The sequence below is a fragment of the Eptatretus burgeri genome, chromosome 5 (assembly GCF_056783735.1).
Source record: "Eptatretus burgeri isolate ZD-2024b chromosome 5, Ebu_testis_v1, whole genome shotgun sequence".
In the NCBI taxonomy this organism is placed as follows: domain Eukaryota; kingdom Metazoa; phylum Chordata; class Myxini; order Myxiniformes; family Myxinidae; genus Eptatretus; species Eptatretus burgeri.
The window spans coordinates 52,630,756-52,774,934 of record NC_140965.1 but is presented as its reverse complement, the minus strand read 5'-3'; the positions used below and the strand labels follow the sequence as shown (position 1 = coordinate 52,774,934).

General features: G+C 44.2%; 1 pseudogene; it reads left to right on the top strand.

Annotated features, from left to right (window-relative positions):
• The first annotated feature begins 71,623 nt into the window (after positions 1-71,623).
• On the top strand, positions 71,624-72,281 carry LOC147026439 (uncharacterized; annotated as a pseudogene).
• Positions 72,282-144,179: the final 71,898 nt, after the last annotated feature.

Below are 144,179 nucleotides of genomic sequence, written 5' to 3'. Positions count from 1 at the left end.
GAATAGACCTTACTCATAATTTTTATTCGATTTTTCGGGGTCCCTCATCGTGAGTAACACTCGACCCAAACAAAGCCAATGGAAATCTGATGCAACAAACCTGGGCACTGTATATAATCACCAGAGTTATTTCGGTCAGTTGGGGTCAAAATATTTACAGACTGGCCAAAAGCACCAAACTTGGCGAGAAGGTAGATTCGAGTCCAGAGAGTAATTTTTTTAAAAGGAGACAGCAACGATCGATTCTCTGTTCAGTACCAAACGGGCCTAAACTTGGCCCAGATCGATGGGCATGACGACGGAGTATCGGTGTGGAGGAACTATGGAACACCAACAATGGTGGCAGTAAGTTGTGCTCTGAATTCATGTCATTCTTTTGCGTTAGAAAATCCATTTCCTGGGTAGAAAAGGGAGTGGTAGGTCACGTTATGACACCAAATATGATTTTACTAGTCCATACATCCGAATGGTCTAGTAGCGGCGTGTTGTTTGGTTGTAGTTGTGCAAAGCAATAGCGATTTTTACGAAGCCAGCTACCCGCCGGAAAAATGATTTTCAATGATAGCCCTACATTACAAGCAGATTTGTTGCCTCACCCACAGCAGAGTTATTGCCCCCCCTCCCCCCAAAAAATGTGACCTTGCATTCTAACTACCCTGCCCTATGGCTGACTATTATTATTATTATTATTTATTTAATATAACGTGAAGAAGGTAAATGTATTTTATGAATCTAAAAATATAGGTAGCTTTATGTTTTTATGAACATTTTCATGTATGATGATGATACATGCAGGTCTGTTGCTTCACAGCAGATTTATCCCCTCCCCAAAAATTGGAAAATGTGACCTTGCAGTCTGACTACCCTGCCATATTATTGGCTGGCTTTATTGGAATGAAGGCATGGGTGGTTTTGAGGCCTGCATCAGTGTTGTATTATTGCCAGCTCTCATATTGAGCAATAATACCTGTACTAAGTCTTAAGGGATATTCCTTCTTTTAAATTTCTAATATAATTATGGATAACAGGATGAAAATAACATCTCAATGATGTGATAAGCCAATGAATGTTGTGATGATCAATGATAATTATTGACTCTTGACAGCTGAGCTTAGTGGGCCCCACCACCAACCAACTTGCCCTCATCGCATACTTATACAGACCACATCATCAGGCAGTCAGCATCTATCTTCATCATTATTTATATCTGATTCTGATGAATGATTGATTTCTGAGATTTGTTTCTGGCTTATCAAATCTTGTGCTCTTTTCATTCATATGAATGTCATTCAATTCTTTCGTATGGTTCCATTTTTTGTCGTTCTCATCAAACTGGCATATAAGGGCTTTGTTTGTAATTACAACTAGCGAAGTCTTCTTTTTTATTGAATCAATTGTTTTTGTTAACCCAAGGATAACTATTGAACTGTTTACTATCTGTTGAGTCCCCCAAGAGGCCATAAAAAGCTTGAAATGTCACAGTTTTAGTGTATTGAAAAACGAAGACAATATTTACCATACAGTATATCTGGAATGAAAAAAATCAGTATCTCTGGAACCAGACTAGCTCGGCCCAAAATTTAAAGGGTTCCTTTCTCAGAATGACATAATCCTTCCACAAATCATGGTTTCTTTACCTACTGACCCTATTTGATTTTTTCCAATCTACCTACCTGAAGGCCCAGTCACACCTTGACGTTTTAGCCAGCAATGGCAACGTATTAAAATGTATGTAAAACGCTGGCTTACGTTGAACTTTTGATGTTTTTTTTAAAGATTCGGACGTATTCATAACGACTTGGTCTTATGCATAATGTATTAGTAACGGACACAGAACGTTTCGTTGTGTTATAGATAACTTATACCAACGAATGCTGAACCTGTTGTCGGCATTCACAACCTATGCCCAGCGATAGTCTAACTTATGCATAGCGCGCTGCACGCATCGCCGACGATGACGTGGCGCAGCCTATTAAAAGGCTGCCGCACAACGATTCAAATCATAACCGCCGCAGAAATGGAAGTGTCAACATCGCAGTTACACCTTTGCGATCTTGCCAGCGTATGCCGACCTCTGAAAAATGCGTCTAAAACGCTGGCGCACGTCGAATACGGTATGGGTAAGTTTGGTATGCGTGAATAGAACGCTAAAGTACGCTATCATACGTCGTATTAAATGGAGTACGTCTTGTAATTTTAAACATGTTGAAAATTTTACGACGTACTTGCTGTATGACACATGCTCCGCATGCGATGGGAATAAGTTGTAAGCACGATATGCGATCGTTGACACACATCGACACACGTTACTTGTAAGTTACTCATAAGTCGAAACACGTCAAGGTAATGGTTAGCGTCAGTGTTCCAGTCTCCCGGTTTTTTTTTTTCTTCGGTATGACGGTGTTCAGTGTACAGTGCGGTTATGATTTAAATCGTTGAGCGGCAGCCTATTAATTATATTATATTATAACCGCACTAGAAATTGAAGTGTCAAATCACCATCATACCGAAGGAAGGAAGAAAAAAAAAAACTAAAAAAAAAAACCAGGGAGTCTGGAACACTGACGCTAACTATTACCTTGATGTGTTTCGACTTATGAGTACCTTACAAGTAACGTGTGTGGATGTGTGTCACTGATCGCGTAACGTGAGTACAGCACGTAACTCATAGGTTAGAAATAAGTTTCGGGTAGGGTAAACATTACCTCAATGTGTTTCGACTTATGAGTAACTCACAAGTAACGTGTGTCGACGTGTGTCAATGATCGCGTGACGTGCCTACAACTTATGGCCAGCGTTATGCGTAACGTGTGAGTCATACGCTGGCATAAGTCTTAAAATTTCAAGCATGGAAAATTTGAGGACAACCGAAAAGTACAACGTTTAAAGCCATCGTACTACGACGTATGGCAGTGTTTTTCAGCGTGCTCTCAATGTTATCAAAACTTACCCATAACGTATTCGACGTGTACCAGCGTTTTAGACAAATTTTGCAAAAATCGGCATAAGCTGGCTAAAACGTCAAGGTGTGACTGGGCCTTAAGGGGCAAAGTTCACATCGATCACTATATCTTCAGGTTCTAGGTACGGGAAAATCTAAAATGCTTTCAGTATACTACGAGAAGCTAGTTCCTCCCAAGTGTTTTGTGTATTTTAACAGCTGACCCTTTCGTTTCAGCAGAGGCCAGAGCATGCAGTGGCAGCTACCTTCGATTGGTCGCTTTGCCTGATTTGCCAGACAGACACGCTGGAAGCTATTAAATGCCCCCTGTATGCAATATCTAACTTTCAGGAAACTAAGATACGTCTTTACCAGCGTTTTCTCGAGAATTTTGAACGTTTTCGTGAGATCGATGCGCTGCCTGTGCCGATTGAATATACTGCGGACGCTGTCGACACGTTCGTAGTGAACAGAGCCGCATGGCATAAATCGTGCTACTCTCGTTTTAATAATCAGAAGCTGAGAAGGTGCCAAAAACGGAAATCTGTGGCCCTCGAAAATTAATCTTCGCCACCAGCGCAGCGACCTAAGAGACAGACGTTTGACAAATCCTTGTGTTTGTTCTGTGAAAAATGTGGACCTAAACTTCACGAGTTCACAACATTTGAAGCCGATGGGAGAGTGAGGCAGATGGCAAAAGATCTCGAGGATGATTCTTTGATTGCAAAAATCTCCGGTGGTGATTTAATCGCTTTGGAAGCTAAATACCATTTAGAATGCCTCACATCATATAGGAACAGGCATAGATCTGTGAAAAGGGCAGAAAATAGAGATACCGAGGAAGAAGATAAGAAGGTGAACGAATCGAGAGCGCTTCGTGAGCTCCTGACGCATATCGAGACTTGTGTGGAAGAAGGCGAGTCGGTTTTTAAACTGAGTGAACTATTTACTTTATACCAAAGTCGGCTGCATAATTTGGGTATTGTGAAGGAAGTAAATCGGAGTAGGTTGAAGGAGGCAATCTTGAAAGAATTTCCTGAGGCAGTTGAACAAAACCTCGGACGCAATGTTATGTTCCTTTTTAAGGATTCACTGCTGTAAATGTTGCGTGACATGCATAAAATTCATGACTATGACGACGATGCGAAGACGATTCCTCGGGTGGTCGATATAGCCAGAGGGAATGCCTTCGCTCAGAAAAAATCGAAATTCAGTGGTAGTTTTGATCTCGAATGTCAAAGGAAATCCATCCCTCCACATGTATTGACTATGGTGTCGGGGTTACTGAATGGCATGGACTTGACCGATCAAGACGTCTCAGGAATGCCTCTCAGTGGCTCAAATAATCGTCAACAATATGAAGAAGAAAAAACGGGTGTCGGAACTTCAAGAGAGTCGACAGCGTGAACCTCCACCATTGGCAGTGTACCTCGGACTAAGGATCCATGCCCAGACGAGAGACAAACAGCTTGTCCAAGAACTTTTCAGACATGGACTCAGCATATCATACAGCAGGGTCCTTGAAGTTGAAGCAGAAATGGCGTCAGCGGTTTGTACGCGATTCCTGACCGATGGTGTCGCATGCCCACCACAACTACGAAAAAATGTGTTTACTGTCGCAGCAGGGCCAACTTCGACCATGACTTGTCGTCAACGACAGCCAGCATGTGGTTCTATGGAACAGCCATATCACTTCCAGCGAGTGACAAATGATAACCCTGGTGATAAAAGACCGGCCCTTAACTTAGCTGTGGAACCAGAGTGTTACACTCTGCCAACAAAGTATACCGCCGTTGAGGAGTTGTCCGTGCAGACATCCAAAGCCGAGTATGTCGGGGGTCATACAATACAAACCTGTGCGGAACCCCCTGGCGAGTGCTGCGGCCAAGATAAAACATGGATCAACCACTGCTGTGTGAAGATACGGAAGAAAAGTGACATTACCAAACATGACCCGATTACATGGTCAGCTTTTCATGGATCTTTTCAGTCTGACACTGAAACACGACCAGTGGTATCAGCGATGTTACCACTGTTATATGAGAAATCAATGTCACCAGCAATGATCAAGCATGCTGTGGACATCATCAGAGAAGCTGTTCAGTTTCTGAACCCCACCCAAATTCTAGTTGTAACTTTCGACCAACAACTGTTCGCAATATCCAAGTGTATACAGTGGAAATTTCCTGACAAATATGGTGATGGCAAATATGTAGTGATGTTAGGGGGTCTCCACACAGAAATGGCCCTCTGGAATGCCGTGGGGGACGTACGAGACTGTTCGGGATGGACCAATGCCTTGACAAGAGCAGGCATTGCAACCGCCAGAACGGCTGAATCATTTCTACTAGTAAGTCATCTGAAACGAACCAGACACGCACATCAGGTTACCATGGTAACTTTGTCGCGACTTGAACAGGGTGCCTACAAAAATAATCTTCAAGAAGAGAACAGCGAATCAATTGATTCGTGGTGGCTGAGCATGTTGGAAGAGAATCCGACATACTTCTTCTGGGACATGATTTGCAGGCTGGAAATCATGATACTCACCTTTGTAAGGTCTCACAGAGAAACAGACTTCAGATTGTACATCGAAATTCTTGAGAAACTGGTACCACTGTTCTTCGCACTGAATCGCACTAACTATGCCCGCTGGGCTTCAGTGTACTTAAGATCTCAGGCATTTACCAGAAATCGTTTGTGAGGCATTCGAACGTAATCATTGGGTTATCTCCAAATCAAAACGGAAATTTTCTGCGATTGCGATTGATGAGGCCCACAAACAGATGAACCAAATTCTCAAGGCTTCTGGTGGAGTGATTGGCCTCCTTCAAAATACAGGTCAGTTGCAGCGGTGGATGGTATCTGGACCTGAAGTTGCCAGGATAATGGATGAGTTCCATTCCTTGTGCAGTAACGAGTCAACTGATCATCATGATTCAGGACGAGCAAGTCACAAGCGGTTTGCAGATGAAGTCAAGAAGATGTACGACACCATCAATGAGATGGGGAATCCCTTCCTTCCAGATACTACACAGGAACTGTTGAATCTGGACAAGCAGGGAGCGGCGGCTAAAGTGATTGACTTCTTGCGATCAATGGAGGAAATGGGGCGTATGCAGTATGAGGCTTTGGTAAAAGGATTGTTCGAAGAGATGACATTATCTATTCATGCGCCCATCAAGAAAAACGGTATACATTTGTTTAGATCACATACAAAAAATAAAACCAAAGCTAAACTCAAGGTAGAAAATTTGAAACACGACTTCTCTCTGTTCGGTACACTATACGTTTCTATGCAAAAGCGACCCGGTGACTTGCAAGAATTCTTCAACCACGAGACACAAGCTTACCCGCCGTCACTTTCTGATCATGGGCAGTTACGCTTCAGAAAGAAATCCGACCTTCTGGAATGTTTGTTGAGTGACAGAAACACCGACCCACCACCATCGCATGACTGCAAATTGATAGACGGAGCGGTCATAGTCCACGCCCTGCCAACAAATTCTGTACGAACATTCGAGGACTACGCCAAAAAGATCTTCATTCCGTATACGCAGCAGCAACTGAAGACTTGCAAACGTCTCGATGTCGTTTGGGACGTTTACATGAACGGAAGTCTCAAGGAAAGCGCACGCGCCAAGAGAGGAAGCGGGAAGCGGTTGAGAGTCGGGCCAGCAGTGCGAATCCCGGGAAAGTGGTTTGAATTCTTGAGAGAAAACGCAAATAAGCAGGATCTATTTGTGTATCTTTCGCTAGAAATGAAGAAGTTTACTGGATTCACTGGATGCGACACCACATCGGCATTTTTGGGGAAGGGGAAAACGTCGTGCTGGAAAGCATGGGACATGTACCCGGAAGTTACAGACACATTTCTGGATATCGTCGCGCACCCGTTCATTCACGTGTCGAGTGGTTCGCAATAAATGTGGTCATCCCATGTTCACAATAAATGAAAGATTCGTCGTTATTCTGTACGATTCCAAGAGCAGTTCCGGCAGTGTGAATGAAACACGCAGTACTCTATTTCAACAACTCGTACCATCCCTCGAGAGGCTGCTGCTGACTCGGGATGCCTTAATAGAGCACTTCAAGAGGTCCGTCCTTCAAGCGAGTATATGGTTGACGAGTGACAATCCTGATATGCCTCACTTCTCGCCTGCTGATTTCGGCTGGATATCCGAGACTGGAGGAACGTCATGGTCTCCACTGTGGACCACACGTCCTCTCGTATCCCAAGCCTGCAGAGAGTTCATAAAGTGCAGATGCACAAAAGAATGCTGCGTCTGCAAGTGTAAGAATGCCCATTTGGATTGCACGAGCCTCTGCAAGTGCCCTTGTAACAGGAACAAAAGTAGGAGCCAATAAACGCGAGTACAACTTACATTTCATTGCCGTTAAGCATATCCACCCGTGGTCAAGGGTGACCTGAATGAAACAGTGTTCAGGTACACATCGCTGTTTTCCCACTTTACCATTCGTCACGTTCCGCGTTGTGGGATGTTTCCTGGCTCAGCGTCCAGTTTTCGGTATTATCGCTCGTATCATTATGATACTAATTAATTAGTTTCTGATCCTGTTAATATGCTGTTCGGAATGTTTTCTTATGTGCATTTCTCTTGCGTGCGCATCGGAATTTAAAGCTCCATGCGCAAAATTTCGAGATTTTCAAAAAACACGTGTTATATTCTAACGTTATTAGATTTGTTTAGTATATTATAATACTGTCGATTGAAAAGCGAAATGTTTACACCATCCTAGCTAAGTGGTCTCATCAATTATGGAGAGATTTTTGAGCAAAATCGACTTGTATTGTAAATTGGTGAAATGTGACCTTTTGACCTTGAAAATTGACCTTCAAGGTCAAGGTCAGACGTGTCTCCTTTTCTCAAAATGTTTTCTTTGGTGCCCTCTATCTACATGCCAAATGTGGTGATTTTGTCCAGTCTGTCACTGTTTGCCCATTTTTTTTACCCGAACTGACCGGACTAAGTCCTACAAGCCTGATGTCTTAGCCCCACCAGAAAACCAAGATGGCGGGCATATTATTTTGTCTGGGTGCCCTGATAGGTGGAGTCAAGTGACAAATGTGGTTGGGATCTGGCAGCTGTCCAACCAATGGGTACACGTGAACAACAACCACGTGAAGTTCTTGTGGGCCTGCTACACTTTGTAGGTAAAGAATACAATTGTGATCCAGAGTGGGTGGGGCTATGTTCTGCTGACAAACAACCTAATTTCTCCTGATGTGCACATAGGAATGCTGCATCATTCTCCCTCTCAGAGGAGTGATGCACTCTTCTGTACAGGGTGCAGTCAATAGCAAAATGGTACACAGGATTGTCCAGGGAAGCGAAGAAGTCAATCATGCAGACAAATAAAGAGATTGGTTTTAAATTCGGCATTGCAGAAAACCATCTGCAAGAGTCAGACCGCAAGTCATTATGCAACCCGTTGTTTCCACTCAGGGATAAAAAATAGATAACCTTTCAAGGATGGTCTCCTGAATACCGGTGGCAGACAACGAGGAAAGTAAGTCTGAGTGGTAGACTGAATAAGACTGGAAAGATGTGCAGAGAGACTGTCAACAGGAGGGTCGTTGATTGAGGAATGTGAACTGCCCTGGCAACTCTTCATGCTTCCCACGGTGGTGAACATACTTCATTGAACGTCCTGTCGATTTCATTTCATAAGACAACCTGGATATCTCATTGGTGATTTGGAGGAGCCCACTCACACATTTACATTGCATAGATGCAGTATCAGGTAGAATCGACAAGCTGGAGAATAATAGTCATGTATACACATATATATATATATATATATATATATATATATATATATATATATATATATATATATATATATATATATATATATATATATACATATATACATATATGAAGATAAATATATTGTGTTATGGATTTCAGAATCCGGTCTGGTGAATGCATCCACACATCCAGCTCCGAAGACAGTTATCTCCTTAAATGCATGTCCAGATTAGCCCCATCCCCATGTCTAATGGGATTTTAAATGTGATGTGTTGAGAAGGGAAAAGAATAGATCCCCTCTCTTATGGGAAGCTTTTCTCTTTACGACAGTCACATTTATGCACATATTTCTTTCACGAGCGCCGATACCCGCCTTTTTCCAGCAACGTTTACACACATTCCTTTCACGGACGCCAAGACCCGCCCTTTTTCGAGAGCCTGGGTTGTTATGGTAAGGGTGCGCAAGTGGGACGGGGTGAGCTTCGGGGGACTCTACGCCTGCCGAGACGGGCCGCATACAGAATAAGAATTGAAAGTCTGTTCTGAGAGAGAAGTAAGCGAGAAGGGAGCGCACAAGCAAAGAAGTGGGCAAGAAAGCCAGAGAGGGAGCGCACAAAAGAAGAAGGGAGCAAGAAGCGGGCAAGCGAGCCAGAGAGGAAGCGAGGAAGGGAGCGAGTGAGCATGTGGGTGTCTGACCAGCACTAACAATGAGACAATTCGTCAGTCAGTTTGTCCTTTCCATTGCTTGAGCAAGCAAGCGTGTGGTGCGCGTGTGGGTGTGAGCAGCACCGACAACGAATGAGGCACGGGTCAGTCACCAACAAGTGAGGCACGGGTCGGTCACCAACGAGTAAGGCATGGGTCAGTCACCAACAGACCGTGTGGGTCACTGGACGTCACCAGTTTCGTGAAGTGTGAGGAGCTGTCTGTGTCACAGCACCTGGGTCTAAACCCACAACAGACGATCTCAGTGTATCCCGCCCCCCCTCCGCCCCAGACGTTGACTGGTGTTTAAGGTTGTTGGCGAGTCGGTTCACGGCAAGGCTAGGTGCTGGCGACAGATAAGACATGCACGCACACATTTCGGGACGTTTTCACTACGGACGACTTCTCTCTGGTGAGCGAGACGACTGTTCTCCCCCCTCCCCCTCCACCGAATGATCTGCTGGTTTCCTTTGTCTATGTGTAGTTGTAAGTAATTCAACCCCCGATAAGCATCTGCTCTCTGTCTCTTTCCTGTCATTTCGATTGATTTTGCCTGATTAATTATTCATTTTGATTGCTTTGGAATTTATTCACTTATTTCGATCAGGAAATAAGACGTTCTTTTTATTTATTTCATTTCTTATTAATAAATCATTTGTTGACTTCCAACCTGTCCGTGTTTGTCCTTTCCTTCCATTGGTCTAGCATTGTCCGAATCTAGATAGACTGGGAGGTAATTACCACAGATTTGACCAAAAATAGTCGGCATGCACCAGCGGTTAAAACGCTCGGCCGCCCTAATTATGATCTAATCGAGATAAGACTGGTGCTTTGCCGAGGGCGAGCTCCCCATTCAGGTAACCACGTGACCTCTAGTTAAACGGAATAATTAGACAGCAGACACTGGAACTCGTGGTTGACTGGGTGGCGCTTGTGGTTCTAAAACAACCCACAGTACCACAACGTTAATTTTGAGTGGTGGCCCCAGGTCTGGCTCTTCCGAGGACAACCGGGAATTAATCCCCCTGAGTGACAAACTTGTATTTCGGTATCCGTGGCCGTAACTATATATATATATATATATATATATATATATATATATATATATATATATATATATATATATATATATATATATATATATATATATATATATATATATATATATAGATATATATATATATATATATATATATTGTTGTGGTTACCAAATTCGCAAACCACCATTCAGGTCCTTTAGGTGAGATATCTCGGTAAGTATATGTGTAGTTAGGCCCAAACCCGTTGTCTAGTGGGAATACATGTCATTCATGCGTGCTGCGACTCTTCAGGATAGCCGTTTTTCTTTTACTATCTTTATTTTGGACCAACCGCCATTATTACCACCACCAACCACGTCTCAACAGTCGTCACAACATCAACCACCCACCACAACGCCGCTTCACCACAACAGCCACGACCTTTCCCGTCACACCTCGCAACCGTCGCATCGCCACCGTTCTTGCGCCGCTTGTGGGTACCGGTATTGGACTCGTGCAGGGCGCGCGCCGAACAGCGTGTACAAAACCACGGATTTTCCGCTCCAAAAACGGATCAAAAACGACTCATGCCCACTTTTGTTCCGTCCAATCGGTGAGCGAGGGGCGATTTGGCCCCGCCTCCAGGGCGTTGGAGGGCGGTCGCTATATGCAAATTCATGGATCAAAATGCATTCACGCCCACTTTTTCTCGGGCCAATGGGGAGCGAGGTGAAAGGTCGAAGGCAGGGGGTCAAAGGCGAAGCCACGGGGCTTATATAAGCGACCGCGTTCGTCAGTCAAGTCAGTTAAGAAATCGGGTCGTGTGCGTTGGAGTTGAGTGCAGTTGGGAAGTTCGCAGGAGGAAGAGTTCGGAGTTGGAGTCGGAGCGAAGAGGACGGAGCTGTGGAGAGGCGGCGAAGGCAGACGAGGGGGTGCTCGCGTCGGTGCCGGGAGCTGCACACCAGGGAGGCCGACGGCGCGACCTGGTCGAGGTGGAGACGCTCGTCGCGGGACCCGAGACAGAGTAAAAATCCTCCTTTCCCCGAGCATCAGCAACCCCCTCCTGTTTCCCCCCGCGCTGAGATAGTGCGACCAAGGGGGCCCCCTTCCCACCCCCTACCAGACACTGTCCGCGAGGCCCGCGGAGTTGAGGCACCATCGCCGCTCCGCGTCTCATCACCAGACGGGTAGGCCCGACCCGGTCTCGGCCTCAGGCCCGCCTCATCCTTGAGGGTGTTCTTTTTCTTGGTTTTGGGTATGTGTTGTCGGCGCCGTCTGTGAAGTAGAATTGTATAAGTGTTGCCGTGTGCTCGGTAGTCGGATAGCTCTGCATTGTGTCTTCGCTTTCACATTTGCTTTTTGTGTAAAATTGCATTGTGTTTCTTCTTCTTTTCTATGTGCTTTTGGTGAAATTGTATATGTGTGCTTTCCGTTCATCGCGAATAAATGTGCTTTATGTTGAACTGTTTCCCGCTTCGCTTCGTCATTTCTCTCATTGAATCCTCATCTTGCTTCACGTAAAGGGTTGGTAGTGGGCTGAATACGCCCGATAATTAATCGAACCGTCGAGTCCGACGATATCACCGCTCGGTTATCCCGATAGTACGGAACGGGTCACTTAAGTGGCCCGTGTCCGAAGTCGACCTGCGGCGAGGTGCGATCGCCCGGTCTACCCTCCGTGTGGGTACTTAGGTAGGTCGAATTTGGCGAGCAACCCCATCCCACGCGGGGGCCGATTGGCTCGATCGCGGTGAGACCGAAAGGTCCACCCGTGACTGGTTCCCGGCGTTAGTCCGAGAGGGTCACGACTGGATTGTCCGTCCGGTGGGCGACGTGCCGCGATTCGAGTTACGTGGCCGTCCGCACGCCGGCGGGCGCGAATCCATAACAATATATACACACACACACACACACACACACACACACACACACACACACACACACACACACACACACACACACACACACACACACACACACACACACACTCACAGCTATTAACCGAGGTTTAACCCACACGAGAACCTTTGTCAAAAACAGATTTCTTTCGATAAATCAGAGTTAAAGATTGTTTTTAATGAATAAAATAATTCAAAATGCCAAGCTCTCTGCTTTCCAACAGTTTTCTTTTTTACCTGTCGATTGCCCAGACATTCAGGTGTCTAAAATTAAAATTGAGAGCTTTGTAACTGTTTCCATGGCAACTATTGCACTGTGACGTCCTCTCATGTCACAAAGGTGTGTTTTCTCTACACTCTAAAACTCTAATTGAATGAATGACCTTGGAAGAGGATCATTGTTAACAAAAACAATTAAATGTTGCTACTTATTCAGCTGTATAAGTATTGTCGATGGAAAATGTTTGATGTGAAAATGATATGCCCAATGATTTAGGACAATTTGGAATATAATGACGAGTTTAATTTTCAAGGTGATTGAATGCGTGTACACATCAACATGGAGGACTCATATCAGAATTAATAGCCTACTGGCATGCACCGTGATTGTGTTTAATTAAATTTTAGCACGCAATTAATTTACTGCAATTGTTTAATGAGTCCATCAGTCTTTGGAGTTGCATCCTGCCTCGTTATTACAATGATATATTTCTTTATTGTTATTTATTTATTTATTCCCTGATGCTCCCCAGAACTGAGGCGACAGAAGTTAGTTTTGTTTTTATCTTTTCTTCTGGAGATGAAAATGCTTGGATCTTCAAAGCACTGTGTGATGTTTTGCAATATTCATACAAATCCAAAAGAACAGCATTATGAACCAACCACAAACCCAAAATCACATGACAGCAAGACAACCACTTATCGTATTCTAAACTGCATTATTTTGACGAATTGTGATTCACAATGCAATGACAACCAACGGTTGATTGGTTTCAGTTGGAAGGTGACTGCTACCCTTGGCCTTATTACACCTACCTAACCGCAGTGTGGGTGAAAGTCAGGCCAATCACAGTGAAATAATAACGTTTATATTGGTTCATACATGCAGGAATCTGACATGTTACCTCTGCACCATCATGGCATACATCGAATATTTAATGCCTATAATAATATAATTATGTAAGGTGGGCAACCGCTCTATGTACATTGAGATGAAAAACATTCAGTGACATCAGCCAATGAAAGTAAATCGGGCAATCCCATATCCAGGGCCAATTTCATTGAAATAAAATAAAGTAATATTTGAGGGTCAGTGTATCATTCGTGTTCTTAGCATTTGTCAACAAAATGATGGAGTCCCTTCATATTGCAGATCTTTAATTGTTCAATGCAGTAAGTTAAATGGGATTCTGAATTGGAACATGAAGTTTGAAACTGATTTGCTTTTTTCCAGAACTCATATCATCTTGGATAGCCCAATTTACTTCTCAGCAGTTCACATGCAATGCAGTTTATGACGTATATAATTTGGTTCGGGTTTGAACTAGGGGAATGACTGGTTTTGCTACCTTGATCATTCTTGCTGGTAATTAATTATCCTCGCTAGCAGAGAGGGTATTGTATTTGGATCCCTTTGTTTGTTTGTTTGTTTGTCTGTTTGTTGTTTGTTTGTTTGTCCCCACAGAACTTTGTGTTTTTCTCTCCAACTGCTTGTCGGATTGAGACGAAATTTCCACCATAGGAGCGAATGCTCATGTCGAATGTTTTAATGATAATCATGACAAAGACATCGGTCAAATAGTGTGGCAACCATGTTGGAAAAAAGGAAAACCTTTTGGACTTCTGTATCTACGAAACCACACAAAGGAAAAAAAAATGAAACATGGCACATTGCAAGTACTCCTCATGGTGAATGTGTTTTTTTTATGATGTCATAGGTGCCTTCATTATGACATCGTAATTGCATACATAGAACGTTCCATCTGATCAGTATGAAAATTTTTGAGGGTCACCTAGGGATAAATTAGTCCACAGAAAAAAAAAGGATGTCATATATATATATATATATATATATATATATATATATATATATATATATATATATATATATATATATATATATATATATATATATATATATATATATATATATATATACCTTCAAAAATACTCTCTGAAACGGCTGAACAGATCAAGGCAAAACTTTACACATATGACCGCCTATTCATGAGAACAAAATGTTTATGCATATGACATCATAGGTTTGGTTTGGCACAAGGTTTGGCAGCCATATTAGATTTGCCTTAAAATCTATAAAAAAAAATCTTCTTCTCCAGACTGGCTCGACAGATTCAGAGGAAACTTCATAAATGTTCCCCAAGTTTTGGGGATACTAAGATATTCACAAATAATTGATAGGTTTCATGGTCTGGCAGCCATATTGGATTGAGCAAAAATATTTTTTGAAATCTTTTTTCTTGAACCGCTTCATTGATCAACATCAAACTTCACAATTATGATGTAGTAGTGATGAGGAATAGATGTATTAAATTTCAACCTGATTGGATGCATGGTCTGGCAAGCAGAATTATTTAATTTTTTGACCTGGGTTATTTTTATTTTTTGAATAAAGCTCACTTACTTGTCTGTGCCTGGATGAGTTTGAGGGTAGTTGAGTATCAGCTGAAACCCAAGTCCTATCCAGGTTCCTCCTGATGACTTTATATTTACTTTTTGCTTGTTTGGGTTCCTTCTGATTATTCCAATGTAGGACAGCACCTATTTGGTCTTCCATTTGATTTGAATTGAATTTATTTTAATCCCATTCTAAATTAAATTGAATAATAGTAAATGTCATGGGTCAGGATCAGGTGTCCAATCAAAGCAGGGTTGCATCAAAGCGGTACGTCTTGGTACCCGATCATCACTGCCAGCAGTTATAAAGTGGCAGTTTTAGTTATGTCTCATTAATTATGAAACACACCAGTATACAAGCAGCACACAAAATACTCGACACAAAACTATGCAAACACCACACAAAACAAGTCCTGGTGAGGGTCTGCAATCTCTAATTGCCCTTTTTCTTGTTTGGTAATGTGAAACATTGTTGTTGTGAAAGCATCAATATCATGCAGTCACTTGGACAGCTGGGCTACGTTCTGCTTGTTCAAAGACAACCCATTAGAAACAGCTGCTGTCCGCTTGCCACAGGAATTAAGATGGATAAGTTTTGTTTGGGTATGGTGAAATGCAAAACTGGGACATTTTTGATCCCCGGCCTTACAGGCCGCATAGCTTGCCATCTGTCATGGGGACGTTTAGAGGGCCATTCCATCTGTTTCAGTCTTATTCAATGCCTCAGTAATATATTGTAAAATAATAAACTTGTATCTTGTTGTCACTACCTTATTCCTGGCTATTATTCTCTCGATCTGTCTGAACATAAAAAGATACTTAACAACGCCTAACATAGGAGCCAGTTGCCTGAACTATAATATAAATTTTACTTGTTTCAGCAGCAAAGGTATCAACTTCACCAATTCATTATTCTCTTGTGTTTATAAATTCAGCAGTTAAATATTTTTTTTTGAAATACTGTACCTCCTGTTTCGATCAGCTCACCAACATGGTATACAAGCATGGATCTGAGTTTTCTGATCTTCGGTTTGAATCCTTTGCAGAATTTTGCAGAAAGAGTGATGGACATGTTCGAGCAAGGGTAGATTGGAAGTGGGGTAGTGAGGCAACAATTGGGCACAACCAGCAAGATAATTAACGACCAATAAGGGAGAGAGAGAGAGAGAGAGAGAGAGAGAGAGAGAGAGAGAGAGAGAGAGAGAGAGAGAGAGAGAGAGAGAGAGAGAGAGAGAGAGAGAGAGAGAGAGAGAGAGAGAGAGAGAGAGAGAGAGAGAGAGAGAGAGAGAGAGAAAGAAAGAACACGAAAAACTGCAAGTTAGAGGGTTGGATAAAGAAGCGTTAATGGGGAAATAAATATCATGGGTCAGGATGAGGGGTGACATGAGGTTGTGGTGCACTGTCTGCTTAAACCATGGAGGGAAGAATGGGAAAGAACATCCAAAGGAATATGTTCCTAAGATGGCAGGAGTGAGGAAGAAAAAATTAGTTGACGTGTGCTTGGATTTTGGAAGTTTAATCAGGAGGGGATTACAGAAAGAACGTTTACATCCTGGAGTTGCTGGGGAGGGTCCGGGGACAGAGCAGTGGCAGCACTACTGAAGAAGAGGCAGTAAAAACAGAGAAACCACTGATGTGCCTGCCATGTGAAAGTAACAGACATTGTGCTTCAGCATCATCATGACAGCTTTCAATAATGTTGAGAACTTTAGATTCCATAGAATTCAGGAGATATACATGTGTGGGCGAATTGCCAGCCCATAGGGGATAGTACTCCACTAAGCTACGAGCAACTGCCTTGTAGACTTACCGTTTTCTGGTTTTCTGACAGTTTTCTGACAGAAAAGCTCTGGTTTTCAAAGGAAAGACATCAATTGAAGTTGGATGTCCAGTCTATATGGCTGGCTTTGGATAAGATAGCAAAGTGAATTGCAAAAGCTTTGTTATGTTGTTAGCCCAGAAGATATCATGGTTAACAATGAGGCCTATAAGTTCAAGAGACTGAACCTCTTCCAGTGGCTGACCATGGCAATAAACAGATGGGTTAGTTTGATGATCCTTTCATCGTGACAAGGTGAGACAACTGAATAGGGCCGACAAAGGGGAAGCAAGAACAGCAGAGCTGGATTTCAGAACATTAGCATGATTGCCCTCGAGACCCATTGCCAAAGCTGTGGCAAGACTGGTCGGAACATTCTTTCCAAATTCCAGTAGGCAGTGGGTCCGAGTGGGTAAATATGGAGACAGAGCAAGATGCATTGGGTGCTTGAGATTTTGAGGCAAAGAGTTTTTATACATTCTGCCTTATCTCGGGCAGTCTGCAGTAATACCATTTGAGATGAAGGGGGGAGGTGGGGCATATACCAGAGACAAACTTGATAATGTGCCACCATGACTTGGAGGAAGGAGACTGTTTTGAGAGTTGAGCCTTGAGATTTGCAAGATGGCGTTTTATAGCATTCCTCAGAATGGACACACTTGCTGAGAGCCTTACACAATGAACAAAAGTTGCCATCAGTCGGGTTAGCTTTCCACATTGAGAAAGCAAGCTGCTTGACTGCAAATGCCTCTCCACAGTGTTCGGTGTATCAGGGCCTAGAGAATGGATAGGATAGCCAAAGGCGTGAAGGGATAAACTGGTGCAAGAGAGAAAGTAGGCTTTTGTGAAAGTATTCCCAAGCAGAATTGAAATCAGTTGTTGTGGAGAATTCAGTGCAGTCCATTTGAGAGAGGGCAGATTGCAATCCCTGTCAGTGGGCCTGTGCAAACAGTCATATTCTGTCTGGTTGAGGTTGCTTCCTTGCAAAAGCCAGAAAACTATGGGATTTGACAAGAAAGTGGTCCAAAGAGCCAAGAGGAGCAGAGGAGGAACAAAAGAGATTTGATGGAAGGTAAGTCGTTACCATGTCCTGGAGGAAGGACGTGCCAGTTGCTGAAATTCGGGTTGGGAAGGTTTGGGATTGGGTCAGACTCAGAGTCACACAAGGCTTTGCAAGTTGTACTTCTTTAGGGTGCACCACTTCAAAGAGAATGCCATCCTTACGTTGGTCTCAAGCTGGCTACAATATGCAAATTTAACTTTTCATGTTGCTGAGATCTGCCAAGGATTTTGAAATCGAAGGAGGTTAAAGGTGGAATGGAGTGGTATAGGGAGGGGGGAGTGTGAAGTTATTTTTCAGACAAGGATGTAAAGTGAAAAATACAATAATTAATATCAGATCTATTGTCACCTTTTGAATTTTTAGCTTTTTTCATTAAATATAATATAGTTGTGCGGTGTGTGTGTGTGTGTGTGTGTGTGTGTGTGTGTGTGTGTGTGTGTGTGTGTGTGTGTGTGTGTGTGTGTGTGTGTGTGTGTGTGTGTGTGTGTGTGTGTGTGTGTGTGTGTGGTGAACAGAGGATTTGGTCTTTACATAACTTGCATTTCCCCACTCTCTTCTCTCCTCACTGGATCAACCTTTGTGTGATATCTTTTACAACAGTCGGCCTTTCGGCTGGCAAATCAAGGGAAAATTTCCAATTTATTTTGTGACCAGCTTGCCTCGTGACCAATCTTCGTCTATAATCACCGAAGTGACACCAAGAGGGCCCATGAACGGTGATCCTTCCAAACACTTCCAGAGATCAGATATGCCCTTGTTTTTCACAAAATTAAGTGTCACAAGAGCGTTGATGAAATTGATTAATGTGCACTTGTTTACACCCATGTTGGTTGGAACATCATTGCCTTGAGAATCTATAATGGATCTCGCATTTCGAGGAAAGGCAGGCATTCAAGCGAGTATGTCAATGAGAGACGTCCGTCAGGATACAGGTACACACAGCTCGCAGCAAAATACTTCATTGCAGTTTTTTGATGTATGAACAGAAGGGACAACCTGCTTATTCGACAAAATGAACACATTTACAGTTGCTATCGAAAACTTTGAATGTAACCAAATGAAGGCTTACAAGGGGGCCCTGACTTCTGAAAGGAGTTCAATCATACTCTTCCCTCCAGGGCTTCAAGCAGGTGATGTTCCCCCATCTCATGTCATCTCCAATCCCTACCTGCGATTTATATTTTCCACCCCCATTAACCCTGCATAACCGAACCCTTTTAAGGTTACTGTTTGCTTCCCTGACTCTCTTCTTTTTCCTATTCATTCATTCCCTTGCTTGTTGCACCAAATTGTGGCCACACTCTGGAACTCCCCCACAATGAGTATGTTGTCTTTTCATTTCGCTATCAATCACTCGTCCATAAGTCTCAGTCATGCATACAAAGTGGTGTAAAAAGCAATGATGTATACATCAAAAACAGCATATTATTTGAAGGTCGATTTGTTGTGATCATGTTCATTGTGAATACCACTTATTCCAAGCCTGATGTTGGCTTAATGGTTAGGGTGGCTGGCTGAAGATCTTCGGGTCTTGAGTTCAAGCCCCTGTTTTTACCGTTGAATTAACACCAGCTGAGTTGATTCAGCCTGTCATCCTTCTGAGGTCGGCAAAATGAGTACCAGCTTACTGGAAACAGGCAGGGGGACCATCATGCCATCAGTGTAATGCGATCATTGGCACATCAATACCACTTCCTCCAACCGATGGATTAAATGATTCGTTCTTCTCAGATACAAGAACTCACCGTGGGGTTGCATTATTCACAATGTTTGGACTCGATTACATGTGCATTTGGGGCCTCATATAAACTGCCTGCCTGTTCAAAAATCACCATTAAAAAATCTTGCATAGACTTAAGTCGGAGCTGCAGGTGCGTGAGCGGGCCATGTTGATACACAACGTTATCTCTGGAAACTTGAAATGAACGACTTGGTCTTCAAAAGTTTAATGAAGAGGCTCAAGGAGACCACTCACAGTGGGAAGTTGAACTTCCACCCATGAATCACCGTTTCCCATGTCTAAACGACAATTCTACAAACAGTCAAAAGTCATTCCATCAATATCGGACTCTGTCTCAGCCAATAGTAACTCTGTCTTGTAGTTTTGTTCTGTTGACTTGATTATATTGACCATTGCCTCCCACCATGTGTAGAAATTCACAAAGCTGTTTTTCCATGAGATTTTCCTGGTTTATGGTGAAAACTACATGATGCAAAGAACAACTACCTACGAGCCTGCAAAGAAAATATAACCGTCACCATTCCGTGGTCTATGTCCTGGATGGTTTTGGCCTTTCGCTGTTGCTGGGTGGATTAACGTGTAATTTGTTAGAGTTAGTAAATATATAATTCATATCTCGCAGAGGTGTAATGGGCAAAATGTTGACACAACAGGTGTGATGGGCAAAATGTTGACACAACAGGTGTAATGGGCAAAATGGTGAGACAACAGGTGTCATGGGCCAAATGTTGATATTGTTACGGCTGTGGAAATTCGCAGAACACCATAAGGGTTCCTGAGATCAATTATCCCGGTAAGTGAGTATTCAGATAGGTTTCCCCACGTTGTTTAGAGGGATTTCTTCATGTTCACCGGGCTGTGACCCTTTCAGGTAGGTTTTTCTTTTTCTATCGTTATTTTGGACCAACCATACCTCAACAACCAAATCACCACAAACAACATCGCTCCCCTTAACCACAACGCCAACCACGCCACCATCACCGCAACCACAATCGCCTCTACCGCCCACCACAACCAAATCGCCACCACTAACATCGTTCCCAAACGACCACAATCAAACCACCACCACCTTCGCCCCTTTACCTCCACAACCATCAACAACTCCACACCACAAACATCTCCTCACCTTTGTTCCCGAAACGACGCCATCTTTGCGCCAGCAGCGGCGGGATCTGATCAAACGCCATCGCTGCAGGCAGAGGCAAGGTTTCTCTCGCCGTGCAAGTCTGCTGATTTCTACCACGTCCGCTCTGAGTGGAAGCTTCGCCTCGAAAAACGAATCACAGGTGAGAAAGGGGCGGGGCCTGTGGTGGTCGAAGGGTGTTGGTTTCTACCACGTCCGCTCTGTGTGGAAGCTTCGCTCTCGGAGAATCGGATCCAGAGGGCCGGTGATCTCTACCACGTCCGCTTTCCGCGTGGGGTCAAGGGTCAGAGAGCAAAGGCCAAATCTCGTCTCACCAGCCCTATAAAAGGCCGTGCAGAGCACCGGTTCAGGCAGTCTGGAGGGGTCGGAGAGCCGAGTGGAGCCCGAAGTCTGGAGAGAGTCAGTTGGGGAAAGCCAAGGAGCTGCGTGGAGACCACAGCCGGGGAGAGCTTGCCAGCGCCAAGGCAGTCCGAGGTGATCGGACCTCGGCGCAGTCCGCGCATCACTGAGGAGCGGACGGGGTCGTAAGAGCATCAACTCTTATCGAGCATCAACTCTTATAGAGCATCAACTCTGACAGAGCACTAAAAGACCCGTTTGTTCCTCTCAAACCGCGTTGCCGGCCGGGGCCCGGATCACCTCACCTTGGCAAGGCCGCAATCAGGCGCGACTGTCCTCGTGGCCGTGGGAAATAGGCATCACGACCTGCCCATCGTCGCAAGGCCGCAATCAGGCGTGACTGTCCTAGTGGCCGTGGGAAACAGACGTCACGACCTGCCCATCGTCGCAGGGCCGCAATCAGGCGCGGCTGTCCTGGTGGCCGTGGGCAGCAGACGTCGCGACCTGCCCATCGTCGCACCACGAGGGTGCGGGTAAGCCGCATCGGTCTCGTGAGCCCATTCGGTCAACCAAGGCTCACGCACTATAAAGGTCCACGGACCCTGTCTGCCACTCTTGTCTATGAGAGTGGCCCTTTCCTTCCTTTTGAGTGAATCTTGTGGCGCCGTGTCCTGACAAGTAAAAACTGTTAAGTGACTGTACATTAATAATAACCATATTCGGTCGTAGTGTTTGCCTGCTTTTGTTTTCCTGTATACGTGTTGGCTGTACATACGTGCATGTGTAAAGTAAATGTGCTTGGTTTGAATGTATCCCGTTCGAAGCGTCCTCTTTCCCCTATTGAAAATGCCATCTTGCATCGCGGAATAAATAGTGTGGTTTCAAACACCCGTTAAATAGAATCGGATCCGGCGAGGTCGGCGATAATACCCGCTCGGTTATCACTGCAGAACGGAACGGACCGCTTAAGCGGTTCGTGTCCCACGCCGACTTCCGTCGAGGTACGGCTGCCCGGTCGGCTCCCCGCGCAGGTACTTAGGTATATCGAATTCGGCGAGTGACCCGATCTTGCGCGGGTAGAGAATTGGCACGGCCGTGGTGGGGTTGAAGACCCACCCGTGACGGTTCCGGCGTTGGCTCCGGAAAGTCACTACTGAATTGTCCGTCCGGTGGGCGACGCGGTTGCGATTAGAGGTTCGCGACCGATCGCACGCCGGTGGGCGCGAATTTGTAACAATATAAAAGGTGTCATGGGCCAAAGGTTGATATCACAAGTGGAATGGGCCAAATGTTGATATAACAGGTGTAATGGGCTAAATGTTGATATAACAGGTGTAATGGGCCAAATGTTGATATAACAGGTGTAATGGGCTAAATGTTGATATAACAGGTGTAATGGGCCAAATGTTGATATAACAGGTGTAATGGGCTAAATGTTGATATAACAGGTGTAATGAGCCAAATGTTGATATCACAGTTATGGGCCAAATGTTGATATAATTGTGTAATTGGTCAAATGTTGATATAATCGGTGTAATGGGCCAAATGTTGATATTATAGGTGTTTTGGGCCAAATGTTGACACAACAGGTGTCATGGGCCAAATGTTGATATAATCGGTGTAATTGGGCAATGTTGCTATCACAGGTGTAATGGACCAAATGTTGATCACAGGTGTAATGGACCAAATGTTGATATCACAGGTGTAATGGGCCAAATGTTGATATAATCAGTGTAATTGGGCAATGTTGATATCACAGGTGTAATGGAGCAAATGTTTATCACAGGTGTAATGGACCAAATGTTGATATCACAGGTGTAATGGGCCAAATGTTGATATAATCGGTGTAATTGGGCAATGTTGATATCACAGGTGTAATGGACCAAATGTTTATCACAGGTGTAATGGACCAAATGTTGATATCACAGGTGTAATGGGCCAAATGTTGATATAATCGGTGTAATTGGGCAATGTTGATATCACAGGTGTAATGGAGCAAATGTTTATCACAGGTGTAATGGACCAAATGTTGATATAATCGGTGAAATTGGGCAATGTTGATATCAAAGGTGTAGTGGTCCAAATGGTGACATCACAGGTGTAATGGGCCAAATGTTTATCACTGGTGTAATGGGCTAAATGTTGATATAATCGGTGTAATGGGCCAAATATTGATATAATTGGTGTAATTGGGCAATGTTGATAACACAGGTGTAATGGACCAAATGTTGATATAATCGGTGAAATTGGACAATGTTGATATCAAAGGTGTAGTGGTCCAAATGGTGACATCACAGGTGTAATGGGCCAAATGTTTATCACTGGTGTAATGGGCTAAATGTTGATATAATCGGTGTAATGGGCCAAATATTGATATAATTGGTGTAATTGGGCAATGTTGATAACACAGGTGTAATGGACCAAATGTTGATATAATCGGTGAAATTGGACAATGTTGATATCAAAGGTGTAGTGGTCCAAATGTTGATATCACAGGTGTAATGGGCCAAATGTTTATCACAGGTGTAATGGGCCAAATGTTGATATCACAGGTGTAATGGTCCAAATGTTGATATCACAGGTTGAATGGGCAATATCTATACTATAAATCAGGAGTGTCTGTCAGTCTGTCCGTCCCCAAACGAATGCCTCAGTTTTAGGCCTATAGCCACCAAACCTTCTCTGGTACGTTTTGGGGTCCCAACCGGTGTCCTAAGGTGGGCAGGAGGTTTCATAAATACCTCAATACAATTACTACATTGAGTTTCGATCCGCACGAAGCTGCTCCCGATCTGGATGTAACATCTGTTTTATTTTTTATTTTGTTATATTAATGGTATAGTATTAATTTGTGATTGCAATGATGCTGTTTGGAATGAAATTATGGAGAGATTGAGTTTAAAGCAGAATGAGGTATGTGAGAAGTTTCACCCGTGACATTTGCAGATTCACCATTTTTTGCTGTTCACGAACCGGCTGTCCAGCGGCTGTCTAACCCCTCTCGTACATAGTAATGGCTACCTCACTAGTATAATATATAACAGGTGTAATGGGCATAATGTTCTCTTTTTTTTTTTCTTTTTCTTTTTCCTCTGAGCTTTCATTTATTCCTGTCAGGGAAGTTTGCAATTGTCTGTTTATAGTTTATACCTTTAAATATCAGAGGACAGTTTGTGGAAGCGGTAGCTAACACACACACACACACACACACACACACACACACACACACACACACACACACACACACACACACACACACACACACACACACACACACACACACTTGCGTGCAGCTTTGTTGCTGCTGGTTTCATCATTGGCGATGGACGCAGCCATTCCGCTGATGCAGCAGTGCCCCCTATTACCAGTGCACTGCAACTCATTTCACCGATGACAGGCTGAGTCAACCCCACCTGGTAATGATTCAGTGACCGACGGGGCTCAAACTCAGGACCCGAGCATCCCAAGCCAGCCACCCTTACCAATAAGCCAACGCCACGCTTATGCAGGAGCATTTCCATGATTGGAGACGTGCTGTTCCGAAATTCGTTTTGAAAGTTCATCATGTTAAGATGGACATCACAATAATGAACTCCACTCAATTAAGACTTTCAAACAAACGCACTCCCCCAAACATCCATGCCCTGCAACTCTGTTAGTATTTTCAAACTCCCTGTAGAACTGATATATTGATATAATCAGGGTGATCGACGAATTGTAACCCCGGCAAGCAACAAGATTTCCAAAAGATTATTTTTTTTCCAGCCAACATTGAATCAAATTTTAATCACATGAAACAAAGAATGTCAACTGAACCTCAACATAAATGGCTCCACAATGTTGAGCAAGCATCATACAAACTATGTGTGCTTCTTAGGCAAAGTACAGACTATTGTTCAGAACTAAAAGCCATCATTGTCAGTTTTAACTGGCAAGTACGAAGCTTGCTGGAATGAGCCATCAATTCAATGCATCTCAGGTTCACACATGTCTTCTGAACACCAGCGTGCATGAAGTTGTTGACAGTCTTGGTACTGATACCCACACAGCAACCAGACTGAGATAGCAACAACGTAACCTGGTGACAAGGACTATTCGAGAAGACCAGACCACTTACTACCTGTAGGTGAGGCAGGATTTTGTATTTAGTTGGGATTAGCTGGTAATTAGTTGTCCACTCATCGTTGAAAGCCACCTTTGGATATTTAACATCAACCAACTCGTGTGAGTATTCGGGACACCTGGATTAAAGTCCACTTAACGTCTTTATGTTTCAAGACCCTACCTGGGTGAACAGGATGGCCCAGAGGTATGCACATATTTCTCCAGGCTGCCGAGCTGAGGTTTGAATCGTGATCTGGAATCTTGGTGTTTCCCAGGATGGGTGATTCATCAATATGTGTGGCGTCTCTCAGATGGACGTTAAGCAGGCGTCTCATCTGACGGCATTAATTGGTGTATGCTAAATATCCCACGGTGTCCGTCACGAAGAGAAGGCGAGCTATCTGGACAACTTCCAAATTCCTGCCCTGGCTAACAGAGGGTATTGCATCAGCGGCATTATCGCATTCTCAGCCAATGATGCTACCCCGCAGCCTTATGGTGTATATGGAATAAGAAGAAGACCCGACCTGAGAAGCACCAATCCAACAGTTTTTAGATTGACTGAAAATCAAATCCAGACCTGAGCCCTAAGTTAAAGTCTGCACCATCCTTTTGGATGGGATGAAGGACAGTGTGGACATAAAAAGCTGTCATTGTTTTTTTTTATATAACAGGTGTAACTTAGTTTGATGGATTTCAATTTTTCTTTGTCACTTTCATAATTCTCAGGCACAGAACCAATAGGAGTGGAGTAAAGCATCTGCCAAAAAATGAAGTGTTGCTTTTTGCTGTGCTGCAGATGGAATTGAATCTCTGAAATGTGCATCACACTCCTCGAGGCAGGTTTCACTTTTTATAAAAGGAAATCTAACATTTCGGGAGAGACTTTCATATGGAGTTCACAAAGTCATAAGACTCTTCCGCACATAATTCCTGAAATATTTGTTGATAACTCTGTTTGAATCAGTCCATTCAGCCATTCTTTCATCAAAAACTTTCTTTCATGGAGATTGTTGTTTCTTAATCAAATAGGCTGCAGTTAGAGTTAAGAATGCACTTTTTGAAAGTTTTTGAGCGTGAGAATCCATTACACAACAATCTCTTGTCAAAGACAGAGACTGAAGGAGACAACTGAAATGGTCTGGACACCATTGTACCTGTCTACGTTAGACAGTTGAGGTGGCAGGACAGCTGACCGGTTCGTTCATTCATTTGTTTTTGTCATCTTCATCCCAGAAGGTTGACTGCCATGGATCTCCATCTCTGTCTGTCCTGTTCTGCCCTTCCTCCACACAGATCAACTGCATCCAGTCCGTTATATCTGTCATCTATTTTCTCTTCTGCCTCCCTTTACTATTTTTTCCACTGATTTTCCCCTCCAATAATTGTCTCTGTCTACCATCTGCTCTAATGATGTGACCGAAGTATTGTATCTTTCTTTCTTTGACATGATACACAAATTAGCTCTTCTGGAATTGGAATGCCAGATAAGGTATTGTCATCGTGCTCCGTCTGTCTGTCCGTCCGTCTCCTACTTCGATTCCTCCGGCCAAACCGCTGAGCTGATCAGGCTGAGATTTGGCAGCAAGATTCCGATTATGACTGGTAACGGGGATTGCAAAGCTACTTTAAGCAAGTCCGAATGGCGGACTTAGTAAATTCTTTCAAAAGTCTTCTTATCTAGAACCACCAGTCAGAATACTACCAAATTTGGGTGAAAACATTAGATAAGGGTCGTGATGTTAAATTTCGGTCATGCTTATCGTGTGACTGGAAGTGTGTCAACATGGCAGATGTGTAAATTCCTTCAAAAATCTTCTTCTCCAGACTCACCAGTCAGAATGCTACTACATTTAGGTTACAACATCAGGACAGGGTCCAGATAAGTGACAGGTCCAGTGGACCTATTTTTTTTAATCTTTTCTCTGGTCATTTCCAGTACTTCCTCATTCGTCTTATTGTCAGGTCAGGCCAGATTATATCTGTGACTTGCTGCAGGTACCATGTAAACCTACACTAACCTGTTTCATGGTTGGGTTGCAGCAACTAAACCGTCTCCCCACGAGGTTTCTTGGTGAGGAGAGTATGATATGGACACCCAGCAGGATTAAAAACAAAACCTGTCAAAGGGCAGAGGAGCACCTTGTGAGGTAACGGCTATCCATATCTAGTGCCCAACTGTCGGCGGACGTCCTCCTGCAGTTGGGTCACTTCTTATTAGGAGGTTGGTGGCAGGATTTGCACTCCAGCCACCATAAAACCCTTCATTCTGCAAAACATATGAAAAGCACAAAGAAATCTGATAACGCACTCTGGAGGAGTATCTGATAACACATCTGATAACCCTCCTGTGCAGCTGCCCTCCCAAGGGCAGCTCACCAGATGATGGGATTGGGGCAAAGCCTTTGGGATCCCCACTATTTGAAGATAGGAGGAAAACCACAGAATAAGCTTCCTGGGTCACATTTGGGGTTGTGTTTGTCGGGGTGGTTCTGAGGTGTCGTCCACCTGATGGTGGTCTCCTCGGGTTAACCTGAGGTAGTCCCTTCAGGTGGGTGCCTGTAATGTCCTATCCCTAAGATAGGATGATCACCTGTCTCCATTATCATCTGAGCTCAAGCGTTTGGACATCATCAGCATCAGCACTCTCTAAGGTTCAGAGACCAGACAGCAGTGAGATCATGGTGGGTGGTTAAATCTACTATTGGTCTGGTTGCTCTAATGGTTACCATGCCCAATGAGTTGCTGTAGCTGTGTCCAATAAGATGACTCCAATGATAATTGAGCTAACACTGGTCAACGAGCGTATTATGAGACGAAGAATTCGTCACTCCTTGGATGTCATTTTCCTGGTCTCCATATAAGCTCCGATTGAGGCAAGTGATCTCACTATGAAGGATGCTTTCTATGCCATGCTCGAACCTGTGATTGATCAGTGTCCCAGGTGACACTGAAGAAGGAAACTCTTCTAGTCTTGGGGGGATTTCAATGCATCGACGCGAACTGATGGGGATTGTTATGGGACACGTGATGGTCACCATGGGTCTGGAACTGTGAAACAGAATTACACTAAGTTACTTGACTTTGCAAGACATCATGCACTGAGGGTGGCTGGTTCATGGTATCAGCGCCTCCAGGCTCATCGCTGGACTTGGTATTCCAACGCTGTTGGTGTGAGAAAGGTGATTGACCATGAATTCATTGATGGTTTCTGGAGGATGATCCAGAACTGCAGAGTCAACCAGAGAGATCAGTTCCTCAATACCGACAACACAGTTGGTAACTGGCTTTGGAGGCCAGCTTGGAATATCAGGAACACATGAATCAAGTTTTTGGCCCTGAATTTTTTTTTTCTTCAAGTGAAATATCTTTTGATTCTCCTACATTATGATTGGAGATGGAAGTAATTGTGACTGAAAGTTGGAGTAGTGTACATGCGCAAAGGAAGGAAGGAGTATGGGTCCGTACATATGATGGACATAAGGAAAGGCTATATATTTAAATGTTGGACAAACAATAGGTAAAATCAACATTAACTTTGAAAGATACTTTGACAGTGGTAGCTGAAGGAGTAACTCTGACCAACGAAGGGAGTAAATCTGATTTCCTAAACTAAGGAAGGCTGATTGGCATCTATCCTCTTTCATGGTCGAGAATTTGCCATTGGAGTATTTAATGCATTCATATAATGTCTTCAACAAAGTTTGGAGGGGCACTCTTTTCCAGGCTTCCAATTTTTCGTCCTTGTTCATACGCAGCACAAGGCTGTGGGGTAGCATCATTGACTGGTGGAATGGCTGTGCTGCTGATGCAATGTCCTCTGCTGGTTGGGGCAGGAATTTGTTCATGATGCAGCATGCCGGCAAGAGCTTGCTGACTCTTTGCAAAGTACACAATGGGATCTTTAACATCTACTAATAAATGCTTGCAGATGGGACGCCAGTTTAACGTCCATCCAAGGGACAGCACACATATTGAACCATTCCTCACCCTGCCTGTGAACCACCAGGATGACAGTTTATATCTGGGTCGGGATTCGAACCCAGGCTAGGCACCTTCGAGGCGAGTGTGCGTACGTTGAGGCAATCCTCTCAGCCCTCAGCCTTCCAATAAAAATAGTTGAATGGTAGCCTGGTGTTGGCTCAGTGGCTAGGGTGGTGGCTTGGAATCCTAGGGTCCTGAGTTCAAGCCCCCGTTGGCCGCTGAATCAATACACCAGGAGGTTGACTCAGCCTGTCATCCTTCCGAGGTCGGCAAAATGAGTACCAGTGTACTGGTAAGGGGGACACTGCCTCAGCGGTATAGCCACCTCCCAACCAATGATGTAACCAGCAACCACAGGCTGCACTCGATAGAGAGAGAGTTGAATGGTTGATGTTTCTTATATGAGCAGTCTATAAGATGAAACAGGCTTTCTCTTCCTTAATATAAGTTCATCAGTTAATTGTCTTCATACAGTTATTGTTCATATTGTGAAATCTCAAAGTAATATGTATGATTGTCTTCATGAGCTATCTAAAAGCCCATTAAGTTCACTTGCAACCCTTTAATTTGGGTCCAAATTTGAAGTACACACTTTATGGGAACATTAGAAGGTGTGCTGGATGTTTGTGAAGGTTCTCTGTTGAATGCTTTGAAGGTTTAAGTTGACTGTTAAATATGGTTTCTTATGACTATATATAAGAACCCAAGTATTAAAAGTCAGTTACATCAACTTAGGTGAAGTTCTGATTTCTCCTTCTAAGATACTGTGCTTGCTTTTACCTGTGTTTACTTCCAAGAAACATTGATTTTGTGATAGCCATTTTCTTTAAGTCCGGTCGAAGGAAAAGCAACCATTATTGAAGAATTGATGTACTTGGCTTTAAGTATTTTTTTTTAAAGAATTACAGTATTTGAAATGAAAATATTTATTACTGCAAAGTATTCATATGTTTTTTAAATCCCCCTTTACCCTCCTGTTTTTATGGCCTCACCGTATGCTACAATGGTAGCAAACTTACCCCTGAACTGTCTATCCTGGTTTTGATTTCTCAACCCAACTAGAATTAGTAATGTTGGTGCTTTGCAGGCAGGACAATGCATCACAAAGTGTGCCATCCCTCAGATGGATTTTACGCTGGGTGTCTCGTCTGCTCGCATTAATTGGTGAATGTTAAATAAACCCATGGCTTCTTTCATAAACAGGAGGCGAGTTATTGCCAGCACTGAAATGATTACCAATGTTCATATTCTGATTGGTACACTCGGTAGATGTAGCTCTCATGGTGATAAATTTTCACACTCTGATCCTTCTGCTCTGATGGTCTTCCTGAAGCAGCAGCTTATCAGTGCAGAGGATGTGCCTTACAAGATATTACTCAAAGTTTGTGCAGAAAACCTCACCATTTGTTGTCCTTGTGCAGTCAAATATGAAGCTTCCTTTTCTGAGAAAGTGGTTTCATTCACTTCCTGATATGCATTCAACCGGTACAGCTGTTCCGAGAGCTGAGTGAGGCTATGGAAAGATTGGAAAGGCTTGCGGAGGGGAGATGAAATAAAATACATGAAGCCTAATAGGATGAAATGGAAAGAAACTTCTCGAAAACCCTTGCATTTTTCTGCCGAGACCAGATAACTCACCTCTGCTCTCCATCTATTCTCTGGTGAAGTTTTCCAGAACTCCATTGACAATGACAGCTATACCTTTATCACTTGAACACTTGCATTTCCCACTGTGAACCAGTGTGGGCTCCGGATAAAACCTGACATGTTTTAACACAGACGTGCTTTTCCTACAGATATTTGAACTTCCAAACCTTCCTTGACTCTTAATCCTTTGATTTCAAATCCAGGAGCTTACTCCTCTGTTTGATCACATTTTCTCGGTCATCATAAGTATTATTATTTCTTCCTTTTGTATTCCATGCAGTATTATGTTTTCGACGTGCATGGAATTGAGATATGTCTTCATAAGAAAAACCGTGAATATTGAATAATATGGCATTCCCTTTTCCTCCAACCTTGAAAAATTAACTTTCTGCCTTAAATGCCTACCTCTTCAACCTTCGCACACCACCAGCTCATCAACCTTGCACCACACTATTTAACCTTCCTCCCCCCCCCCCAAAAAAATCTCACCTATGCCCTATAAACTCCTAATGGTCCGCCACTTCTCCAACTCCACCATCATGGTGTGGTGATGAGATTTTGGTTTGATCACCCCCATCATCACTGTCACTCAATGAAGATGATCCACCCATCACCGCTTTAGGGTCTATCTCATCTGCTGTGGTGCATGTCATGCTGATTGCGCAGAAGGCAATCTGCTTGAGGAAGACTGAAATCCACTGTTGTGCGTCTATGCTGTTCCAACTGATGGTAAAGATCACAGAGCAAGTCGTTTTCAGTTGCAGCTTGAAGAACCTTCTCAGTTAGTCCTTGTTGTCATTGGCTATAATGAAAATCATCAGATATACCATCAATAAAATGGTGGTGAAGGTTTAAGGATTCTGCACACTTGCATAACTGCAATTCTGTAGATTTTGAAAAGATGAGTTCAATGGTATCTACATCTCTGCAGTTCAAGCAAAACACTGAATCCACTCACTGTAGTCCACAAGCAGATTAAATGGCTGACTTGCGCTTGAAAGTATCAATGACCTGGCCATCAAATGTCCGTAGATCCTCGAAGCTTGTAGTAGTGGTATTATGGTGCAGAAGAAGATGAAAGTAAAAGGTTTCACCCTGGCTGGGATGAACTGCACATACTCTGCCAATAGATTGTGGCCTTCTACTTGCAAGTCACTTGCATTAGTGTCAACATTTGCGAGATCCCTGTGAAGTTAAGTGCTTCTGAAAATCCAAATAAAGAATATTACGTGCTTCAGCATCTTCCAAGGTCTTCACAAATAAAGCAGTTGACTTATTGGTTGCTGCTTCTGCCAAAGCTTGGTGTGGATTAGCAGGGTTAACGACCATCTGCTGCTGGTCCAGAAAGTGCAAATAAAGTGGTTCTCCAGCAAGAGAATGATCTTGCGTCAGAAAGCCGAATGTTCTCCAAACTGTTTCTGAAGCAGCAACAAAGCGACATTGTTCGTACATCTTTAGCTCATCATTGGAAGCATTAATTGTGGCTCTGACGTGATCATCCTCAGTCTGAAAGGTAATGGTGCTTTGATCAACAGTCAACACCTTTGTAAATGTACTTATAAAGATACTTAATGGCTTTTATTGAAGCACATTGTTTAACATTAATATGGGCGTGATACTTTAGTAGCAGCCAAAGATTGCAGGCAACTACATTTTGATTGCCATCTTCCACATCCCTGGTAGGATTAACAGATATAGTTGCTGTCGTTGTAATGCTGGTATGAGTTAGACTTTGATGCTGGTAAGTGGGATAAGAATAATTTCCCACTCAAATTTAAGTGCAGAAGTCTTCTTGGAACTTCTTTGAACAGATGCTGTCTACCATACTTGGGCAATTGGAATTCATTACTCCATAAGGTCCATGCACCAGATATTTATTGACGAATTCAAATAGCTCTTGAGATTGTGGTGTGATGGGGTTTGGGAATTTGGCACATACAATTCATCAATGCCGTGCCATGTGTATTATGCTCCTTGCAAGATGAGCAGTATATGGGAAAGTGGCAGTCCCATGCTTCTGGAATTCAATGGTGTCGACAAAAGCCCTCAGGTGACCGAGCACACTGCTTTTGACATCTGTCAACATTTCCTGCAACTTCATTTTGAAAACTCTGCATGTCAAATCTGGTCAATCAGCAGCTGACTGGCCATGTTCAAAGCTCTCTCTAACCACTGACACTCACTGATATAAATGTTTATTACCTTCTAGGTGCAGTAGAAAGCTGAAATATTGCATATTGATGCAAATCACAGCCAATATCCCAGGAAAAATCACAAAACTGTCGGAAAATTTCCGGGAAAAAATATCCAGAAATAAAATCACTGCAGGTCAGATGACTCAAGACAATGGAGCTTACACTGGAACTGGTTGCTAGGCAATGCTAACATGCATCTCATCCACCTCTTACTTTATAACTTTTGCCTTATTTACATGAAAAATTACTATAGTTGTAGACATTTAAAGAAAGGTTATTTGAACCACTAATCTATGTCTATGTATAAACAAGTGGGGAGTGCGTGTTTCCCCATTGTCTTGGATCGCTAATCTGCACTTGATTTTTCATTTATTTATTTTCATGAATTTATATTTTCAGTTACGGATGCTTTCTGATGGTTCTGTGATTTTTTCCTGGTGTAGCGACTTCGATGTCCGTCGGCACACAAAATGACTATGCTTCTCCATTGTCTTGGGTCGTTCACCTGCATTTTTTTCATTTTTTTTTTCAATTTATTTATATTTTCATTTTTGGATGTTGTGTGATGATTCTGTGATTTTTTTTCTTTCCGGTGTACCAGTTTCGATGTCCATCGGCATACAAAATTTCAGCTTTCTACGTCACACGGAAGGTACCGATCTTTAATATCAGTGAGTGAGTGAGTGAGTGAAGTAATCAGTGGTAAGAAAGATATATAGATATATAGTTGACCTGTCTGAAGACGGGTTCGGTCCTACCTTATGGTCTCCCCACTATCCTATTGCCTATGCCTATCCTTGTCCATACCCACCCCCAATAGGTTGTAACAAAGTAATTTGATTTAGATTTTATTTTATTTTAAATATGTGTCCCGAACCCTCTTATTGTCTTTGTTCGGATAGCCTGTCCAAACTGTCCATTCCCAATCCAGAAGGTCCCTTCAAAGAGGATCGAGACAGAGACAAGTAAACCTGTCCAGAGGTCCAAATACAGCCTCAGGCAAACTCCCACAGGCCTGAGCATTTCCACAATGAGTCGAGTGGCCTACAAACAGTGAAGGAATGGATTGTGTGAAGGGGTACACATATTCTGATCTATCCTATCCTTTATTACTCTTTATAATATGCCTGGGGCTTTTCACCATGCCTGACTCTTTAAACTACCAGTTCTAGCAACCACGATTCCTGTCGCCTGTGTTGGTGTTCATTATATTACTAATTTGGGCTTGGCCCGGAAATTTTCCTCCATGCTCTTGCACAATTTTGTGGCTGGGCAGCGTGGCTCAACTGGCAGGTCTGCCCACCTGCTGGACTCAATCTTCAGCACCCATGGGTTGCTGAGGCTGTCTCTGAGCCTACCCACTCCTCACTAACATGGGGAATGCCCTCGCTGGCATTTCCCCGTCGCTGCCCACATGGCATTTTGGCACTCCGGATCCCTTTTCCACTGGGTAGCCGTGCCCAACACATACTCTCACTCCTCGGTCCCTTGGACTCACGGCCTACTCTGGCCGGCTATTCCAGCACCCGGGGTTCCCTCTACTTGATACTCACCTTTCACAAGCCATGCTCTCAGCCAGTTAATTGTCTCCTGCACCCTGCAAAATGTTTCGTGCCTTCGTTCAACACCAACCCCAAAACGACATCCCTTTGTAAATTTGACTGTCCCCCTAACTAACTTTACTCTATCCCCGGGTTCCCTTGGGTGGAATTCACTCCTCCCTCCAATCATTCATTCACACCATTAATTCCACATTCACTCCAGTTATATCAGGCCTGCTGAACCACATTCACTCATCATTTTTCCACTCACACCGACAATCTACTCGCTACGTCCCCCTTACTAACTCATGCGTCCCGTCATCCCTTACTATAATGCACGTTCCATTTAATTCTATGTTGCTTAGCTACGTCACCAATACACGTTCCATGGCCGTCCTTGTTCCCAATGATCCCTAATTGCTATCCTAAATTCCCCTAACTCGTGTTCCCGGGCCCACATGGAGGACTGCTTCGAGTGCCACCATGGGGCCAGTCTATCTAATGCTATACCCTTCCCCTAACTCATGCTCATTTGTCCGGGAGAGGTTGTTCACTACATCATGAACCTGGTGCACCTGATATAGTGAACATCCTCGCAGGGCTTTGTCAACTCGTGGCCAGTCCCGGCAAGCATTCCGCCTCTGCGGTGGTGGTCACCCTAGCTCCCGATCCTGCGGTCTTGGCCAATCCATGAGGGCATAACGTCACCCTTATAGGGTCTTAAGCGGTCTGCATGAATGATACGGAAAAGGGCCCATGGCCCCATTTTTATTTTGATGTCCACATCACTAATTTGCGCCAGGACGACTCCCGGGCCCTGCCAGGGTGAAGTGAGTTTGGGGCATTTGTCCTTCCTCCTCCAGGGGTTGAAGAACCAAATCTTCATCTCCGGGGAGTACTCACTTGCCTAGTTCCGGTGGTAATACCTGAGCTTCATTTTCACACCCGCCTAATGGAGTTGGCGGCGGGCGGAGGCATGGACCTGTTCCATGCCTTCCTCCAAATGATGTGCGTAGCCTTCCCCTGGGCATCTATCGGGACGCTCAGGCATCGAGCTGCATAGCAAATCAACGGGAGCTGCAGGCTCCCGTCCATACATGAGCAGCGCTGGGCTGCAAGCAGTGGCTCCATGCTGACTTGTTCGGTCGGCCATGAATAAATATGGGAGATGTTCGTCCCAGTCATCCTGACGGGTGGTGGTAAAGAGTGCCAATTGTTGTATCAAGGTTATATTGAACCTTTCCACCATCCCGTCAGATTGTGGTCTTCGGGGCATTGCGTGGGTTTTTCGAATTGCCAGGAGACTGCACACTTCTTTTAGCAAATCACTCTCATCATTTCTTCCCTGGTCTGTGTGCAGCTCGTCCGGAATCCCGTGGTGACATATAAAACCTACGAAGGCCTGTGCCACAACCTGGTTCTTGGTTGGGAAGGGCATAGGCCTATGGCCATTGAGTGAAGGAGTCCATAATTGAAAGGATGTATCGGTTACCTTGGTGAGTGGGGGACAGTAGTCCCAAGATGTCCATGGCCACTCGCTCAAAGGGGGCCCCCACTTTATGTAGTTGAAGCGGGGCCCTCATCCTCCATGCCGGTCCCTTTTTGGCAGTACAGGCATCGCATGATCGACAGCAGTCCTGTATATCGCGCCCCATATTGACCCAATAAAACTGCTGGTGGACCTGAGATGTTGTTTTTGTTTTGCCTAAATGGCTGCTGGGGTGGGTACCGTGCACCTGGTCCAAAACTTTGGTCTTAAATTGATCGGGGACCATCACTAGCCAGGAAGTTTTTTAAGAGGGGTTCTTCACCCACTTACGGTACAAGATGTTGTCTCTCATTGCCACGGTTTTCCATTGAGCCCAGTATGCCTTTGTTCGTGCTCCGAAGGGGGTGGCCTCCTCCCCGCTGGGTCTCTTTTCCACCCAGACCCACTCATACACTGGCTCCAACACGGGATCTTCCTGCCCGGCCATGCTCCATGCCAAATTGCCGAATTCCTCGTACGCGGTTAGTGGCAAACCTGGGCCTACCATGCAGGCCGCACAGGCTCGGAGCTTATTGGAGGTGTCTTCCAATTGATCCCTGTCCTCATGCCTCATGCAGAATTTACAGTTTTCTCCCAGACAATGGCGTCGAGAGAGTGCATCGGCATTCCTCCGAGCCTTACCGGCTCTATGGGCCACATAAAAATCATAGTTGCAACTTTTCCAGCCATGTTGGAATTTGGTCCTCTGGTTCCTTGAACCGTAAGAGCCATTCCAAGGAGGAATGGTCAGTTTGATCTCAAAAATTCTGCCCATGCAGGTATGGGTGCAAATGGCTCATGGCAGACAGCATAGCCAATAGCTCCTTGCGAGTAACACAGTAATTTTGTTCGGGCCAACTCATGGCCCGACTGTAATATGCGATCACTCTTTCCATGCCCCCCTGTGTCTGAGACAAGACTGCACCCAATCCTTCCTGGCTTTCATCCGTGTCAAGGTTAAACATCCCATCATCAGTGGGGTATGTTAAATGGGTGCGGATGTCAAAAAGCCTTTAATTTGAGGAAGGCATTATTGCATTCCTCTGTCCAATTAAACTGCGACCCCTTCTCTGTAAGCCGATGAAGGGGCCTGGCGATGTCCGCAAATTTTGCCACAGAGCACCGGAAGTAGGAGCAGAGCCCCAAACACTCCCGTACCTGTTTGATGTTATGAGGTACGGGCCACTCCTCTTCCGCAGTAATCTTACCTGGGTTGGTTTTCACCCCATTGCGGCCTATCACGTCTCCGAGAAAGGCCACTTCTTTTGCGAACAAAGTGCAATTCCCCGGGCTCAACTTCAACCCTGCCTGCCTGAGGCACCCAAACACCTGGTCCAAATTAGCTATGGCCTGGGGGAATGTTTTAGCATGTACTAGGATGTCATCCAGGTACACTAGGCATGATTGCCATGGCATGCTGCCTAGCACACGCTCCATCAATCATTCAAAGGTGGCGAGGGCGTTACACAAAGCGAATGGCATTACAATGAACTGATACAGTCCCTTCCCTGTAGAGAATGCTGTTTTCTCCTTCCCTGTCTTATCCATCTCTACCTGCAAGTACCCACTCTTGAGGTCTAAAGTTGGGAATCATTTTGAGCCTGAAATGGCGTCGAGGGTATCGTCAATTCTAGGCAGGGGATAGGAGTCTTTGAGTGTCACGTTGTTAAGTTGGCTATAGTCCATGCAGAAATGCCTGGTCCCATCCTTCTATTTATCCAACACAGCCAGTGACATCCAAGGACTTTCTGAGCGTTCGATGATGCCTGCATTGAGCATCTTTTCTATCTGTTCATCAGCCTCCTCTCTCTTGTCCAAGGGAGCCGTCAAGCAGGCTGATGGACAGGCCGGGCCTCACCAGTGTGGATCTGCTGTTTCACCAGGCCCATCGGTCCAATATCCTCGGGCGACAAGGAGAAGATTTCCATGTGTCGGTCAACAAGTTTGTGTAAGGCCTCCCGCTGGGCTTCCTCTAAACCTACACTACTAGGGTTTACCATGTCACAAAAGGTGAGCTAGGGCCGCTGTGGCTGCTGTGGCATCACCTGCTGCTGCACTCATCCTCTTCTTTAGTGAGCCCAACTTTAGGGTCACGAATCCACGCCATATGATAGTGGCCGTTGTCCCGGTAGCCAGCTGCAAACTATGAATTTGCAGACGGTGGATATCATCCCAACTGTCTATACTTTAATTAAGGACCAGAGGGCTGATGATTGTGGTGCTTACTCCTTTGTCCACATAAGCGTCTACACCGACGCTGGCAATTTTGCACCTAATTGTTAAACTGCCAGTGCCAATTTGGCCACAATAAATGACGTGTCACAGCGGTGAGGGCTCCTTTCCATCTGATCCTGCCGAACATGCCCCTATATGCTTGGCACTTATTAGTTTCCCTGGGACTGGCCGGGGGGGTGTTGGGGGCCGGCTAGTCCGGTCTGCTCGGGGCGGGGTTGGTGGTCGGAAAGTCAGGGTCTCTCCCTGCGTGGCGACCTACACTCCCGCGACAGGTGGCCCACCCATCCACAGTTATAGCACTTTACTGGGTATGGTGCATGCCTCCCATGTTACAAATTCCTCCCCCCACCCCATTCTTCTAATTGGGGTATTTACCAATGGGCCACCGGTTGTCCTCCTCCAAACTGCCTGCCATGGTCCAGATCCTGCCAACGTCATTGCTCCTGGGGGAAAAGTGGTCAGGACCACAGCTGCCGCGCAATGCCTCCACGAGATGGATCCCACTCTCGTCTGCACTCGAGCCATTACCCCTGGCCACGTGGTCAAATTGGGCCAAATATGCCCTCAGGTCGGTTTTCCCGTCGTATGGAGCTAGCCAGCTCGTGGCACCGTCCGGCCTCCCGGGTTCCTAGCCCCACTCACCAGTCCTTGAGGGACAAATGCAGGGGCGGACTCTCCAGATTCCGGCGGTGCGCTACACCTGCAGAGCCCAAGCCACTCGCCTGGACAATTTGTCAACCCCATCTGGGCCGATGTGTGCCCCGCACAGTCTTGCACACTCATCCATGCCATATTGCTCGTGCTCTGCACACTTTGACATGATCATACTGGGGGCTTGTGTTAGCCCAAGAGACCCCGGGGATTCTACCCCCCCCCATCTCTCCCCGAAAATTGGCATGTACCCTTTCACATCATGCGCCTGCTCCACCTCACACAGCCTGACCTTCACTGGACTCACCTGGTCACGGTCTGCTTCGAGGGGGTGTATTCTCTCCCTTTGTTCCTGAAGGGGATTATCCAGACCCTTCGGGTCTCAAGACATTCAACAAGCTCACTCATAACGCCTTTCACCTTCCCTTACATTTGTTTGCTCCTCTTTTACTTTATGTAAATCATCCTTCACCCGCTCCATCTCTCTTTGTGTCTCTGTTAATTCCTCCTTTGTTCTCTTAAAACACTCTTTGGTCTCGTTGTCATGTTTCTTTAATCGCTTTCCCATTTCATGATTTTTCGTCTTTACCTTCTGTCCCATTTCTTTAACCATTTTTGTCATGTCTTCATGTCTCACCTTGCACTCCTCCTTTACGCCCCCCAATTCCCCCTTTTTTTTCCTGCTGGCCTTATTTTAAATTTTGTATCGTGTTCATGTTTTTCCCAATCTCCACTTTTAATTGCCCCTGTCCTTTCCTTATTTCCATCATCCCCTGTCTGAGTTATCTACTTTTCACTTAACCACCGTTATTTTATTTGTCATTTCTACCTTACCCATCTTCATCACAGTCCAAACACCTTTCACATTCTCCTTCACCCCATTCATCTCCTCACTTACTGTCCTGATCTCATCCGCCATTGTCCAGTCCATGTTTTGCATTTTGCCCTTTACCCCTGCCAGCCCAACCTCCAAGCTTTGCTGCCATGCCTTTATCTTTTCCAGCTCCGCCTTCATTTCCTCCCGAATTCCATCGCCCATGACTCGCATATCCTCAGCCAGTTTTTTTCCATATTCCCGTTCATCTGTTGCATATCGCTCTTCTGTTGGTTTCGTCCCAGTTCCAACCGTTCCATCATTTGTTTCATGATCTCCATAAACTGGTTCGTGTCCAGTGGCTTTGGTGAAGCCGATCTGCTGTGATCGGGTGTGGATCCCATGGGGATCGCGAAGTCCTCCGTAAGGGAAATTTGATGGTGGGGGTCCAAAAGCATCGTTGGTGTCACAGTTGCCCCAAACGTTACCTCTGGGTATGGCTGCAGGGAAAGATCTCCCTCAAAGCTATCGTCCTGAGACATGGACTCTTCTAACATTGTTGTTTCAAAACCGACCTGGACCACCTCGTCTTGGTCTGCCATGGTCCGTACAAATAATTAAATAAAATTTATATCCTAATCTGCTCTTCATTTTGAGGGTGCATTAAGCACACCACAGGTTCGAATCCCGCTCCATACACCTAAGTGTTGCGGACCCGGGGGTTGGGGCGAGAAGACCAAGAGGGAAGAAGCTACCTTGGGTTACCACTCGACTCTCCAGAATCGCAGGCGGTCACACACAAATAGCTTCATGACACAGTGGGTCGCTAATTGATCGTGAATGCCAATAACTCGACCACGTGACTTAGATTCCTACATCGAATAAATACCATTTACTTTATGGTCATGTGATCAAATTACCGGGGGACATACCTTGGTCAAACAGGATCACCTTACCGGATCAGATGTCGCCGAGCGTAACTGCCCAAGGACGTACCAGCTAGAAAACAGATCGTTGGGGGATAACGGACTAGAAAACAGATCGTTGGGGGAGAACGTCTCGACTAGGCTAGAAGAAGAACCATGCTGGACCAAGGAAAAGACGTGAATGAGCTGGGAACTTTTCAAAGCAAGCATTTATTTACAATAAAGCAAGAAAAGGTATGTGGCATGGTAAATTGGGTTTATTCGTATGTACAGCAGAGGATAGCAAGGAATCCGTGGGATGCGACAAAAGGCAAGCCATTTACAAAAGCAGGCACAGAGTAGACTTATCCTGTTAGAACTTCCACAATCTTAACTTATGCTACGACAGGTGCCATCACATACACACACACACACACACACACACACACACACACACACACACACACACACACACACACACACACACACACACACACACACACACACACACACACACACACCCAAGGAAGAATAGATAGCCAGAAAGAAAGCAGATGAGGACAAACAGCCTCGCAATACCTGGCACGGTCGGCCGAGCAACGCAACCGAGTATGCTTAGGGAGGGGTAGGAGTTAGAAAAACTGGTGCCTAAGGTGTGGGAGTGGGAGTTGTAGTGGAGTGCAATATGGGGGGGGTGCAGTGTCGTGCCAGAGGAAAATTGGATTGCGAGTCATTAATGATGCTCTTTTGTGCGTCCAAAGGGGACGAGATCGAGGTGTGGAAAGAGAGGGAGAGAGGAGAGAATATGCATGAGGCAAAAGATCCCGAACCTAGTCATGCATAGGTCTGCAAGTGTAGCGTGTACCTCCATGGGACGCTCCGCTTGAGCGTTTCCACCTCGAGAGTTGGCGCGTTATCTCCGGCTAAGTCACTATGCGGGGGCTCGTGGCAATGTGCGCTCCGCATTGGTCCTCCGGAATAAGCACGTCTTGGTCGCACACCAACCACGAGTGAAGAGCCAGCAAAGGGCAGAGGCAACGAGCAACAGCCAACACAGAGCCGAGACAAGCAGAGAAGAAGGTGGCAAAGAAAAGAGGCGAAGAAGAGGAGGTGTAGAAGAGGGCGAGCGGCTCCTTGATCTGCCTTATATAAGCCCTGGCGAAGGGTGGAGTGACGACCCGAAGCGACACGCTGTGACCCGAATCCCGCTTCTCCATTGGTCCACAGCGGCCATTGTCATGCCCTGCCAGGCTCCTGGGGCCGGATGCAATCTCTTTCGCCCATCCGGCACGACACCGCCCTGACTCATCATAGTGCATAAGCCGATAACCTGGCCCCGAATGTGCTCCAAGTGCAGTCTAAATGCCGAATAGCAATGCACACCCACGACCCACGCCACCCCCCCCCCACCTTTCCTCAGGCAAAATGCACACCCGGGCTCCATACCAAACTCTCGGATCGCTCTTTCTGCAACCCCTCCTCGCCTCCCGTCTTGTCGTGTTCTGGTGACTGTACGAGGGTCATATCAATCCAGCGTGCTCACCCTGGACATTCCCAGTGAGATGCGGTTGGTGCTATTAACATCCCTTGCTCGTCCCCACATCACGTGGTCTGAGTACAGACTGAGTTGTGCAGCATGCCTTTGTTTCGAAGCAAATTGTATTGATACAGAGGTATGAGGAGGTGCGGGAATATTTTTCCTATGTGTGAGAGGTGTTGGTGGTCGAAGTGGTGAGTTTTTGGTGAGCAAGGTGAGATGCTGTTGGAAACTGGTGCACAGATTTTAATAAAATGGTGCGCCATGCGTGTGCGGTACAGCGTGTAGTGTTGATAGTGGAGGATGTTTGTTGATTCCAAGTCACGGGAGGTATCGGGAGGCATCGTACTGTGCTTATTACTCATCGCATTTTGCATGGCATGTGTGCTTGCTTGCTTGACTTGTACCTTGGCAAAAAGGAAAGGGTTGGAATATAATTCATAGCAGAAGATAGAGATATAATTAATAGACCTTGCTATAAGACCCACGGAACGCACTTCATCCCATTAACCCACGAGCAAGAGGGGAAGGTCGAACTGCACGAAGACTAACGAAATAACTGTCTGGGGATCAATGTATGTTGGGTGCCATTGCCTTCGAGGCATGCAGTGAGGCAGAACCGCAACAACATATTTATACTATATATATATATATATATATATATATATATATATATATATATATATATATATATATATATATATATATATATATATATCATAAATCTATGTGGAAAATGTACATGCCCAGACCAGGAATCAAACCCAGGTCCTCTGGAAAATGGAAAACCATTCCAGTGCTCTGCCATTTGAGCTATCTGGGTGACCCACCAGCTTAACAATGCAATTCTTCCACATATGCAGGTGCCAATTTCTCTCCTACACTGCTTCCTCTGGAAAAATGTACCAGTGCTTTGCCATTTGGGCGACCCACCAGCTGAGTAATGCAATTCTTCCACATATACAGGTGCCACTCTCTCTTCCCCACTGCTTCCTCTGGAAAACTATACCAGTGCTCTGCCATCTGAGGTATCTGGGCGACCCACCAGCTGAGCAACGCAATTCTTCCACATATACAGGTGCCACTCTCTCTCCCCCACTGCTTCAGTGGCACTTGCTGCCAACCATAGGAGCAGCTCGGACCTGCTCCCGAGAGGGTCTTCCCCCTGTAGGGGGACATATCCACGTCCGCTATTAAACACCACAGTGGGTGTAGTAATATACTTCGAAGAGGAGCATGATAGAACATCATAAATATATGTGGAAAAATTACGTGCCGAGACCATGAATTGCTTGAGAACATCGCTCCTCACCTGAATACAGACAAGGGGGAAACGAAATAAATGAAATCCTTCCTTTATTCTTTCTGGCACTTAGCTTGGTTAGAAATGGTCTCTGTGGAACTTTGGAATCGAGGCGCTTCGTTCTGCACATGTAGACGTGCCCAAAAAATGGCGTCAGGCCACTCTCTAGCAGCGGGAAAATGTACGTTAGGTGATTTGTGAGCGGTATTCAACACCAAGGCTCAGAGACCCCATGCAGCTTCTTCATTCATCGATCATCCTCACCGACCCACTGCTTTTCAGAATCGCACTGGTCCCCCTTGGTGACATACACGATGCCCTTGGGTCCATCTCTGATAACCCAAGCAAGAGCCAATGGCTAGCATTTTGCTCATTATGTGAGCCAATTCACCTCAGCACAAATTCGAGAATTGTGCCATCTTCTTCATGCGTCAAAGGAAAGCCAGCCATAAAGCCCTGTTCTTACAGGCCATCTCCTAGCTACATTCTCTCTCTCTCGACCACGTGCATTCCTCCTGATTTCTCTCACGTCACACTGAACAACAGTCCACCTCCGGGGCATGACTTTCTCGCACCAAACCCGGGAAGGCGGGGCATCTCTGTCTGTTTGGCATGCCTGGCTCGCTTGTTGTTAGCATTCTGGTTATTATAAAAATGCACTTCTTTCATGGTTGGCGGGGAAATGCAAAAACGTAGGAATAGGTCAGAGAGGGCAATCACATACCGGGATAACTTATCCTTAATCCCAATCTAATTAACACTGCACCACTCCCCGTGTGGTGACACATAACACTTAAGCTCACAGTTTCCCGAGTTAATTCCATTGAGATGTCCCCTACACATCCATGAACCAAACAACTGTATTCAATCCTAACTTTCCAATTAAATTCCTCCATCTTCCCCCACAACCGTAACAATATATACTAACCGAAACCCCGTCACAGACGGATTCTGTTCCATGAGCCCAATATGACAACCAGTGGCGGGTCTTGTAAGAACCGGATCCCAGTCGATGTACTCCATGGCCTTACCTAATGAGACCTACAAAACGTCCTTGTACACGACATTTTTGGTGTACACTACTCCTTGTGAAGAAGTCCCCTGATTTGTGCACGTGTCTACTTTGACGTACAAACACCATGTCAAAACTTCTCAGGTCACAGTACCAAGAAAAATGTGATGCGACCGCTGGGAGGAGCACAAAATTGTTCCTTCATTATTAATATATAGATACAATGTTTCTTGTTACATTTTTTTGTGTCAAATTCACATTCTGAGGTAGTCAGCATGTGCAGAAGACTGTTTAAATTGCAGACGCTATGTTTGAGGAGTGGAATTACACCTCTCAGCGGTAACGGTCTGTCGACGACAGACGTAATGACATCAGCGAACGACCGATGATGTTACATACGTCCTTACGCCTCTCAGCGGTGACGTCACACGTCGCCATGCAAGCGAATGTAAACCGAAAAGTGTTTATTCTGCTTCAGAGTTGAAGGTTGACTATTGCCACTATGTGCGATGCACTCTTACAGGTACAAAGTTTCTTTTAGTCCAGGTCACAATACCGAGAAAAACGTGACGTGACCGCTAGGACGAGCATAAAATTGGTCCTTCAGTATTAATATATAGATACATATATGTATGTATATATGTATGTATATATATATATATGTATATATATATATATATATATATATATATATATATATATATATATATATATATATATATATATATATATATATATACAGTATAATGCATGCGTGGATGTTTGATTAAGAACAAAGGATATAGACAGTATAATATATATATATATATATATATATATATATATATATATATATATATATATATATATATATACAGTATAATATATGTATGGAAGTTTGATTAAGAACTCAGGATATAGACAGTATAATGTGTATATATACAAGTATATATCTCCTGCCTCAAAAATATTTCTTGTACACTAGCCAATGAATCTGATTTCGTGCATTTTGCTGTGTTGTCGGTTATCTCTTCTGCACAGCTGTTCAGAAGCGGATTGGTGCCTAAGCTTCTATATGTCTGCAACTTCATTTCAACAAAGTAATTAATAGCCTGAATTTAACCACACACCAGGTGACGTGAAAATCTGTCTTTTGTTCAATTCATTTGACAAAAGTATGGCCAACAGCAAGTAATACGATTTATTCGTTTGATGTCTTATACGTGCAGCATCGATTTTCTTCATCCATATGCGTAATTAACACAGAGTGCAGGATACCTTTAATTTCCATATACACCTGCTGCATGGAATGTTAAGCAATTCACTGTCAGATTTGATGAATTTAAAACCTCCAAGCATGTGCGATTACTTTGGTCACAGCACAACCCTGAAGATTTGAGTCCAATTTACAAGGAAGAAGGACAAAAACAATCTTGCGGAACTGAACGGCTTCTGGAGAACTATATCGAGGCATCGCTGGTGGTGCGAGAAATTCGGAGTTTCTCCATAATATCTGCTTTGATATTGCATCAAAAGTATAGATTGTTTTTATTCCTATAATCTCTTATCAGCAGATTAGGCACCTGCTCTTGTGAACTCAGCGAGGCATTTTACTCCAACCGTCCTGCTTGAAGACGCTGGAGACAATACAAAGAAAACAGGTTTCGTCTTCAAGGTGACAAAGGGTTAATCAAGCCGTTCACATCACTGCTCGAGCCCCCAAAATGGCCTTCTTGCCTTGTGCCCATCTGCCACGGTCCTGACAGCCATGAACGCCACACGCACGTGAAACAGTCCCGCTCTTTGCAGCAACCTCAATCAAATCGCGCTTCACTGGCTGTGCCGGCAAGAAAAGATAAGGGAAAGTCATTTTAAGAGCAAAGCTGCACCTTTCATCCCCTGGGCCGGTGACTCTAAGCTGATACCTCTCCACTGAGGACCGACCACATCGCACCTGCCACGTTCAGAAACCTTCAATCAATCCCTAGTTTCCTTTTACCTCAAATAAATGTCTTATGTGCAGTGGATTTAAACATGCTCCTTGCTTCATTCTGAGGACTCAGAGTGCCTAATGAAAAACACACTGCCAGTTGTTGGAGTTATAACTATAACAAAATAGTGATAGAAAGAAAACCTCCATCTTTATAGATTTCTTTAACCCATGCAAGCATGAAGCCAAAAGTGTGGTTAAGCAATTGGTTCACTCATGTCTGTCTGTCCTTCTCTGTAACGTCACTTTGTGATCGAGGAACAACTGAATTTCAATTGCATGTTGTATTGTGAATACAAATTGGAACATGAATCGGAAAACGAACCTGTAGTTTAGTAGAACTTTGGCTCTGAATTTGTCATGATCACACATGCGCAGAGAGAGAGTGGAGTAATATTTATTCTCTGTCTGCCTGTTTGGTGGTCAACAAATATTGAAAATCATTCCAAACAGGAAACTTACTGTTTCATGGTGTCATAAAGGTCACAAATAACAAGAACAAAGAACTAATGTAATGTGTTCAATAAGGTGATGTAAAAGATGCTGCATAAGCAGCGGGTAATCTTCCAAAAAACAACAACATTTCTCCGACCTTTAAAATCTTCATTTTATTTCAATTATATTACATACTTGAACACTGTAGAACACAACTCGCCTTTTTATCACTTTCAAACCCCTTCCGTTTAGCAGTAGGCAACATGGACAAAATATTTTGGCATTTTACGTCATCGAGACCAATCAAATTTGCCACTCGTAAAACTCGCCCATGTCCTTGTTTCTCAAGACAATGCGGGGGTAATGTGTTCTATGAACTCTAGTTTTCTTCTGTGTTGATTTTCAAAAAGTACCTTTGTTTCCTGTCTGTAATTGTTCATATCTCACAGTTATGTAGTGAGATCATGAAAAACCTTACGGGTAATTGTTATTCTGTTTACAGGACCGCAGCGGTCCAGTTCATTTTTAATCATCTTATTTTTATTCAGAATTCTCAAGAGCCTGTCATTAAGGCCATCTGCATTTTAGCTTCACAAAATTGGTGGTATTTAACCCCTATCCCTGTAAACCACTCTTCCCATATGACGTACGTTATTCCCCTATCCCCCAAGCCTCCTCCCCTTCCCCAATCCCTATCCTCACCTTATTTGATCTCCCTTTCCTTCCGTTTTCTCTTCATTTTCCAATTCAGCTTCACAATCCCCTTGTTATACACACAATATATGTAGGTGGATTTCCATCATGCAAGAGTATTAAGGCTATACACTGAACGAGGAGAGTACTTCCGAAAGAACCATTTTCTCAAACTCATGATCTAATCCTAATCACGTAATCGGTTCGTCTCAATTTACCAGGAGTACTTTTGGGCGCCTTACTGTAAACACACTACAAAACAACAAACCTCAAAACATTGCACTTTCCTTGTGCAAGACTGACTTATGACAGTCATTTACAGGATAGAATTGCCAAGCCCTGTGGTGAGTTGCTTCAATCAAGTTGACAGCGTTTCTCCGAAACCTTTGATGAACTGCCAAAAGCACAGGGTTTTATATACCATGGGCCTTTCCTCCTCGGTATAATGAGAGGTGCTCCTGTATTATCAGTGCGTGGCTGCGTGCAAAATCAATTGCTCGGGCACATTTGCTGAAAAACACTTGCCGAGGACAGGTTAATCTAACGCACTCTGTGGACTGCATCATCTGATGGTTACAAATGAACCTTTACACTCGATCCTTTCCTCCTACATCGGGTGCATTGTTGCTCCTGATGAGAAAAGATGTGGCTTTTCTGAAATCTCCCCATGGAATCTGAGATCTCTTGAGGCAATCTGCAATCTACATATGACATACAAAAAGGGGCGACATGTCAAGCAAGAGAAATTCGATTTTAAAAAAAAAGTAGGGAAGATGATGGAGGTGAATAGGAAAGAGCGAGGGGAACAAAAGTGGAAAAGTGAGATGTAATGTATGGGGGAAGTGATTGTCGAATATGGCATTTTTGCATACTATTGCGTGTCCACCTTGAGGCATGGAAGTGAGTGCACCAGTCACCTGGAGGATGTCATGATAGAAAATATATAAGGACAATAATGTGCCCTGTTCATTGTTTTATGGGTGAAACCAGCATACGACAAGAAACAGAAGGATATTTTATCTCATATTTATTAATCCCTACTGTCTACTTTTAAAAACAATCATCGTGATTAAAAGTAACCCTTAATGAACAAAAGAAACAATATGATTGCTAAATTCAGCACGAAATTAGCGGTCTGCCTGAGTGGCAAAGGAAGGCAAAACAAATATAACAAATACCCCTGACCTATTATAATGGATGTTGATCCACCGTAAATAAAAGAGGAGTTAACGTTTCAGGCTTTACCCTTCAACACAACAAGGAAAGAGAGAATGGGAAGGGTAGCGGTATGGGATAAATTCAGAAAACGACTTCAGCACTGACGTGCTGATTAATGTCACATAGTCCAAGTCTCACATCTGTAGAGCGACTGGAAGCACCAAGGACCTGAAGACCCAGACTTTCGTTCCCCGCAAAGGTACCAGCAGCGGCACATCCCATGCTCCAGTGAATCCATGACTCCCCAGGCCTGACCCAGACGTCTGTTGACTTCTGGCTCACAGCGAGCAGAGACATGAATATCACTGCCAAGGTAAGAGAATCTCACTACGACCTCAACATCCTCACCACAAACAGGTACAGACAGGATAGCAGCATCCAAGATGTCATTGAAAGCCTGGATTTTGTTTTGACCCAGGAATCCCATAAACCCAGCAGCTCTGGTTCCTCATTCAGTACTGTGAGGGCCCCCAAAAGGATATCCAGAGTCTCTGCAAAGATGATTATCATCTGCAAAATCAAGGTCAGATATCTTAACATTCCCAAATGATGCGCTGCAGCTTGATCTCTATGACATCCTCCCAGAATCCAGTCCATACAAGTGCTGAAAAGTGTGGGGGGACAGTTCACACCCCTGAACAACTCTAGCAACAACGGGAAGTAAGTCAGAGATGGAATCACCACGTCTCACAGCACTCTCAATACAAGAGTGTAGTTCAGACGTCAGATTGATAAGTTCCAGTGGCACCCCACAAAGCCGAAGAATCCTCCAGAGGGCATCCCGATTCACTGCATCAAACGCTTTTCATAAATCAACATAGGCTGCAAAACAACCCCTGCCAAAACTCTAGTCTACGTTCGATGAGGACCCGAATAACAAGGATGTGGTCAATCATTGACCTCTTTGGTGTAAAGCCTAACTGCTCTGGACATTGGTGCTCAAGCATATTGTAGCAAACACTCTCAATAATTATGCGAGAAAAGGCCTTGGCCAGCACTGAGAGCAGCGTCACCCCTCAGTAGTTGTGCAATCCTGGCAATCACCCTTCCCTTTCCAGAGAAGGACAACAATACCCCTCTTCAAGTCAGATGGAATGATGCCTGTGTTCCAGGCAGAGCACAGAACTGCATGCAACTACATGAGTACAGCATTTCCACCAGCCTTGAGAAGTTAAGCAGGGATGACACAGATCCCAGGAGCTTTACCTTGTTTCAAACGGTTCATCGTAGCCTGTTTCCATAAATGAAGGTGGATCACAGTTGATTGGATGGTAAGCAAAAGGAATAGTAACACCCCTGATATTCAACTATACAGCTGATGGATCAGCCTGGTACAACCACTCAAAGTAACCTGCCCAGCGGGCCTTCACTTCAGACTCCTCTGTTAAGAGCACACCACCCTCTTCTGTAAATGTAATATATCAAGGGATAGGCTTGGATGAACGCAATGTGTGAATTCCTCTGTAAGCAGGCCGAGAATCACTTGACTGGAGGTGATGCTCCACCCCATCACAGATTCCTCGCACATAGGCCTTGATGTCCGCCCTTAGCGCACTGCAGTTTTATGCCTCAGCTCCCTGAACAGCTCAGCTCTGCCAATAAGCCTGGCCCTGCGACTCTGGTCAATGGTATCCAGTGTCCCTTGAGAGACAAAATTCATCTTTGCTACACGATGAGTTCCACAACATCCACCAGCAACATCAAGAACGGTGGTGTTGAAGGCACTCCACAACTCTTCAGGATTCGCCAAAGTACGCAGACCCCCCAAATCCCCACTCATCCTGTTCGCGACCTCCTCAGCTACCCATTCACCCTTGAGCTTGCCAATGTCCAGACTATGCTGGGTTGGTACTATTCTCCCAGATTTAATCTTCAACTTCAGAGTTGCTGCAACAAGCCTGTGGTCAATATTGAGGAACTGAGTACTCCAGTAGATCCTGCCATCCTGGATCATCCTCCAGCAACCATCAATGAGCACATGGTCCATCTCCTTTTTCACACCACCAGCGTTGAAATATCAAGTCCAGCGATGAGCCTGTGTGCACTGAAACCATGAACCAGCCACCCTAAGTTCATGACTTCTTGCAAAGTCAAGGAACCGAGTGCTATTCTGGTTCACAGTTTCAGACCCATGGTGACGAATACATGTCTCCTAACCATCCCTATCAGTTCCAGTCAATGCATTGAATCCCACAAGACTAGAACAGTATCTCGCTTGGGGCACCGATCAACCACAGATTTGAATGTCATTGAATGCGTCCTTCATGGTTAGATCAATAACTTCAGTCGGAGCATAAACAGAGATCAGGGAGTGGCGAATCCTAAGCCTCATAATATGCTCAGTGACCATTGTTACCTCAATTAACATTGGAGTCAGCTTCTTGGTCACAGCTGCCACAATTCCTTGGGCATGGTAACCATGAGAGCATCCAGACCAATCGTCGGTGTAACCACCTGCCATGATCTCACCACTATCTGGTCTCTGAACCTCAGAGAGTGCTGCAATACTGCTGGTCAAATGCTTGAGCTCAGATGATCACAGAGACAGGTGATCATCCTCTCTTCGGGATAGGACATTCCAGGCACCCACCTGAAGGGACCGCCTCAGGTTAACCAAAGGAGTTCATCGTCTAGTGGACGTCCCCTCAGCACCACTCCACCACACACCACTGCATTCTGCCCCAGGAAGTTTACCCCGTGCTTTTCCTCCTATAATCAAGGAAAGGGGGTCCCAAAGGCTTTGCCCCAATCCCATCTTCTGTTGAGTTGCCCGGCGAAGGGCAGCAGCACAGGAGGTACTCACATGGAGTAGGTTTTCAGTTTTCTTTGCATTTGCAGATTTTGCGGAATGAAGTGTTTTACGGTGCCCGGAGTGCAAATCATGTCAGCAACCTCCTAATAAGAAGTAACCCGACTGCAGGAGGACGTCTGCAGACACAGTTGGGCTCTAGAAATGGATAGCTTTGGCTCACAAGGAGCTCCTATGCCCTTTGTCAGGTTTTGTTTTTTATTCTGCTGGGTGTCCATATCCATACACCCTCCTCACCAGAAAACCTGGTGGGGGAGACAGTTTAGTCACCGACAACCTGACATGAAACAGGTTTGTACATGTTTACATGGTACCTGCAGCAAGTCACATATCTAATCTGCTTTGACAAGCTTGACCTCAGAATCCCTAAATTAATAAAGTACAAACATCACAGATGTCAATGCATCTATGAATTAACTCATGACTTTTGGGAGGTGTCAACTTATCTCATGTAACCATTTTGTAAAATATACCCCAGCAGGTTATAAATGATTGATGGGTAGGCTGTGAACACATTGAAAAGGCTATTGTCCAGTGGGTGGGCACAGGAAGATTCTGGCAGGCCAGTTTCTAAAACCAGAGCGTGGAGGAGAACCCGAGTCCAAAGATCATGCTGCCTCAGAGAGAGGTTGAATCTGGGAGGTCCACACTGTGAAGGACAATGCATACTGCAAGCAGGTGAGGAGAGAGTGGAGGAACTGGTAAGGATGCCTTTTCGTTAACGCACTAGTGTGGATATGCCTGCTTTGAATTGATATCCGAGACAACAGCAGCGCAGTGTCTGATCAATAGATTTGACAAGTAAAGGGAGTTCAGCAATTGTGATACCTCACCGGGTGTGACATAAGAAGTGAAGCTGCATCTCCATCAACCTCCTTGCAGTGGGGGTGAAGTTGTTTATTAATCAGGGAATGGGGTCGCTGAACTACTGCAGGTTTGCATCCAGAAGACTCACGGTTCCAACTTTACTATTTCAGTCAGCTTTAAAATGAGTTTCATCACATGAAATTCAGTGCAAACTGGCTCCTTTCTCCTGCGTCATTTTTCCTCTCTTTCCTGTCTCCAAACACAAACTTTCAGTATTTTATAACTTCCTCAAGCTCAGTTAGCCTTTTGTCTTCATTATGTTGTGGATTCTCAAGACCAAGGACGATTTTGATGTTGTCTCTTATCTTGTTTTTGTTGCCATTCCAAAGCCCTTCCAGAACCCCACTGCACTGAATTTCTTTTCCCCAAAACAATTATTTTGCAAAACAAAACAAAAAACAAAATAAAAAACAATTATAAGTGCAAAACACTTTCACCCATAGCACCATTATATGTTAATAATAGAACCATAGCACTGACAAATCGTTTATAACACTGATTAAATAATACAATTAATATGTCTGTAATAATACATGATGTGTAGATTATACCTTACAAGAAATACCTTGTAAAAATTTACTCCAGTTTGTAAAGTGTTGCACTAACACTCTCTTCTTCTGCTTCTTCTTCTTCTTCTTCTTATTATTATTATTCAATACACCAAATATTCCCACCTTCTTGTGGGGTCAACCATAGGAACAGTTTATTGCCTAGGTGTTCCAGCAAGGTCTTACGTTTGACTGGTGGCAAGAAATTGGAATTTCTTCATTGGGTCAGCGATAGTGTAACTCCGATAATTCCTGAAATACACCATGGGATCATAAATATCCACCAACACCTCCAGTGCTGGCAGACGGGCCCTCCGGCTTAACATCCTTCCAAGGGACGGTGGATACATTGATGTATGTGAAACACCTACGTTGAGATTTTATAGCTTTTTTTTTAATAGTTTATAGCTAGGTTGAGATTCAAACCCAGGCTGGACAGCTCAAAGGTGGGGGCACATACTTCTAAGCTATTCTACCAGTAGGTTCACAACAACACAGTTGTTCACCAAATTTTATTTTTCTGTTATATACTAATTGTATTTTTGTCTGGCTTGTCGACAATAATTAAAGCGCAAATCATAAATACACAAAGAAATCCTTTGTTACCACGTACTGGTGGTTTAACGCATGCTGTGGTTTGTTATCACATACGTGGTTAGATATCTATTTATTTTGTGTTTTGCTGTCATATCCATCCATCCAGTGGGACCATACTCTGTGCAAAGCGTTGGTGCTGCTGAAGCAGATCTTGTACTTTGTGCTCACTTTAACAGCTGGCATTATATAATCGTTGTAGTTATGCTCAGTATCTTCACTAAAAAGTATTGTTCAACATATCAACAAGTATCATGCAGTGTGCTACTCTTGCTCTTTCACATCTCCCCCAGAACCACCAGCAAGAAACTCCATGTCTTCCCTGAAAGAACTCTTTGCAAGGTCTCTGGCGTTCCTTCTTTTAATGTTCTTACAGGGCTCTGTATAAATGTTTTCATAAGGGATAAAAGGATCATACACCGTTATCTTATGAAGCGAAAAGCAAAATCACCACCGGATTACCATTGATGAACTGTTTACCTGAAATGCCAGCTGTGTGTTGAGAAAACTTAAAGCTGAAATAACTTTTACTTGTGGAGCTCACATACCCTGGATTCAGGATACACAAACTTAAAGTGAAGGATGTACTGCCTATAAAATAAATCAAAAGCACGGGTATACTAGTTGTCTGTTCCCGCTCACCTTGATTCGTTACTAAAAGTTGTCAATGCCATCAGATCGTTTTCAGGCAAAATATGCCAGGTGTCTAGTCGTTGGGATCTTGCAGGTCGTTTTAGAAAGTGCAAAAGATGAATGAAAAGTGAAAGCAACCCAATGTGTGGTTGCTCTTTTGGGGTTGGAGGGATCTCAAAGATCACATTTCCATGATCATGCATCCCGAAAAAGTTTCTCTAACATCTTGTAATCGTTATGATATTGATTGATATAATTAATTCCTTAGTTGCTAAAAAATGAGTGGGTAATCTAAGAGGATTAATAGGCGTGGAATATTGGGATGTGATGTTGAATTCCTAATGTGATTTGGGCTGGGTGGAAGGAAGTATGCTTCACATGGAGAAAATGAACATTCATGGATACAATGAAAGACATTTTTTTATTTTTAGCAAAGGCATATCTGTCGATTTATTGATGAAATTTGCTGCTGGTTGGATAATTATTTCCATTTCTCCTCTCCTGTCCTCTTCACCTCTAAGGTAGCCAGAGACACAAATTAAAATTGTAATTTGGCCAGGGTTCGGGCTCAAAAGCACTGTGAGATTCCCAACATTCACAAGTTCATGCTCAAAGGTGGAATAGCCTGTTCTCATCGGAAGGCTTGACCTGTTCCACAATGTAGTGTCCCTCGATGCTACTGAACTAGATGGCTTTCTGAGTTGGATATAACCTCGCTGGGATCGAACCAAAGCAGTGAAAGAGTGGCATTGATGAGGTAAGTTGAAGATTGTCTCTGACCTGGAGGAGTTTTGAAGATCATATTGGAAAGATGGCTGATGGGGTCAGACTTGATAAAATGTAGGATAAGATTGAGAAGCCATATTTTTGTCCTTCAAATGAATTTATTTTCCACGTTAGTTATTGTCTGACAATTTCTTCAATCAAAGACATGTATTAAATATCCTTAAACTGCATTGCAACATATTGTAGGATGGCAATAGTTTCTGAAATTTATATATTCATATAGATTAAAGTTATGAATGGCTTGGTACATAATACAGATGAATCATACTTGGAGGAATTGCTTATTACCTCCACCACCGAGGTGAAGGAGGTTATGTGTTCACCCCTCTCTATTTGTTTATTACTTGCAAAATCGAAGATTTTTCAAGTATATTAATTAGTCAAGTCGATTTTGTTATTCTGTCTGTCTCTGTCTGTCTGTCTGTCTGTCTGTCTGTCTGTCTGTGTGTTTGTCTGTTTGTCGCCTACAGGTCAGGATTTTAAACCGATCTTCACGAAACTTAACCACATGGTAGAGTTTGTTAAAAGGAAGAAGGCTGTTGTTTTTGAGGTCAAAAGGTCAAGAGGTCAACATAGGCCAAAGGTCAACAACTTAGGTGAGATTTTTTAAATCCTCAATTTTCATCCAATTGACTTGACATTTAAAGAGGATTTATGTTTCATGTCACTGAATTCAACAACCAATTATTTTTGAGGCCAAATTTGTTTTATGGATTTTGTAAGTGTCATGCTCTGCATGACATCTTCTTGTTTGTTTGTCTCTCTGTTCGTTTGTTTGTCTGTTTGTCTTTTTGTGTGCAGGATATCTCAAAAAGTTGTGGACGGATCCGTATGAAATTTGGTGGGGAGGTTGGGTGTGTGACAAGGAGGAAGTGTAGATTTTGTTGAAGATCCGGATCTGGATGCGACTACGAGACTTTTTTTAAGTGATTCTTCTCCATTGAGAGATACGGCCAAACACGATATAAAGCACGACATCTTAAAAAGTTGTGATGGATTCGGACGAAACTTGGTGGACATATTGGGTGTGTGACAAGGAAGAGTTGATTGAATTTTGGTGAAGATCCGAATCCGGTTCTGATAATTTTTTTAAGTGATTCTTGACTATTGAGAGATAGTGCAAAACCGATATATAACACGATATCTCAAAAAGTTGTGGACAGATTGCTATGAAACTTGGTGGACATTTTGGGTGTGTCGCAAGGACGAATTGTTTTGAATTTTGTGAAGATTTGAATCTGGATCTGGATACGAGAATAATTTAATTTTTCAAAATGATTCTTCACCATTGAGAGATAGGGCCAAAAATTAATATATTGCATGATATTTCAAAAATGTATTGGGCCCCATATGTTCTCATGGATCAGGCATTACATGGTGGAGGTATGTGCTTGACCGAGTTCCCTTATAGTTTATTAAACTGTTTCTTTTCAGTTCTGATGAAATGCTCAAAAGAAAAATCCTGTGCAAAGGTTATATCTGCAGCAACAATACATTCATGGCAATGAACATTCGCACTTCTTACAAAGCACTTCAAACCTCACCTTGAATGCCTTGTGGCTTGAAATACTGATGTAAGCATTGGTTATGACCCATGCTAACATATTTATAAGCTTGTCACACTCTCTTGAGACTCCCTTTGCATGTACTAGTATGCCATGTTTATATCTTAGGCCTTTTTTATTTTTATACTTTGTACAAGATGAAAGATCATGCAAGAGCAATGTGATAGAGAATAAAAAGACAACGAACTGACAATGGTGCAGCAGGACTACAGTTGGACACAACAAGCAAGGAAATTAACAAACAGGAAAAGAGAAGAGAGGAAAGGAGGGAGGAGGGAACAGTTACTTGCGAGGAAAAAAGTTGTATTTTGGTTGGATTCATGGGGGTAGAAAAGGTACAGATTGTGGATGACATGAAATGATGATGCACCACGTACTTGTTAATAGTTACACCCTCACAACACAACATAGTTACACCCTCACTACACGCGTGTGTGTGTGTGTGTGTGTGTGTGTGCGTGCGTGCGTGCGTGCGTGTGCGCCTGTGTTTCCTGAAGCACCAGGAGGTGTGACGCAGCACAGCATCTAATGCTTGTACTCCTCTCCTGGTCCAGTCTCGTCCTTGGGGCTCTGCGGTTTTCTTGGTGTCAGCTGTTGTATCCACATCTGTGATGGTGGCTATGTGATCGCTCTGTGGGGGGTCTCGGCTGTAGAGTGTCTTGAGTGTTCTAGCTCTGTTGGTGTCCTGGCTGTGTGGCTGTGTGTCCACTCACTGGGGATCCCAGTTGTGAGTGGGCTGCCTGCCTGTCTGCTCATTCCCTCGAGGTCACAGGCTGTCTCTGTACTGTGTGCAGCACTGTCTTCTCTGAGCAGTTCTCTGGCCCCTTCCCATATGGGAATTGCACATGTGCTCTCATGTGTGAGGTTGCAAACATGGCTATGTCATGTTTGTAGAACCCATCTTCGAGGTTTGACATTGCACACTTGTGCCCTCCATGTTCATGGACACGACATGGCCAAAAGGATATGTACACCCCTTCTAATTAGTGGATTTGGTTACTTCAGCCACACTCATTGCTGACAGGTGTACAAAATCAGACAAACATTGGCAGTAGAATGAGCCATACTGAAGAGCTCAGTGACTTTCAACACGGCACCGTCACAGGATGCCACCTTTCCAACAAGTAAGTTCATCAAATTTCTGCCCTGCTAGAGATGTCTCAGTCAACTCAACTGTAAGTGCTGTTATTGTGAAGTGGAAATGTCTAGGAGCAATAACAGCTCAGCCATGAAGTGGTTGGCCACACAAGCTCACAGAACGGGATCGCTGATTGCTGAAGCGTGTAGCGCGGAAAAATTGTCTGTCGTCGGTTGCACCACTCACTACCGAGTTCCAAACTGACTCTGGAAGCAACGTCAGCACAAGCACTGTTCATTGAGACCTTCATGAAATGGGTTTCCATGGTTGAGCACCCGCACACAAGCCTAAGATCACCATGCGCAATGCCGAGCGTTGGCTGGAGTGGTGTCAAGCTCACCCCCATTGGACTCTGGAGCAGTGGAATCGTGTTCTCTGGAGTGATGAATCATGCTTCACCATCTGGCAGTCTGACAGACGAATCTGTGTTTGGCCAATGCCAGGAGAATGCTACCTGCCTGAATGTATCGTGTCACCTGTATAGTTTGGTGGAGGAAGAATAATGGTCTGGGGCTATTTTTCTTGGTTCAGGCCCCTTGGTTTCAGTGAAGGGAAATCTTAGCACAACAGCATACATTGACATTTCAGACAATTCTGTGCTTTCAACTTTGTGGCAACAGTTTGGGGAAGGCCCTTTCCTGTTTCAGCATGACGACGTCCCTGTACATAAAGCGAGGTCCATACAGAAATGATTTGTCGAGATTGGTGTGGAATAACTTGACTGGCCTGCACAGAGCCCTGATCTCAACCCCATCAAACACCTTTGGGATGAATTGGAACGCCGACTGCGAGCCAGACCTAATCGCCCAACTTTAGTGCCTGACCTCACGAATGCTCTTGTGGTTGAATGTAAGCAAATCCCTGCAGCAATGTTCTTTTCTGCAGTGGAAAGCCTTCCCAGAAGAGTGGAGGCTGCTATAACAGCAAAGGGGGGACCAACTCCATATTCATGCCCATGATTTTGGAATGAGATGTCGGACGAGCAGGTGTCCAGATATTTTTGGCCATGCAGTGTATGATGCAAGGATAATGAGGTGATTTAAAATACACATGGATGGAAAATGAGAAAAGAGAAAGAGGCAAGCCTCGTGTGATGAGTAATCTTAGTAGGCATTCGATTCTGGTCATGCTAATTTCAGTTTGCAAACACTTATGCTGACACTCATTAAGAGATAACTGAAGAATAATTAACCCTTCATTAAGCCCCAAGTCATTTTTGTAACAACAGCATATGTATGTCTTTTTCAAGTCATCGTCCAACACGTCTTCTTGTCTCATACGCAGCAGTCGAATAATGCATGAGAAAATGACTGCGAAGCTTGCAGGCAGACATGTCCACAAAATGAATTTTCACTGGGTATCCCTGAGTCTTTTAGTGGTATCATTCCTGAGGTTTGTCTCTGCTGCAGATCCGTTGTGTGTATGACAATGTTGACAAGACTGATATATTGTCTGTCACTGATAATGAGGTCAATGATTTTTTTATGACGATCATTGTTCTTTATTTTCTCCAATCGCTCTTGATGTCAATATTCCACTTTTCTCTTGGACTTGGCATCAGCATTGTTTTATCCTCCTCTCTTATCTCTCGCACGGTCAATTTTCCTTTTTGGTATCTTGAAATATTTACATTATCTGGAAACAGCAAGGTGCCTTGCATCATTATTTGAATGATTTATTCATATTATTTTTATGCAGTTATGATGACAATGTATTAAACTCAGTTGGTGGTGTGACCACTTCTTCGAATTTTGAACTTATGTGATTGAAGCTGCCTTGCTGGTAAAGTGCTGGCAAGAAATAGTGCATAACAGAGCATACTGTCCTTCATATTGGGACTTGAAAACAGCAATCGGGTATGTAATCGTGTGGATGTGATATGATTAACTTTAATGAGAGTAGGTCTTTGAGGTGGTACCGTGACCACAAGCATAACCCCTGCAGTATATTAAATGATTGATGTGCATGTTAAATATTGTGCCATTATCAGTGGTTGGACAACCCATCATGGGATGTACATTCAGAACCATGTCCTCCCATATTTGCAACTGATTTTAAGCACACTACTCTAGTTATGGTGACAGGCCAGCCGTCAATGTCCGCTCCCAAATTAAGGAGTGCACTATGCTGCGATTAGCGATTTCCCATTTAGGGGAACAGGCAATTGTGAATGGGTGACCATGCTCAGGCGATCTCAATTGCTGGAGCAACAGAGAATCTCGATAACTGTTACCTAGCTAGCCCAGCAGGCCTTTCTCTGCTGATGGTTTCATCCATGGTTCAGTGGACTCGGGGCTTCACAGAACTGACGCTGTGGTTTGGCTGACTCGGGCCGGGGTTCACGGATCTTTATCCATGATCAGTGCTTGAGCGTTGCAGTTCTCCAACCACTCCAAACGTCCACTGTTCCCACCCCCTGTATTTTCCATGTACATTTTGAGGCTGAACGTTTGTACTTGCATCAGCAATTGCTACACTATTTCTATAAATCATGTCACTTTGTGAATTGTAGGGGATTAAGGGGGTTTGGGATGGAGGAGGGTGAGTTGGGGTGGAGGGGGTAGAGGAGGGTGAGGTGGAGTGAAAAGGGGTAGAGGAGGGTGAGGTGGGGACTATCTTCAGAAAGTGCACTATCTTCACATCGCAGCTTGTTCGGTCATTTTTTGCTTGATTTCAATTTGGAAAGATTTTATCATTTTCTGGAGGCAAACGTTAAGCTATCATTGCTGGAAAGTCAGCAGAGCAGGGATTGATTTTATTGTACAACAAGGTAGTGGATAGGTGCTTTCACATCAAATGTTTGGTCTAAATGTGGAAGAAAATGTTTCTGAAGTTGTGCTTGTTTTGTCAACCGTGTTGTGCTTGCATTATATTGGTCAATTGCCTTTGTTCATGTTAAGATTCTATCATGAATGATTATCCTTGCATTAAAAAACCCTCCTGTGTGTGTGTATATATGTATATATATAAATATAAATATATATATATATATATATATATATATATATATATATATATATATATATATATATATATATATATATACATACATATATATATTATGTCCATTAAAATTGCAGAACTCACCTGCTCCTGTATGACTGCACTCCCCTCTCCTTACTCCTGTCTCCTCCAAACCACCTTTCCTTGCTCTCACCACACTCCCCTACCCTTCTTTCTTCTCTTTTATCCCCCACTCCACTCCCTTTCTAAAGCTACTCCTCCCCACTACATAATGTAATAAATTCATTGTCCCGAGAGTCATGGACACTGTTCGGGATGGTTGATTAAAGTTTTGAAACTGGACTTCTTCAGGTACAGCAGACTATTAATTACCTGAGATCTCTTTAGAGAAGGTATTAGGGACAACCTTTTCCAGCGAACTGAATTGAATGAGCGTTTCTACAATACAGGTGTCCAATTCGATGGAAGCAATAAAATCACTCGTCTCGTAATGCAATGATTACTGGTTCGATTTCCCCATCCTTGTATGAGACGTTAACCAAGCGAGCATGACTGTTTACCAGATTCTGAATTGGGCCAACCACAGTGAGATCATGGCTACAGGAAATAGGCTTATCATTGGATTGGGGTCTCCATTTCTACTACCGATGGAATACTCACCACTCTCTTGGAATCTGACTCGATGCTCAAGGAGCTGAACTCGATCCAGGGCATAGCTTCCTTTATGATCAACTCAAATGATTCTCAAATCAAAATACACCTGAGGATCTTGAAAGCTGTAGATACTTTGGTCTATATTTAGTTGATAAATCGATACTTTTTGTCTCGATGAATCAAGATGTGAATAAATGTACAAGAAATCAGCTTATTACCTCCACCACTGAAGGTGAAGGAGGTGATGTTTTCACCCCTTTCTGTCACCGTTTGTCTGTTTATGTGCAGGATATCTCAAAAAGTTGTTTACGGATCCGAATGAAATCTTATTTGGGAGTGTGACAAGGATGGACTGATGAGATTTTGGTGAAGATCCGGATCCGGATCCGACTACTAGATTTTTTTTTTTAGTGATTCTTCACCATTGAGAGATAGAGCCAAAAACGATATACAGCACGATATGTCAAAAAGTTGTGGACGGATTCAAATGAAACTTGGTGGACACGTGTGTGTGTGTGTGGAAAGGTCGAAATGATTTGATTGTGGTGAAGATCTGCATCCGAATCTGGATACGAGAATTATTTTATGACCTCCACCACCAAAGGTGAAGGAGGTTAATGTTTTCACCCCTTTCTCTCTTTCTGTTTGTCTGTTTGTCTGTGTACAGGATATCTCAAAAAGTTTTGTACGGATCTGGAGGAAATTTTGTGGACAGGTTGGGTGTGTGACAAGGACGAAAGGATTAAATTTTGGTGACGATCCAAATCAGAATCTGATAACTCGAATTTTTTATAGTATTTCTTCACCATTGAGAGATTGGGCTAAAAACGATATTTTGCATGATATCTCAAAAAGTTGTTGACGGATTCGGAAGAAACTTAGTGGACACGTTGTGTGTGTGTGGCAAGAACGAATTGATTCGATGTTGGTGACGATCCGAATCCGGTTCTGTATACGATAATTATTTAATTTTTACAGTGATTCTTCACCATTGAGCAATTGGGTCAAAAACGATACATAGCCTGATATTTCAAAAATGTATTGATTGGGCCCGATATGATCTCGTGGATCAGGTTTTACGTGGTGGAGGGATGTGCTCTACCGGGTGCCCTTGTAGTTCTTTATGTAACTATATGTTTTCATTTGTTTCATGCTTAATGTTGTCGAATGGACGACAACCACCTGATAACCGCAACCACACTCAAGCGATTACCTACCATGCTGGAGGCTAGCTCTGTGGATAGCTGAACTATCACTGTCTTTCATGAACCGATGCGGAGTGATGACGTTGGTCCATTCCTCAGTGCAGTATGGCACCATAGCGCTTACAAATGAGGACAACTTTAACTTTAATCCTCCAGAGACTCCAAAAGAAATGGCAAAATGGCAGTAACACAAGATGCACATTCTCCTATAAAACAACTAAATAAATAGATATATTATTTGATACAAGACAGTACAGTTTACAAAATCCCAGATAAAGATGCAAGCTAAATAATTGCACAAGAAAAACTATCCCCATATGGAGCCAAGCACATAGTCAACCATGTACAAAATCGGGGCAGATAGAAATAAGGCACAGGATGAATCCCAGGCTGCAACAGGACTCAACCATGCAGCCTGCGGGGTGAACCAGAGCCCCTGGACAGGATGTGGGCAGAAGAGCATGTGGAGCTTTCCATATGTTGCAGAAACAAGAGGAGCACAGAATGGTTCCAGAAAAGGGGTGAATAGTCCACCGGCAAGTCAGCATTGTGTTCTCCTTCCAACAGTGTCTGTTGTCAACAGAGTTTAGCGTGGGAAGCATGCTTTTTATCTCTGCTCAGCCCCTCTTCATCATGACCGATACCAAATAACATCCAGTCTGTAAGGGAGTGTAGATCAATCACCTTCTTGCTCACTGTTAGTGAATACCCATTCCTTATATGGAGAAATCTTATGTGCCCAAGCAGTCAGCCATGGGAGAAGGGTGAACATCCACCCCCACTTTCCATAATCCTGATATAAAAATTTTTTATTACAGACCCTATCGGCATCAAAAAGCGACATATATCGAACAAACAGTTTCAAATGGAGCACCTCGCCACCATTAGAGCATTTAATTTGCATCAGACGTGACAATTAATGTGAAGTGTTGATCCTAGCTTGCCACCTTGATGACAGAATCCACCATTTGCATTTTTTCAACCTCCATCCCTACCCCGTTTACAATCCCGTCTCTGCGACGGCAACTTGCTAGTTATAGGAATCAATCTACCGAGCACTTTTTTCTCTTATCCGTCCCCTACCCAATTCAACAAAGGGGGGGGGGGGATGTGGACAATACATCTTTGGCTATCTAGTCTAAATTAGATAAGGCTCAATCCACTGCTGGGTGAACTGCATGCACTCATTGCATGTTCAAAAAGTCATAATAATCCACCCAAACACAGACAGCAGTAAATTCATTATCTAACTACTGCCTCCTACCCCAAAAACTTAACAAAGCCTCCTTTCCTGGACATGAAGCTATCAATAAAGTCACCCATGGTCAAGATTTAACACAAACATGAATCCTCTAATTATCTTCCCTCTAATTGACACTAAATTCAAAATACACAGATATCAAATCATTCATAGCCCCAACCCCTCTCAAGTCTTCAATCAGGTGATCCTGGGCCAGGGAGAGAGAAGTGCAACAAGAAATACAGCACCAACTGAAAGAAATCTACCATCATAATCTCAAAGCTTGACCATCTCTCTCCCAGTAGATACCAACCCCAGTGACTTCGGTCAGCAGAGTCGAACCCAAACTTGAAGCGACATAGCCAGTTGCATCCATGTCCGACTCCATGTCCTTCATAGAGCATGGGGACAGGTGTGCGTGCATGCCTAACGTTGCCTTTCTCAAATAACACGTGGCACGATTTTTGCTGATATTTCTGCAGGGCCATGACTCCATTTATCGTATGTGTTGGTCACTAAATAGGCAGCCGATAGATCCTAAAATCGGGTGGTGGGAGTGTACGGTTGATTGCGCTTTTTAGATGTTCAAATGCGATATTAAGTATCGTGCAGGGATTTGCTGATGCAAGGATTCAAAAGCCTTTGTGAAAACATCACTGCACAAATAAAGAAGAAAGTGCTTTCATGGTGGTTTGTGAACACAGAAATCGTGTCATGCATAATACAAGAGGTGTGAAAGCCAGACAGACTCGTCTTGCACTTAAAAACCATAGGCCTGAGATTACCAAAACAAGTTAATTGGTGATGTTAACTCCAAATAGCACTTCAACAATGACATCCCTGGTTTTATGTATTTTACAACCTTCCTTTTTTTGAACCGACTCAAAATCTCCTTATGTGGAGGATTCTTTTGGGGTTTTTTTTTAACTGATTGTTAACCCTGAGTTCCTTTTTCTCGAAAGCAAGGTCTTTGGTTGTGATTTGGGGATTGAAGGGGGTGTGGAAAGAATGGGTCGTGCACAAGCATGTTTGAATGACGTCCTTTCATGTTTTCATTTTTAGCTCACCTGTGACATATATCCGGGGAGCTTATGGGATAGCGCGTCATCCGTCCATCCATCCGTCCGTGCATATGGGGGTTGCCCCCCAAAATAGGTATTTGCTTTCTTTTCAGAAACTAGACATGCAATTCTAATGAAACTTTACCAGAACCTTCATCACCCATGATGTACTGAAGATTGTTCATGGGATTAAAAAAATATTCGTGGGCTGAGGGGATCGATGGAGAGAGTTTATGGGGGGAGGGGGGTTGCCCCCCATAGAGATATTTGCTTTCTTCTCAGAAACGACAAACATAATTCCGATGAAACTTGACAACAACCTTCAACACACGTGATATGATGTACTGAAGATTGGTCACGGCATTAAAAAAAAATTGGGGTCTGAGTCGGTCTACGGTGGAGGGTGGGGGGGAGAGTGCCCCCTCAAAAAGAGGTATTTGCTTTGTTCTCAGAAATTACACACAATTCCGATGAAACTTCCCCGCAACCTTTATAGCCCATGATGAACCAAACTTTGTTCAGGACATTGAAAATTTTGAGGTCTAAAGGGTTTACAAGGGGTGGCTGGAAGGGAGGGGGGTGCTCCCCAAAGTAGGTATATTTTCTTTCTTCTCAGAAACTACACACATAATTCTGATGAAACTTGACTACAATCATCATCACCCGTGATGTACCAAAGAATGTTCATGGCATTTAAAAAATCGGGGTCTATTGGCAAGTTGCCCCCCAAAAGAGGAATTTGCTTTCTTCTAAGAAACTACACACACAATTCTGATGAAACTTGACGACAACCTTCATCACCCATGATGTACCAAAGCTTGTTCATGGGATTACAAATATCGAGGATTAACGGGGAGGGGTGTACAGTGGGGTTGCCCCCAAAAGAGGTATTTGCTTTCTTTTCAGAAACGACACACAATTCTGATGAAACTTGACTTCAACCTTCATCACCCATGGTGTACCAAAGATTGTTTGTGGCATTAAAAAAAATCGGGGACAAAGGGGGTCAGGTCAGGTATGGAAGCATGCTGGGAGCAGCGCGTCGCTGCGTCCACTTTCCGCCAGAACTCCAGGGGCTACGGTCTGGCCATTCCGCAGGCAGATGCCTGGTCCATCCCCATCTCCTTGAGATGCTGATCAACCTGCTACAACCATGAGGCACGTGGTCGGCCCATTGGCCTCCTCCACTCATGAGCTCTCTCACTGAGAAAATCTGGTGAGCAGGATCAGCATCAGTAAAACGAGCCATGTGTCCATGCAGCTGCAGCTGACCTTCACTGACTATACAGGTAACAAATCTCATTCGAGTCTCTCAGCAACCGCTCATTGGATGTCAAGGCCGAACAGCGATAGCCAAGGATTCTCTGAAGAGACCTGGTACCAAAGGTATAAAGTCTCTGTCTGAGATCCCTGGTCAGAATCGAAGTCTCATATCCATAGAGCAAGACTGGAAACACTAAGGACCTGAAGAATCAGAATGTTGTCCTCCCGCACAGGTACCAGTAGCGCGACACCCCATGATTCAGTGAATCCATGACTCCCCAGGCCTGACCCATACATCTATTGACCTCTCGCTCACAGCCAGCAGAGATATGAATATCACTGCCAAGGTAAGTGCATCTCTCCGTGACCTCAACATCCTCGCCACAAACAGGTACAGACAGGACAGCAGCATCAAAGATGACATTGAAAGTTTTGACATCCAATGGATCTCCATTGATGGACATCCATCCATCCAATTTGACTGGATCTTAGTTTTGACACAGGTAACCCGTAATACCAGAGGCTCCAAATCTTCATTCAGCACCTCGAGGGCCCCCAAAAGGATATCTAGAGTCTCCACAAAGACGACTGCATCATCAGTGAAATCAAAGTCAGAGATCTTGACATTCCCAAACGATGCACCACTGCTTGATCTCTCCAACATCCTCCCCAGAATCCAGTCCATACAAGTGCTGAAAAGTGTGGAGGCCAGCACACACCCCTGACAAACTCCAGTAACAACTGGAAATAAGTTGGAGATGGGATCACCACATCTCACAGCACTCTCAATACCAGAGTATAGTTCAGACATCAGATTTATCAGTTTTGGTGGCTCCCCACAAAGACCAAGAATCCTCCAGAGGACATCCCGATTCACTGAATGAAACGCTTTACAGATATCAACATAGGCTGCAAGCAGACCCTGCCGAAACTCTTGTCTGCGTTCGGTGAGGACCCGAAGAGCAAGGATATGGTCAATCGTTGTCCTCTTCGGTGTAAAGCCTGACTGCTCTGGATGCTGGTGCTCAAGCAGATGGTGGCAAACCATATCCAGAATTGTCTGAGCAAAGACTTTTCCGGCACTGAGAATAGCGTCACCCCTCGGTAGTTGTTGCAGTCTGTGTTCACCCTTCCCTTCCCAAAGAGGGACAACAAGGCCCCTTTTCCAGTCAGCTGGGATGATGCCTGTGTTCCAGGCAGAGCACAGAACTGCATGAAACGACACGAGTGCAGCATTTCCACCAGCCTTGAGAGGTTCAACATGGATGCCACAGATCCCAGGATCATTACCCCATTTCAACCGGTTTGCTGCAGTCTGTTTCACAAACGAAAGTGGACCACAGTTGATTGGAGGGTCAGTCATAGGGATAGTAACACCCCTGACATCCAACTCGACAGCTGATAGATCAACTAGGTACAGCCACTCAAAGTAACCGGCCCAGCGGGCTTTCACTTCGCACTCCTCTGTCAAGAGCCCCAATGCTCTACTCGAACTGCAGTGCACCGAGGGATGGGCTTGGAGGAACGCAATGTACGAATTCCCTTGTAAGCAGGATGAGAATCCCTTGACCACAGGTTATGCTCTACTCACTCACAGATTCCTTGCACATAGGCCTCCTTGTCCACCCTTAGTGCACATGAAGTTTTATGCCTCGGCTCCCTGAACAGCTCAGTTCTGCCATTTAGCCTGGCCCTGTGGTATCCAGTGTCCATTGAGAGAGGTCCTATCCCAAAGAGAGGATGATCACCTGTCTCTATTATAACCTGAGCTCAAGCGTTTGAACATCAGTATTGCAGCTCTCTCTGAGGTTCGGAGACCGGATTGCAGCGAGATCATGACGGATGGTTACACCTACTATTGGTCTGGTCACTCTGACGGTTACCATGCCCAAAGGAGTTGCTGTAGCTGTGTCCAACAAGCTGACTCCAATGTTAATTGAGGTAACACAGGTCAACGAGCGTATTATGAGACGAGGGATTCGTCACTCCTTGGGTGTCATTTCCCTGGTCTCTGTATATGCTTCAAGTGAGTAAGTGATCTCATCATGAAGGATGCATTCTATGCCATGCTCGAGTCTGTGGTTGATCAGTGCCCCAGGTGAGAATATATTCAAGTCTTGTTGGATTTCAATGCATCGACTGGAAATGATGGTGATGGTTATGGGACATGTTTTGGTCCCCACAGGTCTGGAACTGTGAACCAGAATAGCACTAAGTTCCTTGACTGTGCAAGAAGTCATGGACTTAGGGTGGCTGGTTCATTGTTTCAGCGCCCACAGGCTCATCGCTGGATTTGGTATTCCAATGCTGGCTGTGTGGCAAAGGAGATTGACCATGTCCTCATTGTTGGTCGCTGGAGGATGATCCAGAACTGCTGGGTCTACCTGAGTGATCAGTTTCTCAATACTGACCACAGGCATGTTGTAGCAACTCTGAAGTTGCAGTGTAAATCCAGGAGAATGCTACCATCCCAGCCTCGGTTGGATGTCGGCAAGCTCAAGGATAAGAGGGTAGCTGAGGAGTTTGTGAACAGGCTGATTGGAGATTTGGGGGTCTTGGTGCTTTGGGGGATCCTGAAGAGCTGTGGAGTGCCTTTAAGACCACCATCCTTGATGTTGCCGGCAGATATATCTTTGAACTCACCTTAGGTGAAGAAGAATTTTGTCTCTCAAGGGACACTGGATACCATTGAACAGAGTCGCAGAGCCAGGCTTGATGGCAGAGATGAGATGTTCAGGGAGCTGAGGCATAAAACTGCAGTGCGCTAAGGGTTGACAAGGTGTGCAATATGCGAGGAATCTGTGAGAGGATAGAGCATCACCTGTGGTCAGGTGATTCTCATCCTGCTTACAGGGGAATTTGTGCATTGCATTCCTCCAAGCCTCATAGCTGGCCTGCCACATTCTATCTCACCTGGGGACAATAAGACTTCATCCTCATTGTGTTGCAGTTAGAGCAGAGGGTGGTGGGCTCTTAACAGAGGAGACCGAAGTGAAGGCCCGCTGGGCTGGTTACTTTTAGTGGCTGTACCAGGCTGATCCACCAGATGTCTCGTTGGATGTCAGCGTTGTTACAATCCCTATTGCTGACCCTCCAATCAACTGTGGTCCACCTTCGTTTGTGCAAAACACAGGCTGCGGTGAACCTGTTGAAATGGGCTCAAGCTCCTGGGATCTGTTGCATCCATGCTGAACTTCTCAAGGCTGGTGGAAATGCTGTACTTGTGTCATTGCATGCAGTTCTGTGCTCTGCCTGGAACACAGGCATCATCCCAACTGACTGGAGGAGGGGCTTTGTTGTCCCTCTCTCGAAAGGAAGGGCGATCACCAAGACTGCAACAACTACCGAGGGGTGACGCTGCTCTCAGTGCCAGGCAAACAAGGTCTTCGCTCGCATAATTCTTGAGAGGGTTCGCCACCATCTGCTTGAGCACCAGCGTCCAGAGCAGTCAGGTTTTAAACCAAAGAGGTCAACGATTGAACGAATCTTTGCTCTTCGGATCCTCATTGAATGCAGATGAGAGAGGCTGCTTTTCGGCGCTTCGGTCTGAGCTTCACTACTGACATTGGTGATCACCTTACACCACCACAGATATGTGCTTGCTATAACTTGCCAGCTGATAACTCCACAATATCTATTTTGCTATCCTCACCCAATCTCTCCAGCAAAAACCAAAAAAGACTGTACCGTTTGTGCCTTTCAATTCAACTTCCCTCATTACGGCCTGCTTCATTCGGGGCTCGATGGAAAGGAAAACTGCCTTCTGGGCTTCCCTCCCATCCGCAATGGTCTGTGATGTGTATTTCACCAATTGTAAAAAGGACTGTTGATATTGCCTCGAGACTCGCCCATGTGGTGCTGCCTTCCAATGTTTTACTACATCGGTTTAACTAAACTAACACAGAGGCATGCCCTTTTTGTCTCTTCTCTGAAGACCTTTTTCATGAGTATGTAGATTGTGCAAGACTCACGTCTCTGAGTTATTATCACCACCATTACATAGGATGAACTTTTCTTTCTCCATGCGTTTTTTTTTTGTTTTTGGAAGACCACTTGGTTACAAAAAGAGCTCAGAGACCGCTCTTGTCAATTTCCTGATTTCTATTGCAAAATTGGCAATCTACAAGATAAGGAAAGCAAAGCTCCTTGCAAATGATGATATTTTATGTGATGTAGTGGTAATCTTTAAGGCTCTTGTCATGGCAAGGCGACATATGGAGTTCTCTTTTTGTCAAATAAAAGATGATTTGCAAACCTTTGTGCAAACATAGTGTTTAAAGGGAGGTTTTTGTGAAGTTGATAATGGTGTGTTGAATTTCTTATTGTAGTGTCAAAGATGGGGAGTTTTTTTTTTTTCTCTTCGGTGGTGTTGGGTTGCACATGTTTGGAATGTTAGTGATTTCGTTATTATTTGTATGACTTGTGTGAATTTCTTACCTTTATAAATAAAAGAGCTTCAAAAGTCTCTCTCTCTCTCTCTCTCTCTCTCTCTCTCAATCTCTCTCTCTCTCTCTCTCTCTCTCTCTCTCTCTCTCTCTCTCTCTCTCTCTCTCTCTCTCTCTCTCTCTCTCTCTCTCTCTCTCTCTCTCTCTCTCTCTCTCTCTCTCTCTCTCTCTCTCTCTCTCTCTCTCTCTCTCTCTCTCTCTCTCTCTCAGTTCATTTTTCGAGTGTGGTGTCATGGCTCGGTGCAGATTCTCCGTGTTGTGGTGAGTTGTTCGTGTGGTTTTCTCCCTCCTATCCCCTCCCCACCCCCCTTTTAATTTTCCATTCTATCATGCTGTGTTTCTTTCAGTTTTTGTGGTTGTGTTTTCTCCACCTTCTGTGTGTATGAGAGAGGCCTTTACATAGATCTTTTGAAAAGCCTGTCACCAGATGACAGGTACTACAATTTGAGACTAACCGGAGACAGAGAAAGGAGTGGGGGGTGGATGGAAGGAGAGAGAGTACTTGGGTGTGGTCTACCCGGTGTTGATGAAGCTTCATCAGCGTTTTGTTTTCGCATAATGAGTCTCATTAATTTATTTTGATTCGCTTATTTTTGGCCTTCTTGTCTGGTCCGGGCAAAGAGGTGTTAGTTATATCGTCGTCATGGTGAATACATGTCCTCGGTATGAGGTGTTTGATAATTTAACACGGAAACATGCGCTCGTGTGTGTTCTGCCAGAAGGAATCCTCACTGAGGACGTCATCCTTGCAGTCGGGAGTATAATTGGTTTTGAACATGTCCGCGCTGTGTCGCGAATGAATCAGAAAGTTGTGTCCGTGTCTGATGAAAATTTCGTTCACGATGTTGTGAGTGCGGGGTTAACCACCGAGAGTGATGTTTTTATGTTCGCATCCCCCATGGATACTCCTGCGGTGAAAATCCTTGTGCCCAATGCTCCACCATTCTTACCGAATGACACACTCATGTCAGTCCGGTCTCGTTATGAAACAGTTGTCTCGAGAATGTCAATGATCCCCCTAAGGAGCAGTGACAAGAGGATAAAACATGTAATAAGTTTCCATCGACAGGTGTACATGGTAATTCCCGGTCGTGGGGATGACACAGGGTTGAACATTTCATTCGAGGTAAATTTCAATGATCGCCAGTATCAAATGCATGCCTCGTCGGCCTCGTTCACGTGCTTTCTCTGTGGAACATTTGTTCATGTGAAACGTTTCTGCCCTAAAGTTTCGTGTCTAAAGTGTGGTGAAAATGGTCGTGTTGGCAATATGGATTGTAAAAAGGATATGAATAACTCAAATCCCATTAAAAGGACTGAAGTGAATCCCGTTTAACTGTTCCTGATGTTCCCACCTGCAGTGAGACGAATGATGACAATACTGTACACCGGTAATCGGTGTTGAGAATGACAATACTTCCCTTCCTGTTACAGAAAATGAGGTAAATCCAAATTTGAAGACTATTTCTGCTGACTCATCATGTAGTGAAGCAATGGTTGAGGATCCCATTATTATTTTAAAACAACGGAGAGCATCAGCTGCTTGTCTTTCTATCCGTACTGCAAGGAAGGTCGTATTGGAGGACAGTGTGGCTGAAAATGCACCTCAATGTGTTCCTCGTGTTTCGACCTGGATTGAAAAAAACAGGATACTCAAGTAGATCCTGCAGTTGAGGAAAATACATCTCAAATTTGCAGATTATTTCTGGGAATGCAAATTATTGTATGGGTGAAGAAGATGGTGATGCTGAAGACGGTGCTCAATCCTCAAATGAACTGTTGCCGTCACTGACTACTGTGAACGAGCAGAAGGCGATTGACACATCCAACTTCAGTACTCCTTTACGGATACAGATTCAAATTTGTACTCCCGGATCTCAGATTGAATTGGTAGATTAGGCTCCGCAAGAGTGTGGAACCAAGGTTTTAACTACTGTTGAGCATAAGGACCTTTTTTGAAATTTTTGTATACACTGTCAAGGCTCATATGAGGGCTAACACACAGAACGTACAACAAGTGGAGAAGGGGACAATAGGGGGGGGGGGAGGAAAAATAGTGTGGAACAGACACATGAGGAGATCTGTGGAAGGAAGAGGGATGGGGTGGGGTATGCAGGGTAAACAAGATGGACACTACATGGACTTTGAGGAAGGAAAGCAGGGAATTTGAAGGAGGTTGGTTTTGGGGTGGATTAACGAGGGTAGAAAAGATCATGGTTTTGAATGGGGGAAGGTAAGAGATGGTGGTGAACAGCTGTTTTGAAGACCTGGAGGGAAGAGTGGGATTGAAGAGAGTGTGGGAGTTTGTTCCAAAAGTGGAAAAAGAGGAATGAAAGAGTGGAGGTGAGCAGTGATTCTAGATTTTGGTCGTTTTACCAGAAGAGGATTGCTGGTGGACCTTGAGCACCCTGTGGAAATATGGGGGGACATATCTCAGACAGAGCGGGGGGGGGCACGCCAGAGAGGAGACGGTAGAAGACAGAAAGACCACTGACCTGCCTGCGATGAGAGAGTGAGAGAAGCAAAGACTCAGCCTCATCACAGGAGATACCAATGATCCTAAATGCCTTGGTTTCCAAGCGTGAAGCCGAGAAAGGTGAGAGGCAGGAGCACCAGCCCAGTGGGGAGAGCACTACTTCATCAGGCTGTGGACAAAAGCTTTGTATGTGATCAGGAGCTCAGGTGGGCCGAGGAAGGACTTTGCACGACAGAGGATGCCCAGTCGGCGACTGCCTTTGGAGGCCAGCTTAGAAATGTGGCTTTTCCAGGAAAGATCATGGCAGATAGTGAGACCCAGAAGCTTGAATGAAAGTCGATCAGATCAGAGATTCTGAACAATTCCATTAGTGATTCCGGAGGCTGAAATCCTCAACCCCGGAGGTTCCTTGTCTGATTTATCAGAATCTGATGAGGATGCTGAGGTTCCTGAGTTGTCTCAGTCTCCGTTCGATCAGCCAATGATAGCTCCTCAACTCGTTCTTTCTTTTTTAAATGAATCTTATAGACAGCGAAATGTAGTTATCAAAGATAAATTTCCTGATCCAGTTTCATTTATTTATACTACAAAAGAAAAAAAATCATGCGAAAGGCCAATGATTTCCCCTTAACAAAGTCACAGTTTCACCGTCTCAGGAAATTCATTCCGAAATCCGGTCTTGAGATTTCACGGCACCGACCAAATCCTTGGAATGAAGAAAATCAACTTTGGCACCTTAAATATTCATTGTGGGGGTGCAAGCCACAACCACCAAGCTCAAGTGAAAAGTTTATTGAGACGGAAGAAAGTCGACATACTTTTATTACAGGAAACACACATCACTCAAAATGTAGAGTACGATTGCTCTCATCTTTTAGAGGGATGGTGCTTTTTTTTTTTTTAGCAATCTGTCCTCTCTTTTGTCATGTGTTGCTTTCATACCGAGACCTGGGCGAACACCTGAGTCATGCCTCTTCCAGGAAATTGTCAAAGGCCGGTTTATCTCTCTTTCACTAAATCTCACAATTTCACTTAACAACAAGCGATTAACAATTTACATTTCACTTTAATCAATGTGTATGCACCTAGTGAGAGTGGGGTGATTTTAACTGCACCTTTGAACCTGGAATGGATAGGAATACACCAGAACCTCATCCCGAATATTGCAGTGATTTATCGCTTTTCTTTTCTCGGGTTGGTTTGTTCGATGTATGGAGGATGCTTTACCCCAATGAATCTCAGTTCACTTGGGGCCGTCTTATCAGAGGGAGGTTTTCCTTTGCCAGACTCGACTGATGTTATATAAACTCACGGTGTATGAACACTGTGGTCTCTCCGATTTTTTTTTTTTCCATCTATATTCTCAGACCATCAGAATGACTACACTGCAATAGTCGGCCATTGCCCCCACCCCTTAAAGTTACTTCTCCAGCCCCATCCTTTCCCTCCATGGGTGAAGCCCTACCTGGCAAAATGGAGCGGTGTGAAGAGGCTGATGATGAATTGAATGATGACACAGCATTGGAGCTATCCGACATAGATGATTCCATTAGTGAGTGCGGGAGCACAAAAGAAGATACTTCCCAAGTCTCCGCTGCTGATATTTAGCTCTAAAAGACACATTTCGTAAAGGAAATGTAATCATTTAAACATTTTTTCCCAGAATTACCACAGTTCATCCAAGCAGCGAAAAGGATCATCAAACAACCTGATGATTCCAACTTTAGCCATTCCCAACGCCACCAGGTTCAAAATCATGAGCTTCAAAATCTGTAGTTTCAACATCAATGGAGGAGCCAATACCATCTGTAGAATTCAAGTACGAGACCTTTTATTAAATAAACAACTTGGCATAGCCCTTCTGCAGGAAACTCGTGCAAATGACCGTTGTTGTGCATAATGGTCGAAGCTTTGCCCCGGTATTTCCTTCTTTAGTAAAAGTGTCTCCCATAAAAGGAGGCATTGCAATGATCCCTTGTCCTTCCTTTGCCCCTCATCACTTGTTTTTACAGAACTACAAAAAGGTTTTTCTGCATCTTTAGAATTCTCATACCTTGGTGAATCTTGTACTATTCTAAAAATATCTATGCTTTGAGCACACCTGTAGCTCATCAATAATTCTTTAGCAATCTTGAAAGACACCTAACTACCCTTGATAACCGAAATTCCCCCCCAAAATCCAAATAATCACATTTGTATCAGTGAGGACTTCAACTGTACCCTCCACCCCAAACTCGATAGGAACAGTGCCGAACCCCACCCTGCCTCCGCAACACCTCTTGTGAGATTATTACAAAAAAAATTTACATGGATATATGGAGGTTGCAACATCCTTCCATCAGGCAGTGCTCCCAGTGCCATAACATTTTCAATAACCCTGTGCTTGCACGACTAGATACTTTTATATAAATCCCATTCTGGATTGTCTTATCTCATCATCCCAAATCTGTCCATCTGGTTTCTCAGACCATCGCACAATCCTCCGAACTGTCTCCACCCCTCGCCCCAAGCACAAGAATGCTTACTTGAAATTTAACATCAACCTCCTTGTCGATGCCAATTTCAAACAAGCCTTTGCAGAGGTATGAAGTGCCTTAGTTTCCTCCAAAGGATATTTCTGTAATTTAAAGCAATGGTGGGACAATACTAAAACACACCTTGGACTTTTTTGCCAGCAATAACATGCGTATAATGCTCAAATTGAGCAAAAAAAGAGAAAGCACTCCTTGAGGATGAAATCCTAAAAACTGCAAGAACAGCTTCATGGGACAAATGATATAACCCATTTAAGAATAGAACAGCAAATCCATGAAAACACTTCTCTGCTGAATTCTATATCTGAAAAGCAAGCACAGAGTGCATTTATATGATTAAAAATGAAATATATACACTACCTTGAATTCCTCCAACCAAATTTTTATTTAACCTTCGAAAGGAAACTGTGTCCCCGTAAATAATGTGGCTACTTCATAACAGGAAACTCCTTTGTGAGGACACACCAATCAGGCATGCTGCTCAGAATCATTTCAACCATTTGTTTGCACATCATAACATAAATCCAAATGCCATATCTGAACTTGTTTCCTTCCTCCCAACCTTAGCAGAAAAACAGAAATAACAGCTAGAAACCCCCCTTTCCCTGTGTGTACTTACTGCTGCCCTCAATACCCTGGAACATGACAAAGCCCCTGGACTTGATGGGCTGACAAGTGAATTTTGAGGATATGGCCTCAAGATTTTGTTGTCTCACCCCCAGCATGTGGACTCATCCACTCTCCCCATATTGTACCAGAGCCTGCTAAATGTGTGGCAGGGCCTTTCTGTTCGCCATCAAAAGGATGCGTATGTCACAAAAATGTTTGCTCAGGAGCCCCGATTTTACAACTCTCTCTTTTCCGACATTCCCAGAAATCGTGACTTTATTCAAAACTTCATAGCGGCGGGTATTACGAAAGTGTGGCATCTCTGGCACGCTTCATGGTGGGGATGGAAGCCTGTGCAAGAGGTGGTGGATTTAACAGGAATATGGTCAAAAAGGGTAATAGAAAAGGTTCTAAACGAAGTGATACATAAGGGGTCCCAACTTGGTTTACAATGGACACAAAATGAAGCATTGCCCAATGAGTGTTCTTTTTCCAGTTTAATTGTACATTCTAATTCTAGTGATTTACCCCCATTCTCATGGGGGTTAGAGCTATTTCACAATATTAACAGTAAAAACTTTTGTAGGTTATGTGTTAACTTACTGCTTGGAGCTTCACCATTTAATGGAGTGACCCAGTGGAAAGGACTTTTGCCTCCCCCTCCCCTTGAGTCTGTATGGGTTTATTTATATGATAAGTTGATAAGCAAATGGACAGGCAATCTCCAATGGCGACTGATCCACTGGATTGTCCCGTCCAAGAAATGTATTAGTCATTCCACCACTGAATCTACTTGTTGTCCCTTTTGTAAATGCACCGAAGACCTGTTTCATGCTTTCATTAACTTCACAAGATTGATTCCTTTATTTAACTGGTTAAAGTATATATCTCAAAAAATGAATGTTTCTTTCTCCCTCCAATCCTTTATCTTTGAGTTTACTGTGAAGTGTGATCAAGTGCATACACTTTTAAATTTATTGATAGCCACAGCTAAACTTGCCATTTATTTACAAAGGAAGGAAAAAAATTAATGGGAAGTCATTCGGGCAATGCAATGCCATGATGTATTTCAACGTCTTGGTATCAGCAAGACTAAAACTCGAATTTTGTTTTTCCCAGAACTTAAAAAAACACTGGATGAGTTTACCAACATATGGTGTTTTGAAGGCATTTGCAGGGTTCGCGTGAATCAGTTATTGATACGTTTGTCGTGCATAAAGTCCTTATGCACTCTTCCTTTTCTTTCTTTTCATTTTCTTTAAATTTTCACTCGTTTCTTTTTTGCATTGTGGGGTTATTTCTTCTTTTTTTTCCCCCAATTCATTGTACCGATTGCTTTGTATACATATGTATAATCCATACCTGTACTTTTATACTTTGGTAATAAAAAGGTCTCTCTCTCTCTCTCTCTCTCTCTCTCTCTCTCTCTCTCTCTCTCTCTCTCTCTCTCTCTCTCTCTCTCTCTCTCTCTCTCTCTCTCTCTCTCTCTCTCTCTCTCTCTCTCTCTCTCTCTCTCTCTCTCTCTCTCTCTCTCTCTCTCTATCTATCTATCTATCTATCTATCTATCTATCTATCTCTCTATCTCTCTATCTCTCTATCTCTCTATCTCATATCTCTCATATCTCTCTCCCTCTCCTATCTCTCTCTCTCATATCTCTCTCTCTCATATCTCTCTCTCTCATATCTCTCTCTCATATCTCTCTCTCTCATATCTCTCTCTCTCATATCTCTCTCTCTCATATCTCTCTCTCTCATATCTCTCTCTCTCATATCTCTCTCTCTCTCATATCTCTCTCTCATATCTCTCTCTCTCATATCTCTCTCTCTCTCATATCTCTCTCTCTCATATCTCTCTCTCTCATATCTCTCTCTCTCTCATATCTCTCTCTCTCATATCTCTCTCTCTCTCTCATATCTCTCTCTCTCATATCTCTCTCTCTCTCTCATATCTCTCTCTCTCTCATATCTCTCTCTCTCTCATATCTCTCTCTCTCATATCTCTCTCTCTCTCATATCTCTCTCTCTCTCATATCTCTCTCTCTCTCTCATATCTCTCTCTCTCTCATATCTCTCTCTCTCTCATATCTCTCTCTCTCTCTCATATCTCTCTCTCTCTCTCATATCTCTCTCTCTCTCATATCTCTCTCTCTCTCATATCTCTCTCTCTCTCATATCTCTCTCTCTCTCATATCTCTCTCTCTCTCATATCTCTCTCTCTCTCATATCTCTCTCTCTCTCATATCTCTCTCTCTCTCATATCTCTCTCTCTCATATCTCTCTCTCTCTCATATCTCTCTCTCTCTCATATCTCTCTCTCTCATCTCTCTCTCTCTCTTATCTCTCTCTCTCATATCTCTCTCTCTCGTATCTCTCTCTCTCGTATCTCTCTCTCTCGTATCTCTCTCTCTCTCTCTCTCTCTCTCTCTCTCTCTCTCTCTCTCTCTCTCTCTCTCTCTCTCATTCTCTTTCCTTCTTCTTCATCTTCTCATTTCTCTATCCCTTTGTCAATTTTGTGCCATTCACTGCCCCCTCTGAATATGTCGGATTCCGAATTGCACGTCATTCAGAAAGAGAGAAATGATCACTTTAAGATTCTTCTCGTTTTTCTTCCGAAAATTCAGGTTATCTTTTTAGAATACGAATGCATAATCATGTTGTGACGGAATCCTTGTTTACCATGGTTAATTTCCAGACATTTATTATATTCGTTTCCTTTGAAATAACATTTAGAATGGGCTTTCAAATAGCTTGGAACAGTGTGTTTATAATTACAAGCTGTCAAACGAATACAAGATGATTTTGTATCTTTGGTAATGTGCACACATTTAATTAACTGTTTTCCCATTACATATTTTGTGTTGATGTTGATCCGCCACCGTAACATTTCCACGAGCTATGTAATATATATCCTGTGAGCAAGGTCACATTTTAATCCTGAGCCTTTACTTGAGACCGGATTTTTTCCTGTTTCAAGGTGGCTTGCTGAACATCCAGAGGAACCTGCAAGGTCGCTCCAGGATGTGGCAACTGATTTACCTGCTTGAAGTGTGAAAAATGGCTCCAAAGCAAACTTCTTTCCTTCGAAGATATTGAGCCGTATGATAGAAGCGCAACCTCTCTCTCTCTCTCTCTCTCTCTCTCTCTCTCTCTCTCTCTCTCTCTCTCTCTCTCTCTCTCTCTCTCTCTCTCTCTCTCTCTCTCTCTCTCTCTCTCTCTCTCTCTCTCTCTCTCTCTCTCTCTATCTCTATCTCTATCTCTATCTCTATCTCTATCTCTATCTCTATCTCTATCTCTATCTCTATCTCTATCTCTATCTCTCTTCCAAGGGAGATTTAAATCTAGATTTACCCATTCAGGGTTTGGGAACTTGAAATGCTCTCACTATTTGAAAAATGATCGACTTGCTAAAGCATTATTAATGTTTGAGTTTGGCAGCGTACGTAAGTGAATCTAGAAATATACATTCATCAGAAATGCAGTAAATAGTCTGCTTTAATTAGTTGTGTGTGTGTTTTAGACAGGACAATGGCTTGGCACGAGGGTGCAACTTTTTGGTAATGTTATTGTTACTATGATTTGCCTAGTATCGACAGCAACTATTAGTGACTGGCAGGGTAGCTTTGAGGTACGTACACTTGCCTTTAAACTATTTAATTGGGGTTAGAATCTCAAACAAGCTATAAACTGTCACTCTGGTGTTCCACATGCAGGACCATGCATCAACGTGTGCCATCCCTAAGATGAACGTTAAACCGAAGGATTCCTTTGCCAGCATTGCTCGTTGGTGGACATTAACCATCCAATGGTGTCTTTTGGCAAGATTATATGGATTGGTATCTGCACCCTGACCAAATTACAAATTCCTGCCAAATTGTATCCAATTCCACCCTGTTTGTCAATGTACGAGTTTAGTACCTGCAGTGCCTTCAGAAAAATATTCACACCCCTCAACTTTTGTCACATTTTGTTGTGTTACAGCCTGAATTTAAAATGGATTAAATTTTTTAAAGTTTGTCACCAATCTACACAAAATACCCCATAATGAATAACAAAGTGAAAATATGTTTTTAGAAATCTTTATAAATTAGTTGAAAATGAAAAGCTGAAATGTCTTGCGTTGATGTGTATTCAACCACCTGAGTCAATACTCTGTAGAAGTGCCTTTGGCAGCAATTAAAGCTTTCAGTCTTCTTGGATGTGTATGTATTAGCTTTGCATGTCTGGATTTGGGGATTTCCTCCCACTCTTCCTTGCAGATTTGTTCAAGCTCTGTCAAGGTGGATGGGGAGGGTGGGTAAACAGCAATCTTCAAGTCATTCTACAGATTCTCAATGGGATTCAAGTCTGGGCTTTAGCTGGGCCACTCTAGGACTTTCACATTCGTGTTCTGAAGCCATTCCAGTGTTGCTCTGACTTTGTGCTTGGGGTCATTGTCCTATTGGAATGTAAATATTCACCGCAGTCTAATGTCTTTTTTCACTCTGAAGCAGCTTCTCCTCAAGAATTTGCCTGCATTTAACTCCATTCATTGTTCCCTTTATCCTTACAAGTCTCCCAGTCCTGGTTGCTGAAAATCATCCCCATTGCATGCTGCTGCCACCACCATGCTTCACGGTAGGGATGGTGTTAGATGGGTGATGAGGGGTGCTCGGTTTCTGCCAGATGTTGCACTTTGTATTTAGGCCAAAGAGTTCAATTTTCATCTCATCAGACCACAGAATCTTTTGCCTCATGCTCTCAGAGTCTTTCACGTGCCTTCTTGCAAAGTCCAGGCGTGCTGTCATGTGTGTTTTTCTCAGGAGTGGCTTCTGTCTAGACGCTCTCTCATAAAGCCTAGATTTGTTAAGTGCTGCAAAGATTCTTGTCCTTCTGGCAGGTTCTCCCATCTCAGCGAAGGAACTCTGTAGTTCTGTCAGAGTGGTCATTGGGTTCTTTGTCACCTCCCTGACCAAGGTCCTTCTTGCCCAGATGCTCAGTTTGGTTGGACAGCCAGCTCTTACAAGTCTGGGAAGTTCCATATTCTTTCCATTTCCTAATGCCGGAGCTCACTGTGCTCTTGGGAACTTTCAACTGCAGAATTTTTTTTTACCTTTCCCCAAATCAATGCCTCCTCACAATTCTATTTCGGAGTTATAGAGACAGTTTCTTGGACTACAAGGTAGAGTTTCTGCTCTGACATACACTGTCAACCGTGGGACCTTATTTAGAAAGGTGTGTTTCTTTCTAAATCATGTCCAATCATTTGAATTGGCCACACATGGACTCCAGTCAAGTTGTCCAATCAATATATCAAGTATGATCAAAGGAAATTAGATGCACCTGAGCTTAATTTGGAGTGTCGTAGCAAAGGGGTTGAATACTTATTGAAGCAAGACATTTCAGCTCTTCATTTTTAATTAATTTGTTAAAATTTCTAAAAACATGTTTTAATTTTAACATTCTGGGTTATTATCTGGAGATGGGTAACAATTTTTTTTTCATTAAATCAATTTTAAATGCAGGCTGTAACACAACAAAATGTGACAAAAGTCCAATTGTGTGAATACTTTCTGAAAGCACTGTAGATGGTCTCTTTGGCAACGATGCAATAAAATGCTGGAATGTTCTCGTAATATATTATCATAATCGGATTCATTATCCTGTGGTCTTAATACCATGTCTCACAAAGAACCAGAGCACTTATTGCTGTGAAGAGCTTTAATGTTGTCTGTTGTTTCAGTTGTATAACCTGTTCCGTCATGTCACTTACTTCACTCGGCGCCTCATGATAAAGCTGGATCTTCAATGCTGCAGATCAGAATAAGAGATTGTATTGCTTGTTCAGGGTAAAGAGCATGCTAATATGCTTTTCTAATGAACATTGCTTGGTATTTAACATCCACAATTGGAGAAAAACATGTCAATCACTCTTTTGTTTGAATGAAGACTCTCTCTCTGAAGATCGATGGCTATTTATAGGGTTTAGATCCTTTCCAATAAAATAATACAACAGCAAGCTATAAGTGTGGCGTAACATTTGTACAGAAAGCAAGTTCTGAGAGCACAATCTACAAACCCTTTCTCCAAGTTCCCTTGTCATTGTTCCATATTGATGTCAAAAGGAAAGAACATCAGATTATCAGTTCAAAGGTTGGAGTGTAAACACCAAGATGATCTGTTTTAACTCTCTAAATTGGAATAAAAGTCAAATTGAAAAAACTGAAAATGAATAAATCTGATGATCGTCGAATTTTGCAGTTTACATCCTGAGAAGGAAATATCCACCATTAAGCTTTAATTGCAACTTCAGTGAATTTCCGAGTAATATCAGGCTTTTTTTGGTGTTTTTTGTGGAATTATACAAATCATGACATGATATTCAAGGTAAATCTTCATCAAACTAGTAAAAAAAATCCTGATCTGATGAAAATGAAGAGAGTGCCTATTCCTCACATCGACTTCCAGCCTATTCACATTTTCGCTTTAATACTAATTAGCTTTTATAATGGAATGTCATATTTAAACCTTTTTCTTTTTTTGTAAATCACGAGATGACTTGTAACCTTGATCTGTCAAGGTAACGATAACTACTACGTAATGAAGCTTTGGAAGAAAAAAAGCTATTATCCTTCCTGATCTGGTTCTTGTTTCAACATAATGATGGAAAGTGAAATATTGATCATGTGATTCCTGTAGGTGGTAAGTGGCATTGCAAGTATTGTATGACATTACATTCGTTTTATTTTCTTCTAAAATTAAGACGTCTTAGCGATTGGTTTTATCCATAAGTCCCAGCTAATATAACTCTCACCAACATAAGACGAAGGAGTTTTTCCAATATACAGTTTGGAAGCAAAGTACTGCACCTATGTTTCTTCTTGAAGGAAAGACAGGACATCATATGTAGAACTGTCCATTAAATTGTAACTGGAGGTTTAAGAGGAGGAAAATTGTTTCTTCAGTTCTGGAAAGAAAACAAAGGATAAACTCAAAGGAGGCGATTGAGAGTTGATTCCGGATACTTAGGAAGATAGCAATGAACAAATGACGCAGACAGAATTTGGTGTGGAAGTATATTTTGCAAAATGAATTAACAGGGAGACAATTGGAACTTCACAAATGTTTTCCTTTTTTTTGAAGGAAAGTAGAAGCTGTGAGCAAAGAGTTGACTTTAGTCTTAGAATCTCAAAATCAGTCTTGATAAGATCATAATACCATTCTGTTCATGCCATCAAGGCACATATGGCCTCTGAGACAGTTTCATTCGCAGGGAGTACAGTCCTGGATGGGTCGCCACTCCGACGCAGGTTACCCCGAATGGTTATTAGCCCAGCACATTGGTACTCATTTCACAAACCTCAGAAAGATGACAGACTGAGCCAACCCCACCTGGTGTTGTTTAACGGCATGGCAGAGGGTCAAACTCAAGACCTTAAGATCCCAAGCCAGCCATCTTAACCACTAAGCCAAACCACACAACATCAGTCTTAGAATCTGAAAATTATGTGAGTATTTTCCTGTTAAGATAACCAAATAATTCCTTTTCACTGATATAGTGTGTTAAATATTGAGCCAAGCTGTGATTGAATAATCAGATGATACTCAGTTTCCCCAACAGGTAAAACTCAGCAATTGTACTTGCAGAAATGGAAGAACGTTGATGACGTCTTCTGAGAAAGTGGTAATTATTTTGGTGCAAATAGAGAGAAAAGACTTTGATAAAATCGATGAAAGGTATCTTTCAATATCGATCACCAAGTCTACATGACTCCAATCAGTGCATGAGGAGAGCAGCTCACCAGATTAAGTTTTATGCTTCGGTGACCCACTTGAGGTGACAAATGACTAACATCTTCATGGCCAGCTATTTCACCATCCTGAGCAAGAATTGCATATTTTATGAAAGAAAAGCAATGAAGGCAGTATTATTATGATAGCCGGGTCTTAAGGGCAGAATTATGCCCTATTTTTAATTTAACACCAATGCGACCTTTTCAAACATCCTACTTCAGAGCACAGTTATTCTTTCTTATTGCCGAAGAAAGAGTTCTTACACCTTGAAAGTGGTAAAGATGGAAAACTGCATCTCTCTGTAAATGTAGTGTCTGACACCAAATAGCAAGTTTGCGGCCATTTCTTTCCTCACCTACAGGTACACTGGCTGTGCTGACACATTTGAGGAATGTGCCCCTTGTTTTGTATAAATTGTGTTTTGCCATCTGGTTTAAGTTATAGTTTGGAAGATTTTTGTATGATTTGACATGATTATAATCTGATTGCAAGTCGGCAAAGGTTTTATCGTAGGTCTCTGATCTAAGCCTATTTGCCAACCTTGGAATTTTATCAGGAATTAGCTGAAAATAACAAACCTTCTGATTGTTAAATACATACTGTTTCAAAAATAGCGATTTCCATGTTTGGAATGGCAAGTCGTGCAGTGCAAAAATGATACTTCTTGATTGCGTCATAATGTTTCATTGCTTTTGGTGTATAATTTTATACTTTTGTTTGTTAATGTTTAGAATAATTTTGTAAGCTTAATTTAAGACTTATAATCACTAAAATGAAATATAGTTGAGACATATTTCACAAAATTACATGTTTGGATATGGTGACCAGATACAAGCTACTTAAGCTAAGACTACCAGCTAAGGCCATCCTAATTGAACAGCAATCTGGTTGAATGGGAAATGGCATAACGGTGTGGGTGAAGTTGTGGTTTAGTGATGGTAAGCATAAACTGAACAAATATTAACTCAAACTAATGTTGAAATATGATGAGGCCTGGGATGCCTCGTCACAGCAAGCCCTGGGATGCTTTTTCCTTAAGTCAGTCGTCTTTCAAGCAAAAGGTCATTCAGACAATTTGACGACAGTATCACCTGCTGAAGTTAATGCTGATCTCGAAGATGTCCAAATAAGTCGTGGTGTTGATGAGCCATGGCCCAAGTTGGTGCTGGTGTCAATAAATAATGATTCAATCTGGTTTTGGTGTCGGTGAAAAAGGATCCAAGTTGGCACTGGTGTCAATGAATTAAGACCAAGATGGCACCGATGAAAATTCCTGGATGTCAGTTTCACAATACACTCAGTGAGAAAAGCGATAACTGAATCACTCTGTGAATCTCGGACACAGTGAATAAGCATAAACGCAAGAATATAGGATTAAGTGAGAATCCTAAAAATAAGCTGCTGTGCTTAAGGTGGACAAAACACCTGTTAACTTTATGTGAAGAACAAACATAATGTCTATCTCGCAGTCAAGAGAGATAGATAAAAAGAAGCATCGTTAGCATCTCCTGCTGATTGGCCAATCGTGGTAATGTGAGCTTCTTGCGAAGGCAGAATGGTTGCATTCATGGGTGTGTATAACAATAAATAACAAGAAATAGAGGAATCAGAGATTGCAGACCCTCACCAGGACTTGTTTTGTGTGGTGTTTGTGTAGTTTTGTGTAGTTTTCTGTGGTGTTTGTGTACTGGTGTGTTATGTAACTAATAAGAGACATAATTAGAAGTGCCACTTGATAACTGCTGTAGTATAGTGATGACTGAGTACCAAGACGTCCTGCTTTAATGCAACCCCACTTTGATTGGACACCTGACCCTGACCCATTATGTTTATTATTATTTAATTGAATTCAGAATGGGATGAAAAACAAATTCAATTCAAATCAAATGGGAGACCAAATAGGTACATTCTTGCATTGAGGGTAATCAGAAGGAACCCGAACAAGCAAAAATAAAAGATGAAGTCATCGGGAGGAACCTGGATAGGATTCACATTTCAGCTGCTACTCCTCAACCCTCAAACTCATCCAGGCACATACAAAGTGAGCCTTATTCAAAAAAATTAAAAATTAAAAAATAAAGCCAGATCAAAAAATTAAATAATTCCAGCTGCCAGACTATGTGTCCAATCAAACTGAAATTTAAAATATTTATTCTACATCACTACTGGATCATAATTGTGAAATTTCATATTGATTGATTAAGTGGTTCCAAAGAAAACATTATTTAATATTTTCTTCAATCAAATATGGTTGCCAAATTATGTGATCGTTGACATCAAATGTGTGAAATTTTTGTTCCTCCTGGATAGGTGGTCGTACTTGGAAATTTTGCCTCGATCTGTTCAGCCACTTCAGAGAAGGTTTTTTTAGGTTTAAAAAGAAAATGGCTGCCGAATCACATGACTGGTGACGTCATCGTTGTTTTTTTTATGTTTCCCCATGATGAGTACTTGCCATGTGCCAAGTTTCAATTTTTTCCTTGGTGTGATTTCAGAGATAGAGGTCCAAAGTTTTTCCATTTTTCAACATGGCTGCCACACCACGTGACCTATGATGTCATAATTATCGAGAGAAAATTCTGCATGAGTCGTCGTTCCTATGGTGAAAATATCGTCTCAATCCAAGAAGCGGATGCAGAGAAAAACACTAAAGTTCTTTGCATTAGGACCCAAAGGACCCAAATGCAATACCCTTTCCTCTGGTGAGGGTAATGAGTCAATGGAGAGGGACCATATTATGTGCTTGGACAGCGAAGTCAACATCACCTTGTGTGATCCCATAATGGGCCCACATTTGTCTTAACCTGATCTTTACCCCTTAGGTACTTAAATAATGACTAGCCCATCCCACCGAGCAGTGGGAGACGGGGTTTTGCAATAGCTTCTGCGTGTTTCTGTTTGTCTGTCCAGGCCATAATTTTTTTTCAACAAACCTTTATTATGAGAATATGGAGAAATATTTAATTGGGTCAAAATGTGAAAGGGCAAAGTCATCGTCGCTATAAATAGCCCTTTTTAGTATGGCTGCAGCACGTGAAGCGTAAGACCGCAGATTTTTTTCCCACTTGGAGACAAGCTCTGGGAATGTGGTTGCTGGAGGAAAAGCTCATTACCTGGAGGCTTATCCCTGTAAAATGTTTATTTTTCGGAAGGGAAATGATCAAAAATATTCAGAGCTTCTTTCGTAACCACAGAGTGATAATCAAAATTCAGACCAATTACTGCACCGTAGTCCCAAGATATAAGAAGGAAGCCAGACATAATATGCACCTGTTCACGTGCACACACACCCACACATATAATACATATAAATATGCATATAAACACACAAACACAGATATATTATGAACTGGTAACTACTTACAAAAGATATTGTACACACCGCTCCTTCCCAATCCCATATCTAGGCGATGCATAACGTCATCGTCGGGTGCCGAATGAAGGGAGTACTCAGTTTTTACTCCGTTTTCTTGTTACTGGGTGAAAAATGTTTTCGCCAAGTCTGTTGGTTTGTTTGTCACATGATTTTTGGCCACAGTTTTCACGCAATTGCTCTGAAATTTTTTGTGTGGGTTGGTGACCGGCAAAGTACAGCATCGCTTCTTTTTGGTGAAGATCCGAATCTGGATCAGGATCTGAGTATTTTTCAAGTGATTCATTCACCATTGAGAGATGGGGCTAAAAACGATGTGTAACACAATATCTCAAAAGATTAGGGATGGATTCCACAGAAACATTGTGGACCGGTTGGGTGTGTGAAAAGGAATAATTGATTCCATTTTGGTGGACATTCGAATCTGATCTAGATACGAGAACTTTTTAAAGTCATTGTTCGCCATTGGGAGATTAGGCCAAAAACGATGTATAGCATGATATCTCAAAAAGTTGTGGACGAGTTATGACAAAACTTGGTGGATGAATTGGATAAGTGACAAGAACAAGCCAATTCGATTTTGGTTAAGGTCCAGATTCAGATCCGACCTATCAGTGGGATATAAAATTAAAATTTTTCAGCCTGGAGGAGGTATGCACTCCACCGAGTGCTGTTCCGTTTCACCAAGTGCCGCTCTCTGAGTGATTTTTCATTTGTTTGTTTGCTTGTTTGTTTGTTTGTCCAGGCGATATCGCAGCCATCCTTTGAACTTGGAAGCTGAAATTTGGGGACAAAAGTGAAGATGTGCTTTTGCACAAACATACTTTTAATTTTTAAATTAATCAGTTAATTGATTAATTACTTATTTATTATCGTTTTATCAATTATTTATTTATTTTATTTCTCATCTTAGCAATATCTCAGGCACCTTTTGAGCTTGGAAGCTGATAATTATTGGACAAGACAGTCACCAAGTGATTTGGCTATAAAGGGTATTTTTCATTTATTGATTAATCAATTAATCGATTAATTATTTTCTTTCTTGTTTGTCCAGGTGATATCTCAGCCATCCATCCTTTGAGCTCGGAAGTTGAAATTTGGGGACAAAAGTGAAGATGTGCTTTGGTGAAAAAACTTATTTCTTATTTTTTTGAATAATCAATTAATTGATTCATTACTTAATTCTTATTGATTTACTATATTTTTCATCGTGGCAATATCTCAGGCAACTTTTGAGCTAGGAAGCTGATATTTGAACATGACAGTGAACAAGTGATTTGGCTATCAAGGGTATCTTTGATTTATTGATTAATCAGTTAATTATTTAATTTTTCGATTAATTACTTAATTTTCAAAAATTTACAGATTTGGATGAAACAGTGGTGGTTTCGGTGTGCTTTTCACCAACTGATTAGGAAATCAATTATTTTACGATTATTATTTGTTTATTTTAATTATGCAGTTAATTAATATTCAGCACTCCCTCACCATTCCAACTCTATGTGCTGCAAAGTGGCATCGTTGGGCGCCGAAGTCGCCCCGGCGATGTCGCATGCTGGAGGATTGTTATTTATTTATTTGGCATATGGGCGGTCTACTTTGAATGCACTACCACTTGTTTTATTTGAAATTATAACCTTAACTTATCAGCAATTTACTGATTTACTTTAATAATTTAATAATTTACTTACAATTTATTCACTTAATAGTACATAATGATCATGAAAATGGTACATAACTATCATGATTATGAAAATGATATGGAATGATCGCACATCAAGTGTGAGATGTCCAATTTTATTAGATCGCTTCTGTGTTTCTTCATTTATTTACCATTGGGCTTCAATATGTCTGTCTAGGCCATAACATTTTTATCATTCGAGCTTTTGCCATCAAATCTTCAACAAACCTTGATTATGATGGTATGGAGAACACAAATTAAGAAAATGTAAAATTATATTTTTCTTTAGTCATTGTTTTCGTCGTTTAGCTTGAGTACAAAGCGGACGTGGATGGGATTTAAATTTTGGGATGCTTTCTTGTTTGCTATTGTGTTTATTCATCTCAGCCATATTCTTCTCATACTAACTTTTGGCTTGCCTAATTTTCTTTTTTTAACAAGCCTTTGCTTATTCCGACTATAGCATAATGAATGGTGTATATATACTGTATATTGGAGAGTGGCGAGTTACTCAGGCTATTATGTTCATGGTAGGTATATGTTGTTCGTGTTGCCAGCTACCTGCTGGGCTCTGGTACTGATTACAATTTCTGCTTTTCCAGCCAATACATTTTTCTTGACAATTTATAGCAATTGTCATAATTTACTAATTGAAATTGTCATTGTGGAGTTGATGATTACTCTAAGTTTGTGAATGTATTTTGCTTTGCCTTGTGGGTAGAGGGGGTGGGATGTCGCCATCTTTGATGTACATGGCTGGTGGGCTTCGCAGGACTCTTCCACAGTGAAAGACTTCCATGCCACTGCCTTTTTGTTCACTATTAAATTCCAGTTCAATTTTCAACTGCGGTCTCTCTCTCTCTTCTTTCGCGTCCTTTCTGGTCTTGCACCCTCTGCTCCTTCCATGCTTTGTCCTCCCCCCACCCCCATCAAGGTTTCTGCAAGGCACACACAGTCCACTATCAACCACCTTCTGGTGAAACTACCTCAATCCAGGATCACTGCTCACCTACAATCATTTGGCCCTCATTTTTCCCCACCAGTGGGACCAAATTCCACATCCTGTTCACCTCCATCTCAGATCGTCCCCAATCCAAAATCATGATCCTTTATACCCTCGATAACCCACCCAACAACCAATCAAGTGGATTCCTGCTCATAAATATGATTAACCTTCATTTTTTTTTATAATTCTGTCTGTCTGTCTGTCTGTCCAGCCTTACACTTGCACCCCTCTGTAAATGTAATGTCGGCCACCATAAAGCAAGGTTGCTGCCACTCCATTCCTCACCTGCAAGTCCACTGGCTGTGCTGGATATTTTTCAAGACCATGCTCCTTCTTTTATATAAATAATGTTTGCCATCGGGTTAAGTTATTTGGAGGAAATTGTATAATTTAGCATAATTATTTTCTGATTGCTAGTCGACAAAGGTTTCACAATGGGCTTGTGATGCAGGTATACTTATGAACTTTGCATTTTAAAATCTTAATTTCTCATACCATATTTTTACATTCTGTAAATGCTGAGTGGAGATGGAAATAGTGAAAAGTGCGTGGCAGGAAGATATGGAGATGTGCAGCTTCACTTCTTCTGTCCTATCTTACTACAATCTTTGTAATGTAATGCTGTTGTCCTTCATATAATATGTATATAAGAAACCTTGCATGAGTTAAAGTTGCTTGAAAGAGAAAAAAAAAATGAGCGGAATTTAAATGCTGCTTTCCTCATGATATTGGTGACGTTTATGAGCCAAGACCAAGAGGCTATTCAATCCACGTCTTCTCTCCGATGTATCAAAGCAGGTGGTGCACCACGATCTCATGTCACCCTTCCTTCCCTGTCTGTACGTGCAATCTTTTTTCGCTCCATTGACCGTACCTAACCCAATCCTCTTACTTGCATGTTACTATTTCCTCCTATCCTGTCTCTCATTTCCTATACGTTAATTCCATTGCTTGTGGCCAGACTTCCCCACTTTCAATTTGTTGCCTTTTCACCCTCTGTCACTGTTTTTCCAAGAAAGACAATCTTTTGTAGAGAAGAAAAATACACATTTAATGCCTTTAACAACCAAATACAAATTATCACAAGAAAAAGAGCAATCGGAGATTGCAGACCCTGGCATTTAGCATTTAGTCCTGTGGCATTTAGTCCAAAGTCATTGGGAACTGAAACCTCGATCAACAATGCCGTTTTTTCCTTTTTTGTTTATACACCATGTCCGGATGCAATGCTTTGTAATATTCACACTTAACGGGATCATCTTGTCATACGTGAGTATTACTTGTTCATTTTCGAGGATCGGATCTGGTTTGTTTCAATAATTGTTCTGGAACTGGGATGTTGAAATGTTTTCAGATGTGCCAGTAGATTACTCCACAGATGCTATCATGTTTTTCTGTGTCCAGCTGCTCTGGCATGAGTTTTTTGCATCCCAAAAGGAGGTGACTGGTACTCTCTGATCCTTCCCGCCAAAACCTGCATTCGACCGATTGACTCAATCCCGCCATTTTATTGAAAGCATTAGTGAAATGTCCTTGGTCTTGGATATTTATGATGACTCGTTCTCCATCCCAATTAATTTGGCCTCTTCTTAACCATTCTAAAGAGCCTTCCTTGTCGATCCCTGTCCTGTCAAGGTCGTTTTTAAAATCTTCCTGCTCTTTTGTCATTCTCCCATTTGTCAGAGTATATCTGCTGATATTTATTTTGTAATTTTCCTTTTTTTTCTTTGCAATCAATGGGGCTGTGTTGTTTCTGTTTTGTTTTCCTGTGTATTATCAATCATTTGCATCTGTCTTTGGAAATTTGCTGCTAAATGGATTAAGGATCCCTTTTCTGGTCTGTTGTTTTATTGCTCATGTACAAATCTCATCCAGTAGTCTGTTGAGCTCTTCACATATTCCACGAGTTTGACACATGATGTCTGTGCACTTGGTTAAGCTCCATCAAGCCGCCGCCTCCTTCTCACGTCGGTAACTACAACCTCAGTATGCATTGGTTTTTGTGAAACATCTTGTTAGAAGTTTCCTTGTTTTTGTGTCTAAATTGCTGATCTCTAATTGTGGACAGTTTATAATTGCACAGCTATATTGGAATACCAGCACTGCAAGTTGGTTTATAGCTTTGGTTTTGTTTCTTGGGGGAGAGGGATGACTTCATTATTGGTCTTATTCTGCGTAGGTACTCTTTGCGGATTATTTTATGCATTGTTTTGTGTTGTATCTGGGGTCCTTCTTCTATTCCTAAGTATTTGTAGGATATTTGTAGGATGCTTCGTTGTTTGTTTATTTGGTTCCAGGTGTTTCATCTTAAACATTAACTCGTGCAGATGTGCATATGCAAACAAAAATTAGATGGTTGTTAAGAGGAATGCTCAGCCAGGGGTAATGTAAGAGGTTAGAATTGATGAATGCAGAATACAAGCAGCAAAGGATGGAACTCTTGACATAAACAATTAGAGAGTTCATAGAACCTGATACTCCGCACAGTGTTTAAGTGTATATAGGAGGGCCTTTCTGTGTGCTGGGGATTCTTGAAAATCCCCGTGAACTGCAAATCTGTGATGTGCAAACGGGGTTCAGTGGTAAATAGGGAAAAAACAGTGAGGGGCTTCAACTTTAAAATTTGACCAAACTATACCCTTAATTTGTTCATTTGCTCATTCATTTGTTCAAACCTGTTTGTTCATTGTTTTTGTGCTATTTATTTTCATGAATAAAATAGTTATTAAGAACATAAAATAAAGTTTATTTGCCTGTATTATTAGTTTGTATGCAGCCTGTGGCTACTGGTTGCATCATTGTTGGGAGCATGGCTGTGCTGCTGATGCAGTGCTCCCCTGTTTCCAAGAAACTGGTACTCATTTTGCCAACCTCGGAAAGATGACAGGCTGAGTCAACCCCACCTGTTATTATTTAAACAGCCAAGCAGGATTCTAACAAAGGACCCTAGAATCCGAAGCCCACCACTCTAGCCATTAAGACAACATCAAACTTATTTTCCTGCATTAAGAATATAAAATAAAGCTTATTAGCCCGTGCTCGCGAAGCAAAAAGTGGGGTTAAGCGATCGGTTGCGGACATACGTTCATGTCTGCGTTTTTGTCATTCCATTTTCTCTAGAACTGCTTGTCGGATTGACAGGAAATTTGCACCATAAATGCGACTACTCATGTAGAATGTTTAAATATTAATTATGACGTCATAGGTGACGTGGTGAAGCAGCCATGTGGGAAAAAAATTCGACCTCTGTATTTCCGAAACTGCTACATGGAAAAAATTGAAACTTGGCACCTATCGAGTACTCCCCATCTATACTAATAAAAGGCACTGTGTGTGAGTGTGAGTGTGAGTGTGTGTGTGTGTGTGTGTGTGTCTCCTCCATAACTACAACTTTAAAACTTTAAAACCCAGCAGCCTGAAACTGCATGCATACTAAGAAAACTCCAAGGAAGTGCAAGAGTGAAAATTGGGTGTTTGGGTTAATTAAAACATCCCTTTTGAAGATAATTAATGGCCTTATTTAATCATATCCCCCAAGAGGAGATCCTCGGCTACCTCACTGTCGGGGGTCTTCAGGCGTTTCCTTGGTAACCTCTCTGGGGTCTGAACCCGCCATGTTTTTTGACCTGCTCAACCTTACCTTGACTTGGGACAGGCAGCAATTCATCATCGCCATTACTGGATAATGATACTCCGCACAGTGTTTAAGTGTATATAGGAGGGCCTTGCTGTGTGCTGGGGATTACATCACCATTACATCACCATTAATTGCTGGATACATTGCAATACTAATAAATGGCCGGAGACGTTAGCGTTCATTGTTTTATTTCATTTCCGCATTTGCGTTTGCCACAAGTATCTCTTGAACTAAAAATAATTACAAATTTAAGCTCAAGAATCGAACTTACAAGCAGTTTCAACTCCAATAAAAGTGTTGATTTGTCCAATTCGGACATATGTGACATTTTGGGCGTTTCCGGGAGGAGTATGTTTTATATGACGGTTCGGTGATTGCCAATTGCGTGCCAAGGGAGCCTTTTCATGTCGACCCTTTTGTTGGAGTGCTTGCTTGAATGCTTAAGCCACATGGCGAGCACTCTCCAAGCTGCTTGGTTGTTCGTTTCGCGGAAAAGTACACGTGCTTTCAATCTCACATCGATTTGACGTACATTTCCCCCTTTGCTGGGTCACACAGTGTCATGCATTGGGTTCCACGGGAAGTGGCTCATGAGGAATAAGTGTGATTTATTTATTTATTTATGATGTCATCGGTGCTTTTATTATGACATCATAATTGCAGACGTAGAATGCTACATCCAATCAGTATGAAAATTTTTGAGGATCAGTTAGGTATAAATTGGTTAACAGAAAAACATTTAAGATGTCATCAGTCACATAGTTCAGCAGCTACATATATGTATATATATTTAAACTTTCAAAAATCTTTTCTCAGAAACAGCTGAACAGATTGAGGAGAAACTTTACAGGTATGACCGCCTATCCATGAAGAACTATGATATCATAGGTCACATGCTTTGGGAGCCATATTAGATTTACCCTAAAACTGTTAAAAATCCTCTTCTTCAGAACAGCTGGACAGATTGAAGGGAAACTTCACAGACATGTTCCCCAAGCTTTGGGGATACCAGGGTGTTCATGAATGAAGGAAAATGTTTTAAAATTTCTCTCTCTTGAACCACCAATCAATGTGAAACTTCAATTTTTTGATCGAGCCGTGATGGGGAATATATTGTTAGTGTTACGGCCACATAAGAGTTGAGGGTCAGTTAGGTATAAATTGAATGCTAAATAAGCAGCATGCTAAAGCATCAAGGCAACAATAAATAAATCAAGGCTAAAGCATCAAGTGCTTATATACACGGGTACCGAGTGCATTATGAGGGGGCTAATCCTCGTCTCTTCTTGGAAGAGCCGGACCTGGGGCCGCCACTCACAATTAACTTTGTGATACGGTGGTTTGCTTTACAACCACGAACGTCAATCAGTTAACCACGAGTTCCAGTGTTCACCGTCTAATTTTGCTGTTTAACTAGAGGTCACATGGCTTCCTGAATGGGGAGTGCACCCTCGGCAATGCACCAATCTTATCTTGATGAGATCTTAAAGAGGGCGGCCGAGCGTTTACCGCTGGTGCGTGCCGACAATGATAGTTTAATTAGTTTGGGAACTACCTCCCAGTCTATCAAGGTTTGGACAATGCTGGATCAATGGAAGGAAAGGACAATCACGGGCAGGTTGAAACATAAACAAGGAATTTATTAATAAGAAAAAAGTAAATATACTGAAGAACTTTTTATTTCTTTGTGATGAAAATAGGTGAATTGAAATCAATCAAAATAATCTCAACAAATGAAGAATTAAACAGCATTGATAGATAAACAGACAAAGAGCAGATGCTTATCACACTATGCCTTACTTAACAATTAAACACGAGACAAGGGTACCCAGTACATCATTCAGGGGGAGAGAAATCCAGTCTCGGCTTACCAAGGTAGAAGTCGCCATGCGTTAAATAAAATGACCCGAAATGTGTGAGCGTGCCTTGGTCCGTTGCCGTGACTTACTGTGCACCCACCCGCAAACAGGCTCGAGCACCAATCGACGTCACATCATCACCCCCAGGAACTAGGGACGCAAGAATCAGGTACGAGAAGAACCAGCAGAAACGGTCCAACCATCACCCAGCTTCAGGAGCCACAACCAACGGACAGCTGTCAGGAGCTGTAAGGAGCTGTAAGGTTGTCACCAACTCACCAACTGTCACCGACTCACCAATTACTTACTGGAACAACTGACTGCAGCTGAAAGTATCCATCACCCAGCTGTCACAAACTGTCACAAAAACTGTCAGGAAAGCGGTCCTCCTGTCCTTTTTATAGGTGACCAGTCTGGGCGGAGCCTCAAGCAGACTTCACCCAAATCCACCTTGCCTATTGGTGCATCGTTGCATGTGAACAACCGTCAACCTAGCGATCATTCCTTCCTTACCAGAGCCAGATGCAGCCCCAAATCAACACAGGCCGAGCTTACGATGCCATGTTTGTGGTGCTGGACGAATGTCAGAAAACAGCCATTTTCCAGAGTTATCGAGCGAAAACATTAAGCGCTCACAAAACGTCAACAACCATCACCTCTCCAATCAGCCCGACACGAACAAGAGCCAGACAGCATCCACAGAGCTGCCGAACGGGGCATTAAACGTCGATGAAAGGGAGGTGGGTGTCGAATGTCAATGAACGAGATATGGGTGAGGTAAATGATCCACAGCTGTGTTTGACCGTCAGAATAACTGTTTAGGAAAAGCCCGCGGTGTGCTTAATCAAATGCCCTGTAAGTCTAAAGTGTAAATAAATCATCCACCTCCAAGCCAATGTGTCCTGATGGAAAGGGGGTGGATGAGCCTCCATTGGACTAACGGCTATCTCACATGCATGAAAGTGTCGTAAAGAGAAAAAGGCCATCCCATAAGAAAGGGAATCTGCTCTATACCCTTCTCCAACGCATCAAAGTTAGAATCCCACCAGACAAGGGGATGGGTCTATCCTGGACATGCATTTATGGAAATAACTCTGAGGAACTAAATGTTTGTATGCATTACTCGGATCCGATTTTGAAATCCATAACAATATGTTTTAAATTTCATCCTGATCGGACGCATAGTCTGGCAGCCCGAATTATTTAATTTTTTTTAAATCTGTGTTCTTTTTGATTTTTGTTTTTCAATAAGGCTCACTTGACTGTGCCTGGATGGGTTTGAGGGTACAGGAGTATCTCACCTCCCTCACGGATTCTCCTCTCTGCTCCATTTGCACTCCCAATTTCTTGTGGCGCCCGATGGTAACTGGCTGATGCAATGGATTGCGCAGCCTTGGCGGTATTGCTGCTGATGAGGCAAGGTAATGTGGACAGCTCCGACATGGCTGAGCAGTGAGGTGAGCAATCGGGCTGAGGCGAATGCACCACAGGGTTTGGTGTGGAGAGGTACGTGCAGTGAGGTGAGGAGACATGATAGGCGAGAAATGAATGAAGAGTGCGAAGGAGGTAAGCATATCGATGATGCCTTTGACAAAGCTAAGTGAGTGAGCTGCAGAATGAGAAGGAAGGAGAAAGAGGAAGGAAGAAATGAACATCAGTGGTGAAGAAGTATGAAGCGTTTTCAAAAGAAGAACAGCTTATATACATATGGGGAAAGTTATAGGCGACAAAAATTGGATTGCTCGGAGTCGAAAGCAGGTTTTATTTGATTTACTTACTTTTACCAAACACGGTGAAGACATTATTCGAGAGACTGTGAGTGACAAAAAAAAAATACCAGAATACTAAGATAAGAAGATGCTTATGAGAAGGTTCCAAACAAGACAACTTCAAATTTGGTGATTGTGGTTCAGATGGGGTGGGGAGCAACGAGATAGGAGAGAGTTGGGAGGGGGAGGTTGAGACATTTGGAGGGGGAAAGGGAGGATGGGTTGAGGACCTTCGGTGAATATGAATTTTGCGGCTGTTCCGCGGGTACCTGCTATATAATCTATGTTACATGTTTTTGTTTCGATAGGACAAAACCTGTTGTGAGATTTTAATTCGTTTGGTTTCTTTTTTTGTTAGAGGATACAAGTGCATGCGCATCGGCGGTCACCCAATCCATTTTGTGATATCAGTGTCTACGAAGCAAAGATGCAACAGGACCGTTCTTAGCCTAAGCATGTTGTACACTGTGACATTGGCTACAAATGTGAAGCCTCGTCACAGCTTGGAGGTAGGCAGGCATGTGTGTGATCACACCATGGAAAATGGTGCAAACTCCTGCAGAAGTGACAATAAAACACTTTGTCCAGTTGCTCAGTTATTTGAATGAATGCTGAAATGCCTTCCCTTCAAGTCACTTCCACATATACCCAAAAATCTCTAGACTCTGATGTTGTTTACATCGTGTCTTTACGTCTCCAAGTTGATAAAAGCTCTTCCTTCTTGTAGCCAGAATGGCACCTTGGAGGCTCCTCCACAAACTTGATCATATGTCATTGGCTCGGTTTCACTTCCAGGATGGCCTAGAGGTACGCACACTCACCTCCAAGCTGTCTCGCCTGGGCTCGAATCTCGACCTGCTGTAAACTGTCATCCCAGTGTTTCACAGGCAGGCTGATTCATCAATGTGTGTGCCGTCCTTTGGATGGATGTTAAGCAGGCGGCCCGTCTGGAAGAATTAGTTGGAGGACGTTAAAGATCCTGCAGTGTCCTTCGCGAAGGGCCTGTGAGCTATCGCCGGCACCCTGGCCAAATTACCAATTCCTGCCCTTACGTACAGAAGACATCAGTGGCACAGCTGTGCCCTCAGCCAATGACGCTACCCCACAACCTTGTGCAGCATATTAAAGAAGAAGGTTGGGTAGCCACAGAGTAAACTGTCGGGGTGCTGTAAGAAGTTATGTGAGTTAATAACATTCTTTGAATGTAACATGGGCAAATTCATCAACATCAACCTCGTTCGAATGACATTTGACTTTCTTCCCCCAATAAATGATAGCTGACAGGAGGAAGTAAAGTGTGATTATATTTCGAGTTCATGAATAATGAACCCAAATAAGGTCGAAAACATGCATTGGATGTGCCCTTTTTAACCTTTGTGGTGAAGGTTAGACATGTGAGACACAATTTATTTATAGGATATTACTACTGTCATGTTATACACAGAATGTGTGAATTTACAATTCCATCAATGAAAGGCCGAAAGGGCATCTCCTGTCGGATGGATGGAACCTTTCACTGGGAGGACAATTAAAGTGGAAAAATATGTTATTTATTATTGCCGTCACTGATGAACCTGAAATACTCAAACTCACACTTTTATATATTTTATTGTTGCCTTGATGCTTTGGCATGCTGACTGTGTCATATAATTGATTTAAATTGACGACAGTATACCGGTTGTCCAAAATGATGTTACAGAGGCGGCGTTTACCTTTACGCGACATCGAGCCTGGTCTCAATTCTAGACCAGACTAATTAAAGGTAGTCAGCATGGGTTTACCAAAGGTAGTTCCTGTCTACCAAATCTTTTCGAGTTCTATGAAGCAGTGCCTGATTGGGTGTATGAGGGAATGGCAGTGGGCAGAGTATAATTAGACTTTAAGAAGACATTTGAGAAGGTACCACATCGGAGGTTGTCAGCCAAGGTGAGGGTTTGTGGAGTGGCTGGTGAGGTAGCTAATTGGATTGCAAACTGGCTTTAGTGGTAGGAAGCAAAGAAGGTCACTTGAGCATTGATAGGTGATTGTGTGCATGTGCACAGAATGCTGTTGATGGGGGTCTTGTCAAGGGGTGTTGTGTGGTTGATGTGTGTTTTTTTACCCAAGTCAATGACCCCTCACATGTAAGTTAATAAAATAAACTAATTAAAAAAATTAAAAAATACAAAAACTGTAAAAAAAACACTTAATTAACCTCCGCCATCGAAGATGGACGGAGGTTACTGTTTTCACCCCTGTCTTTGTTTGTTACTTACGAAATCTAAAGATTACGTAAGTGTATTGATGCCTTCCGTTTCTGTTTGTTTGTTTGTTTGTTTGTTTGTTTGTAGGCACGATAACTCGAGAAGGGAAGAAGCTACCAATGTCAAATTACACCACGTGATTCAGGAGGGTGATGGCAAGTGCTGATTAGATTTTGGTCAAAATCGGTCAAAGGTCAAGGTCACAGTGAGGTCAAACATCCAAAACATTCCATTTTTGATGGTTTGGTACAGAATCATTGTAGAAACTTCTGGTTTGCGTCGCTACCTTCTCGAGAGACAGCTTTTATTAGACAAGGTCAGAGGTCAAGTTGACGATTTCGTAAGTACCAGTCTATGACTGCTTGTTTGTTTGTTTGTTTGTAGGCACGATAACTCGAGAACGGAAGAAGCTACCAATGTCAAATTACACCACGTGATTCAGGAGGGTGATGGCTAGTGCTGATTAGATTTTGGTCAAAATCGGTCAAAGGTCAAGGTCACAGTGAGGTCAAATATTCGATTTTTGATGGTTTGGTACAGAATCATCGGCGAAACTTCTGGTTTGCGTCGCTACCTTCTCGAGAGACAGCTTTTATAAGACAAGGTCAGAGGTCAAGTTGACGATTTCGTAAGTACCAGTCTATGACTGCTTGTTTGTTTTTATGTGAACAGTATTACGGAAAAACTCCTGGACGGATTTCGACGAAACTTCGTGGGGGATTAGGTATGGCCCAATGATCATGCCATTAGATTTTGGACTTGATCCAAAGTCCAATATGGCCGCCATTTTGAAAAATTATTTGAATTTTTGTTTTTGGATTTCTACATGTTTTAAGTGATTTCCAACCAAAAAAAAAAAAAATTGCAACTTTTTTTCATAAAAATTTCGATTTTATTTGAAAAATATTTGAATTTTTTTTGCATTTCTACATGTTTTAAGTGATTTCCAACCCCAAAAAAATTTGTTAGAGAAAAAAACAACAAATTTTGCAACTTTTTTTTCAAAAAATTTTCGATTTTATTTTTTTGCCATTTTGACATGCGCGTCGATCTAGTTTAGTTTATTCAATCGTGGTTCAGTAGAGTCTGATTCGTTTTGACCTACAATGAATAGTATATCAGGTTCACTTAAGTGACCCAGCAGTATTGGCGGCGGAGGTTTTGCACTCTACCGAGTGCTCCCCCTCGAGTTAAAAAATTTTTTTGGCATTTTCTTCTTTTGATCTGGTGTTGATAAATTGGTGTGGTGTTGATGTGGCACAGGCATGATGGGCTGAATGGCTTCCACCTGTGTCTAATTTCCTTTTGACACTTTAAACTGTCGGATTGGTGCTTCAAAGGCATTGAGTTGCATGAAAAAGCACGCCGTCCCTCGGATGGATGTTCAGCTGGATGTCACGTCTGCTGGCATGAGATGGTGGATGTTAAAGATCCTACGGGCCTTCTCAAAGAGTAGGCGAGTATCGTCTTGTACCCTGAACAAATTACAAATGCCTTCCCAAATCACCTTTGGTCGAATGTCACACTTGGCCAGCCAGTTCAAAGACTTGGGCTAAAAATGTTCTCAGACTGACACCAAAAGAAGATCAGGCAGTGAATAATCGATGATGCCTTTGACAGTTACTATCAGCAGTTGGCCGGCTGAGAAAAACCATCTGTAGATGCTTTATCAATAATGTTTTTTTTTCCTTTGATAATTTGTAGTGAGCATTATCACAACTAGAAATTCCAATAAATAATCTGTTGTTCCAAAATATCTTTTAATTATTTAATTATTTTTTGAGTGGCATGCCGCATCCTAATCGAGCATTTCATTTAACGTTACAACCTGACTGCTCCTGTGAATAACTTAAATTATTCACACACTGGACATTTATGACACTCACATGGCCATTTTGAATGGCGATTGTGTTATGGGAGAGTTGAGTTTCAGTGCAGGTTTAATTTGGCTGAAAGTTTTCAGTACTTTGTAAAATCGTTCCCATTCATTCTGGTGTGGGTTTGATTCCCATGGCTGCTCATACACCTTTTCTCTCTTCATGAAGGCCAAATCAGCAATAACAAGGAAAAAGCATTGGGATTAGGTTTCGCATAGCTGCCATAATAGACAGCGCTAAAGTTTCTAAACAAAGACAATATCCTCAACCAGACTCGGTGACATTGGTTCAGGCATCCACTCTAAGTTGAGTAAGTCAGTTGTTGTATTCTGATTCCGGCTGGGTCAGTGGTTGCATTCTGATAAAAATGCTGCGTGTTGCTCCCGAACTTGAGACTCATAATTTTGAGGATAAAGCATGGATAAATCCCATGAGTTGGCATCCCATGGAGGGAAGGAGGGAGGGGGTTGGAAAGGATGTTTTTTGCATCAATAAGTACTCAATCTCTTTCTATGACACTCCAAATTGAGCTCAGGTGCATCCAATTTCCTTTCGTCATCCTTGAGATGTCTCGACAACTAGTTAAGAGTCCACCTGTGGCCAATTCAATTGATTGGATATGATTTAGAATGAAAGAAACCTTTCTTTATCAGATCCTGCAGTTCACAGAGTATGTCAGAGCCGAAATTCTACCATGAAGTCCAAGGAACTGCTCATAGAACTCCGAGATAGAATTTTGAGGAGGCACAGATCTGGGGAAGGGGTAATACAATTTCTAGAGTGTTGAAAGTTCCCAAGATCGCAGTGAGCTACATCATGAGGAAATGGAAAGAATATGGAGCACCGGAAGACCGTTGGGCCACCTCCACATATTACCGCACTTTCAGAGGAACACCAGTTGGCAAATCACTCCACAATAATACCCCAGTCACAAGATTCACAAGAACAAACTTCCTCAGCATTGTAGCCTGAGACGGCCTCCACAAAAGTAGTCACACCACCTATTCATCGCTCCTCTTGTGCTAAGAGGCTACCCACGCATCTAGAAGTTTCTGCTGTGGAAAGGTTGAATCTCCTGCGAGAGTTTGAGTTGCTGAGTTGAGTACTACTTGATTGGGATTCATTTGTTGCAATTGTTTTTCTTTATGTTTTTGTTGTTTTCAGTCATTGGGGGGGGGAGGAGGTGGGCAGGTACTAGTTATGGTACTAGTTTGGCCACTAATGTGAGATTTTGAATACGATGGGTGAATGCGGAAATAGACAGTTGGGCTAGAACCTTCATCAGGCTCATTCCAATTAAGGAGAATGTAAAACCATAAAAAGTGCAGTAAAGTTATTATTAAAGTAAACCTAAAGTAAGTAGAACACAATAATACATGGATATGGACATAAAACAGTACAAAGGTACTTAAATAAATCAAAATGTATATCAATAAGTCAGTTATGCGGACAAAAATGATGTTCTTTGTAGTGGATGTTCTCAAACTGAGAGTTGACTATCGATACATTACTAAAACTCTCATCTTGTATGTATCTATGTATGTATGTATGTATGTATGTATGTATGTATGTATGTTCCCAAAATACAGCCAAAACGGTACACGTTAGCGCAAAAATTTTCTGCCTACCTTACTCACCTATGCCTAAACTGCCCACCTATGCCTAAACTCGGTGTTTGCAGCTAAATCTTGTGTGCTAAACCCATCACTTTCTCTACCCACCTTACCCAGTCGCACCCAACTGTCCCTGGACTCTGTGTCCTTTTCTCCTGACAAGGTGGAGAGCTTGCTGTCAAACCTCGACTCAGATTCTGCAACCGGTCCAGACCTCAAAGTCCAGTGTCCTCAAAGCCTGCTCTTCTGCTCTTGCTCACCCTCTCTCTGTTCTATTCACCCTCTCATTTGCTCAAGGTCATCTGCCATCTGCTTGGAAAGCAGCAAACATTACTGCCCTGCACAAAAACGGTGCAAAAACAGATCCCTGCAACTACAGACCAATCAGCCTTCTCCCAATCATCAGCAAAGTTATGGAATCCATCATCGCTTCAGACATCAAATCCTTCCTCTTCTCCAATGGCTTGATTTCCGATCATCAATTGGTTTCAGACCAGGTCACTCTACCCTGGATATGCTGCTTCTGCTCTCCCAACAATGGATGGAGGTCCTCAATGCCAGACAGGAAATCTGAGCCGTATCCCTGGACATATCACGTACCTTTGACACAGTCTAGCACCCTGCCCTGCTCATCAAACTCTCTTCCTATGGTATCCAAGGCCATCTCCACGCATGGCTCGCAGACTTCCTCTCCTGTCGCAGTCAACGTGTGGCCCTAAATGGAGTTCTTTCATCCCCTCTTCCTGTCCAGGCTGGAGTTCCTCAAGGTAGCGTTCTGGGCCCTGTTCTTTTTCTGGTTTTCATGAATGATCTCTCCGACTCTCTGGAAAATCCTCTATATCTCTTTGCTGATAACTCCATCCTCTGTCGTACCATCGGTCATCCCTCAGACCGGCAAGCAGCAGCTTCTTCGCTCACTGCAGATCTCGATAAAATCACAAACTGGTCCAACACGTGGAACATGTCTTTCAATCCGGACAAATCTCACACTCTCACAATGTCTCTTCAAAAAGATCACTTAGAACCCCCCCCCCCCCATCCACTTTCCAAACAATCCTCTGGAAGAAGTCCTTTCTTTCAAGCTTCTGGGTCTCACTATCTGCCATGACCTTTCCTGGGAAGGCCACATTTCAAACCTCGCCTCCAAAGCCAGTCACAGGTTGGCCGACTGGGAATCCTCCATCATGCAAAGTCTTTCCTCGGCCCACCTGAGCTCCTGACGACATATAAAGCTTTCGTCAGCAGCCTGATGGAGTACTGCTCTCCCCTCTGGGCTGGTGCTCCTGCCTCCCACCTTTCTCGGCTTCACGCTGTAGAAACCAAGGCATTTGGGATCATTGGCATCTCCCGCAATGAGGCTGAGCCTTTGCGCCTCTCACTCAATGACCGCAGGTTGGTCGGTGGTCTTTCTGTCTTCTACCGTCTCCTCTCCAGCCTCGCCCCTACTGCTCTCTCTGCGATTTGTCCCCACCACATTTCTGCAGGGCGCTCAAGGTCCGCCAACAACCCCCTTCTGGTAAAACTACCAAAATCACGAATCACTGCTCACCTTCACTCTTTCATTCCTCTTTTTCCCCGCCTTTGGAATAAACTCCCTCACTCTATTCATTCCCATTCTTCCCTCCAGGCCTTCAAAACAGCTGTTCACCACCACCTCTTATCATCCCCCATCCAAATCCTCGATCTTTTCTACCCCCGATAATCCACCCAAGCCCACCTCCTTCAAATTCCCTGCTTTGCTTCCTGAAAGTCCCTGTAATGTCCATCTTGTATTCCCCATGTTCCCCGTCCCATCCCTCTCCCTTCCACAGATCTCCAAATGTCTCTGTTCCCCCTGTTTTGTCCTTCCCACTCCCTCCCCCCATCCCCCCCCCCCTTGATGTGCGTTGTGTGTTAGCTCTCATACGAGCCTCGACAAGGTATACAAAAAAAAAAATTCAACATTCTCCTGCGGTGTGCAGTCTCAAGTTTCGTTCAAATTGGGCAACAAAAAAATTATTTAAAAATCGATTCCCGATTCAGCCAAGTACTCCGGGATTATTTGATCAATGCAAACAACCTCAGCGGTATAGTTCGCTGGAGCTATATTTTTTTTTTATCTTGAAATCATTTATTTTAAAATCTCAAAAATTTAGTGTAGATAAAGAACGATTTATTTTTAAGCAGAAAATAAACATCGCCATTTAGATCTAATACTTGGGTGTTCGTTAATAAATAAAATTGTGTTTCGAAGATTACGCACAATAATTTCTTCGACTTTCTTTTCTCCGTTGTTTTTTTATTCACATTGACGCGCAATATCAAGTTTCGTTCAAATCGGGCAACGAAAAAAATTATTTAAAAACTCAATTCCTGATTCAGTCAAGTACTCTTCGGGAGGTTTTGATCAATGCAAATAACCTCAGCGGTATAGTTCGCTGGAGCTATCTTTTTTATTTTTATTTTTTTGAAATGATTTTGTTATCAACTGCTGTCACAATGGGAACCAAACGGGTTCATGGGTCGTCTAGTATATACTTAAATTTTAACAAAATAATGATTTTTAAGATCCTTAAAAAAAAAAAATCCAGAAATGTAGTGCTCTTGAAGAATTCTAATTCACCAACCTTTTCTCCACAAAATTTTGAAAAAAAGTCTCTTTTTTCTGCCCATCTTGGCTTTTTCTAAATTTGGGGGAAAGGGTGCAATTGTTATTACAGTATAGCGACATGACCATGATATGCACATATGCTGTGTGCATGAGTTTGTTTTATGTGCTTAATTTTTCTGGAGTTATTTTTATTTTCAGTAGTGATCGAGGAAGCAATCTGTTTCCGAGACAACGCCCAAATAAAGGTGTTTCACAAGAACGTGTTGCATGCTGTTGGGAGGGTACTCTGCCATGGGATTCACAATCGTAAACAGAATAACATGACCCCCATCTGCTCCGGGATGGCGCAGGAGCTTCAAGTTTTTATAACTAGCATTGTGGGTCATTTGCCATTCTGAACCACCACGAAAAAAATATTAAGAATGGTTGGAAAAAGAAATGCATTAAAATCTATAATACTGCAAATATGAAAAGGCATCTTGTTTTGTGTATGATTCAAAATGGAAGGTAGTGTGGCAGTGTTATAAACAAGGGCAGTGTTCAAAATTGAGCTTTCCTCTGCTGGGTTTGATGCCTTGTTCTGAGAATTTGAGGTACTCGTGTGGGCCCGTATATGCAAAAAACAAACAAATTCAAACCGCGTGCCAGAAACAACCACACAGGCCGTTCCTTCACTCTCGCGTGGCCGTATGTGCAAAAAAAAAAAAAAAAACTTTCAAACCGCGTGCCAGCAACAATAACCACACAGGCCATTCCTTCGCTCTTGCGTGCCCGTACGTACGTGTGGGCCCGTGCGTGCCCGTATGTACGTGGCCTGCCAAGTGAGCAGTTCGTTCTTCATCCGTTTCAGCTGCACGACGCCTTGTCACGCGAGTAGCGTCGCATGTCAAGTGAGCAGCTCATGCTTCATTAGATTCCATTGCGCGTGCACGATGCGCAGCTTCGTTCCTTCGCTCTTGTAAACGACGACTGGATTGGGGCATTTTTTCAATTAGATCGGACCAACCGTATCATAAATGGCCATAACTTGGGAAATAGCTGAAACGGATGAAGAAGAACGATATCAAACCTTGAAAAGGCACATACTCAGGTCCCCGGCGTCAATTGTGACGTCATATCAAACGAAGAAGAAGAAGAAGACGAAGAAGAAGAAGAAGAAGAAGAAGAAGAAGAAGAAGAAGAAGAAGAAGAAGAAGAAGAAGAAGAAGAAGAAGAAGAAGAAGAAGAAGAAGAAGAAGAAGAAGAAGAAGAAGAAGAAGAAGAAGAAGAATTGTGCCGTAAATTGTGATAAGTGCAAAAAAAAAAAGAAAAAATTGTGACGTCAATCGTGATGTCATAGCACCATGTCCTGTCATTGGTTTGGTAAATAAATGGCCATAACTTGGGAACCACTTGTCCGATTAATATCAAACCTTGAAAAGGCACATCCACAGGTCCCCAGCAATATACCTGGAAAGTTTCAATGAGATTGGACCAGTGGTTGTCGAGAAACAGTGGTCGCAGACACACAGACACACAGACACACAGACAGACACACACACACAGATTGCTGGAATTATAGATAGATAACTGGGGTGCGTTCCATTACCGATCAGCTTGTAGAGCGCTGGCCAAGTGGCTTAAGTACTCAAGTAAGCACTCCCCCAATATGTTGATAAGGAATGGCTGGCTTGGCAACCGATCACAAGCATCTTACCTCTGCCATCTGCGATGGATGGAGATCATGTTTTCACCCCTGTCTGTTTGTTTTTATGCATGATATCTCAAAAAGTTGTGCATGGATTTGGATAAAACTTGGTTGACAGGTCCAGTGTCTGACTCGGATGAATTGATTCGATTTTGCTGAAGATCCGAATCTGGATCCTGATACTACAAACTTTTTAAAAGTGATTTCACCCTTGAGAGATCGAGCCAAAAACGATAGAAAGCATCATATCTCAAAACGTTGAGGACGGATTATGACAAAACTATGTGGATGAGTTGGTTTGGCAAAAAGAACAAGCCGATTCGATTCTGCTTCACGTCCGGATGCAGATCCGGCCTTTCAGTGGGATGCAACATGTAAACTGTTCAGCCTGGCGGAGGGTATGCGCTCTACCGAGTGTGGTTCTCGTCTGTAAAGGAACACACCCCAGATACATTGGTGTGCAGTGATGATAGTCAGGGGCCGATCCGGGGGGAGAGGGGGGAAGTAGTGGAGGAATCCTTCAGATTTCAGCAATTATGTTGGTCGGTTGTGTATTGGGTAGTCGATCCAGTCGAAAAAAAAAAAATTTGAAATTTGTTCTATCCTTATTATCAGTTTTTCTGTCGATATGTTTGTTGAGTCGTCGATCCAGTCAAAAAAATTTTTTTGAAATTTGTTCTACGCTTATTATCAGTTTTTCCGTCGATATGTTTGTTGAGTAGTCGATCCAGTCGAAATTTTTTTTTTGAAATTTGTTCTATGCTTATTATCAGTTTTTCCGTCGATATGTTTGTCTGTCTGTCTGTCTGTCTGTCTGTCTGTCTGTCTGTCTGTCTGTCTGTCTCTCTCTGTCTCTGTCTGTTCGGTCCAGTGCTCCGTTAATACAATGGCGATTTCGATGAAACTTGTTTGGTAGGTTCATACCATGACCTAGTTGTGTGCAAATGAGAACCGTTGCTATGGACACCACCGTTGCCTAGCAACGGGACTTTGAAATTTTTGAAAAATCGTTAAAAAAAATTTTTTCGAAAATCACAAATCGGGCCACAAGCGACTGTGGGCAGTACATTCAGCCATATTGTCAAAAATTTCCAGCCGAATCCTATGAAAACTGTCGGAGAAGATCGACTGAATGAACCCTGGTCGAAAACAATTAAAAAAAACGAAGTTCGTAATATCTCAGAGAGTACGAGTCAGATATACATGAAATTGGTATGGTCGGTTCATGGTATGTCCAAGTTATGTGTGAGAAAGAACCGTTGCTATGGACCCCTCCGTTGCTAGCAACGGCCGAAAAACCTCTAAATGTGGGGCTATTTTCACGAAAAAAACAATCTGCAGCATTAACCCCTGAGCCAGAATCATGAATTTTCTTGTGCTAAATCCTCAGGTCATTCCCCATCGAACGGGCCCATCGCGTCAGGTTCTATTGGGTAGGCGACTACCCATGTCCGCCTACCAGCTTGTTATCTTGCCAAAACGAAGTTTTTGCAAGATATGTTAGTCAGCTTGTATGTTTTTTTTTGTTCGTTTGTTTTTTTGTTTTTTGTTTGTTTGTTTGTCTGTAATCACGTATAAAAAATTCTGCAGAGCACAGTTATCATCGGAAATTTTTGTAACTTCGCATATCAGAGGCCTATAGAGGTCCCTTTCAGTGCACAAAATTTTGAAGGTCAAGGTCAATGGTCAAGGTCACTTTGGCGCAAATCAGGGGAGTCGACGAAACCCTTATTTTTTGAGTAATTTTGATCAGATCGTCTTCAAACTTAAAGGGGATATAGTTCATGGTCTGGCGCTCAGCTGATTAATTTTTGGTGGCGATTGGCCTCGACCTTCATATGTTTTTTTGGTTTTTTTTTGTTTGTTTGTTTTTTTGGTCTGTAATCACGTATAAATCACTCTGCAGAGCACAGTTATCATTGGAAATTTTTGTAACTTCGCATATCAGAGGCCTATAGAGGTCCCTTTCAGCGTATTTGACCTTGACCTTCAAAATTTTGAAGGTCAAGGTCAAAGGTCAAGGTCACTTTGTCGCAAATCAGGGGAGTCGACGAAACCCTTATTTTTTGAGTAATTTTGATCAGATCGTCTTCAAACTTCATGGGAATATAGTTCATGGTCTGGCGCTCAGCTGATTAATTTTTGGTGGCGATTGACCTTGACCTTCATGGTTAGCGCCTGAGGTCAAACATATTTGACCCCAAGGTCAAATTTTCAAGTTTTAGGAACCTTATCGTGTTGTACCTCAAATTGAACACCTCGATGAGTGCTTTCTAGATATGTCAAGCTTGAGACATTATGACGTCATTTGGTGACGTTATGAGGCAAAAGCATATTTTTCATGGTGACGCTGAAGAACGATTCTCATCGGAATCTCTCGTAGGCAGATATTCCTCAAGGAGTCGCTCCTGGTGAATAGCAGCTCTGTTCACCTCAGTATGACCTTAAAGAAGTCACACGTGGTCACCTTTTGGTAAGATACGAGTCACCCTGCGGGTGACATTGGTTTATTTATTTATTTGTTTGCTGTCTGTCTGTCCCTCTGTTCGGTCCAGTGCTCCGTTAATACAATGGCGATTTCGATGAAACTTGTTTGGTAGGTTCATACCATGACCTAGTTTTGTGCAAATTAGAACCATTGCTATGGACACCACCGTTGCCTCGCAAAGGGACTTTTAATTTTTGTGAAAAATGATAAAAAAATTATTTCTTCGAAAATCAAAAATTGGGCCACGAGCGACTGTGGGCAGTACATTCAGCCATATTGTCAAAAATTTCCAGCCGGATCCTATGAAAATTGTCGGAGAAGATAGACTTTGAATGAACAGGTCAGGTCAGGTATGGGAGCATGTGCCAGAACAGCGTGTCGCTGCGTCCACTTTCCGCCGGTACTCCAGGGGCCTCCGTCTGGCCATCGCCCAGGCAGATGCCAGGCCCATCCCCATCTCCTTGAGATGATGGTCAACCTGCTGCAACCATGAGGCACTTGGTCGGCCCACTGGCCTCCTCCACTCATGAGACTCCCTCGCTGAGAGAATCTGGTGAGCAGAATCAGCGTCAGGAAAACGAGCCACATATCCATACAGCCGCAACTGACGCTCACGGACAATGCAGGTAACAAATCTCATCCGAGTCTCTCTCAGCAACCACTCGTTGGACACAAAATCCGACCAGCGAGAGCCAAGGATTCTCCGAAGACACCTGGTACCAAAGGAATTAAGTCTCCGTCTCAGATCCTTGGTCAGAGTCCAAGTGTCGCACCCATAGAGCAAGACTGGAAGTACCAAGGACCTGAAGACTCGGACTTTCGTCCTCCCGCACAGGTACCGGCAGCGCCACACCCCATGATCCAGTGAATCCATGACTCCCCAGGCCCGACCCAGACGTCTATTGACCTCTGACTCACAGCCAGCAGAGACATGAATATCACTGCCAAGGTAAGTGAATCTCTCCGTGACCTCAACATCCTCACCACAAACAGGTACAGACAGGACAGCAGCATCAAAGATGACATTGAAAGCCTGGATCTTAGTTTTGACCCAAGAAACCCGTAATCCCAGCGGCTCCGACTCCTCATTCAGCACCTCGAGGGCCCCCAAAAGGATGTCTTAAGTCTCCGCAAAGATGACTGCATCATCTGCAAAATCAAGGTCCGAGATCTTGATATTCCCAAACGATGCACCGCAACTTGATCTCTCCAACATCCTCCCTAAAATCCAGTCCATACAAGTGCTGAAAAGTGTGGGGTCAAGTACACATCCCTGACGAACTCCAGTAACAACTGGAAATAAGTCAGAGATGGTACCACCACACTTCACAGCACTCTCAGTACCAGAGTAGAGTTCAGACATCAGATCGATCAGTTTTGGTGGCACCCCACGAAGACCAAGAATCCTCCAGAGGACATCCCGAATCACTGAATCGAACGCTTTACAGAGATCAACATAGGCTGCAAGCAGCCCCTGCCGAAACTCTCGTCTGCGTTCGGTGAGGACACGAAGGGCAAGGATACGGTCAATCGTTGACCTCTTTGGTGTAAAGCCTGACTGCTCTGGATGCTGGTGCTCAAGCAGATGGTGGCGAACCCTATCAAGAATTATCCGAGCAAAGACCTTGCCCGGCACTGAGAGCAGCGTCACCCCTCGGTAGTTGTTGCAGTCTTGGCGATCACCCTTCCCTTTCCAGAGAGGGACAACAAGGCCCCTCTTCCAGTCAGTTGGGATGATGCCTGTGTTCCAGGCAGAGCACAAAACTGCAAGCAACGACACGAGTGCAGCATTTCCACCAGCCTTGAGAAGTTCGGCATGGATGCCACAGATCCCTGGAGCTTTGTCCCGTTTCAACTGGTTCACCGCAGCCCGTGTTTCCACAAGCGAAGGTGGACCACAGTTGATTCGAGGGTCAGCAACAGGGATTGTAACACCCTTGACGTCCAACTCGACAGCTGGGGGATCAGCCTGGTACAACAGCTCAAAGTAACCGGCCCAGCGGGCCTTCACTTCAGACTCCTCTGTCAAGAGCCTACCACTCTCTGCTCGAACTGCAGTGCTCCAAGGGATGGTCTTGGATGAACGTAATGCGCGAATTCCCCTGTAAGCAGGACGAGAATCACCTGTCCACAGGTGATGCTCTACCCCCTCACAGATTCCTCGCACAAAGGCCTCCTTGTCCACCCTCAGTGCACGTACAGTTTTATGCCTCAGCTCCCTGAACAGCTCAGCTCTGCCATTCAGCCTGGCCCTGCGACTCTGGTCAATGGTATCCAGTGTCTGTTGAGAGACAAAATTCTTCTTTGCCCTGCGGTGAGCTCCAAGACATCCACCGGCAACATCAAGGATGGTGGTCTTGAAGGCGCTCCACAACTCTTCAGGACCCCCCAAAGCACCCAGACCCCCCAAGTGTCCACTCAGTCTGTTCGCAAACTCCTCAGCTACTCTCTCATCCCTGAGCTTGGCAACATCCAGCCTAGGCTGGGATGGTACCATTCTCCAGGATTTAAGGTGCAGCTTTAGAGTTGCTACAACAAGCCTGTGGTCAGTATTGAGGAACTGAGCACTCCGGTAGACCTTGCCATTGTGGATCATCCTCCAGCAACCTTCAACGAGGACATGGTCAATCTCCTTTGCCACACCGCCAGCGTTGGAATACCAAGTCCAGCGATGAGCTTGTGGGCGCTGAAACCATGAACCAGCCACCCTAAGTCCATGACTTCTTGCGAAGTCAAGGAACTTAGTGCTATTCTGGTTCATAGTTCCTGACCCATGGGGACCAACACACACCACATAACCATCCCTATCAGTTCCAGTCAATGCATTGAAATCCCCTAAGACTAGAAGTGTATCTCGTCTGGAGCACTGATCAACCACAGACTCGAGTGTGGCGTAGAATGTCCTTTACGGTGAGATCACTCGCCTCAGTCGGAGCATAAACAGAGATCAGGGAAATGACACCTAAGGAGTGACGAATCCTTAATCTCATAATACGCTCGTTGACCGGTGTTACCTCAATCATCATTGGGGTCAGCTTATTGGACACAGCTACAGCAACTCCTTGGGTATGGTAACCATCAGAGCGACCAAACCAATAGTAGGTGTAACCACCCACCATTATCTCGCCGCAATCCGGTCTCCGAACCTTAGAGAGAGCTGCAATCCCGATGTCCAAACGCTTGAGCTCAGATGATAACAGAGACAGGTGATCATCCTCTCTTAGGGATAGGACATTCCAGGCACCCACCCGAAGGGACCGCCTCAGGTTAACCAAGGAGACCGCCGTCTGGTGGACGACACCTCAGCACCACTCCGACACACTCTCCCGCAATCTGACCCAGGGATGTTACCCCGTGGTTTCCCTCCTATCATCAAAGATTGGGCATCCCGAAGGCTTTGCCCCAATCCCGTCATCCGGTGAGCTGCCCTGCGAAGGGAAGCTGCACAGGAGGTACTCCCACGGAGTGGGTTTTCAGATTTTTTTGCGTTTTTGTGTTTTGCGGAATGAAGGGTTTTACGGTGGCCGGAGTGCAAATCCTGCCACCAACCTCCAAATAAGAAGTAACCCAACTGCAGGAGGACGTCTGCAGACACAGTTGGGCACTAGATATGGATGGCCGTTGGCTCACAAGGAGCTCCTCCGCCCTTTGACAGGTTTTGTTTTTAATCCTGCTGGGTGTCCATATCCAAACACCCTCCTCACCAGAAAACCGGGTGGGGGAGACGGTCTAGTCGACGACAACCCGACCATGGAACAGGTTAGTACAGGTTTACATGGTACCTGTAGCAGGTCACAGATCGAACCTGACCTGACAATAATGAACCATGGTCAAAAACAATAAAAAAAAACGAAGTTCGTTATCTCTCAGAGACAATGAGTCAGATATACATGAAACTACTATGGTAGGTTCGTGGTATGCCCTAGTTATGTGTGAGAAAGAAACGTTGCTATGGACCCCTCCGTTGCCTAGCAACGGCCGAAAAACCTCGAAACGTGGGGGTATTTTAACGAAAAAACAATCTGTAACATTAACCCTTGAAGCGAGAATCGTGAATTTTCTTGTGCTTAATCCTCAGGTCATTCCCCATCGAACGGGCCCATCGCGTCAGGTTCTATTGGGTATTCCACTACCCATGTCCGCCTACCGGCTTGTAATTCTGTGTGTCTGTCTGTCTGTTTGTTTGTGTGCTTGATTACCCTGTGGCAGCCACACCGTTTCAGCAATCATGACCAAACTGGGTACAGACGTCGGCCATGGTCCAACTTCGACACTTGTCGTTTTTGGTGAATCTAGGTCAAAGGTCAAGGTCAAGGTCACCGAAAAACCGAAATTCCTATTTTCGCAATAACGTCCGCTAATATGGTCGTATCGACTTCAAACCAAATCCAAAATGTGCATCTTCCAATTCTGCATCCAACCATATGTCTCGTTGGGGTGTCACACCAACACCCTTCTTAGCGGTCGGGGATCGAATGTCAGGGGGTCGGGTCAAAACTTTCAAATTGCGATAAAAATGCCATTTCAAGTCCGATTGACTTCCAAGTTATGATCATGACCAAACTAAGTGCTATAACCTATTAAACAGTAGCACTATTGACTTATGAGAACCAAATTGATATCCAGGTTGTTGTTTTTTCACAGATCATGGAGATATGACAAAGTCATTCCGGCAATTCCTTGCTCAACGAGCAATTTAATTTGTTTGTCTGTTTGTGTACAAGATGTCTCAAAATTTTTGGACGAATCTGGATGAAATTTTGTGGACAGGTTCGGTGTGTGTGATAAGGACGAGCTGATTCGATTTTGGTTAAGATTCTGATCCGGATCTGACCACAAGAATTTTTAAGCGATTCTTCTCCATTGAAGATCGGGCCTAAAACGATATATATTGTTGCGGTTTTCGCGCCCGCCGGCGTGCGACGGCCACGTAACTCGAATCGCGGCACGTCGCCCACCGGACGGACAATCCAGTCGTGACCCTCTCGGACTAACGCCGGGAACCAGTCACGGGTGGACCTTTCGGTCTCACCGCGATCGAGCCAATCAGCCCCCGCGTGGGATAGGGTTGCTCGCCAGGTCGACCTACCTAAGTACCCACGCGGAGGGTAGACCGGGCGATCGCACCTCGCCGCAGGTCGACTTCGGACACGGGCCACTTAAGCGACCCGTTCCGTACTATCAGAATAACCGAGCGGTGTTATCGTCGACCTCGACGGTTCGATTAATTATCGGGCGTACTCAGCCCACTACCAACCCTTTACGTGAAGCAAGATGAGGGTTCAATGGGGGAAAAGACGAGAGCGAAGCGGGAGAACAGTTCAACAATAAAGCACATTTATTCGCGACGAACGGAAAGCACACAAATACAATTCCACCAAATGCACACAAAAAAAAGAAAACACACTTCCGTTTACACAAAAAGCAAACATAAAAGTGAAAACACAGTGCAGAGCTAATACCGACTACCGAGCACACGGCAACACTTATACAATTCTACCTCACAGACGGCGCCGACAACACATACCCAAAACCAAGGAAAAGAAATACCCTCAAGAATGAGGCAGGCCTGAGGCCGAGACCGGGTCGGGCCTACCCGTCTGGTGATGAGACGCGGAGCGGCGATGGCCCCGCAACCCGCGGCCCTCGTGGACAGTGCCTGGTAGGGGGTGGGAACGGGGCCCCCTTGGTCGCACTATCTCAGCGCGGGGGGGAAACAGGAGGGGGTTGCTGATGCTCGGGGTATAGAGGATCTTTATTATCCCTGGTGTGCGTCTCCACCTCGGCCAGGTCGCGCTGCCGGCCTCCCTCGGGCGTGCAGCTCCTGGCACCGACATGACACCCCCTCGTCCGACTCTCTTCAGCTTCTCCAGCCACTGCAGGCTTCGGGCTCCAGACTTCTTTCGTTCTCGTTTGCGACTCTCTTCTCGTTCTCGTTTGCGACTCTTTCTCGTTCTCCTTAGCGACCCCCTCTCGTTCTCCTTCGCGACCCTCTTCTGACTGACGAACACCGTCCTTTTATCCCCCCGTAACTTCGCCTTTGACCCCCTCCCTTTGACCTTTCACCTCGCTCCCCATTGGCCCGAGAAAAAGTGGGCGTGAAGGCTTTTTGATCCACAAATTTGCATATATCGATCGTTCTGGAGGCGGGGCCAAATCGCCCCTCGCTCACCGATTGGACGGCAAAAAGTGGGCGTGTGTCGTTTTTGATCCGTTTTTGAAGCACAAAATCCGTGGTTTTGTACACGCTGTTCAACGTGCGCCCTGCATGAGTCCAACACCGGTACCCACAGCGGGGCAAGAACGGTGGCGATGCTACGGTTGTGAGGTGTGCGTGAAGGTCGTGGCGGTTGTGGTGAAGCGGTGGTTGATGTTGTGGTTGTGATCATGGCGGTTGGTCCAAAATAAAGATAGTAAAAGAAAAACGGCTATCCTGAAGAGTCGCAGCTCGCATAAATGACATGTATTCCCACTAGACAACGGGTTTGGGCCTAACTACACATGCACTTACCGAGATACCTCACCTAAGGGACCTGAATGGTGGTTTGCGAATCTGGTAACCACAACACTACCCCCTTCCCTTTTTACAGACTCGTCCCGAGTCGTCAAATTTTCGTGTGCCATCATGTGTAGTTTTCCCCTAGTACACTTTACCTACGGATCCCTGAGTGCGACATTCATGGTATTCGTGTCCCCAAAATAAATAACCTGAGGGCTGCGTAACTATCTAAACAAACTCACTCACACGGACGACTTAAATAAAATTGCCGGCGCTAAACAGACATGCCGGGGGGGCGCACTCATATTTACAGTACATCTTAACCTTAACTTACAAATTTTACACTAAACCATGGCCCAGGATCACTGAACTCTGCAAAAGAAAGCAGTTAGCAGGGAGCCAGGCTGCCCGCATGCAGTCTCTGGCTCAAACAATGCAGGTGACAGGGAACGTGGCTGGCTGCTCACACGCAGTCCAAGGCCTTCCCTTTTGAACTGAACGCAGTGAACCACAACGGTGCTTGGGCTGCACAACGCAGTCTCCGTGCCAGCTCAAGTGGCACACGCAATGAACACAACGAATGGATGCATGGACACAAACACGGTGCACGGGCTGCCACTGCAGGCCCGTGTTGTAGCTGCCAACAGGGCAGTTCTCGCAGCTTGCAAACTGTTGCCTTGATCCTGGCGCACATGGAAATGAACAGGGGGGGACAAGCAAAAATTGAGCGGGGCTGGTGAACGTGGGCAGTGGGCATGGCATGGCAAAGGTGAGCAGGCAAACACAGCCCGCAGAAGAAGGCCGCTGCAGGCAAACACAGCCGGCAGATGAACTGGCCGGCACAGGCCTTGAAGCAAAACACGGCCAGCCGATGGCACAGGCCTTGCAGCAAAACAACAGCTGCCGATGAAGTTGGCCGGCCTCCGCCTTGAAGCAAAACACGGCCAGCCGATGAAGTTGGCCAGCTCTTGCCGTTCAGTGGAGGTTGGTGGAGGGAGTGTGGTGGTGCTGGCCACTTGGAAGGCGGGCTCGGACCTACCTACCTGTCTCCCTCCCACCTATCGCCTTTGCCTGTCACTGTCCATACCCACTCCCTTAATTTGTGAAAAACCAATTTAGCCCCAACTTATTTTTTGTTGTTTTTATTTTTACTCCCCCCTATAAATCGTCCCCTAACCCCCTTTATCGTCCTTGTTCGGCTAACCTATCCTGTCACCCTAGCCTACTCCCAACCCCTACGTTCCCTTCCCCGGAGGAGCAAAGGGAGAGCTAACGTCCTGTGTCGAGGCTCAACGAAGCCTCAGAGATAGCCTCCCCAGAGTTCGGCGATCTTAACACCAAGTGGGTCCAGCGGCCCACAACGACAGCGAGGGATGGATGGTGCGGAGGGGTACATCTCCTAATCTATCCTAACCATTTAACTGTTAAACTACCCCGGGGCTTTCAGCAAAGCGCCTCTCGCTTAAACTATTGGTTCTAACAACCCAGATTCCCGTCGCCTGTGTTGGTGTCCTCACAATTTCGGGCCTCGCCCCCCAATTTTCTCTCCGTGCCCTCACACGGTCTCCTGGCTGGGACACGTGGCTCCCTTTGGCAGGCACGACCCTCTGCCGAATCTCCGACGATGGCACCCCCGGGCACTACACTGCCTCCGAGCCTACCAGCTCCCTAACACCGGGGAGTGCCCCCCATGGCACCTCCCCTGAAACGCACACGTGGCAGGCCGGCCTCCCGGGCCCCTTTCCGAGGGTCACCCGTGCCCACAACACTGCCCACGCGGCTAATGGCGCCCCGGGCCCCCGCACCAAGCAGGCGCACCCGTGCCCACTACTCTATCCCGGCCCCCCATGGGCCCTTGGCCTACCGCGGCCGACTAGCCTGGTGCCCGGGGTGCCCACTCAGCGATACTCACCTTTCGCAGCCACGCTCCCAAGCCCGTCAACAGGGCTCCTGCACCCCTCCAAATGGGTTTCGAGCCTACATTCCCACCAACAGCAAAACGACCTCCATTTTTCAATTTGACTAACCCAGCTAACTCACTTTACTCTGACCCCGGGGTCCCTTGGGCGGGAGTCACTCCTCCCCCCAATCACTCATCGCACCATGCATTCCCCATTCACTCCACACACACACAGACCCGCTGGCCTCACTCACTCACCAAGCACATGCTTCCACTTCACTCACCAACTCTTCAACACACACCACTGAACTCTGCCATCCTTCTAACTACATCCCCTAACTAACTCGTGCTCCCACGTCGTCCCTTAAACTACAGCACGTTCCTTTTAACACTACGTAGCTAAGCTACGTCCCCTCTACACATTCACAAGTCTGTCACTGTCTCAAAATAAATCATTTTATTTCCCAACCTAAAGCTCACTAAATCCCTCTACCTAATCCATTCCACGGACTCCATGAGGACTTACCCCTGCCCCATGAAGTCGGTCTAACTAAGCTAACCCTTCCCCCTAACTAGTTTCCATCCTGTGCCCAGGTCAAGGGGGTCTTCCACCCCTTGCCCAGGAATCCTGTGCACCCGAAAGTGAGGCTTGTTTTTGTTTTGTTTTTGTTTTTTCCATGCGCAGCACCTGCGCGGCAACTCAGAGCTCGCGCACTTTGCACCTGCCCGTGACGTCATGCAGCTGCACGTGTTCCTCGTCCCTCCTTGGACGTTACCATCCGGCAGAGATACCCCTCCTGCCGGATTCCAACCACACGTGCAGCCATGACGTCACCGTGCGCAAAAAAAAAAAACAAGCCCCACGTCTCGAGGGGTTCCCCACGCGAACACATGTGTTTTGCCCGTTGGAGCTCAACACACACGATCGCGTGGAGAACCCGTCCGGTCCAAATCCATTTTCCTGCCTAAACTTTGTCCGTCCGCGGGATCGGCAAATCCACCGCGTGCGTTTCCGGACCGGGACTTCACTCTCGCAAGCGAGCACGTGGCGGTCTCGTGCGTTGCACAGCACGAACCGCGTGCTCACTGCTGGGTGAACCCGGCACGGTCCTCGAAACAACTACAGCCGCTACTCGGCTTTCTCTCCTCTGTCGCCGTCTCCGTCGCCATTCCACACACGCATACCTGCGTGTCACGACGCACACAGTCCACACCATCACATTCACACGGGGAGACGCGGCTGCGTGCTCCCGCATGCCAACCGACATCTCCCTCTCATACCGCTCTCTCACACACACGGTCTCCCTGGCACACAGCGACCTTGCACACGGCCGTTCACTCACGCGTGCCTCACTACTCACACAAACCATACTACTCACACGTGGTGCTCCATCACTCGCGCGGGGGCACTCACCCGCGGTGCCTCACCCACACACGCGAGGGCACTCAACCGCTGTGCCTCATCCACACACCGTGCCTCATCCACACACGGTTCCTCACCCACACACGCGGGGGCACTAACCCGCGGTGCCTCATCCACACTGGCCGTTTCACTCACACACACGGCCTCTTCCACACACGGCGTGCTGGGAAGCACGTACTCCGGCACCATCGCCACCACACCAATCACACACGGGGTCGCTTCCACACACGGGGACGCACTCACACCTTGCACCACACACACAGGGACAACCATACTGGGGATTCGTGTCCCCACAAGGGTCTCCGGGGCCTCTATACCCCCCAAGCTCTCCGTGCACCCGTCCACAGCACCCGTCCCCTCAACCTCGCAAAACACGACCGAACTCACCTGGTCGTGACTCGCCTTCAGGGGGCATACTCCCTCCCCTCGTTCCTGGAGGAGGCCAACCAGGTGCTCGCACCGGGTCCCTGCACGCTCCGCGAGCTCACCCCGCAATTTTCTCTCCGCTACCTCTGTGTGTGTGTGTGCGTCACTTACCCCGTCTTCCTCGTGTAGTCTCTCCTCTATGGTTCCCTTCTCCCGTGTCTCTGCCAACTCTTCACCCTTTACCTCCCTTGTCTCAACTATTATTTCTGTTGTCGTCACCTCGTGTCTCGTCTCACACGTTTTGGTCTCCCCATTTAATTTTTCCCTTTCGGTCATCGTCACGACCCTCGCCCAACACGTTCCACGAATTATTTTTTCACCCGCCTCCACCGCGGGCCTGTCAGCCGTTGCACCCCCACCCAGCTCGTTTGCTCCCACACGTGAAGTCGCCATTCCCAGCTCCCTGGTCACGGCCTTCATGCCCGCCTGCAGGCATCGGCCCATGTTCTGCGTCTCACCCCGTAGTTCTTTCATTTCTTCCCTCATTTGCTGTGTATTCGCATCCATCGTCGTTTTCACTTCATTCATTTGCTTGTTCATGTCTTTCATTTCGTTTTTCATTTCATTTGTATCCATCGTCGTTTTCACTTCATTCATTTGTTTGTTCATTGCCGCCAGCATGGCTGTAGCTGAGCCATGTTGGATGCACTCAACTGAGCCGTTTCAGCAAGGGTGGGGGAGGGGGCTTGGTGGAGAGGGGGGGGGAGGTGTCATACACCGCGGCCGCTGCCGCACCCACCTCGGGCCCTGGGTTCAGTTGGGCGAGTCCGTGTTCCTGCACAATCAACATTTCCTGCTCGGGGATTCCATCCTGGACCATGGACTCTACATTATTACACATATACATTTCTAATACCCCCGGCTCCCGCTCGCCTTGTGAGGCCCATCTTGCTTCTCGTGAAGGGTTAATTTGCTCGCTCGTAATTTGGAGGGAATCGGGGTCGCTTCTCTCACCCCTGGACCGATTCCCGTGAATTTAGCCGGAGACAGGAGAGCCCGTTTTTCCTGTTCTCAGATACCAGTGCCGCGAGGAGCGCGATGAATTTGTATCCCACTCCTGACACCAGTGTTGGGGTTTTCGCGCCCGCCGGCGTCCGGCGGCCACGTAACTCGAATCGCGGCGCGGCGCCCACCGGACGGACAATCCAGTCGTGACCCTCTCGGACTAACGCCGGGAACCAGTCACGGGTGGACCTTTCGGTCTCACCGCGATCGAGCCAATCAGCCCCCGCGTGGGATAGGGTTGCTCGCCAAATTCGACCTACCTAAGTACCCACGCGGAGGGTAGACCGGGCGATCGCACCTCGCCGCAGGTCGACTTCGGACACGGGCCACTTAAGCGACCCGTTCCGTACTATCAGAATAACCGAGCGGTGTTATCGTCGACCTCGACGGTTCGATTAATTATCGGGCGTACTCAGCCCACTACCAACCCTTTACGTGAAGCAAGATGAGGGTTCAATGGGGGAAAAGACGAAGCGAAGCGGGAGAACAGTTCAACAATAAAGCACATTTATTCGCGACGAACGGAAAGCACACAAATACAATTCCACCAAATGCACACAAAAAAAAGAAAACACACTTCCGTTTACACAAAAAGCAAACATAAAAGTGAAAACACAGTGCAGAGCTAATACCGACTACCGAGCACACGGCAACACTTATACAATTCTACCTCACAGACGGCGCCGACAACACATACCCAAAACCAAGGAAAAGAAATACCCTCAAGAATGAGGCAGGCCTGAGGCCGAGACCGGGTCGGGCCTACCCGTCTGGTGATGAGACGCGGAGCGGCGATGGCCCCGCAACCCGCGGCCCTCGTGGACAGTGCCTGGTAGGGGGTGGGAACGGGGCCCCCTTGGTCGCACTATCTCAGCGCGGGGGGGGGGGAAACAGGAGGGGGTTGCTGATGCTCGGGGTATAGAGGATCTTTATTATCCCTGGTGTGCGTCTCCACCTCGGCCAGGTCGCGCTGCCGGCCTCCCTCGGGCGTGCAGCTCCTGGCACCGACGCGAGCACCCCCTCGTCCGACTCTCTTCAGCTTCTCCAGCCACTGCAGGCTTCGGGCTCCAGACTTCTTTCGTTCTCGTTTGCGACTCTCTTCTCGTTCTCGTTTGCGACTCTTTCTCGTTCTCCTTCGCGACCCCCTCTCGTTCTCCTTCGCGACCCTCTTCTGACTGACGAACACCGTCCTTTTATCCCCCCGTAACTTCGCCTTTGACCCCCTCCCTTTGACCTTTCACCTCGCTCCCCATTGGCCCGAGAAAAAGTGGGCGTGAAGGCTTTTTGATCCACAAATTTGCATATATCGATCGTTCTGGAGGCGGGGCCAAATCGCCCCTCGCTCACCGATTGGACGGCAAAAAGTGGGCGTGTGTCGTTTTTGATCCGTTTTTGAAGCACAAAATCCGTGGTTTTGTACACGCTGTTCAACGTGCGCCCTGCATGAGTCCAACACCGGTACCCACAGCGGGGCAAGAACGGTGGCGATGCTACGGTTGTGAGGTGTGCGTGAAGGTCGTGGCGGTTGTGGTGAAGCGGTGGTTGTGGTCGGTGGTTGATGTTGTGGTTGTGATCATGGCGGTTGGTCCAAAATAAAGATAGTAAAAGAAAAACGGCTATCCTGAAGAGTCGCAGCTCGCATAAATGACATGTATTCCCACTAGACAACGGGTTTGGGCCTAACTACACATGCACTTACCGAGATACCTCACCTAAGGGACCTGAATGGTGGTTTGCGAATCTGGTAACCACAACAATATATATATATATATATATATATATATATATATATATATATATATATATATATATATATATATATATATATATATATATATATATATATATATATATATATATATATATATATATATCGCGATATCTCAAAAAGTTAATGACGGATTCGGATGAAACTTGTTGGACAGCTTTGGTGTGTGACAAGGAAGGAATGCTTCAATTTTGGTGAAGATCTGGATCCGGATCCGGATCTGATCATTTTTTTAAGCGATTCTTCACCATTTAGAGATTGGACTCAAAAACGATGTGGAGCATGATATCTCAAAAATGTAGTGGGTCCGATATGTTCTCGTGGATCAGGTATTACGGGGAGGAGGTATGCGCTCCACCGAGTGCCCTTCTCGTTTCACATGTGATGAGGTGTAAATATAATGTAACCGAAGATGCGGTCAAAAAAAAAAAGACAATTAAAGGACAATGATGTGGATGCAGAAAAAAGGTAATAAATAGGTAAACTGTTCCAATTTGATTTTATAACCCCACTTACTGGTAGTGGAGCCTTGTCAGTGTGTTGTAATTTAGTAATGATGATTACGAGTGATGTCATGTTGTTGGTAATATGTTTTGTTGGTTTGGTCCTTTTATGCATCGTGATTGTGAACTATCCATTGAAGAAAGAGAGCAACACTGTGTGTTGTAACGTAATTTAATTATTGCTCGGTACACAAGAGATCCTGACTTCTTATTCCATACAATGAAGTTTAATTAAAATGAATAAAAATCTGTACATGAATCATAAATATTCCGAAAATAATAAACAATTAATTAACCTCGCTCTGTTTGGCAAAATTATATGCTTCAATGCAATGTCAATGTTTTCGTCCCCACCCTTCCCACCCCTCCCCACCCTAAATTCCTGGATCCACCCCGAATGGAGAATTTGTAAAAAAAAAATCAATCGTCACTCTGTGTGCAGTCTTATACTTGCATTCAGCATGTTCCAGGACGCAGGAACAAGTACTTTGTTCTTTTATGCATTTCAGTTCATCGAGTGTGGCAGGGCGGTTGGCGTAGACAGAGCCCTTGGCAGCCCCCCAGAACCAGTAGTCCAGAGGGTTCAAGTGTGGGCTCTGCGGTGCCCAGTCATGAGCGGTACCCAGGGCAATGAGGTGGTTTCTGAAGGGCTGAAGGAGATTGATGGTGTCACCAGCTGTATGCGGGGGTGCACCATCCTGCATAAACCAGGTCATGCTGATCTGGTTTGGGGTGACCTTTTGGGCGAGATCATTATGAAACATCTGGCACATGGCCCAGTTGTGTTCACCATTGATACCTTTCAGGTGCCTCTCAGTGATCTCCTCAGGTTATTGTGGCCCCCAGAAAATGTTGTTGTACTTGTTGATGGCACCGTTCAAGTGGAAATGGGTTTCATCACTGGACCAGATCAGGTTGGTCGAGGTTAGGTACCACTCCATCCTGTCACTGAGCCAATTGCACATATCAAGTCTCCTTCTCATGTCATCGACTCAGTTTATGCCTCATTGAGATGATGTATGGGAAAATGTTGAGTTCCTTAGTGAGGATGCGCCAGACTGATGTTGATTTGATGTCTAGCTCCTGGGAGCGCCAGCGGTGGGACTTCTTGGGACAGTCCACTGCAGAAACCTGCATGGCACCGATGTTAGCTTGGCTCTTGGTTACTGGTGCTGGCCTGCCACTGAAGCTCTTGCTCTGGTTGTGCACTGTACCCTTGTGCTCAAAATGTTTCACAATACGTTGAATGGCACAATTTGTGGGTTCCTCACGTGTTCTGAGGTCGTATTCCTGGCAGAATCTCTGCCGGGTGTCTACATGCGATTTAGTCTCATACCACAGAGCAACCACTTTTGTCTTCTGCTTCACTGTCAATGGCATAGTTGAGGTATGGAGCTAGAAATCCCACGAAACCGCCACCAAACCCTGAAAAGGAAAACTGTATCGGTCAAAAAACAAAGAAATGGCAGGAAGTCAAAGTTGTATCGATCTTTTTGAAACACCCTATACATACCTAAACGTGGCCAAATAATTCCCTTGCTTTTCGGAATCCTAACGAGGTATGGAGAACCATTTGTTGATGGTACGACTGATTGCAGAAATTGGCATCGAAAGACGTGCATGTGATCTACGGGTTTATCTTTTTGGAGTGGTCCGATCAAGATGTTTCTTTCTTCATTGACTGGTGTGAGTTCAATTTCAGTGGCTGCTCACTCACACTCACACTCACACACTCTCACCGACCCGTACTTGGCAGGTATGCCACACACTCCTCAGTATGACGTGCATGCATTGAAGGAGGGCTTCGACCCATCCAGTGGATCCATTCACAGTGAATTTACATTTTAACTCGATTCCTTGTGAGATGCATCAGTTGGCTATAAATGAGGACTACAAAATAGATTTTTTAATTGGTACCATTTTCGCAGAAGTATATTCATATAAGGAAAACCCATTCGACACGAGACAATCATTCCGAATTGAACATCAAGGACAGCATTTTGCGATCTACTCGTTGTATATGGTTCTTTGAGTTCCGGACTTTTACCTTAAATACTCGAGCTATCGGCCATTTCACTGATTGATAAAACGTTTGCCATCCACCCTGTTCACAACAAGGTAGCGAATGGGATGATGACACCAGTTAATTATATGTAGTGCCAAAAGGAGGGGACTATAGGTTTGCTTTCCGCCCATCTGAGTGTCCATCTCACCTGTTGTTTTTTCAGATTTTTTTTTCCCCCATACCCTTCAACATATTCAACCGAAACTTGGTACATGGCTTTATTCTGATAATTTACAGAACTAGTTCGAATTTCAGGGAGTTTCATCAATTTTTCACTGAGTTATGCTCTATTTAAACTTAGAAAATGTCACTAATTACCCCCTTTCTGTCTGTTTGAAGGTGAAGGATGTTATGTTTTCACCCCTTTCTGTCTGTTTGACTGTTTTTGTACAGGATATCTCAAAAAGTTGTTGACGGATTTGGATGAAATTTTGTGGACAGGTTGAGTGTGTGACAAAGATGAGCTGATTCGATTTTGGTGAAGATCCGGATCCGGATTCGACTACTATGAATTTTTAAAGTGATTCTTCACCATTGAGAGAGAGGGCCCAAAACGATATATAGCACAATATCTCAAAAAGTTGTATACGGATTCGAATGAAACTTGGAGGACATGTTGGGTGCGTGACGAGAAAGAATTAATTTGGTTTTGGTGGAGATCCGGATCTGATAATTTTTTAAATGATTCTTCACCATTAAGAGATGGAGCCAGAAATGATATATATCATGATATCTCAAAAAAGTTATGTAATGTTTCAGGACAAAACTTTGTGGATGAGTTGGGTCGGTGACAAGAAGAAGCTGATGAGATTTTTGTTCAGATCCGGATCCAGATCCAGCCGATCTGTGGGATACAAGACATAAACTGTCCATCTTGGCGGAGGTATGCGCTCTACCGAGTGCTGTTCTTGTTTTTATTATTTTCTGCACCGGACATGCCATTATGCACTCTCCACATAATGGGATGTGTTTACTCGTGTGAAAAGTTTGGCTAAAACCGAAATTACTCACGAAACCTTAATTCGTTTCACTTTTGTGTGATCAGGGTGTCAGTGGATGGCCTACAGTTATGCACACTCGCCTCTGTCTAGTTATGTTATGCACACTCACCCTGGTCACACATATGTTTTGCTTCATGTATGTACATGGGGTTATTTGAAACATCACATCTGTGGGGGATGTGTATTGCAAAGAAATTCTTGCTGTTGTTGTCTCTGTTCTGTTATTTTACAAAAATAACAGCAATATTTTTTTTCTTTCTGCTCCTCCACCCCCTCCCTCAAACCATTTTTTTTGCACATGTAATGTGAATTGGGGAGCCCAGAGTTAAATTTCATTCACCTCTTCCAAGCGGTGGTGCCAACGGAAGGGAATTGCATCACAGTGTGTGACATCCTTCAAAGGTGCTTTAAGCCATTTGTTCCATCTGTATTCATGTAGATAGATGTAAAAGATGTCACGATAACTTTTTCAAGGCGATGAATGTTTTTCGGCTCGAATAACCATATGGCTTTCGTCAAAGGGAGAAGTGACTTGGATATAAAATTCAACCGATTAAATCGGGTGCATTAAAGAACCGTGGCCATGATCGAGACAGTATCTTCCCATGTCTCAGTTCACCTAAGTATTCCAATAATGGTGGTGGTGGGACATTTTGGGGGTGTTGCAATCGTCGATGAAGAAACGTGATTTCCTTGATTAAGAGGTGTAAGTGGTGTAAATGAGAGGAAATTAAATCTAAGAGGTGGAAGAGAACAAAAGTGACTGGTGGATTGAAGAGGTGGGAGCATTAGTTTGAATTGCTGGTGAGAGAACAAGGTTATGCAGGGTGAAAAGGAGTATGTGCACTCACGGGTAACGGGGAACTTGAGAGGCCATGGCATCTAACTGATGGGAACTTTCCAGCTTGGCACGGTGGCTTCAGGAGTGCGGTAAGTATGTCGCTGCATCATCGCTCTCAGCAGCCAATTTGCAGGCATTTCTCGTGAGTGCAGTAAGTGGAGCAGATATTGAAGGCATTTTTCCTTGTGTCAGAGTGATGACGCGATTGTTAGCATTCCATGGCAGTCCATGGGGATGTCACAGCTGCATCGTTTTGTATTTCAGCACTACCACTTTTAAAAGTGCACTTCATTTAGACTCCACATCTTGTAGACGATTCCCATGAAAGCCGTGCATGTGGCTTGTAAATTAGGAAGTGATGCATTGTGTTGGCATCAACAGAGAAACTGTACAAATCAATGTTCCTTCATTGCACTGTTCCTGAAAATATTTTGATGTGCAAGTAGTATGCGGTATCCTGTGTTTTTGGAAACTTAAAAAACGTTTCTAGGGTGTAAAATGGGAGATATATTCGAATAGTTATTTCATAGTTTGTGTTCATGTAAGTGGGGTGTAATTCCTTTACAAGTGATAAAATGGGCTGAGCACATGTTTATAAAAATCTTCCCCCCCCCACACCCCTACTCAGTGAAATGAGAGCGAGAGATGAACCTTCAGAGTTTAGGCTTTATTCCATTTGATTGGAGCCGCTTCTGTGGGCACACCAGGAAATACAGGTTCAGCTAGGAGTACATAAGCAGAAACGTATACATGTGCAGTTAACCATTGCAGACTAATCCGCGTAAGCACGGAGTTCGATATAATCTCCATTCTCACCAGTCAATGAGCACCTTCAGTTAACGAGCATCAAGTGGACAGCCGATGTCAATAGCAATGCCCCGGGGACAATCCAGCCGTGCCGCCGAGAGACTTCCCCTTATACGCGAGACGCACAACATGTGATCCCGCGTCATGTCCCTTGATTCACGTTAATTCACCACATTCTCCCCACCTTTAAAATGTAACTAGGGGCCCATCTTACACACCATGATTGCTTTAGCACTATAGGAGTATACATTTCAAGCAACGCGGGACTAATAGATCTACAGGAGCATACATGCCAAGCAGTGATTATTTTGTGTTGTAGGAGCATGGAAATGAGCATCGATATATGATATAATGGGCATATAGGAGCGTGAGCAGCGAGAATGCCGATAATCTCCTTCACAGATTGAGTCGTCGAGGGGGCCTTATTCGTCGACCTCTCCGGGAGTAAACGGCAGTTTCACTTGAGGGAGACTCCCGATCCTCTTGGTGAGCCTCGACTTGTGCCGGGGATGACTCCTCGATCGCTCTCGGGGGGAACGCGGCAGCCCCGTCGCCTGGCGGAGTTCCTGGGGGGAAATGTCAGAAGGAGGAGTGCCAGGAGGTGGTGTACCGGCGGGAGCCAGATGGCGAACCGACACAGTGGTCTCCCTGCCATCCGGGAGCCTGACATGAGCATACTCTGGATTAGTGTCAATGAGTTCGACCCCTCCACCAGCGGTTCATACTTGCTTTGTCGTACCGGGCGTTTCATGAACACTGTACCGGGGTGGGTCAGCCAGTTGGGCACCGTTTGACTGTCAACATAACGTCGTTGGTGAGTAAACATACGTTCGTGAGGAGTGGCATTGGTGGACGTGCAGAGCAAAGAGCGTATGGAATTCATTGCGTCAGGAAGAGCAACCTCCCATCGCTCGGGGCCCAGTCCTCTCGATTTCAGCGCCAGAGTTATGGCTTTCCAAATAACTCCATTATACCTTTCCACCTGCCCGTTTCCCTGTGGGTTGTAACCCGTCGTTCGACTAGTTGCTATGCCGTGCTCTAATAGGAATTGTTTTAGCCCGGCCGACATGAAACACGGCCCTCTGTCTGAATGTATGTACGAAGGTCTCCCAAACATAGCGAAGAGGTCAGAGAGACATTTTACGACAGTGCCCGAGGTCATATCCGAGCACGGAAACGCGAAAGGGAACCTTGAATATTCATCAACAACGGTGAATATGTATCTGTTGTCTGTTTCGGTCGGTAGGGGCCCTTGGAAGTCGATGTTTTAGTCTCTCGAAGGGGGAAGTAGCCTTGATCAGTCTGCCAGATGCCGCGCCAAAGAATCTGGGTTTTAGTTCAGCACAAACAGGGCATGAAGCATTCATTTGTTTAATATCTTCAACAGAATAGGGAAGATTTTGTCTGGCAAGATTTAAAATGTGCCATCCTGGTTACCCCTGGGTGGCACAGAGACACATGGAGGTCTTGCAAAGCCTGACTGATTGTTGCCGAACTGTAGACCCGGGAGAAGGTATCTGCAGCAGGGTTTTCCTTCCCGGGCCGGTAAACAATGTCGTAACTGTAGCAAGCTAGGTCTATCCGCCATCTCATAATTTTTTCATTCTTAATTTTCCCGTTATTTTTCCCATCAAACATGAAAGCCACGGATCGTTGGTCCGTAACGAGCGTGAAGTGGTTTCCCAGTAAATAATGTCTCCATTTACGCAGCGCTTCGACGATGGCGTACCCCTCCTTCTCTATTGCCGAGTGTCTCTGCTCGCTTCTAGAGAGAGTTCTCGAGAAGAAAGCGACCGGCCGCCCAGACTGATTAAGTGTTGCAGCTATGGCGTGATTTGAAGCGTCGGTCTCCACCACGAAGGGCACCGAGCTGTCGATCGATAAAACCACGGACTTACTGATATCATCCTTGAGATCGTGGAAAGCTTTCACGACAGCGGCATCTGGTGGAAAGTTTTTGCAATGCACTAGGGGATGTATTTTCTCGGAGTATTGCGAAATCCATCTTGCATAGTAAGCGAACATCCCGATCACCCGGCGCATTGTTTGCAAGTCCTGAGGTGGTGGAAGCTCACGGAGCGGGCGCACCGCTCAGGATCAGGCTTAATTGTGCCGTCGGCTATCGTGTAGCCGAGAAGGTCAATTGACCTTGCCGAGAATACGCATTTCTCGTAGTTGAGAGTCAGATTATATTTTCCAGCAATGCTCAAGAATCTGTCCAGATTCCTATCATGTTCCCTCTGATCCCTACCGCACACTGTGACATTATCCACGTAAACAAAAGTGTCTTCGAGGTTTTCATCTGAGATGATGTCATCCATAACCCGTTGGAAGCAAGCTACTCCATTCGTGACACCGAATGGTATCCTTCTGAACTGGTAGAGGCGCCGCCCTGCCTGGGAATGCAGTGTACGGTTTGTCTTCCTCTCGGATGGGAATTTGATGATAGGCGCCGCAAGTCGATGGTACTGAATACCTTATAATTGGCCACGCGTTCGACCATCTCATCTATGCGCGGCAGGGGGTAGGCGTCGAGTTGGGTGAAGCGATTGACCGTTTGGGAATAATCGACAACCATCCGTCTCTTATGGTTCTGACTGCTGGTTACTAACACCTGTGCGCGCCATGGCGAATCGCTCGGTTCTATAATTCCCTCCTCCAGTAATCGCTTGGTTTCTGAAGTGATGAAATTCATGTCAGCAGTGGTATATCGCCGCGATTTGATCGCTATCGGTTTGCAGACCGGCGACAAGTTAGTGAACAGCTGCGGGGACGTCACCTCCGCCGTGGTCAGCGCATTTAAAATTAGACGAGGCTTGCTTCCTCCAACGGGTATTTCGACGTCGTGTGCTGCTTGAGGACATTATGACCCAGAATTACGTCTGCGCACAAATCACGAAGCACCAGCACCTTTACATCCCGATGCGTGTACCCTTTTACGTCCAATTCAACATTGCAGTACCCTCGTACGCGGGATTGTAGTGAGGTGGCGGCCATGCATACCGTATTGTCAGTCGGGTGGATTACCCATTTCCTGCCCTTCACTAGCGAGCTGTTGACGAAACTTTCAGAGCTACCGGTATCAATCAGTGCCTCAGCCATATGCCCGTTAATTCGCACGTTGATGATAGCCTTGCATAGATTCCCCGGGGAGGCTGCAGTCAATTTATTTTGCGAGTAGAGAGCCGCAGAAGTGGGTTTATTCCTCCTTAGAGTAGATTTACATACCCTGGCATAATGCCCTTTCTTGTCGCAATTCATGCATGTGGCATCTCTGGCGGGACATTTTTGACGAGGATGCCTTTGTACCCACAAAAGAAGCATTTACCGACCGGAGCAGTTGCTGAGGAGTTTGACGAGGTCTGGGTATCCGGCTCCTCGGGTGTTTCTCCATCCCTCATGTCTGGCTGTGTCTGTGCCAGTGGGGTTCCTTGGGTTCCCATCGTAGCAGCGTTCATGAGCAGCATCGGTGTCCCAAATGACTCAGATTGCTGCTGAGCCGTATCCATCGCTCGAGCCTGATCGACTACCTTGTCAACAGTGGGCTTGCGCTTTCTCTAGTAAGCGTTGCCGTATGTGGGCTGATCTGAGTCCTTGGATGAATGCCTCCCGTGTGGCTTCCTTTCGGTGTTCCTCGGCGCTACCGCCCGGAAGCTGCAGTCTTTTCCCAGCGCTGATTCAGAGCTTGCAGGAACTGATCGATTGTCTCCCCGGCTGCTTGCTTGCGTGTGTTGAGAAGATGTCGTATGTATACCTCGTTCTTGGGCTTCACGTAGAGCGCCTGCAGCACGTCAATCGCTGCTTCGTAAGTGTCGCACCCCGAGAAGAGCCTGTACACGCCGGGCGAGACATGATTCACGAGAGCGGCAAATTTGTCAGCTCCCTCCGCGATGATGGTCAGATAGTGTGAGAAGGAGCAGAACCAATGTGACCATTTCATTTCTGCGTCAGTCGTGTTTGGGTCTGCGTCGAACCTCTCTGGTTTGTAGATCTTGTCCATCTTTGGTTGAGAGAGCCGAGAAAATCAAATGGAATAAATTGAAATGAGAGCGAGAGATGAACCTTCAGAGTTTAGGCTTTATTCCATTTGATTGGAGCCGCTTCTGTGGGCACACCAGGAAATACAGGTTCAGCTAGGAGTACATAAGCAGAAACGTATACATGTGCAGTTAACCATTGCAGACTAATCCGCGTAAGCACGGAGTTCGATATAATCTCCATTCTCACCAGTCAATGAGCACCTTCAGTTAACGAGCATCAAGTGGACAGCCGATGTCAATAGCAATGCCCCGGGGACAATCCACCCGTGCCGCCGAGAGACTTCCCCTTATACGCGAGACGCACAACATGTGATCCCGCGTCATGTCCCTTGATTCACGTTAATTCACCACACTCAGTGTCTATGTCTCAGCCCCACCTCCCCTCCCCCTTTCATTTTTGAACCTTTTTCTGTCATATATCTGACTTTGTGTGGAAGTTCAGTGGCATAATAGCTTATGGGTGTGGTCAATGAAAGGCCATGAGACAGACCAACGACATGCCCGTACATGGACATCAGTTTGGCAAACTGTCCGATGAGCGTACCCCACAAGCCCTTCAATCGGCCCGTGGGATTTATAAGAGTGTGGACAGCGAGCGCGCCGCGTTCAGTCCCTCACCACCTCTTATTCGTGTCACCGAGTCCAGTGAGTGGTTCATGCAGTGGCAGTGTGATTGGCCCAGTCCAGTGGTTTGTGCAGGACAGTGCAGTGGATGATGCTTCAAGTTGTTGGGCTGTGTGGCCCAGTTGGAGAGTTCTTCATGGTTGTTGCAACGCAGCATGAACAAGCCCCAGACGGAAGCTTTACGTGCCCGACCAGGACCCAAGTGGCTGCCTGGGCTGAAGCACAAGCTGAGAGCGATTGTGGGGAGTTGGGAAAGGTGTGTGAAGCTGGACCAAGTGTGTGAACGGGGCTCATAAAGTACAGATTTTATTTTGTCTCATCGATCCCCTGATCTGTTTTGTGCTCTTCAAATTTCAAGTCAATCGGATAAAATCGAGGATTTTAGAAATACCACCTCAGTTATTGAGCTTGGGCCCATGTTGACCTCAAAAATAATTGCCTCGTTGAATTCAGTGACCTGAAATATATGTCCTCTTCAAATTTCAAGTCAATCGGATGAAAATTAAGGATTTTAGAAAAACTACCTAAGCTGTTGACCTTTGGCATATGTTGACCTTTTGACCTCAAAAACAATCGTCTTCTTCATTATGACATACTCTACGACGTGATGAAGTTTCGTGAAGATCGGTTTAAAATCGTGACCTGCAGGTGACAGACTGACTGACAGACAGGCAGACGAACAAAATCGACGAAATAATATACTTGGAAAATCTTCAATTTTTAAGTAACAAACAGACAGAGATGGGTGAAAACAAAGCCTACTTCACCTTCAGTGGTGGAGGTAATAAACACAATGGATCCGGTTCGGAAAACTTCACTTTGATTTGGGTTGGAAGGAGCAGCTGTCGATCTGATCTCCAGGTAGACAAACCTCATTTCACCAGACTTTTGTCATTGAGTGGTCTTTGTTTCTATTTTATTACCTCTGCCACCGAAGGTGATAGTCTGGGTGAGATAGCCCAAAAATAGGCTAAACCTTCCAAAAAATTATACTAAAGCTGTATTTGGTACCATTCGAAGCAAACTTTTATGTGGTTTAACATACTTAGAGCCTCATGCTGAGCCTATTGGGGAAATGATTACCCTCACCAGAAGAGAGGGAATTTTAATTGTGTCCGTTTGTTTTTCTGTTTGTTTGTCCACATGAACTTTCGTGTTTTTCTCCACAACCGCTTTTTGGATTGAGATGAAGCTTTCAACATTTGTGCGACTACTCATGTAGAATGTTGTAATGATAATGATGACGTCAAAGGTCACGTGGTGTCACAGCCATATTGGAAAAAATGGGAAAAATTTGGACCTCTGTATCTCTGAAACCGCACCGAGCAAAAAACAGAAACTTGGCACATCGCAAGTAACTTGGCACCCCTCATGGGGAATGAGTTGATTTTTATGACGTCATAAGTGCCCTCGTTATGACATAATTGCATATGTAGGATGCCACATCCAATCAGTATGAAAATTTTTGAGGTTCATCTAGGGATAAAATGGCCCACAGAAAAAAAAAATCATGTGGTCATCGTTCACGTGATTGTGATTCGGCAGCCATATTGTTAAAGATTAAAAAAAAAAACAACCTTCAAAAATGTTATTCTCTGAAGTGGCTAAACAGATTGAGGCAAAACTTTACACGTATGACCGCCTGTCCATGAGGAACAAAAGTTTCACACATACACTACCTGGCTAAAACTATGTGGGCACCTGCTCGTCCATAATGTAATTCCAAAATGATGGGCATTAATATGGAGTTGGTCCCCCCTTTGCTGCTATAACAGTGTGGAAGAAAAATAATTATATTCATGTACTCTCAATTCGTAATTGTTGCTGGTACTTTATAAATTTAATTTTTGTACTGTAGTCAAATTGACTGTCAGTAATGTTTCCTCTTTTCCAAGAGTCTTTTGACCTACATATTGATAAAAGGAATATCTTACTATGAAACAGGGTGACCTGGTTGATAACTGCAATTTTTGCCATGATTGTGTCATTCTCTCCCTCCCACCCAAAGTGGACATGTATTGCAGTTTTGAGTTATTTTGCCTTGTGCTCATCACCCTCCCATTCTTTGGAATGTGAAATTGGGTATAAGAGGAATTGCTTTGGGCTTTTGTTTCAGTGAAGTCCATTCAAATGTTTCAGTGAATCATTCAATGTTCTTCCTCCGTTTTACAAAATTAAAGATTCTCCGTTTATATGCTGATCCAACTTGTGGAAATTGAATTATTTTCTACCACAACAGCCTCCACTCTTCTGGGAAGGCTTTCCACTAGATGTTGGAACATTGCTGCGGAGATTTGCTTCCATTCAGCAACAAAAGCATTGGTGAAGTCGAGTACTGATGTTGAGCAATTAGGTCTGGCTCGCAGTCGGTGTTCCAATTCATCCAAAAGGTGTTTGATGTGGTTGAGGTTAGTGCTCTGTGTAAGCCAGTCAAGTTCTTCCACACCAATCTCGACAAACCATTTCTGTATGGAACTCGCTTTGTGCATGGGGGCATCGTCATGCTGAAACAACCATGAAGAACAGCCCTAGACCATTATTCTTCCTCCACCAAACTTTACAGTTGGCATGATGTGTTTGGGCAGGTAGTGTTCTCCTAGCATCTGCCAAACCCAGATTCATCTGTCGGACTGCCAGATGGCGAAGCATGATTCATCCCTCCAGAGAACACATTTCCACTGCATCAGAGTCCAATGGCATTGCGCTTTACACCACTGCAGCCAATGCTTGGCATTGCGCATAGTGATCTTAGGCTTGTGTGAGGCTGCTCGGCCATGGAAACCCATTTCATGAAGCTCTTCTCGAACAGTGCTTGTGCTGACATTTCTTCTCGAGGCAGTTTGGAACTCTGTAGTAAGTGTTGCAACTGACAACAGACAATTTTTCCACACTATGTGCTCAGCGCTCAGCAGTCCTGCTCTGTGAGCTTGAATAGCCTACCACTTCGTGGCTGAGCTGTTGTTACTCCTTGATGTTTTCACTTCACAATAACAGCACTTTTATTTGATCAGGGCAGTTCTAGCAGGGCAGAAATTTGATGAACTGATTTGTTGGAAAGGTGGCATCCTATAACAGTGTCACGTTGAAAATCACTGAGCTCTTCAGTATGGCCCATTTTTCTGCCAATGTTTGTCTATGGAGATTGCACGGCTGTGTGCTTGATTTTATACACCTGTCAGCAATGGGTGTGGCTGAAATGGCCAAATCCACTAATTAGAAGGGGTATCCGCATACTTTTGGCCATGTGGTGTGTGATATAGGTCACATGGTCTGGCAGCCATATTTTGATTTACCCAAAAACCTATAAAATACACCACTCAAAAGAAGTCCTGGCGAGGGTCTGCAATCTCTAATTGCTCTTTTTCTTGTTTTATGTTGATTTAAGTAGAGGGGGTTTTGTGGTAAAATACAGGAAAATTAGAAAATACACAAATTACGTAATTTTGAAGATATACTTCCTTTTTAAGTACCAAGTATCCGAAAAAATGGTTATAATAAGGAAGCAATCGGTTACATGCACTACATGTGCCGTGGTTGTGCTCTATGAGGCCATAATAATGCCAATAGGTACCAGAAATGACCAAATATTGGGACAAAAGCGATCCAAAATCCTGTAATGTGGTATTAATGTCTTTGTGTTTTGTGTCTTTCTTTTCTTATTTAATTTATTTGAATCCTGTTTTGTTTGTCTACATGGTGTACTTTTTATTTCAGAATACATGAAATACATAACCAGCATGCATGAGAGCAACAATTGATTGTTAGCTGCCCATCCAGGATACCTAGCCTCTGGACATGCTCCTAACAAGAGGTCATTTCTGTGGTTGCAGCATGCATCACCTGCATGTTACGCACTTCTGACAAATTGCCATCTTTTAGCTCAAGGTAATTTGAACAGTGTTTACCCTGTTTGAATATCAAAGGGCCGTAGCTTGCAAGACTGCATGGAATGCTCAAGCACCCAAAATAATTTTGAGGTGTACACAAAAATATATTGTTGCGGTTCTGCAAAACCGCATGCCTCTAAGGAAATGGGACCCAGGCAGTTATTTTGTTTGTCTTCGTGCAATCAGACCTTCCCCTCATGTGTAGTGGGTTAACGGGACGAAGTGCGTTGCATGGGCCTTAATGCTAGGTCTAATTAGATCTCTATCTTCTATTCTGATTTCCATTCCAACCCTTTCCTTTTAGCCATGGTACAAATCAAGCAAGCAAGCAAGCAAACACACGCAATATTAATAACAAACACCCGCACAGCCTCCCGTGAAAAAAATCACAATAGATACTGCACAGCACGAGCATGGCGTGCCCTTTCATTCAAATCTGCGTGACAATTTCCAATGGCATCTCAACTTGCTCACCCCTCGCTCAGCAAAAACTCACCACCTCGACCACCAACACCTGCACACGAGAAAAATATTCCAGCACCTCCTCGTACCTCTGTATCGATAAAATTTGCCACTAAACAGAGGCGTGCTGCACGACTCAGTATACTCAGACCATGTGATGGGGGGGGGGGGGACAAGCAACGGACGTTAGCAGCAACAACCGCATCTCACTGGGGGTTCCCCGAATGAGCATGCGGGATTGATACGACCCTCAACCAGTCGCCAGAACATGGCAATGGAGGGTGGTGTGTGTGTGGGGGGGGGGTCATCGTGAGAAGAGCAATCTGGGAGTTTGGTACGGATCTCCGGGCCGTGTCACGCCAGATATGTGAATGAGACCGCATCCGGCCCCAGGAGCCTGGTAAGTCATGGCGAGGACTGCTGTGCCCAATAGAGAAGCAGGATTCGGGTCGCAGCGCATCACTTCGGGTCGTCGCCCTACCCTTAACCCGGGGCTTATAGAAGGCGGATCATGGAGCCGTCCACCCTCTTTTTTCCTGTCTGCCTCACCCTCTCCTTAGCCTCTCTGCTTCACCCTCTTCTTCACTACTTTGGTGTGCGACAGATGTTCTGGGACCAGTGTTCCACTTCACAATAACAGCACTTTTTAGCACACTCTTCCATGAGCCTCGGCAAAGTGACAAAGCAGGAGATAACATGCCGACTCTTGAGGTGGGCACCCTCAAGCGGAGCGTCTCATGGAGGTACAAGCTACACTCACAGACATATGCATGACGAGGCTCGGGATCTGTCGCCTCACACATCTTCTGTCCTTTCTCTCTCTCACTTTCCACCCATCGATCTCATCCCCGTTGGATGTGCAAAAGAGCAACCTACTGATTCGCAATCACAGTTCCCTCTGGCATGACACCGCACCCCCATATTTCACGACACCACACCTCCCACTCCCACATCTTAGATACCAGTATTTCTCCCTCCTACCTCCCCTGAAGCGTACTGGGTTGCGTTGGTCGGCCGACCGCACCAGGTATTGCGAGGCCATTAGTCCTCATCTGCTTTCTTTCTTTCTGGCTATCTAATCTTCCTCGGGTTTGTGTGTGTGTGTGTTTGTGTGTGTGTGTGTGTGTGTGTGTGTGTGTGTGTGTGTGTGTGTGTGTGTGTGTGCGTGCGTGCGCGCGCGTGCGTGCGTGCGTGATGGCGCCTGTCGTAACATAAGTTAAGATTGTAGAAGTTCTAATGGGATAAGTCTGCTCTGCGTCTGCTTTTGTAAGTTACTTGCCTTTTGTCACACCCCACAAATTCTTTGCTAGCCCTGCTGTACATACCAATAAACCCAATTTACTAAATGCTTTGTGGAGAAAATGTTCCCAGCTCATTTTCGTCTTTTCCTTCATTGGTCCAGCATGCTTCCTATCCTAGCCCAGCCGGGACGTTATCCCCCAACGATCTGTTTTTCTAGCCGGGATGTCCTTGGGCAGTTATGCTTGGCTGCATCTGATCCGCTACGGTGATCCGGTTTGAACAAGGTGTACCGAGGTCATATCCCCCAGTAATTAGATCATGTGACCATTATGTAAACGGAATTTATTCTATGGAGGATCCTAAGTCATTTGGTCGAGTTATTGGCATTCACAGTCGATTAGCGACCTGCAAAGTTACAAAGTTATTCGTGTGCGACGGCCTGCGTTTCCGGAGAGTCTGGTGGGGAACCCGAGGGAGCTTTCCACCTCTCGTGGTCTTCTCGCCCCCGACCCCGGGTCTGCAATAATATATAAATCCATTCACCTGCTCGTTGAGCACCCCTAATTATGAGTTGATACTATCGTAAGGTACTTGAGCACCCCCAATTCCATGAAGCCAGCTTTGGCCACTCAGGCAACACCATTATGCTAATTATCTACAATGGAGAAGAGGATGACACACTCACAAATGCTTTATGCCAATTGGTATTTGATGGCACTGGGCAAGAAAAAGCTAAAGCCGGAAGCCCTGGCCCTGACTGGGCGTGCAGTGTACTTCCATTCACTCAGGGTGTATCTCCAGGTATGTCATTGGGCCACGCTGAAGCTAGATTGCCTTGATCTGACCAAGTAGGGATGGAGATTCGAGAACAATATCCTCATTCCAATTCAGACTGATGTTGATGCTGCACCAGAGTTTATTCTAAACGTTGTGTGTTGCGGCTGCAAATCAACATCAAGGAATGCATGTGGTACAATGGTGTGTTGCTGCAACAAAAATGGACTTACCGAGGAATCTCTTGTTACAACGTTTCTGCAGGCTAAACGGACGTTATCTTGGCAGATGATGTATTCGAAAATTTTTAGACTTGCACAAACTGTAGTTACTGGTTTGGTTTGACCATGGATCTTTATTGGAATTTTGAACAATTTCAAACTTTTCCTTTTGTTCAGTGAGGACTCCACATCATGCTGATGCTGTGTCCTTACATTGTGGAAATTGCATTTCAACAAGTTAAACCTGTGTTTTCCACCTTTCATAGAAGCCATAGAAAACCACCTTAAAGCAAATACCACCTTATGTCGAACCATGTTACATTGAGTCCCCACTTTGACAATTTAATTGTCAAAGTGATTCTTCACCATTGAGAGATAGGGTTAAAACCATATATAGCATGATATTTTAAAAATGTAATGGGCCCGATATGTTCTCATGGATCAGGCATTGCGTGGCGGAGGTATGTGCTCTACCGAGTGCCCTTCTAGTTTTTATTGTTATTTATATCCTGTTCGCCTGCTCATCGAGATATGGGGTTTTGTGTGTGTGTGCGTGCCTGTGCCCGTGTCCAGGGCCTTTTTGTCATTTGAATTGTTGTTGTCAAATTTTCAACAAACCTTTCTTATGAGACGATGGAAAACACTAATTAAATTAATAAAATGTTTTATTTCATTTTTTTGTGCCTCTGCCACTGAAGGTGAAGGAGGTTATGTTTTCACCCATTTGTCTCTGTTTGTTTGTCTGATTGTCTGTCTGTCTGTATGCAGGATATCTCAAAAAATAGTGAGATTAGGTCAAAAACGATATACATAATGATATTTCAAAAATATATTGGGCCCAATATGTTCTCGTTGATCAGATATTGTGTGGCAGAGGTGTGCGCTCTAATGAGTGCCCTTCCAGTAGCTGTTGTCTGTCAAGTTCAATTTGATTTCAAAGCGGACATAGAAGGGCTTTGCATTTTAAGATGCTTTCTTGTTTGTGTTGTATTTCAAGTTGGTTGCTCATCCTGGTGAGACTTGGCATTGCCACCACGTCTCTTGTGAATATATTTTGGTAATTTTTTTTCTGCCTTGGATATTTTCTTCTTTTTTCCTCTTTCTTTGTCGAGCTTTACTGCAGCCCATTACCTCAAGTGGCCTTGTGCCATGTTTGGGGCGATTTTCCATTAAAAAAAAAATTGTCTCAGTTCACTTGACTTAAGTTGTTAGCCATTGAGGTGATGCATACACAAGGTTGCTAATTCTTCAATATACAGTTATAGTCCATGTCACACATGCTGCTTTTGAAGATCCAGCAATACGTTTTGTAAAAAGCAATGTTATGGACCAGAATCGAAGTTAAATTGAGGAGAAATGTAAGCGCCCTTTCCTCCACAAAAAATGTCTCATTCATCCTTTATGTCCTTCATACAGATCCTTCTGTCAAGTAATAAATCATCTAATATGCCAATTAATGTTCTTTTGCACTGCGGGATTCACTTTTATATTTTGCCTGCGGGATGAAGTCTAGACCACCTGCTACAACGTTTCCATACATAAGCAGTCACCACCAATTCCATGCTGTTGGAGGCCAGGCTCAACGGAAATGTAGGGCCTGGAAGTAGATTGTGAATTGAGAGGAGGGGTTTTGTCGTCATTCAAGGTTGGCGGTGGATGGGACTACAGGACTCCATGCAACTCTAACTACTTGATTATTGTGTTATCTCATGTAGCCACAAATCCCTGACAAATCAAAAACATTGACTTTGTCTTTAAGATGCATAGAGCACTCGGTACCTGCACTCCCCATCCCACTTTTCCCATGCACATAATAAAATACACGCGTGCGAGAGTCACGGTTATCTCTGCGAGAAAATATATAGCTTCCTGAAGGTAGGGCAGTTTTTGCAAACTTTGAAGTCACGTGACGCGAAAGCGAAATTCGAAAATCCGTCCTGACCAAATTTAGATATTGTCCCATAGATTCATATGCCACAATCAAATTCAAGATTGCTTGAGAAATGTAGGAGGAGATAGATTTTGAAAATCATCATTTTCGCATCACAGAGATCCACTTCAGATGAATATTGTGTTTTCTTAGCATAATTTTTTTAGCATTCTGTGTTGGAAATCACAGGAAGTTTGTTTGTTAATCATTTTAGATGAGTATTGTTAAAGTACAAGTTTTAAAGAAAAAAAAAAAACAACTCTTATTTAAAGAAAGGAAATTTGCATTAAGCTCAGATATACAACCAGCTTCACCTGTTAAGTGCTGGTGGTGCGAGCAGGTGTATGGGATAAATTCACAAAAGAGGAAGGAATTGGGCACAAAACAAGAAAAGGCCTGAAGAAATACCACAATTTTATAAATTACAAAGCCAAAGGGATGTTCCTTCACATCTGATTCCTTGGGAAAGGTAATGTGCTAAATGCACACATTGCCCAAATGGTACCTTTCCAAAAAAAAATTAACAATAATTGAAGTCACTCCGCCTTGCATCATTTATTTTTAATGTCACGTATTAATTCGTACTCAGATATTTCACATGATGTTTGCTTTGTCCCCTGAGTCTCATCCTATGGTTGATTTTCATAGATCCCCTCTCCTTCGTGCAGTGGAGGAGTGGTTCAGAGCACAGAGTCTGCAAATGCAAATTTTCTGTGCCAGGTCTGAAACGTCACTGGCAATTAACCATTTCTGCTTCACAAGTTACACACTTGGATCTTCACACTTATTACTGAGCCAAATACCATCCAAAAACACCTCTCTCACTTCACCACCATCCATTTTTTCTGTGCCGTTAAATTGAAATCAATAACCTTTAAGAAGTGAGTTTGTCTTTACAATGGAGGCCACATTCCCACTGTGCCTATACTGGTTCTTGTGCCTAATGGGCCAAGGAAATTCAAAGTACTGTCGTGTTCAGGCCGATTAACACCGACCTGGACAGATAGCCGAACGGTTCAACCTCAGAGGCGAACAGCCGAGACCTCGGAGATTATGGCGCACATGGGACAGAAGGCTGCAGAGCACGTACCACAACAGAAACACGGGTTTATCCTCAACCCCCCAACGAACAAACAAACACAAAGAAATTCAACAACTAATGGCTTAATAAAAATAATCAAAGATTTGTAATGAAGATAAATCCAAGTGTGAGGTAATGAAAAGTGAGGCAACTAAAGTGTAATTTGAGACGTCTCTACTCGGTCACAAAAACAGACGAGGGGAAAGATAAAAATAAAAGAAAATCCCCATTTTATTCCGATACTCAGCTTTGTGTGCAGCCGACCTTCTGGAGCCTCACAGTCATCAAGCCTCGAAGAGACTGCACGGGAAATGCACAGTCAAAATGGTGCCAACTTGCTCCTCGCGGCCACGTCTGAGAGGTAATGCGTGTGGCGGTTTTCAATGCCAGGGCCCATGAACCGCCATACTCTTTCTTCTCCTGATTGAGATTACCACACTGCGCCCTCTAAGTTCCAGCCCTCCTAACTCCTGGGGCAGGAAGAAAATGTCAGAAAGCACACACAAAAATCTACTGTAACAGACAAAGCCTGAACCAAAAACTAATTAACATTTGTACAACCCCCTTCTAAAGACTGCATTCCCCAGTGGATGCCACAATACCCAACGTTACCTTTGGAGCTATCCCAATTTCCCTTTTCCAAATTGCAGTGGGCCCTGTCCTTCTGGTACAGGTTAGTGATATGAATCGGGTGAATCTTCCCCCACACATTCACACATAAACCCAATAATGAATCATTTATTCCAGCCCTGCAAGACCATGGCTTAAATATTATTACACACATATGTGATTCTCAATGAGGCAGCAAGGAGGTACCATCCAACCAAGATGGTGGGGGCTCTACCCGTTGTGGTGCCCACAGTACAAAAACAAGTCACCGGTCTTACGACTTATTCGCCACCCCCTCCTTCCCGTCAACCATTCATACCTGAGAGCCAAACAGCTCCTTTGCTGTAAGTCCCACCAGGGAGGGTCTCCACACCATCGAGGCTCTCTCAGCCTCCCCTGGGTCGCCAATGGTCTCCCTACAGTTGGTCACCAAACCAGACCCCCCACCAATGGGTCCCAATTTCCAGACACCACCGGCTGCCAGGGACAAATTACCTTGGGGGGAGGGGGGTGGGGGGCACAGTCACTGCTCTTTCAGAGCTTGATCCATTCCTGCGGACCCACACACCTTCCCAACCCACAAAATCTAACATCATTCCCTCCCCCACTGTCATTCAATTCTCAAACACTGCAATGCAAAAATGGTGATTGGGTTCTGACACTGCCATGGCCTGCATACATGTTATAATCCACATTCATTCACCAAACACAACTCAATCCTTGACACATAACAGACAGCAACATGATGAGACAATTCTGATTTCCAAACCGATACATTTACTGACCAATGAGTCACTCTCACCTGCTCCCATCCGAGCAAAACTGAACTCTTGGGACTGGAAGCAAAAAGGCACCTTACCCTAAGTGCAGGCCATCACAGGTTGGTTGGGTCCAAGAGTGTCATCCACCACTCCTAGTTTTCTCCACACCCTTCTAATCTACCTCTGTGGATTTGTTGCTTTTAATCTCCTTGGATTCCATACTATATTTCCTCCTAAATTTTCATATTATCCAAAAACCTTGGAGACTAACCTGGCGGATGTTTGGGTGCAGTTGTAAACTTTAAGCACAACCTTGATGAGGAGATGCCAGAGAACCAGGTCAGCCACGGGAACCGCATCTCCAAGATTTCTTGTGAGAGGTAGCAAGATCAATGCCTGCACCATCCTCCAGGATCCGGCAGACCCAAAGGTCTCACATCCACTCCCAGAAGCCTGCATCCTCCTCCAGGATCTGTT